The 140,626-nt window shown below is 39.8% G+C and overlaps 3 protein-coding genes and 2 pseudogenes across 6 annotated transcripts; 3 read left to right on the top strand and 2 right to left on the bottom strand.

The window, feature by feature from the left end:
- The first annotated feature begins 11,335 nt into the window (after window positions 1-11,335).
- On the top strand, window positions 11,336-11,475 carry LOC146453163 (5.8S ribosomal RNA; annotated as a pseudogene).
- Window positions 11,476-24,045: 12,570 nt separating this feature from the next.
- Window positions 24,046-25,287, bottom strand: LOC146453162 (uncharacterized; annotated as a pseudogene).
- Window positions 25,288-29,225: 3,938 nt separating this feature from the next.
- Window positions 29,226-51,578, bottom strand: LOC146453161 (uncharacterized). 2 transcript variants are annotated; one of them, XM_085097013.1, is made up of 13 exons: window positions 51,387-51,578; window positions 51,185-51,218; window positions 50,831-51,005; window positions 46,527-46,633; window positions 44,983-45,086; window positions 43,697-43,824; window positions 41,254-41,449; window positions 39,255-39,295; window positions 36,381-36,910; window positions 35,160-35,211; window positions 33,566-33,942; window positions 31,983-32,107; window positions 29,226-29,873 (listed from the first exon to the last, which is right to left on the bottom strand). In XM_085097013.1, exons 1-13 carry the CDS (start codon window positions 51,419-51,421, stop codon window positions 29,798-29,800), a joined length of 1,980 nt encoding a protein of 659 aa, XP_084953139.1. In that variant the 5' UTR covers window positions 51,422-51,578; the 3' UTR covers window positions 29,226-29,797. The 2 variants fall into 2 exon arrangements, with proteins under 2 accessions (XP_084953139.1, XP_084953140.1); XM_085097014.1 differs by having other exon boundaries at window positions 33,566-33,939.
- A 3,737-nt stretch (window positions 51,579-55,315) lies between these two features.
- On the top strand, window positions 55,316-135,556 carry LOC146453160 (dynein axonemal heavy chain 6-like). Of its 3 annotated transcripts, XM_085097009.1 has the most exons (64): window positions 55,316-55,732; window positions 57,887-58,216; window positions 58,578-59,069; window positions 62,403-62,506; window positions 63,207-63,269; window positions 64,836-65,103; window positions 66,295-66,400; window positions 67,082-67,258; window positions 68,623-68,772; window positions 69,782-69,987; window positions 71,797-72,081; window positions 72,701-72,823; window positions 74,581-74,754; window positions 75,132-75,350; window positions 76,314-76,603; window positions 77,173-77,405; window positions 78,067-78,257; window positions 79,144-79,224; window positions 79,908-80,066; window positions 80,977-81,098; window positions 81,632-81,741; window positions 82,346-82,407; window positions 83,053-83,157; window positions 83,535-83,653; window positions 85,154-85,228; window positions 85,577-85,664; window positions 87,861-88,111; window positions 88,775-89,006; window positions 89,729-89,782; window positions 90,342-90,487; window positions 91,343-91,411; window positions 92,942-93,128; window positions 93,849-93,922; window positions 94,817-94,991; window positions 95,451-95,741; window positions 96,717-97,008; window positions 98,591-98,730; window positions 99,028-99,150; window positions 100,583-100,651; window positions 100,981-102,087; window positions 102,445-102,662; window positions 103,657-103,876; window positions 104,329-104,634; window positions 105,720-106,043; window positions 106,567-107,220; window positions 107,984-108,364; window positions 109,099-109,311; window positions 109,985-110,140; window positions 110,838-111,287; window positions 112,283-112,649; window positions 113,198-113,576; window positions 116,479-116,783; window positions 117,734-117,988; window positions 119,614-119,841; window positions 120,661-120,871; window positions 122,534-122,636; window positions 124,367-124,591; window positions 126,639-126,836; window positions 128,122-128,315; window positions 129,265-129,643; window positions 131,152-131,386; window positions 132,351-132,505; window positions 133,501-133,644; window positions 134,380-135,556. In XM_085097009.1, exons 1-64 carry the CDS (start codon window positions 55,463-55,465, stop codon window positions 134,599-134,601), a joined length of 14,334 nt encoding a protein of 4,777 aa, XP_084953135.1. In that variant the 5' UTR covers window positions 55,316-55,462; the 3' UTR covers window positions 134,602-135,556. The 3 variants fall into 3 exon arrangements, with proteins under 3 accessions (XP_084953135.1, XP_084953136.1, XP_084953137.1); XM_085097010.1 differs by lacking the exons at window positions 128,122-128,315; window positions 129,265-129,643; window positions 131,152-131,386; ... (1 more) ...; window positions 133,501-133,644; window positions 134,380-135,556 and adding an exon at window positions 127,840-128,107; XM_085097011.1 differs by lacking the exons at window positions 117,734-117,988; window positions 119,614-119,841; window positions 120,661-120,871; ... (7 more) ...; window positions 133,501-133,644; window positions 134,380-135,556 and adding an exon at window positions 117,471-117,619.
- Window positions 135,557-135,649: 93 nt separating this feature from the next.
- Window positions 135,650-139,385, top strand: LOC146453159 (E3 ubiquitin-protein ligase TRIM45-like). Its single transcript, XM_085097012.1, has one exon. The coding sequence runs from the start codon at window positions 135,807-135,809 to the stop codon at window positions 138,174-138,176; it is 2,370 nt and encodes a 789-aa protein (XP_084953138.1). The 5' UTR covers window positions 135,650-135,806; the 3' UTR covers window positions 138,177-139,385.
- Window positions 139,386-140,626: the final 1,241 nt, after the last annotated feature.

Here is a 140,626-nt window from a genome sequence, read left to right as displayed (position 1 = left end):
CATATTGACCCCCGTTTTTCCGATATTAACAAAATCACACAAAAAATAGGGGTTGATTTCGGGAGTTTCCAGTGATGATCAATACACCCCGCACTTACACATCGCATATTGAGTACGAAAGTGACTTGGATGACCCTGGTTACTCAGATTATTAAACTGATTTGGATGACCCAGCTGACTCAGATTATGAAACTGACTTGGATGAGCCAGGTGAAAGTGCAATTGGGATAAGCAATTTAACTGGCTGAACTATCAGATAATCTGAGCCAGTTGCTTTTGTAGGGAAATCTGACTTATGTTATTCAAGTTGGCTTGATTAGCTGAGACAAAATCTGAAATGTCACTATTATGAAGGACTTAATTTTGTCAGATCAGTAAAGTAAACGGGACAATTAGGCCACTTGGATTGACAGTGGCTAACCCGCTGGATGAGAGAGCCTTTGATTTAGCTGAGACCTTGTAGATTATTTGATGTTCTGAATTGCTCCTTTATTGTACTTCCAGTTGGTCAGTTAATTTAACAACTAGCATTGGCTATCAAGGCACAAATGGACACAAGAATTTTACGTGCGCATTTGTAAATTTATAAACACTACTAATCAAATGCAGAAAACTTTATCACTCCAGTTGCTGGATAATTAATAACTGCTCGCTTTATTGTAATATTGAAATAGAGTGTGTGCACGGCGGCCATGTTGGAGGACTAAAACAATAGAAGATATTTGCATAAAAATAGAATATATTTCCCAAAGGAAAAATCATTGTACTGTTTCGGTCCTCCAACATGGCCGTCGTGCACACACTCTTTAGTACAAGCCTGCTGTATACTTTACAAAACTATTCCCAGTGAGAAATAAGGAGACAATCATGCCATATTGACCTAGAAAATATACACATATCTCACATCTCCTTTCATTGCGCATAATTTTATGCCACTCATTGACATTCCAACCCTAGCAGTATGCAGGATGTTTGTCCCATGAAGCTAGTTCAATGGCCTTTGCTCCCACGAATCTGCTGTAGCTCAGTGTTAGAGCATCCGAACTATTAATTGGAAGGCCTTAGGTTCGACTCCTGATAGGAGCACTCGGATTTCCTTTTCCCCGAGTTTGCCTGTGTCATTACTGAATAACACATCATTCTCATATGCATGACTTGTAAACTTTCACTATTAGCTTAATAACTATTGTTAATCAAAATCCTCATCAATCCACCCACTTATAGGTGTGGAATGGCATTCTAGGTCTTCGAAGAGACTAAAGTCATAAAGATTTTCAACAGGTGTTTCTAACTCAACTTCGCTAAATTGTAAATAGGTTTCTTCATGGTCTTCAAAAGTAGGAAATATAACTGAGTCATTACACATGCATGTCAATAACTGACGATTCTTTTTGTAGACATCAACTTTCTGTTGAAGGAGTGACATTAAACCTCTATCTACACTTTCCTTCTCTAGGTACGAAGTGATGGCATTTATTTGCTCTGAAATAAATGTGAAAAAACGAAGCATTTCTTCTTTTACGAGGGTCTTCTCCTCTTTACACCTGTCTTCCAGAGACATTTAGTGTACCAACTTTTTAACTCGTGAATGCGCGTAGCGTAATGAACGAGTTATAGCGATAGCTCACTGTTGACTTGGTTGGTTGGTCGGTCGGTCGGTTTTGTCGTTAACTTTCGGGCGTGCGCCGAACTTCGTTAACCCAAACACACATCTATCTTGATCAAACTTACTGTAAACCCATTTTGATCCCTTGAAGTATGTTTTCAGCAATTTACTATTGGCTACACATAGCCTAAGTGTTTGAGATAGGCTGGGTGGGGAAAGGAAATTCAAATTATTGTACATCTATACAGTATGCTTTAAAAACTAAAACCTTTATTTACAGTATAACCTGCATTTTTTCTCTTGGGACTTTCTCTGACATTTCATTGTCCATCCACTGCCTTACTGTGTCCAAGTCACAGCCATCTTAAAAATAAGAAAACTAGGTTTGTAGCTTTCAACTGAAGTATCAAACCACACTTGAAAGTAATTATTATAGTTTCAGTTTCCACTTTATATATCCTGAAGTAACAAAACTTAATAATTTTTTGTCACACTTGTACTTAACAATTTAGTAATTATTTTTCAAACTGTAAATGTACAATTATGTACCCAAAGAAAGTCAACAGTTTAAAGTCAATATCTACTGTGCCTTCACCAGTTGACTCTCTTTTTACAACATGTTACTAGCATTAAATGGTCTGGTTTTCTTTTGGATGGAAAATAATATTTATGTGGACCACACTGGGAAATTAGCAACACTAATGTTGGCCAGGAGAAGCTGTTGCGAACTAAATAACAGCAGAATACAGTTTATGAAGTAGAATCCATATGAAAATTAGCCATGTGGAATTTTTCGTAGTGAGCCAATGACGTCACTTCCTGTAATTTGAGCCTTAACTTCCGGAACAAGGCCAAGTAATGGCGGCCGTGAAATCTCGAATAAAAAGCTAAAAAAAAAATACTTCCAATCGCCGTAAAGGATTGAAATTTGGTAACATGAGTAAGAAGGTCATATTCTACACGAAAATGCAAAAAGATAGAAAATGAAATTTTCGTCACAGGGGTACTTTAATATGGCATACAGTGAAGGAATCTGCAAAACAATAATTTTCATTGAACATGAGACTGAAAGAATAAAGCTATGATCCTCCTAGCCAGACAACCTAATGTCTTCTTGCCTGGGTTGCCGTTCTAAGCAAGCCACAACAGTCACAGACAAACAAAGGTCATCAACATGACTTGATGATCTTAGTTTTTGCAGGTGCTTTAGCTTAAATGCAAAAACTAAAAGTTCTTGTATAACCTGTTGAAAATGTGTCCATAAGATTTCAACAGTGTACAATGTATTAAAGGACAGTAAAATATTATAATATTATTGTCTTGAGTACAGATGGCACTTAGCTATGTCAAGCATTAAGTTTACAGGCATTACTGCTAATTGAGAGTCTACCTCTTCCCCTTAAGGTTACCCGGTACCTTCAGATGTACAAGCGATGTAGCGCGTCCGGTTTAAACTGTAGATACCTGAACCCTTATATCAAATTAAAGCTTATAGAGCTGGCTATACAACTAAACCAAGAATTTTGAAATAAAATGAATTGCCGAATTTTTAGCGCTGTTTTCTCGAATATATTTTTTTCACTTGGAGGAGCCACTTCAAAGAGCTAAAACTCAAAAGGAATTTGTTCGTTTGCCTTCAAATTTGGACAGTAGCTAGTTTAACATATAAACAACAAGCATGTCTCTGCGAATTTTTTCTTTGGAAATATTTTTTCTCCGAGAGCGATTTTTGTACAATTACTCCACATTTTTTTCATTCTATTTCGAAAATGCTCTATAACTTTTCACTGCGATTGAATATGGCAAAACGCAGACATGTTTTTTTAGCGCTTTGGGTCCGGAAACTGAGGAGAAAATTAAATTAGCAAAAAACAAAATTCACTTTGACTTGTAGCTTTAAGAGCGGCTGCCAGTAAGAATCGAGAACTGCTTTTTAGCGACCACTTGGTCGAATTTCTGATATTTCGTCTCAAGATATCCTTGGATTAACTATTTTCGAAAATCATATTTTAAAGTTCCAAGGTATTTTATTTTTTGAGAAAATTGCAAGAGTTTGAAATGCGGCCTAGGTGCGGTCACGGGCCGATGAAAACCGCGAAAATTTAGGTCAAAGGACGAAGCCCCGTTCACGGTGTAAAATAACTCAATGAACTTGAAACTTGACACAAAACCTAGACCAACCATCTCACAAGAAAATTAATGACAATAAACATTCCAAACTCGCTGGCTGCTTTCTAAAGCAGGCAGATTTGTGACGCTACTCAAAATGGCCTTGAAACTAATGCCTATTTTCATTAAAATAAAAGTGTTTCTGATATGTAATTTTCTGTAAATTAAATCTCATATCTCGAAAGACGAAGAAAAGAACTTTATTTGTTCCAAGTTTCAAGCTCTGATTCAAACTCTTTCCCACTCAAGGAAGATCGAATATGCGTGCGATACTTACGGCTCGCAATTCACTTCACGAATTATGAGATCAGAACCGATTCACAAACACTTGACATCTGGAGCCCGTGAATGTTTCCAAACATCACATATTGGTCCCTAAAACTAATCAGACTGACTGAAGATAGCCATTCAATGTTTTCCGATCCCAGATTTCTTTCCTATTCTGCTCTAAAATAATATATTTAGTCCGGTCAATTAGCCTACGGAACATGTGCAACAAATTTGCATACCATTTCGATGTTGAGGAAAAAGTAGTGCAAATCAAACTTTACAGCTCCTTTATCTTCTTAAATGAAGCAGTCGATCAGTAAAATGGAGAAAATCGTGTGACTTTGTTCCTGTCGTGTTGTTTTGAGTGTTCGTTTTGGATCACTCACCGTTTCCGGGAAACCCGACTTCGTTCACTCGATTCCAATTCCACTCGTTCTCAATTCCTTTCGTTTTACGTTTGAAACACGATTTAAAATCGTCACTCGATTTAACGATCGATTGAATCGTCACTCGATTTCACGATCGAGTGAATTGAGACTCCAGTAAGAAAAAAGGATCCAGAAAAAACAAGAAAAGAAAGATAGAAGGGAAAAAAGAAAGAATGAAAGAAAGAAGAAAAGAAAGAAAGAGAGAAAGAAAGAAAGAAAGAAAAAAGGAAAGAAAGAAAGAAAGAAAGAAAGAAGGAAGGAAAGAAAGAAAGAAGGAAAGAAAGAAAGAAAGAAAGAAAAAAGGAGAGAAAAAAACACGAAAGGAAGAAGGACATAAAGAAAGAAAGAAAGAAAGAAAGAAAGAAAGAAGAAAAGAAAGAAAGAAAGAGAGAAGGAAAGAAAGAAAGAAAGAAAGAAAGAAGGAAAGAAACAAACAAACAAAGAAAGAAAAAAAGGAAGAAGGAAAGAAAGAAAAAAAGAAAGAAAGAAAGACAGACAGACCGACAGACAGACAGAAAGAAGAAAGAAAGAGAGACAGACAGACAGACGAAGAAAGAAAGAAAGAAAGAAAGAAAAAAAGACAGACAGAAAAAAAGAAAAAAGAAAGAAATACAGACAGACAGACCGACAGAAAGAAAGCAAGAAAGGAAGAAAGAAAGACAGACAGACAGACAGAGAGAAGAAAAGAAAGAAAGAAAGAAAGGAAGAACGAAAGGCAGACAGACAGAGAGAAAGAAAAAAACAAACACAGAAAGAAAGACAGAAAAAAAAAAGAATGAAAGAAAGACAGACAGACAGACAGACAGACAGAGAGAAAGAAAGAAAGAAAGACAGACAGACAGAAAGAAAGAAAGGAAGAAAGACAGACAGACAGACAGACAGACAGAGAGAAAGAAAGAAAGAAAGACAGACAGACAGAAAGAAAGAAAGGAAGAAAGACACAGACAGACAGAAAGAAAGGAAGAAAGAAAGACAGACAGACAGACAGACAGAAAGAAAGAAAGAAAAAAAGACAGAAACACAGACAGAAATGAAGAAAGAAAGAAAGACAGACAGACAGAAAAAAGGAAAGACAGACAGAGAGACAGACAGACAGAAAAAAAGGAATAAAGAAAGAAAGACAGACAGGCAGACAGACAGACAGACAGACAGACAAAAAGAAAGAAAGACAGACAGAAAGAAAGAAAGAAAGACAGACCGACAGACAGACAGAAAGAAAGAAAAAAAAAAGACAGACAGAAAGAAAGAAAGAAAGAAAGAAAAAGGGAAAGAAAGAAAGACAGACAGGCAGAGAGAAACAACAAAAGAAAGACAGAAAGAAAGACAGACAGGCAGACAGACAGAAAGAAAGAAAGAAAGAAAGAAAGAAAGAAAGAAAGACAGACCGACAGACAGAAAGAAAGAAAGAAAAAAAGAAAGACAGACAGAAAGAAAGAAAGAAAGAAAGAAAGACAGACTGACAGACAGACAGAAAGAAAGAAAGACAGACAGAAAGAAAGAGAGAAAGACAGACAGACAGAAAGAAAGAAAGACAGACAAACAGACAGAAAGAAAGAAAGACAGACAGACAGAAAGAAAGAAAGAAAGAAAGAAAGGAAGAACGACAGACAGACAGACAGACAGACAGACAAAAAGAAAGAAAGACAGACAGAAAGAAAGAAAGAAAGAAAGAAAGACAGACCGACAGACAGACAGACAGAAAGAAAGAAAAAAAGAAAGACAGACAGAAAGAAAGAAAGAGAAAAAGAAAGACAGACAGAAAGAAAGAAAGAAAGAAAGAAAGAAAGACAGACAGACAGAGAGAAACAAAAAAAGAAAGAAAGAAGGACAGACAGACAGACAGAAAGAAAGAAAGAGAGAAAGACAGGCAGACAGACAGAAAGAAAGAAAGAAAGAAAGAAAGACAGACCGACAGACAGACAGAAAGAAAGAAAAAAAGAAAGAAAGAAAGAAAGAAAGAAAGACAGACAGAAAGAAAGAAAGAAAGAAAGAAAGGAAGGAAGGAAGAAAGAAAGACAGACAGACAGAAAGAAAGAAAGAGAAAAAGAAAGACAGACAGAAAGAAAGAAAGAAAGAAAGACAGACAGACAGAGAGAAACAAAAAAAGAAAGAAAGAAAGACAGACAGACAGACAGAAAGAAAGAAAGAGAGAAAGACAGGCAGACAGACAGAAAGAAAGAAAGAAAGACAGACCGACAGACAGACAGAAAGAAAGAAAAAAAGAAAGACAGACAGACAGACAGACAGACAGAAAGAAAGAAAGAACAAAAGACAGACCGACAGACAGAAAGAAAGAAAGAAAGACAGACCGACAGACAGACAGAAAGAAAGAAAAAAAGAAAGACAGACAGACAGACAGAAAGAAAGAAAAAAAGAAAGAAAGAAAGAAAGAAAGACAGACAGAAAGAAAGAAAGAAAGAAAGGAAGGAAGGGAGAAAGAAAGACAGACAGAGAGAAACAAAAAAAGAAAGAAAGAAAGAAAGACAGACAGACAGACAGACAGAAAGAAAGAAAGAAAGAAAGAAAGGAAGAAAGAAAGACAGACAGACAGAAAGAAAGAAAGAAAGAAAGGAAGAAAGAAAGACAGATAGACAGACAGACAGACAGACAGACAGACAGAAAGATAGAAAGAAAGAAACAAAGAAAGAGAGAAAGAAAGACAGAAAGAAAGAAAGAAAGAAAGAAAGAAAGAAAGAAAGAAAGAAAGGAAGAAAGAAAGAAAGAAAGATCTTGTTCACTGTAGATAGCTGAGTCGCAGGTGCATTGATTGTTGGAAGATATCCAACAACATCTAGCATAACCGGTTCATGGCTACGAGACTTGATGTTGTGGCCTCTCCAGCTGGGAGTATGCTGATTTTTTCCTTCAAGCAGTCTTGAAATGAACCAAACTAGGTCCTTTCGTCTAGAAATCTGCTCCTGGCCACCATAATCCATCGTGGCTGCTCTGAGGGGTTGCGGTCCTACTCTTTCTCCTGCGATATATTCAGCTAGGGGCTGGACTTCCTGTGTGATGGTCCTCTGCTTGCCTTTCCCGACAACAGGAGGCTGAGCGCTGGGGAGTTGTGGTCCATACACCTTTGGTTGAATAGCAATTCCATTCACGATGAGTGGTTCCTCCCCCCGTGAGTGTCACCTCTAATCTGTCGATATTGTCCCACGCCAGGTTGGTAAACACGTTCGGTTGAATAACAGCTGGAGGAACTACTCTCTGATTTAAGTTTGCTGCCATCTTCTGCAGGCACAAAGCTGTGTCATTTTCTTCTAGTTGGGTATAGGACACACCATGTCCTAGTCTATTCAGCATTTGTATGAGTTCTACATTCCCGGTCAGCGTTTTCAACCCATATGACAACAGAATGCGTTTAGAAGGTTTGCTCTGGCCACATGACGTGGCATAGATGAGGTCTTGGCTGAAAGAGCTGACCAACATCTTTATTCTTGTGGAAGGATCAGTTGCGTTGCTGTCTCCAGTGAGTACACCGGTAAAGAATCGGCTGAGGCATTCTGGAATGGGGAATTTGCCTGGTATAACATCATCTGGATGAATTGGCCACGGTGTGTTGTACTTCGTATCCAAGATGGATCGTCGGATATAGGCAGAACATTTAGCAACGACATTTGCAATATCTGTGCTCGTTTCAAGCTTGTAGAGCTCGAGTTCCTTTTCCAGAGCAATTTTTTCTTTAACTGTTTCCCTGAGACTTAGGTTACATTGCAAAACAAGCAATTTTCCATTGCTATTGGGGAAAATACTTAAGCTTGAACCAAACTCTTCCTCGATTTTTCTTCTCATGTGCTTTTTCGTAGATTAACTGAGTTTCTGCAGTCCTCTTGACTGCATGGGCAAAAAGTTCGAGCTTACTTGTCAGATGAGTCATGTTGACTGCCTTCTGCTTTGCCATCACCTCCTCTCGTATGTGATCAAAGAGATCAGAGAAAGCACAGTTCTCCACATCATCTTCTGGATCTGGGGGAAGGTTGTGGTCAAGTGATTTCCTATCTGGACGGGTGTAATTTCGGTAACAAGACCTATGGTACTGGGCTTCAGCGGCAACAATATCCCGACTGGTCAGGCCTATGATCTTGTCATCATATTTTCTAAGTGCAGTCTCTCGCAACGTCTGGCCGACACGTAACTGAGTAGCCGTCACCAACTTTTCTTTTACGCAGTTGACATACTTTTCCTTTCCGCAAAATATACACCCCTCCTCAAAAATTCTAGCGTCTGATGGAGTTCCTCTTTTCCGTGGCCTTTCTAACAATTGTTCGTCTTGCTCAGTTTGCTTAATGCATTCTACATTTCGCTTCAGTAGGGTAAAGATACTCCTACACCTTCAGTGATAGTAAACAGGCGGCACCTCCCCTTCCTTTTCATTCCTCGCTAAATCAAGTAGTGCCTCGTGTTTTCGCACCTTAGCTGCTTCCAGAAGGCTTGGCCAAGAATCATAATTTTGGGGTGCTGTTAAACGCTCATTTGGTTTCATTTGTTCTTCCTTCCTTATGAATGATACAAAAGATATTTCAATCAAATATTAAATCTCAATGCCTTCATTACACACTTTAATAGTCAGAAGGGTCGTTTATGTAATTTTGTGGTTTGTTTTTGACAAAAATCAAGCTTACCTGACACAAACCCATTTGAGGCTGTGACACGATGAATTGTGGTCAGTGGCTGGGACTGAAGTAAAAACATTCAAAATGGAATCAGCATACAAGAAAACGTACTTTGGGATAGGTTTTGTGCCTCCCGTGGTATTATAACCATAGAACTGCCCCTGAGGGGGGGGGGGGGGAGGGGGTAGGGTAGGCCCGCCAAAAAGTGCACTTTTGGTTAGGTCGCCAATTTTAAAAAAAATGTGTCCCAACCAAGTTTTTTTGGACGCTCTTTCGAACGGCAACATTCCTGATTGAAAATGCCGTCCTACTAAAATCGTCACTTCGCTTCCCCGTCCATATAGGGGTGAGTATTTGACTTTGCCTTCGTCAGAGTCAAGTAAACACATTGAAAATGGAATCAGCATACAGGAAAACCTACTTCGGGATAGGTTTTGTGCCTCCAGTGGGACAAAGGTCATAGAACTGCCCCCGAGGGTTAGGGTTAGGGTTAGGGTTAGGGTTAGAGACAAAGAAGGTGATGTGAGGAGGACCCTCTTAGAAGCTAAAGAAATACACTTATTAGGGGACTAGGTTCAGTGGACTCTGTCTGCTACCAGTCCCCTTATAAGAGTATTTTTTCTGATTTAGGTGAGTCCTCCTCACACCACCATTTTTCTTAGTCGAAAGACCTCTTCACACCACGACTTTCCTGATGGATTTCGATGTAATTGCTTGGCTGAGACGTGTGTCGAAATTGGAACACGTTCTCGTAAAATCCGAGTTTTCCATCCTGTCTAGTTAGGAACTTACAGTGAATATAGTGAATTTTCCCAAAAAATTGGAGAATTCTGATTTTTGTGATGAATTTTGATGTAATTGCTCGTGCTGAGACGTGTGTTAAAATTTGAACATGTTCCCGTAAAATCTGAGGTTAAGGTTAGTGGGGTACTTACAGTGCGTATAGTGACAAATATTTAAAAGCGTTAAATTATGGGATGTCGTGGCTTAAATGGCTTTTTTAAAATGTCGCCAATCATTTGGCATGACTTACTAACGATTTGGCTGGTTGTGGGTTAGATTTTCAAAAATTTCATTTTTTTCGCGCTTTTTTTCTGTCTACCGTATGATGTAGTCTCCTTATGATCGTTTGGGGGTTATAGTGTGGGCAGGTTGGTCGCGAAGGTTCCGAGAGGAGCTGGCTAGTAAACCCTGTCCCTTATGTTCCAAGGCGGCCAGGCGGAGAAATAGAGGGCAGAATTGACTAACGGGCAAGGAAAGTTGGGCTTATAGCTTTCCTTTCGAAGGAGGGAAAAAAATGATGCCCAAATGCATTGTCACTGAAGTGGCAGGCAGAGCGTAGATGGAAGTTGTGTAGGCTAGCCTTTGGCTAATGATAGAGGCAAAAGAGCAGGAGGATATTTTCCTTCGCAGAAGCACTTTTCTTGCCTTCCTTCAGCGCTTGAATACGTAAGCATGGAATAATGGAATAGGACTTTGGTTCTATTTTGTTGGTTTCTGGAACCGAAGTAATGATTAAGAGAGAAAATTGGGGGCCATCGTATTTCGTTGTCAGAGGTGAAATTCTTGGAATTACGAAAGACGAACTACTGCAAAAGCATTTGCCAAAAGTGTTCATTAATCAAGAACGAGAGATACCGTCCTAGTTCTAACCATAAACGATGCCAACTAGGGATCAGAGGGTGTTATTGGATGACCCCTTTGGCACCTTATGGGAAACCAACGTTTTTGGGTTCCGGGGGAAGCATGGTTGCAAAGCTGAAACTTAAAGGAATTGACGGAAGGGCACCACCAGGAGTGGAGCCTGCGGCTTAATTTGACTCAACATGGGGAAACTCACCAGGTCCAGACATAGTGAGGATTGACAGATTGAGAGCTCTTTCTTGATTCTATGGGTGGTGGTGCATGGCCGTTCTTAGTTGGTGGAGTGATTTGTCTGGTTAATTCCGTTAACGAACGAGACCTTAACCTGCTAAATAGTTACGCGAATCCCGATTCGCGGTTGACTTCTTAGAGGGACTGTTGGTATGCAACCAGAGTCAAGAAGTGAATAACAGGTCTGTGATGCCCTTAAAAGAGTCTCTGAGACTTGTTTACTGAGTGAACTGTACGCAATCTCTTAGGGGTCGGTCTTCGTGCCATTAAATGGTCGTCCGCCCGCCGGTTGGCGTACGTTCGGTCAGCCCCGACTTTATGTTTAGTCAGTCTGAGAACCAATAGTGTTGGAAAACAAAAAAGGGAGAAACAACTTTTAACGGTAGATCTCTTGGCTCACGCATCGATGAAGAACGCAGCCAGCTGCGATAAGCAGTGAGTGTCGGATATCATCCAACGCACTAGAGTGTGCGGCATTGAGGCGTCACGGCACACTTATGCCGCCGTGTCCCTTGAAAAGCAGAGAGACTCGCATCGTGCGTGGTTCTACACCCCCATGCGAAGGCTAAAAATCCATTTGGTCCTTGGCTGGGTGAGCGTCTGGAGCACGCGCGGAGTCCCACGACAAAAACATATCTGGACCTCAGGTCAGGCAAGGCTACCCGCTGAATTTAAGCCTATTAATAAGCGGAGGAACAGAAACTAACAAGGATTCCCCTAATAACGGCGAGTGAAGCGGGAGAAGCTCAAATTTGGAATCTCCGAGGCCCAAACGCTTCGGCGAGTTGTAGTTGCGAGAAGCACTTTCTCGGCGGCCGACCGTGCCTAAAATGCTTGGAACAGCACGTCGCAGAGGGTGACAACCCCGTCTGTGGCGCGGACGGCCGCTAACGATGTGCTTTCAAAGAATCGGGTTGTTTGGGAATGCAGCCCAAAACGGATGGTAAACTCCATCTAAAGCTAAATACTGGCGTGAGACCGATAGCGAACAACTACCCTAAACATGAAAAGAATTCTTCTTTATAAAAATATTTGTTGATTGATGTTTTTAAGGCAGGACAGGCTTGACTGTGGCTTGGTCTCCCGGGGTCTCTCTCGTCTTCTTTTTTATAAAAAAAAAATGATTGGTGTCTTTAATGCGGGAGAGGGTTGGCTGTGGCTTGGTCTCCCGCGGTCTCTCTTTTTTTTTTTTTTTGTAAAAAATAATTGATTGATGTCTTTAATGGAAGAGAGGCTTAGCTGTGGCTTGGTCTCCCGGGGTCTCTCTCGTCTTCTTTTTTATACAAATAATTGATTGGTGTCTTTAATGCGGGAGAGGCTTGGCTGTGGCTTGGTCTCCCGGGGTCTCTCTCGTCTTCTTTTTTATAAAAATAATTGATTGGTGTTTTTAATGTGGAGAGGCTTGGCTGTGGCTTGGTCTCCCCGAGTCTCTCTCGTCTTCTCTTTTTATAAAAATAATTGATTGGTGTTTTTAATGCGAGAAAGGCTTGGCTGTGGCTTGATCGCCTGGGGTCTTTCTTGTCTTCCTTTTATCAATTAAATTTATTTGGTGTTTTTAAGGCGAGAGAGGCTTGGCTGTGGCTTGGTCTCCCGGGGTCTCTCTCGTCTTCTCTTTTTATAAAAAATAATTGATTGGTGTCTTTAATGCGGGAGAGGCTTGGCTGTGCCTTGGTGTCCCGGGGTCTCTCTCGTCTTCTTTTTAATAAAAATAATTGATTGGTGCCTTAAATGCGGGGGAGGCTTGGCTGTGGCTTGGTCTCCCGCGGTCTCTCTCGTCTTCTTTTTTATAAAAATAATTGATTGATGTCTTTAATGCGGGAGAGGCTTGGCTGTGGCTTGGTCTCCCGGGGTCTCTCTCGTCTTCTTTTTTATAAAAATAATTGATTGGTGTTTTTAATGTGGAGAGGCTTGGCTGTGGCTTGGTCTCCCCGAGTCTCTCTCGTCTTCTCTTTTTATAAAAATAATTGATTGGTGTTTTTAATGCGAGAAAGGCTTGGCTGTGGCTTGATCGCCTGGAGTCTCTCTTGTCTTCCTTTTATCAAGTTAATTTATTTGGTGTTTTTAAAGCGAGAGAGGCTTGGCTGTGGCTTGATCGCCTGGGGTCTTTCTTGTCTTCCTTTTATCAATTAAATTTATTTGGTGCTTTTAAGGCGAGAGAGGCTTGGCTGTGCCTTGGTCTCCCGGGGTCTCTCTCGTCTTCTCTTTTTATAAAAAATAATTGATTGGTGTCTTTAATGCGGGAGAGGCTTGGCTGTGGCTGGGTCTCCCGCGGTCTCTCTCTTTTTTTTTTTTTGTAAAAAATAATTGATTGATGTCTTTAATGGAGGAGAGGCTTAGCTGTGGCTTGGTCTCCCGGGGTCTCTCTCGTCTTCTTCTTTATACAAATAATTGATTGGTGTCTTTAATGCGGGAGAGGCTTGGCTGTGGCTTGGTCTCCCGGGGTCTCTCTCGTCTTCTTTTTTATAAAAATAATTGATTGGTGTTTTTAATGTGGAGAGGCTTGGCTGTGGCTTGGTCTCCCCGAGTCTCTCTCGTCTTCTCTTTTTATAAAAATAATTGATTGGTGTTTTTAATGCGAGAGAGGCTTGGCTGTGGCTTGATCGCCTGGGGTCTCTCTTGTCTTCCTTTTATCAAGTTAATTTATTTGGTGTTTTTAAGGCGAGAGAGGCTTGGCTGTGGCTTGGTCTCCCGGGGTCTCTCTCGTCTTCTCTTTTTATAAAAAATAATTGATTGGTGTCTTTAATGCGGGAGAGGCTTGGCTGTGGCTTGGTGTCCCAGGGTGTCTCTCGTCTTCTTTTTAATAAAAATAATAATTGATTGGTGCCTTTAATGCGGGAGAGGCTTGGCTGTGGCTTGGTGTCGCAGGGTGTCTCTCGTCTTCTTTTTAATAAAAATATTTGATTGGTGTTTTTAATGCGGGAGAGGCTTGGCTGTAGCTTGGTCTCCCGGGGTCTCTCTCGTCTTCTCTTTTTATAAAAAATAATTGATTGGTGTCTTTAATGCGGGAGAGGCTTGGCTGTGGCTTGGTCTCCCGGGGTCTCTCTCGTCTTCTCTTTTTATAAAAAATAGTTGATTGGTGTCTTTAATGCGGGAGAGGCTTGGCTGTGGCTTGGTGTCCCGGGGTCTCTCTCGTCTTCTTTCTAATAAAAATATTTGATTGGTGCCTTTAATGCGGGAGAGGCTTGGATGTGGCTTGGTGTCCCGGGGTCTCTCTCGTCTTCTTTTTTATAGAAATATTTGATTGGTGTTTTTAATGCGGGAGAGGCTTGGCTGTGGCTTGGTCTCCCGGGGTCTCTCTCGTCTTCTTTTTAATAAAAATATTTGATTGGTGTCTTTAATGCGGGAAAGGCTTGGCTGTGGCTTGGTCTCCCGGGGTCTCTCTCGTCTTCCTTTTTAGAAAAATATTTGATTGGTGTCTTTAATGCGGGAGAGGCTTGGCTGTGGCTTGGTCTCCCGGGGTCTCTACCGTCTTCTTTTTAATAAAAATGATTGATTGGTGTCTTTAATGCCGGAAAGGCTTGTCTGTGGCTTGGTCTCCCGGGGTCTCTCTCATCTTCTTTTTTATAAAAATATTTGATTGGTGTCTTTAATGCGGGAGAGGCTTGGCTGTGGCTTGGTCTCCCGGGGTCTCTCTCGTCTTCTTTTTTATGAAAATATTTGATTGGCGTCTTTAATGCGGGAAAGGCTTGGCTGTGGCTTGGTCTCCCGGGGTCTCTCTCGTTTTCTTTTTTATAAAAATAATTGATTGGTGTCTTTAATGCGGGAAAGGCTTGGCTGTGGCGTGGTCTCCTGGAGTCTCTCTTGTCTTCTTTTTTATAAAAATAATTGATTGGTTTCCTTAACGCGGGAAAGGCTTGGCTGTGGCTTGGTCTCCTGGGGTCTCTCTCGTCTTCTTTTTTATAAAAATATTTGATTGGTGTCTTTAATGCGGGAGAAGCTTGGCTGTGCCTTGTTGTCCTGGGGTCTCTCTCGTCTTCTTTTTAATAAAAATATTTGATTGGTGTCTTTAATGCGGGAGAAGCTTGGCTGTGGCTTGATCTCCCGGGGTCTCTGTCGTCTTCTTTTTAATAAAAATAATTGACTTGTGTTTTTAATGCGGGAGAGGCTTGGCTGTGGCTTGGTCTCCCGGGGTCTCTCTCGTCTTCTTTTTTATAAAAATAATTGATTGGTGTCTTTAATGCGGGAGAGGCTTGGCTGTGGCTTGGTCTCCTGGAGTCTCTCTCGTCTTCTTTTTTATAAAAATAATTGATTGGTGTCTTTAACGCGGGAAAGGCTTGGTTGTGGCTGGGTCTCCTGGGGTCTCTCTCGTCTTCTTTTTTATAAAAATAATTGATTGGTGTCTTTAACGCGGGAGAGGCTTGGCTGTGGCTTGAGCTCCTGGGGTCTCTCTCGTCTTCTTTTTTATAAAAATAATTGATTGGTGTCTTTAACGCGGGAGAGGCTTGGCTGTGGCTTGGTCTCCTGGGGTCTCTCTCGTCTTCTTTTTAATAAAAATAATTGATTGGTTTCTTTAACACGGGAAAGGCTTGGCTGTGGCTTGAGCTCCTGGGGTCTCTCTCGTCTTCTTTTTTATGAAAATATTTGATTGGTGTCTTTAATGCGGGAGAGGCTAGGCTGTGGCTTGGTGTCCTGCTGTCTCTCTCGTCTTCTTTTTAATAAAAATATTTGATTGGTGTCTTTAATGCGGGAGAAGCTTGGCTGTGGCTTGGTCTCCCGGGGTCGCTCTCGTCTTCTTTCTTATAAAAATAATTGATTGGTGTCTTTAACGCGGGAAAGGCTTGGCTGTGGCTTTGTCTCCTGGGGTCTCTCTCGTTTTCTTTTTTATAAAAATAATTGATTGGTGTCTTTAACGCGGGAAAGGCTTGGCTGTGGCTTGAGCTCCTGGGGTCTCTCTCGTCTTCTTTTTTATAAAAATAATTGATTGGTGTCTTTAACGCGGGAAAGGCTTGGCTGTGGCTTGGTCTCCTGGGGTCTCTCTCGTCTTCTTTTTTATAAAAATAATTGATTGGTGTCTTTAACGCGGGAAAGGCTTGGCTGTGGCTTGAGCTCCTGGGGTCTCTCTCGTCTTCTTTTTTATAAAAATATGTGATTGGTGTCTTTAATGCGGGAGAGGCTTGGCTGTGGCTTGGTGTCCTGGGGTCTCTCTCGTCTTCTTTTTAATAAAAATATTTGATTGGTGTCTTTAATGCGGGAGAAGCTTGGTTGTGGCTTGGTCTTCCGGGGTCTCTCTCGTCTTCTTTTTTATAAAAATAATTGATTGGTGTCTTTATTGCGGGAGAGGCTTGGCTGTGGCTTGGTCTCCCGGGGTCTCTCTCGTCTTCTTCTTTATACAAATAATTGATTGGTGTCTTTAATGCGGGAGAGGCTTGGCTGTGGCTTGGTCTCCCGGGGTCTCTCTCGTCTTCTTTTTAATAAAAATATTTGATTGGTGTCTTTAATGCGGAAAAGGCTTGGCTGTGGCTTGGTCTCCCGGGGTCTCTCTCGTCTTCCTTTTTAGAAAAATATTTGATTGGTGTCTTTAATGCGGGAGAGGCTTGGCTGTGGCTTGGTCTCCCGGGGTCTCTACCGTCTTCTTTTTAATAAAAATGATTGATTGGTGTCTTTAATGCCGGAAAGGCTTGTCTGTGGCTTGGTCTCCCGGGGTCTCTCTCATCTTCTTTTTTATAAAAATATTTGATTGGTGTCTTTAATGCGGGAGAGGCTTGGCTGTGGCTTGGTCTCCCGGGGTCTCTCTCGTCTTCTTTTTTATGAAAATATTTGATTGGCGTCTTTAATGCGGGAAAGGCTTGGCTGTGGCTTGGTCTCCCGGGGTCTCTCTCGTTTTCTTTTTTATAAAAATAATTGATTGGTGTCTTTAATGCGGGAAAGGCTTGGCTGTGGCGTGGTCTCCTGGAGTCTCTCTTGTCTTCTTTTTTATAAAAATAATTGATTGGTTTCCTTAACGCGGGAAAGGCTTGGCTGTGGCTTGGTCTCCTGGGGTCTCTCTCGTCTTCTTTTTTATAAAAATATTTGATTGGTGTCTTTAATGCGGGAGAAGCTTGGCTGTGCCTTGGTGTCCTGGGGTCTCTCTCGTCTTCTTTTTAATAAAAATATTTGATTGGTGTCTTTAATGCGGGAGAAGCTTGGCTGTGGCTTGATCTCCCGGGGTCTCTGTCGTCTTCTTTTTAATAAAAATAATTGACTTGTGTTTTTAATGCGGGAGAGGCTTGGCTGTGGCTTGGTCTCCCGGGGTCTCTCTCGTCTTCTTTTTTATAAAAATAATTGATTGGTGTCTTTAATGCGGGAGAGGCTTGGCTGTGGCTTGGTCTCCTGGAGTCTCTCTCGTCTTCTTTTTTATAAAAATAATTGATTGGTGTCTTTAACGCGGGAAAGGCTTGGCTGTGGCTGGGTCTCCTGGGGTCTCTCTCGTCTTCTTTTTTATAAAAATAATTGATTGGTGTCTTTAACGCGGGAGAGGCTTGGCTGTGGCTTGAGCTCCTGGGGTCTCTCTCGTCTTCTTTTTTATAAAAATAATTGATTGGTGTCTTTAACGCGGGAGAGGCTTGGCTGTGGCTTGGTCTCCTGGGGTCTCTCTCGTCTTCTTTTTAATAAAAATAATTGATTGGTGTCTTTAACACGGGAAAGGCTTGGCTGTGGCTTGGTGTCCTGGGGTCTCTCTCGTCTTCTTTTTTATGAAAATATTTGATTGGTGTCTTTAATGCGGGAGAGGCTAGGCTGTGGCTTGGTGTCCTGCTGTCTCTCTCGTCTTCTTTTTAATAAAAATATTTGATTGGTGTCTTTAATGCGGGAGAAGCTTGGCTGTGGCTTGGTCTCCCGGGGTCGCTCTCGTCTTCTTTCTTATAAAAATAATTGATTGGTGTCTTTAACGCGGGAAAGGCTTGGCTGTGGCTTTGTCTCCTGGGGTCTCTCTCGTTTTCTTTTTTATAAAAATAATTGATTGGTGTCTTTAACGCGGGAAAGGCTTGGCTGTGGCTTGAGCTCCTGGGGTCTCTCTCGTCTTCTTTTTTATAAAAATAATTGATTGGTGTCTTTAACGCGGGAAAGGCTTGGCTGTGGCTTGGTCTCCTGGGGTCTCTCTCGTCTTCTTTTTTATAAAAATAATTGATTGGTGTCTTTAACGCGGGAAAGGCTTGGCTGTGGCTTGAGCTCCTGGGGTCTCTCTCGTCTTCTTTTTTATAAAAATATGTGATTGGTGTCTTTAATGCGGGAGAGGCTTGGCTGTGGCTTGGTGTCCTGGGGTCTCTCTCGTCTTCTTTTTAATAAAAATATTTGATTGGTGTCTTTAATGCGGGAGAAGCTTGGTTGTGGCTTGGTCTTCCGGGGTCTCTCTCGTCTTCCTTTTTAGAAAAATAATTGATTGGTGTCTTTAATGCGGGAGAGGTTTGGCTGTGGCTTGGTCTCTCGGAGTCTCTCTCGTCTTTTTTTTTATAAAAAGAATTGATTGGTGTCTTTAACGCGGGAAAGGCTTGGCTGTGGCTTGAGCTCCTGGGGTCTCTCTCGTCTTCTCTTTAATAAAAATATTTGATTGGCGTCTTTAATGCGGGAAAGGCTTGGCTGTGGCTTGGTCTCCCGGGGTCTCTCTCGTCGTTTTTTTTATAAAAATATTTGATTGGTGTCTGTAATGCGGGAGAGGCTTGGCTGTGGCTTGGTCTCCCGGGGTCTCTCTCGTCTTCTTTGTTATAAAAATATTTGATTGGTGTCTTTAATGCGGGAGAGGTTTGGCTGTGGCTTGGTCTCCCGGGGTCTCTCCCGTCTTCCTTTTTTATAAAAATAATTGATTGGTGTCTTTAATGCGGGAGAGGCTTGGCTGTGGCTTGGTCTCCCGTGGTCTCTGCCGTCTTCCTTTTTTATAAAAATAATTGACTTGTGTTTTTAAGGCGGGAGAGGCTTGGCTGTGGCTTGGTCTCCCGGGGTCTCTCTCGTCTTCTTTTTTATAAAAATAATTGATTGGTGTCTTTAATGCTGGAGAAGCTTGGCTGTGGCTTGGTCTCCCGGGGTCTCTCTCGTCTTCTTTTTTATAAAAATAATTGATTGGTTTTTTTAATGCGGGAGAGGCTTGGCTGTGGCTTGGTCTCCCGGGGTCTCTCCCGTCTTCCTTTTTTATAAAAATAATTGATTGGTGTCTTTAATGCGGGAGAGGCTTGGCTGTGGCTTGGTCTCCCGGGGTCTCTCTCGTATTCTTTTTTTATAAAATTAATTGATTGGTGTCCATAATGCGGGAGAGGCTTGGCTGTGCCTTGGCCTCCCGGGTTCTTTCCCCGTCCTCTTTGTATATGGTTAATTGATTTGGTGTTCTTAAGGCGGGAGAGGCTTGGCTGTGCCTTGGCCTCCCGGGGTTTCTCCCGTTTTTTTTTTTATATGGTTAATTGATTTGGTGTTTTTAAGGCGGGAGAGGCTTGGCTGTGGCTTGGCCTCCCGGGGTCTCTCCCGTTTTTTTTTTTATATGGTTAATTGATTTGGTGTTTTTAAGGCGGGAGAGGCTTGGCTGAGGCTTGGCCTCCCAGGGTCTCTCCTGTTTTTTTTTTTTATATGTTTAATTGATTTGGTGTTTTTAAGGCGGGAGAGGCTTGGCTGTGGCTTGGCCTCCCGGGGTCTCTCCCGTTTTTTTTTTTATATGGTTAATTGATTTGGTGTTTTTAAGGCGGGAGAGGCTTGGCTGTGGCTTGGCCTCCCGGGGTCTCTCCCGTTTTTTTTTTTATATGGTTAATTGATTTGGTGTTTTTAAGGCGGGAGAGGCTTGGCTGAGGCTTGGCCTCCCAGGGTCTCTCCTGTTTTTTTTTTTTATATGTTTAATTGATTTGGTGTTTTTAAGGCGGGAGAGGCTTGGCTGTGGTTTGGTCTCCTGGGGTCTCTGCCGTTTTCTTTTTATAGTTTACACATTTGAAATGTGTTTTTAGCCGGGTGGGAGGGGTTTGGCTGTGGCTTGATCTCCCGAGGCCCCTTTCGTAGTCTTTGTATAAAGACATTAGTATAAAGTCAATAATATTTAATTTATTTGTGATTCTTGTAAAATAGTTTAAATAACAGTTTTCTTCAATGGACTTTTTCCTTTTGCTGGAGTCTCAATTCACTCGATCGTAAAATCGAGTGACGATTTACTCGATCGTAAAATAGAGTGACGATTTTAAATTGTGTGCAGTGTAAAACGAAAGGAATTGAGAACGAGTGGAATTGGAATCGAGTGAACGTAGGTGGGTTTCCCGGAAACGGTTAGTGATCCTTCGTTTTTAGCAGCGACGGCTCCGAATCAATAAGCCAGTGTGACAAAACAACTGTAACTCGATATTCACTTCGCTGATGCCGGTAACGCGCACGTGATCCTGGCCAGGCACTTACGCGTTCAGGGCGCTTTTAGAAAAGTACTGCTTGTGGGCTACGACTACTCTGGTGATGATGGCCTCGTCAAGCTTAAGGACTGTACAAGAGATCTGAGAGCCCACCTTTCCAGCTTTAGTTTTTTCCACAAAAAAAAATCGACGTTCAAGTATTAGTGTCAGTTTTTGGTTTTTTGACTTACAGTAATGCAGATCCTGGAACGTCGATTTTTTTGGGAAAAAAAAAATATATATATCCATAACCACCATCCCCACAATTAAAAATATAAAATTTGTTACTTTAAGGGTATCAGAGTAGTGAATTCCCCACCGACCAACCCGACCTCCCCCATCCACATCCCCCCTGGCGATAAGCGTCAATTGTGGTTATTGTTTACTTTCCTAAACCGGTTTTCTCGTTGTTCCTGCCAGTTTCTTTCAATTTCCGAGAGGATAGGAATCTTGCCAGCCTTGGTCTGTCTGGTGAAGGCCACGAAAACTAACTTATTACTAGCGCAAGCGGGTGAGGGCCGTATCTACCCTATTACTAGCACGAGCGGGTGAGGGCCGTATTTCGCCTATTAATTTTCCAATTTCAGATTTCATGTTATTATTTTTTTTCACGGAGTTGAAAAAAACTGGCAGGAGCAGCGAGAAAACGGTCTAGGAAAGTAAACAATAACCGCAATATTATTGACGCTAGGGGGAGGGGGAGGTCGGGTTGGTGGGGAATTCACTACTCAAATATACAGATTTCATATTTTTAATTGTGAGGATGGTTGTTATGGATGTCTTTTTTTTTCGTGAAAAAATCGACGTTCCAGGGTCTGCATAACTGTAAGTTAAAAAACGAAATGACACTAATACTTGAATTTTTTTCCGCCAAAAAAAAAATAAAATAATACAAAGCTGGCAAGACGGGCTCTCGCATCTCTTGTACAGTCTTCTAGCTTGACAAAGTTTTCATCATCAGGGTACGTAGTCGTAGCTTGGCCCACAAGCAGAACTTTTCAATGTTTTCAGTTTCTAAAAGCGCTCTCTACGCGCAGGATCCGATACCGAAATGCCTGGCCAGGATCACGTGCCGGTGCGCGTTACCCACGTCAGCGAAGTGAATGTTCAGTGTCACATTGGCTTATGATTTGAGCCGTCGCTGCTGAAAGCGAACACTCAAAACAACACGACAGGAACAAAGTCACACGTTTTTCTCCATTTTACTGATCGACTGCTTCATTTAAGAAGATAAAGGAGCTGTAAAGTTTGATTTGCACTACTTTTTCCTGCGACATCGAAATGGTATGCAAATTTGTTGCACATGTTTCGTAGGCTAATTGACCGGACTAAATATATTATTTTAGAGCAGAATAGGAAAGAAATCTGGGATCGGAAAACATTGAATGGCTGTCTTCAGTCAGTCTGATTGGTTTTAGGGACCAATATGTGATGTTTGGAAAGATTCACGGGCTCCAGATGTCAAGTGTTTGTGAATCGGTTCTGATCTCATAATTCGTGACGTGAATTGCGAGCCGCAAGTATCGCATGCATATTCGATCTTCCTTGAGCGGGAAAGAGTTTGAATCAGACTGAGCTTGAAACTTGGAACAAATAAAGTTCTTTTCTTCGTCTTTCGAGATATGAGATTTAATTTAGAGAAAATCACATACCAGAAACACTTTTATTTTAATGAAAATAGGCATTAGTTTCAAGGCCATTTTGAGTAGCGTACACAAATCTGCATACTGGAAGGTATCGGTATCGGTACGCTTCGATGGAATCGCCGCCATCTTGGTTTGTAAAAGCGAGCACGATCTGGGGAGAGTGTCTAAACTACTTTAGACACTCTCCCCAGATCGCGCTCGCTTTTACAAACCAAGATGGCGGCAGCTCCATCGAAGCGTACCGGTCTCGAGAATCCGACGGAAAATAGGGGGACTGTGAACAGTCTACTTCTCAACAATTCAACCACCAGGCCAACCATAGAAATTTTCAAACTGTCATTGCAGTGGGGGTTAAACTTTTGTTTGAAAGATTTTTTTTTTTTTGGGGGGGGGGGTAAAATTTTCATACACTCGATTTTTTAGAAAACCACCCCCCCCCCCCCCCCGCTAGGACGTAATAAACGATCGGTCCCTTAGGTGAAAAGCAGCAACAAATAGTGTGTGTGCGGATGACGTCACAAAATTACTGGCGGCCATGTTGGAGGACTTACGTAATCAAAATGGCGACTGAAACAACAGGGAGTGAGCCTGTGATGCTCTCAAATTATAGCGAAAATCTTGAAGGCAAGGTAAAATATAGGTATCTCGATAAAATTTCTGAGATTGGTATAGATCCGCTTCTCATCCCAGCTAAAACGTTGAGCGAGAAGTGCCTTCCACCAGTTGAATCCATGGATTTAAAACTTACTTTCGTATCTTGTGCTCGATACTAGATTTATTCCAACGCACAATTTAAAGCTTACAGAAGCCTTCAAGCTTACAACCAGATGGTTAGTGGCTTCATTTCCAGTGTCCTTGGATGTATGATTAACAAGAGGTTTGTGGTGTTGGCCAAAGTAAGACATTCGCAGAGACTGAATGAACCACTAGTGCAATTGTGGATTATAACAAACGAATAAGGTACTGTGATGTCAGCACATTGTGCAGGGTGTATGGCTGGCCTGGGTGAGTGTTGCTTACATATAGCAAGTGTACTATTCTATCTTGAAGTTGTCACCAGACAAAACGGAAGGTTAGCGTGTACGCAGGTTAAGTGTGGCTGGATTTTGCCAAGTTATGTTGAAAAGGCTGATTACGCGAGAGTTAATGACATCAACTTTTCCTCAGCAAGAAAACTGAAGGCAGCCTGGAGAAGTCTTTAAACGATCTTAGTTTGTGCGGCAAGAATGATAACAGTAATCAATCCTCTACAGGGATAAAAGAATCACCTACAGTACAGGGGTCAGTGCAGCAACCAACTAAGGATGAACTTGAACAGTTGTACAGTTCTCTCAATGAATGCAAAGTCAAACCTGTTTGTCTAAGTTTAGTAGGAACATATGCAGATGAATTTATTTCAAAACGAGAGGGATACCATCTATCCGAGATTTATGTGATGAGAAATACATAAACCTTAATTATACTGAGCTACTAGAACAGTGCTACAAAGTTGAAATAAGCCTCACAAATGAGCGAATAGAAATGATTGAGAAAGAAACCATAAACCAAGCAAAAAGCAGTGCTTTCTATCATCACAGGGCTAGACGAATTGGTGCATCTCAATGGCATGCAGCATGTCACACTGATCCTGCACAGCCATCACAATCTCTTAGGCCCAGTTCAGACGCCGAACTTTTCATGAGCCGAACTTAATTCAAATTAAGGTCGGCCCAAATCACGAAAATCCCGCCTTTTGATTCAGACGCCGAACTTAATTAGCCGAACTTAATTTACTTGAAGCAAAACTAATCGAGATGTCAGCGTTTTTTTTTTTTTTTTTTTATTCTTTTATTTGAAATACGTTATAATAATTTATGCATTAGGTTCGGCTCATGAAAAGTTCGGCGTCTGAATCAAAGCTGTTCCAAAGCCGAAATTCCCGGCTGAGCCAGGCGGGAAGAACGGCTGGGCCGTTCCAAATTGAAACAGCCGTTCTCAACTGATTCAGACGCCGAACTTTTCATGTGCTTAATTCAAGGTATTAGGTTCGGCTCATGAAAAGTTCGGCGTCTGAACCGGGCCTTATCAGAACAATTTGTTATCCCGACGTGTTGAACTTCCCTTCTGCAGCTACAAGGCATGGCTGCAAACATGAAGAGTTGGCAACAGTGGCAATCGCTGAATATGAAAAGCAGATGAAGGCAAAACATAACAACTTTAAAGCAGTCAAGTGTGGTACATTCATAAACAAAGATTACCCATTTTTGCATGCCACTCCCGATTTCATTTGTTCCCATGACTGTTGTGGCCTTGGGTTGGGTGAGGTTAAGTGTCCCTACTGCATTGATGCGAAAGAGTTTGACTCTTATGTCAAACGTGGCAATGTTTACAGTGATCTTGAGAGTTTTAAAATTTTCAACATGAATCTAAGTTTGTTGAAATTAGAAGATGTTTAAAATACCTTACAGCAATATTTCTGATATCTGATAAAATAAGGGACAATGTCAATCAGGACATTATAGCATTGCATTAATGTTATGACCCTAGAATTATGAGCATTATCAATTATTTTTTCAATAAGTGTACCAAATTGAAATGCAAAGCCATGTTTAGTTCACTTACAAAGAGTGAGTTTTAGTCAAATGGTATGATTGGAGGGCACAGATTCACTAATGCAGAACATACCCTGATGATTCTATCAATCAAAGGGGTTTCCTTCTCTTCTTTTTTCCTGCATGTGAGGTAATCTGTAGGTAATGTACTTTGCAAAATAGTGTATTTTTGACTCAAAACTCCAATCACCCTTTCCACGTGTATTCGTGCGTTTGCAATTTTTCTTGTCTTCTCCACATCGATTGGATCTAACTGACTTTTCCCTTTGGTAAAAGCAGGGATATTTAAGCTTGCCTGGTAGTACCATATGCTTTTCATGGACAGTGAACCCTCTGTCTGCAAGAACTAAGTCTCCAGGCAACAAGTTTGTAAGGAAACCAGAGTTTTCAGTTACAAACTTATCTGATGCCCTACCACCCCATGCTTTACTGACAAATGAAATTGATCCTTGGGGGGTAATGCCAATGAGCACCTTAACGGTGTTGTGGTGCTTATAATTAGAAAATGTTTGTGCCCTTGCCAGCAAATTGGTAGGCCTGTCAATGAAAATCTCAAAACAGTCGATAATCACAGTTGTTTTTAGACCAAATGCATCTATGAAACATTTCGGCATGGTTTTCTGAAGGTCTTTGCGCTCAGGCCACACTATCAAAGGAGACAAGCGAATATCCATTACCTCGATCCATGAATTGAAGACTCTTGAAACAACAAATCGAGATACACCAAACCGATAGGCGAGATCCTGGTGAGGTACGTTTAGCCTTAATTTCATAAGGACCATAATAAATTCTTGAAACTTGCTTAAGCGAGCACGGGAGAATTGCCTAGTTGCGTGAGGAGCAATAAAGGAAAATGTTTTTATCAAAATCTCGTATGAAGGCAATCCAGTGTAAAATTTGACCTTGTCATCGTCATTACAAAAATACTCTTCATCATAAACTTGTCCTGGCGCCCCCTGCCGACCAGCTAGACAGGCAGATTCGTCTGTATTTGTGGCAACATGTTTTAATTTTAACTCTCTCATATCAGCTGTAACATCTTCGATGTCATCAATTAACGCTTCAACTGGCTCGCTAGCCTCCTCCAGTTTCATAACTTTCACTTTTTCCTTTTCTTCTCTTTCGGCTTTACGTTTTCTGCGCTCCTTGATTCTGGCACTACGCTCCAGATTAGCTTGTGATTTTGCTGTTTCGTCGATTGATTTTTTCTCGTGACCAAGGTGCACAGTTGGGATCCAATCGGGATTGAATCTATCCCAAAGTGCCACTGATAAAATGTTTCCCACAAACTCTGTCGTTTTCTAAAATCTTTTCTGTCAAGTCATCTCTGCTGATTGCCGCTAACCAAAGAGTACGTCTTTCTGATGACAATCTTTCCGTTTGTTCTCCTTGGTTTGTTAAAACTTTCGGAACACGGCAAAACGCTACATTCGGACACTTGTCGCTTTTGTTCCCACAACCAACAATTAAACAAAACGACGGCATTATATCAACAAGACCAATTCACACTCTAGTTTGATCGTTCGAAGGCTGCTTGCACTGAAACTCGCGTGGATCAAGGCAATTTTTCTCATAGAAACCATTTAATTCGAATAAAAAAATTCAGGCAGACAAATTGTAGCGTGCAATCAATGAACCGAGACAAATCGCGCAGAGATACGCCGTGAGACTGGTAGATTTTACAATTTTTTGTCATGATTTCTTCACTCGTAGTCATGTCGAAAAATGATCCCAATTTATAAGAAACTGTTGCACTAAAACCAATTTTTATTAGTTTCACCGATTTTCAACACCGGGATCATGTTTTCAAATTTAAAAGTAATCGGGCCGACAAAACAAAGTGAGCGGAATAATCGGTTTTAGAAATTGAAAAAAATAGGGCTCAAAAAATCGATATAAAGGGGCTTTGTGGTTGAAATATACCTTAAATGACAAAAGGGCACTGTAAATTAGCTACCTTTCCGATTTTAATTCACAAGGAAGGAAAGGAAAATGCGAGGTATATCTTGAAAGCACTTGCGATGCCCGCACTCTGAATGGTAAACACAGGGAAAACCCATCAAAGTGGTCCTCCAACATGGCGGACGGTAAATCAAGGGTCACGTGTCCGCACACACACTATTGGAGAAGCAGATTTTATGTTTACGCGTCCTCTCGTGAGCTTTAGCACCGGAAATTTCGATTTATCGAACACTGCTTTCTTCGCGAATATCTTCGTGTCCCACGTGGCGATTTATCTATCTATTCTGTTGTCATAATGTTTCTCTCGTTCACTTAATGTCTTCTTTTTTAATAAAAGCGATCAAAACTAGATGAATATTTGACTTTGCCTTCGTCAGAGTCAAGTAAAAATGTTGGAAAGGGAATCAGCGTGCAAGAAAACCTACCTTGGCGTTATTTTTGTGCCTCCCGTGGGACCAGAGTCATAGAACTGCCCCTGAGGGGGGTAGGGTAGGCCAACCAAAAGAGTGCGGTTTTGTTAAGGCCGCCAATTTCTAAAAAAATGTGTCCCAACCAAGTGTTTTGGACGCTCTTTTGAACGGCAGCATTCGTGATTGAAAATGGCAACGTACCAAAATCGTCACCTTGCATCAAAGTCCATATAGGGGTGAGTATTTGGCTTTGCCTTCGTCTGGTCAGAGTCACGCAAAAACATTGAAAAGGAAATCAGCATGCAAGAAAACACTATTTGTGCCTCCCGTGGGACCAAAATCATAGAACTGCCCTGAGGCGGGTAGGGTAGGCCCGCCAAAAAAGTGCAGCGTTGGGTTAGGTCGCCAAGTTCTATTTTTTTTTTTGATTGTCCCAACCAAGTTCTTTTGGACGCTCTTTCCATTGGCAACATTCTTGATTAAAAATGGCGACCTACCAAAATCGTCAGTCTGCTTTCCCGTTCATATAAGGGTGAGTATTTGACTTTGCTTTCGTCAGAGTCAAGTAAAAACATTGAAAATGGAATCAGCATGCAAGAAAATCTACTATGGAGTAGGTTTTGTGCCTCCCGTGGGACCAGTCATAGAACTGCCCCTGAGGAGGGTGGGGTAGGCCCGCCAAAAAAACTGCAGTTTTGGTTAGGTCGCGAATTTCTAACAAAAATGTGTCCCAACCAAGCTTTTTAGAGGACTCTTTCGAATGGCAATATTGTATCAAAACGGACATGTACTTATACCTGGACTCATGGACTCTGGACGATGGATGGTGGACTATGCCCGTGAACTACCCTTACCGCCTAGCCGGGACACCCTTTTTCGATGGTAGGGTCACCCTCCGAACCGGGCCAACTTTACTCCATATAAACACTTTGGCTCGCCTAACCGGGTCACTCCGTCAAGGCAAGACAATCAGCATGCTCGAGCGCTGTTGGCTCGGGCAAAGGGGTGAACTTTTTTCTCATTTAAGCGCTCGCTAAAGTTTTTTTTACATTTTTTATTGACAATATCTATATTACCCTTACAATACGTACAAATAATACTTACAATACACTAGGATACAACGAAAGAAAAAAAAAAGAATACAATTACATTCACTACTATGGCTTGCTTATTTCCGTTATATCTTACAAAGTACAAAGAAAAGTAATATACAGCTCTAAGTTACAAACTTTTTGTCTATTAAAGGTTTCCATTTATTGTAATAACGATCATTTGAATTAGTCCTCGTTGATCTGTTTTTCGATTTCAACTTTGTTTATCACTATAGTTAGATAAGTACTAAAAGACAAAGGTTCTTCATTAATACTGCAACAATATATATATAGTATTTCGCAATAAGTAGGAGGTGATTAGTTAAATTACAAAGGTTGTCGTTATCTATGATACCATATAAGATTTTTGCGGTTGACAATTCTAGTTTTATGGTAGTATGAGTCTCATACCATTCCAGAAAGATTTTCCAGAACTCTGATATCACCGGACATGAAACAAGCATATGTTTTAGATCTTTTGTTTTTGAACATAAATAGCAAAGATCACTGCTCACCAATTTAGCTTTAAATAATTTGCTTCTAGTAAAAACTATATCATGTAAGGTTTTGTACTGGAACATAGCTAACTTTATTTCTATAGTGATAGAGAAAGCTAAGTTGAAGTATTTGCTTATTTGGTCCGGTTTTAACCCATTGGCAATAAGGCGTTGTTTTGCGGTGGGTTCTTCAAATATACGCTTCACGAAACTTTGGTGTATGGCTTTGGTTGTTAGCGTTTTCAAGTTATCCCACGGTTTTGTAGGATGCTCTTGCTGTAGCCCCGTTCGCTTTATTGCCATTTTATATTCTTGTGGAATAGCAATTATTAGTCCAAAATAGGTCAAAAAATTTGTATGTAGCTGATAACACAGTTTAAACTCTTCATAACTAAGGAAATCTAGATCCGGTCGAGAAGGTCTTTTAAGGTGTAAACTCCTTTATCAAACCAAGTACGGAAAAAAAATCATCTTGTTATCAATTTTAATATCTTGGTTATTCCATATAATCGCTCGCTAAAGTTGACTCGACTGGGAGGGTGACCCTCTTTCCGGGTACAACTTTTCTCCATATAAACAGGGCCTAAACATACTTCGAAAGATTGATCGCTCACGCTATTGTGCGGAACGCCATCTTCAAATGTGTTGCGTGCAAGACTCCCAAACCTCCTAGTTGAGGCCAAGAGCACTGAGTTTCACCCCAAACCACGCCTACAGATAGCAAGACGAACAACCATCACCACAACAAAGAACTTTATTTAAGTCATTTGACGGGATATTTCATACAAATACTCAAAATGACATCTAGAAAGTAAATAATTCTTTACTTTTTCATATCGGTCAGTGTTTTTAATTTACAACAGTTTCGTGTCTGAGAAACAGCATTTAGTCGCTGCTCACGGAGATACAGGGGAGTGAGGGGAAGCGAAAAGAAAAAAATAAGGGAGGGGTGGGAAGGTCACAAGTTTTCTTAACATAACAGGAACGTTTGGCTTTGCCAACGGTTTATATGAAATGGGTTTTCTGAAAACAGCAACTTAAAATACAAAACTATCATTTTATCTTAAACTACACCAATACCCATTTGATTTTACTCATCGACAAGTACGCGGACAATCACATGGAACCCAAAATGGCAACTTGAATGTTCCACATGCATTACGCGTAGTACATTTGGTTTTATAGTGTAACCGCCTGATGCTATGCCTGAATTTCAAACAATCTTTTCAAGCTCTTCCAGCTGCCGAAATGTGTTCTCGTTCAATTTCCATAGCTACTTCAAATGACAGTACTACGTTCACAGCTACAGACTATGACAAGAATTTAGCATCTGACTCAGCAAGAAGGGCTTCCAATGTCCTTGTCATTCCCTTTAGTGAAGAGATTCTGTAAAAGAAAAAACAAAATACAGCTCAGTAAAATTGCAGTAACTTAAGCTTGATGGTAACTCCAAATCAAATTCTCAACAGCTTTCCAAAGCTTAATTTGTTTCCTAGTGTTGGGCTCAAGTTAACTTGTGAGAAACATTCTAACGAGAATAACTTTAAGCTGTTTAAAGATGGTGCCTCCAAATACAGGTATATTTAAGTAGTTTATGGAGCTATTGAAATCCAGAAAGAAAAATAGACATAACCATGAATTTTCTGAGAAAATTACTGTGCCTTTCAATAACATAGGGACTCTGAAGATCAACCCCAGCTAAAGATTTGTGTGTTTTACTGCTGTCCATCATAATTACGGTAACAACCGTGGATACAAATCCGCCAATCACAGAACACATGCTGCGCCTCATCTGTGGAAAGAGCTCCCATTACAATTACGAACTATTAGATCTATAGAAACTTTTAAGAATTCTATTAAGACTTTTCTTTTTAAGAAATCATTTCAGTGGTGGTTCAATTCTATATAACCAACCAGAATTGTATCGTAAATCATTATATTTGTATTGATTGACATTTAAATATCCATAATTAGAATTAGAGATGTTGTTATTAGTATTTTTGATTGTAAAGCCCTCTTGATCTGTGTTTGTAAATAGCACTCTATAAGTAATAAATTATTATTATTATTATTGTTATTATTATTATTATTATTATTATTATTATTATTAACACGAACATGACCTTTTGACCCCATCGAAGCAAGTGTTTTTGCTTTCTAAGAGGTCCGCTGCAGTGATTAACAGCAGTGAAAAGGATAATAATTGGTTGAATTTTGAACTTCAGAGTCCGCATGTAATTGAAAGGCGCATTAAGCAACAATAAGTTACAAAAGCTTCAAAGTACATAACAATGTAGGGCATTTTTTTTTCAAATTGAAGCTTAATTATTAATACCACTAAAACAGAAAGTACTCTGATTGGACAGATAATTTATGAAGAGCCCTATTATTCCTATTAATCATGTAACCACTGAAAAACCCTTTGGTGTTTGTATAAATATATATAAATTATTTATGAAAACCTCACTTGGAACATTCACACTGATCATTAAAAGGAGGAAGTCTCGAAGAATCCATCTCTTAGGTGTACAATTTATCAATTGTTGTGACATATTTACATGTAACTGAATATTCACTGAGAAAATGCCCAAACAAAATTGTGTTTCCATTGCCTTGCACCAACTTTCATAAAACGGCTGTAGCTATAGTGGTGCAGTACTTTGGAACAGCTTACACTCTGTTATGTGGCAGGTAGAATCACTAACTGGTTTCTGTGTTGAAACCTCTTTCAACCGTTAACTGCATCTAACAGACCCTGCATTCATGTACAGCATTTTCTTTTTTTTTTTTTACACTATTTTTTTAAAATCTTTGAAGTTACTTTTTAGGTATAGAAAATTATGGACATAGGTGAAATTTATTCTGTTCTGATGAATTGACCATATTGAAATAAAGTTATCCAATTTCCAATCCATTGCCCACACATATAGCAGGATTGTTAGTGTTTTCTGAGTCTTGATTTAACAAAATAATAGTAAGCCACAAAGATGACCAAGAAGCTGTGGGGAAAGTATAAGTTCCCTTATTGTGCCTGGAATAATTCTGTCAAACATGATGTCATATGAAAACGACAAAAAGGTCTGTTTTATATGAAGTAATCAAATTCAGGGTTAGGTGCATTTCTGGACATAAGTGTGCACTCGGCAGTTCAAGACTCAACCAAGCGTTACAGTTTCACTGTCATCAGTCAGTGTAGCGGACATCTTTGAAACTAAAGTGGTTTGGCTCAGGGGTCAAAGGCCAAGTTCAAACCCTGTCATTGGCTGAAGTTGACCCTCTTTTATTGGTTTCTGTATTTCTGCGGTCAGACGGTTGTCTAAGTAATTATGACCGATGGCAGTAAAACATGCAATTGTTAGTTCGGTTTTGAATTTCAGAGTTTGCATGTTATTGAAAAGTGTAGTAATGCCAAGGGAGATTCAACTCCCCCCCTCCTCTCACCACCCTATAAGTAAGCACAACATTAACAAAGTTTTGGAGTAGCGAATCTCTCACCTCCTGCTAGCAGTCTCTAATCTCATTTCCATAAAACCTGCTTCTGATTGAAGTTGAATTTGTTCTATTTTGGCTTTATCACTGTCATTAGAGAAACAACTACTGTCTTCCCAGAGTTTCTGCAACTGAAAGAGCATATAAAAGACGTTAATTCCTTGATTCATCAAAGGGAATGAAATACAGTTTAAAAAACAACCCCTTAACTGGAGCCCCTCTTGGAAGTGGGAAGGGTACAGAAAATTGGTAATAAAATTCTGACTTCTCCTGCCCCTATCATAACAAAAACAGACCTCAAATAGGTCTTCTGCTAAAAAAATTTCAATGTTGCTTTTCAAATTGCAGCTTACCCGTGGGCTCCAGGACAAGCACACTTCAGTGTGCAGTGTTCTGAATATGAGAACTGTTAAGAATGTTTACTTAACCCTTTCCTGCCCAAGAGTTCCATATGGCACAAGACGCAATTATGAGCTCAGTATTTGGTCAATTTGTGTGAAATTTGCACAACCAAAAGATCTTGGAAAGATCTACAAATTGAGGGCATAAAATCATGCCCCCCTCCTATATGAGACTTGATTTACCACCCCTCAAACTTTTGGATTTTTTTTCCTTTGTACGTTAAGGGCCCAGTTGATATCTTACAACAAGCAATGCACTAAGAGCTGTACATTAAGGTATAGTTTAGGGGGATGCCCAATATGTACAACGAATAGGAAAATTTTCAATGTTTTTCTTCTTTCGTTTTGGACTTTTCTCACTCTAATATGTGACCTCCTCCATCTCTGTTGGTGTGATTTATAGCACACCCCAGAAAATACCTTTTAAATGGTACATCACATGTGGTCTCCCAGTTCATAGTTAACGACTTAGAAAAATTCAACATTTCCCTCGGGCAGGAAAGGGTTAAAGGAAGATGTGTGGACTTGCAAGTCAATTTGTCTGAACTACAATTGTGCTTGCAGACTAGAATGAGCCCCATCTTGTTGTTTTGGATCCTTGTTATTTTTAGATTTCATTTGTAGTTGTACTTTCTCTTATTTCTTTTTTAAGCCAGAGGGACCACTGTTATTGGTCTTAGCTGTAGTGTTTGCCCAGCCATTGTGTTGCTTTTTTTTCACTTTGTATCTCTGTAATTCAGTTGCCTGTTTGTTTGTCTTCTTTTACTCTTAGCTAAGCTCAATAATAATAATAATAATAATAATAATAATAATAATAATAATAATAATAATAATAATAATAATAATAATAAATTTGATGACGATGATGATGATGATGATGATGATGATGACGACGATGATGATGATGATAATAATAAAAACAACAGCATAGGCCAAAAAGCTAAGAGGCTAGAGAACTTGCATGAAGTTATGGCTGAATACCTTTTAACCATTTTGCAGAACTTTACATAACAATATTTTACACTGATGTGTGAAAACATGTGCATATGAATGACAGGACAATAAGAGAACTGATAAAGTCTTATAAAAGCTTGTTAAATGACAAGCTGAAGTACTGGCAGACAAGCCCAGCTAAAATATCTAGTACATGCAAATGGTTGAGTAAGGTTAAAACTAACATGTTCATACCTGTCTGTCTATAAGTTCTGTCGGCCAGTTATTCACATGAGATGCAAGATTTTTATCCACGTATTTCCCTAATGCTTGTAAATTAACTGAAGGAACAGGAGGTTGGGAAACAGGGATTGGACTTGAAGCATTTGAAGAGTGAGAAAGCGGACTTGAGGACATCAAATTAGAGCCTGCTGTACACAAGGATGGAAGCTGTGGAGAGGGGTGGTGTGGTGTGGGATCCTTAAGAGCTGACTGCTGTGTAAATATAACTGGGGACCCAGGAGAACTGTGGTGTGGCTTGTCATCCTTCACATGCAAAGGAACTGGAACTGGTGACACAGCTTGCTGTGGGAGTCCTGTGGTTGTTGGGAGTGATGCAGGTGGCTGTGCTACTGCAAGAAATAGGAATGATTCTAATTTAGTCACAATTCCATATGAATACCACCTGAAGGGTTCACCTGATGCCCACCCTTTACGAAAGAAGCATTAAGTTTCACGCAACTTTCTCTTGGTGATTGAGCACGAGGATGAAACATCTTAGCAGTAAAACTATTTCCAGCTGTTTATTGTTCCAATAACATTTGGCAATTTTTTTTTATTTTGAGTTGAACTCGTTCCTGAAGAAGGGTTAACATCCAGGCCCCAGTTGTTTCAAAGGGTGGATAATTTTATCCACTGGATAGTTCGCTGTCTGGCAGATAAAATGTGTGCAAGGTTTTCCCGATAGTCCTATGATTTGTGAACAGAGTAGAAACATATGTCAAATTTAAGAATGGGATCGTGTGGAAAACTTGCCAAAAGCATTGGTTGGAGTACATTTGCTCCTCTGGATAGTGACTTATCCAGTGGATAAAGTTATCCACTCTTTGAACAACTGGGACCAGAACTGTGATCATACTGCAAAAATCAACATTTCCAAATTCCACTAAGTTTCATACAACTTTCTCTAGGTGAATAAGCACAAAGATGAACGGTCTTAGCTGTAAGTTTACTTCCTGCTGTTCATTGTTCCAATAACATTTGGCAACTTTTTTTATTTTGAGCTGACCTTGTTCCTGTAGAAGGGTTAACATCCAGAACTGTGATCATATTGCAAAAGTCAACATTTCCAAATTCCAATTCAATCTGGAGTGTTTGCCCATACTGTAAAGCACATTTGATCATCTTGTCACGACGGAATTATGCTCTATACAAATTTATAAATCTAATTCAATTATTTGTTATAACAACTAGGATTGTTATTAAAGGCAGTTTGTCAAACTACATTTGAACCTTCAGCACTTTCCATTTGACCAAAACTTCCGCACATTCTGGGTAAGAAAATGAATAGACCAAAATTTCTGGCATAAAATTTTGGAAATTTGGGTACACATGTACCTTGCTAGAGTACAAGTGTAGATTACCCTAATGTTCTGGCGACATTGTCATTTCAGTTTACGAACAAAACTTGTGAATATAACAGGTTTGTCTTCCAAGTCGGTTACAGTAACCAGTAACTATAAAATGCTGTTCCATTCAGCAGCTAAATTTTCTGAAACTTCAAACCGGCATGATTGACCAAATGCAAAGTGCCCCTTATGTTTCAAGATTTAGATCAAATGCCACTTACCTGCTGGATATGGTTGCTGGACGTGAGCTACTGCTGCCGCTGCAGCTTGAGCCTACATAGATATACAGGAAACAATGCTTTAGCTGGACATGGACACTCACATAAAACCTCCCTTTAACGGAATTCCCACAAAATACAAATTGTTGTGAGAATTTTCTCAAACTTTATGTGATTGTTCACTACTATGTACTATTTTGAGAAATGTAATGAAAAAGGTAACTCACTGTGTCAGTGAAAGAGCTAGGATCCACTCAATTTACCCCAATTTTATTAATTGCTCGCAATATTCGCTTCCAAAAATGAGTTTATTTGATCAGTTATTGGCATGTCTGGTAGTAACAGAAGTTAAATAGATAAAGCAGAACTATTATACACAGAATGTATGAAGCATAATCAGCAATTGAGATGGATTTCTTGGCAGGAAAGCACAATATGAAGCAGTATAAATCCAAAACGTTTCTTGTGTGCAAGTTCTCAGTATCATTGTTTTATGCTCATGAGTGGTGAGCAAGGTCGTATTTCTGGCAATAACTCATTTTTCTGCTGAGAAATGTTTATAAATATTTTCAAACGTAAAGAGGATTACAGTTATGTTAAAATAACAACACAAAAGGGTAGGTCACAAAGCTCATTTAAGAGCAAATAGTTATTTAGTAACTGAAGAGCTCAGTGCATAACAGACGTATGTAGAATTTCAGATTGCTTTCAGTTTTGTTGTTTTAGGTCAGATTCACCGGAGTTTTTGCATGTGGCCCTGAATTAGGCACAAAGCAGTGGATTAAACATTGAAGTAACGTTTCCTGAAAAATTCAAGGTCACATGCAAAAACTCCAGTGAATCTGAGCTAAAATGCAACATAGATCGGTCATGCTCTGAGCTCTTCAATTGGCTGGGCTTAGCATCAAGGAAAGCAGACGGGCTTATTATGTGTAGTCAGAATGTGCAAAGCAATTCAGTGAAATCAGCTCAAGCTCCTTGTAATATCAATGCTTATTCAACCCCTGAGGTCATGAGAATTAAGGATTGTTGTTGGCCAATTTCAATGTTGATGGTGCACTTAAATGCTTATTTAACCCCTGAGGTCATGAGAATTAAGGATTGTTGTTGGCCAATTTCAATGTTGATGGTGCACTGAAAATAAAAATCAATGATTTTGGTGTTTAGAAAGTTGTTTCAAGGAGAGAGGCCAGGGAGAGACACCAAGAGAACTAATATACAAACCTCTGACATCTTCCGTTGTTGTAGCACAAGTGTAGCCTGTTGAAGCGGATGGAGAGCTGGCTGAGGTGAAACCTGTGCATTATACCTCACTGGCTGTGGTGATGGCACTTGTGCTACTAGAGGTAATGGTGCGGCACTGACTTGCTGAGCCACCTGTGGTAGAGGTGGCCCACTACTATTCACATGAGTGTACTGTCTATAATCATTCATTTGGTGCTGTGCTCCCTGCGGTCCAACATTGTACTGGTGCTGTGCAAAGGGATATTGCTGCGGCGCTCGTGGAGCACCTGTAACTGGCACTTGGGGAAATAAATTCTGACCTAGTGGTACTCCATGTCTTGGGGGAAACTGTGATGATGGTTGAGGGTAGTGAAGTTGTGGAGAGGGAACTCCATGGTGCTGAGATACTTGTGGTGAAACTGCAGTGATTAAATTTGGTGAGGGAGTATGCGAGGATTGGTCGTACATATTAGGGCGTGAAGATGGCGTGGTTGGAGGTGAAACATCTTGCAAGCTTCCTGCAGGTGAAACTGAAATACAAACGTGTAATTTTACTTCAATGCTATCTAGATGGGATGGGAGAGGGGGGATTCTGCCCATGCTTTAATAACTTTTTTTTAATGTCTCAGCATGTGCCAGCAAACTTTGTGACTCTTTCAGTCAAAACTGATCTGGGAACAATTATTTGGTACGGTACCAAATTTTAATAGGGAGGCTTTTTCAAAAATTGGAATATTTCTGCTTATGACAACTTGCATGAATTTACACCATTTTACACCTTTTGCTGTTCATTTACAGAAAATATTCATTCACTTGTGTCAATAGCTGTTTCATTAATGTGAATATACTTTCATTAACACCAACATAACGTCATTTGCAGGAACAGAAACCTTAAAGAACAACATTTGCATAATTATGTATTAACATTCAACAGCATCAACAGACAAACGATACCGTATTTATTTGTATATAAGCCAAGCGATTTTTTCAAAAAACTTTACCAAAATCTCGAAAATTTGAGCTACAGAAGGGTCCTCGGCTTATAACTGAGTGTTTTTCAAAACAAAATTGTTCCGAAACGGCAAATTCATAGGAAACATAGATTTATTTGTCTATAAGCCGAGACACTGCTTGCAGAAATAAATGACAAAAACAAGTTGAAGTTGGTCATTGACTTTTATTTATGCGGTGACTCCAAAAGGAGCCGTTTGTTGTTTTCAGCGCGTAGTAAATACGGCTAACTGTTCATACTCAGGGTCGGTGTCAAATTTGTCGTCGATCTCCTCCTCATCCGCTAGTTCTGCTGTTTCTTCTGATTAGATGAAACTGACCAACTAGAATTGGCCATTCCCACACTTGGTAAACAAACTCATCACACAATATGGTGTTGAAATTTGCGATCGAGTTCGTGTTAATTACCAGCACAATAGGCTTACAAGCATTTTCCGTTGTTTACGGTAATACTGCATTGAAACACTCTTCCGTTTCGAAACTTTTGCGTTCATTTCAGTTTGTTTGAGAATGGAATACTCTGAATATGGTCTTGGCTTATAGCTGAGTATTTTCAATTTACATGTTTTGAAAACCTCCCCGATTAAAGCAGACAGAAGTTTAGGGTCTCGGCTTATAGACAAATAAATATGGTAGCTCCTTTTGACATTCATTTTCAGGAAATGCAATTTATTTACGCAAAACTAAAATTTATTAACGCAAATAGACATCCAATCTCATTATTCAACAATCATTTTTCTAGAAAATAAATTCATTAACGTGATTTGTAAAAGAACTAACAATCCATTGCATCTTTACACAACCATTTCCACAAAGGTAACATTAGTGTCATCATAACATTCAATTATTGGAAATGAAAATTCAAATTCACTGCATGAATTATCCTTTAATTTCCTTGCTATTTAGACATCGTGGTAAATATGTTTACCAACATAAGACGATACCACTGTCCACATTTAGCTACCTTGGATTCACTATTTACATTTTATGTTTCATTGTCATAACTGTAATACCCCAGGAGCTATTGGAAGGAGGGGGGGGGGGGGGTGCATATTCCCCCTTTCTCCAAAGAAGAAGAAGAGAAAGCCTGGTGTGAATGGGAGGTAAACTACTGTACTGCTAGTTTTGTGCCATTACAAAATGGAGGGTTTTGTGGAAAAGGGGTGTATATCCCTTTTTTGCCAAAAAGCCAGAAGAACTCCAAACTTCCCCAGTTTTAGCCTGCACTGGGGATTTTGTTGACTGAATGAATTACTCCATGCTTTCTCTTTTAAATCAACTCTTAACCATAAAGTGATCTAAACCAGCTAGTCTATCAAAAACTACCAATTTGTTTATAGAAATTTAGCTTAATATAAATAGGAGAACCGTATAACAGTCTTAGAAAATGCATCTTTGTTAGTAAGGAGAAAGCACTCAATTGGTGAGTCAGCTGCAAGCAATGTTTAGGTAAGAAGATGTGTATACACAGTGACAATTACTCATTGGGGAAAAGTGGTCCATAGCTGTAGATAGTGTTTATTGGAGCAGGGGTGGTATTAGGGACCTTCAGATCTGACTACGAGTACAAGATTGAGTAAGAGTATGACTTTTCAAATCTATTTTGCATGGTTTAGATAACAGCTTATCACACCAATCTTGTTTCTGGGGTCTTCTTATCTGCTGGTAAACAATGGGAAGGAGCGAGGATTTTAAGGAAGTGACTGATATGACATTTGAAAGTAATGCTTGTACTCAATCTCATTCTCGTACTCTGATCTGAAGGTCCCTATTTACCAGGGAGAGAAGAATAGAAGAAGAATAAGAAGAATAATATTACACTGATTGTTTATAGTGTTTTGTCTAGAGTGTACATATGCTTACCAACTGTTTCTCCTCCAATACTTGCTGCAACAGGAGCAGACCTGAAGACAACAAATGAACAAAATGACAGGTTGGGAGAGTTAAGATGCTTTTGTAGATCTTAACCACTGATTTTACGCTCTGGAACAAATATAATATAATACACAATAGCAACTGCTGCTTGACAATAGTAGCTATCCAAATTTTTATTGAGAAAACAAACATTTGTCATCTCTATTCAATGTTCTCTAATCAGAACTTTCTTTTGAGGAGGCAAGCCAAACGGGTCTCCCCTGCACACCTACGTGTAGATACCCTCGTCAATAAAACTTTTCCACATCATACTGTGATATGAAGCTCCTTTATAGGCGAATCTTTGCTGACGTCAGCTCCTATATAGGCGAATCTTTGCTGACATCAGCTCCTATATAGCAAATCTTTGCTGACGTCATTGTTTACATTTTTCCTCATTAGCATACGACTTAACACATGGAAGCCGTGGTCATATATATGAACTAAATGCAAAAGTTGAAAGAGCTGATAAAGTTGAGAAATTTGTGCAATTTTCAGCTCTTTGCAAGCAATATTGAAGGAAGTATCAGCCATCAAAACGTGCGAAATTGCTGGGTGGCAAAAAAGCTAACCAGCCATACATTCTCTGTAAAATTTCGAGTTTTTAGAAGAGAATTTCTCCGAAATCGTTCGATGTATTGGGCTCAAATTTTCAGAGAAAACTGAAACTGTTATACCCTTTCAATATTCAGAGTTTTTATTTTATTAGCGTCATCAGATAGTGATAAGCTCATGTTAATGAGGCAAAAAGTGTAAACAAAGATTCTTCCTTGGAGGAGAAGGGATGGTGCAGTGGTTGGGGAAGGGGGGGGGGGGGGGTACATGCCTCCCACCATATGTGGCACGGTTTAGATTCCCAGACTCGGCGTCATAAGTGAGTTGAGTTTGTTGTTGGTTCATCGTCCTTGCTCAGAGATGTTTTTCTCTGGGTACTCTGGTTTTCCCCTCTTTTCAAAAACCAACATTTCTCAAGCACTTTATCATGACCCTCTGCCTCGGGAGATTGCACAAACACTCCCCGTGTTATTGACATTAAATAAATTACTACTATTACTACTTAGCAGACACTGAGGCATGGCTGCAGCTGAATAAAACAGAACAGTTTACCCTTTAAGCCCTAACAATCATCAGCATCAAATTTCTCTTTGTAATATCAATGCTTATTCAACCTCTGAGGTCATGAGAATTAGGGATATGATCGCTCAATTTTAACTTATCTGCAGTACTTTTATAATGTTGATATGTTGATATGTAATAAAGATAATCGCCAGAAACCTATTGAGCGTGATCCAAATACATTGGGAGTCTACAAAGAAACAACAGACACTGATACCTTGGAACTGGCTGGGCATGTTTCAATAGGGATCTCAGCACTGATTGCCAGTTTTCTTGGTGTGTTGAAAATGAATTCATTTTCTGTGCAAGTGTGAGCAAGTCTGAGCAAATGTAAAGTTGGCTTGATTGTTCCTGGCTGTTAGAGAGCAAGGCCAAAATGCAGAAAATTCACCAATATTCTCAGTAAAGAACTGAAAGATGAAAGATGTGACGGAGAGATATCCCTATTTTGATTTTGAACTTGAACAAGCCACTATTTCCAAATGCATCTATTCTTGATGAAGAAAGCAAGTCAATAAATTAACTTAGGATATTTAAAGTATCTCGCACTTGTTTTAGTGCTTTATCCCTGTCATTTTTAGAAAGGCATTTAATGTGTTATGAATGGAACAGTTTTTATTCTGTTACAGAGTAATATCCTAATATCTGGAAAGGGGTTGGGGCGCTTATAAGATACAGGGCGTTAAATAGAGAAGGATGTTCATCACAAAATGATGATTTGACCGGGGCGTCTAGATATAAGGCATTTATTAGAGAGAGGGCGTTTATTAGATCATTTACGGTACGAGTGTTTTGCCTGCCTAGGAATCAAATAATGGGTTCAACCACTGACCTATAAACAATAGTGGGAAGAGCCGCTGTGTGAACTGAACATGTCTTGACCACCTGACGCCCTCTGTCACTCTCACTGATTCTCTGTGTGTCTTTTCTCTGATCACTAGAAGAGTTCCAAGATTCAATGTGGTTGCCATCTCGCTTGTCACTAGAGCTATGATGATCTCGGTGAACACTTTTCGAAGGTGACATGTCTGGAATCAATAACATGAAATTCCTCAGTAGAATGTAAGTGAGGGAGCAACATTCAGTCCCAAAGGCTGGGTTGCACAAAGCATCTGGACAAGCATGCCAGTTTTCTGTGGCCACTCCCCGCACTTCAAAAAAATTTCTTGTACTCCCTATCCTCAGGAACAGCCTGCAGCCAAGACTGTGATCAAGTGTACGTAGTGCCAAAGAAAATCCTTTGGAACACGAACTTATTTTTAAGATGCTTTATGCAAGTGGGTCAGGTTCCTAGAAAGCTTAAAAGTGCTAATCTGGTATTTCATATTGTTAATCAACCTTGAAAGCTGCTTCCAATGTTATAAAATGCTGACAGAAGCCCTTGTTTGAACGTAGAAAGGAATATTACCATGCTGAAAACACCAACAAGATTTAGTTCACATGACTAGGCAACCAATTAAAATCATTCACATGTATCAAGTTTCATTAGGCAAGAACACGACACAAGGAAAACAAGTTATGGATGTTGTTGGAAGAAAAACTGGACATTTTTTTGTTGATTGGCAACCACTAAAACCATCAAAAGAACAAACTATTCTACCTTTGCGTATCAACAGGAATCAGAGTGTGGGTGCAATTATTGGATTTCACGGGTGTGCTTTGACGCAAGTGTGCACCCAGTAGAATACCAGTGAAAGAACTGAAGTGCGCAAAAAGGTTAGTTCTTGGGAACCAGTTTAGTGTTTGATGACGTAGGAAATGCCTCAGAGATTTGTTTCCAACACATCTTGCCTTGTTGCTAGACAAAATCAGCCAATATTTATTGCTAAATTTTTCTTGTTCAATGTTTTCTCCACAAAACTGTAGAAGAATGACAAAGTAATGTCCTTTACTGAAACTTTTTCTAATGGACGTCTGATAGAGTCAAGCGATTCATGCAAAATGGATAATGTTGCAATTGTTTGACCTGATGGGATCATAGGTTCGAACAGCTCAAGAATAAGATGAGGACGAAGATCAAGATGGCCTTACCCCTGCCGTTCTGTGAGCTTGATTCGAAGGCAACGTTTCAGTGAATGATTGCTTTGTACTTTGACTCATTTTTTCCAAAATGAAAACGCGTAGAATTTCATAGTTTGTTGGAAATTGTCTCTCCAAACTCGATCACGATTTTGTTCGATTTGAGAATGCGAGAGAATTGAGAGAGTACCGATGCTGCAAACGGAAATTGCACAGGTCCGTCAAAAACTCACTTTTGATGGAAGTAACAGTTTAAGTATCGAGCGCGTTAACTCAGAAAGCATGATGAATTTACTGCGATGACCAACAGGATGGTTCTTACACAAGATGTTAAAATGTGGTTGACAAACCTAAGCAACTTACGCTGTGTGTCTGTTTTGTTGATAATTGTTTTTTTGTATAAGAGATTCTTCCCTTTTGATCAAAATGTGGTGCGACCGCTCTGCTTAATGATGTTTATCTTGATCACGAGGGGAAATGCTCAAATAATTATACTGAATGACGGTTTTCTTACTGATCATTCTCATTTATTGCATCATTGGCATCCATCGGTCTTGTGTATCCTAGCTTTGTGGCATTTGTTTAGGTTTATCGGGTCGGATTGCAACTGCAAAGATTTCTGGTAGTGCGAAATAAATGTTATCTGTCAAGACTGAGGATCCGTGGATTTCTTTACCCGTGATATCCGTGATATCTTTACCCATGATATCTCGTTACCCGCTTATGCTAGTTATCTGCAGTAAGATTGCGGGATGTTTGTTTATCACAGATGAGAGTGTAATATATCCACATCATTTACACAAAGCTGATCATTGTTGTCTCTCGCATTCGAAAGCTATGGCTTGAATCTTTCCTGTGACTTTGGGCAAACCGAAACCACTTCTGCCATAAAGTTTCGTCCCTTGGGAAGTAATGCATACTTTTCCCCGGCATACCAGTTTTTTTGCGCAGTTTGTCATATTGGAGTTACTACCTGCGTAATAAGTCGCGAAGGTCTAAGAAAGTTCCTTTGCCGCCATGACACTCATGTGTTCTAAAGTATTTTCTACATCACAACCTTGTAATACGATCGTTTTGGCCGCGCAACATGGAGACACTTTCCGGCGCTAAACTTGAACCTTTCAGGGATGACAATTGCGGATTGGAAAGGTTCTGTTTGGTAAACCCACATGTTCAGACTGAGAAATTCATAAACCATCAAACTGCGACAAATTTTTTTTTACTACATAGGCACTTTAAGCTTCACAAAAACTTACATTTGCTGGGTTTTGAGGAAACCAGGTGCTCTCGATGGAGGGTAGGATCTCCTCGGGTGTCACGGCCATCTTTGGTTCCAGCCAGATCTCGTTTTTCCTTTTCCTTTCTCTCTTTGTCTCTTTTCTCTCTGTATCAGGGAACAAAAGATCCACATTTGGGAGGATTTTTTTAAGATGCCTTAGAAAAATAACCGTCTTAAACTAAAGACAAAGTAGCAGTAAAATTTGGCAAATGTTAATAACCCCAAGAGTACACAGTATAGGTGGATCTATACCATTGCTTCAGTTTTTGGTGGTAGTGATATATATATTTTTCTTTATGTTCTGGTTCTTTCAGCCCTGTAAAAATATCTGGGTGCAAACATAGTTTCGAGTACTACTACTAAGTCCTTACTCTTTGCGAAAAACAGTTACAACTGGTTAACCCTGTTTCCACGGCAACCAGCAGATAATACATCTCTTTATTCCTTCACTCCAAGCTACTTGTAGTTTCAAAACGGGTTTGTCTGAATTTCGGGCAGTAAAATTTCGCTATTTCTTGTGTAAAGAAGAGAGAAACTCCAAAGTATCTCATCCTCAAGTCAATATGTTTGGCCAATTTCTACAATTTTCATTTTTGCCACTTGTTGCAGTTGGCCATGTATAATTCTCCCTAAGATTTTTTGGAATACAAATACCAGCTAAATCCTAGCAGTGAGCCAATTTTCAGAAAAATTCAACATGGAAAACTTCTTAAAATAGCTTACTTTTCAGCCTAATACTGGCCTTGTTTCGCACGCCAGCATAATGAAAATTCCCATATTAGTTAGAAAACTGCGCACGCTCAAGCAATTTTAGTACCCAGTCATCGCGCGCCAAATAACTACTTGGAGTCACCTTAAAGGTAAGTGATTAATAATGTTTTATGTCTGCACTAGAGCAAAGACTATCTCTTTGAATGCTATTGCCAAAAAAAAAAACAACAACAAAAAAATATACAAAAAATACTGCACCCTTTAGTGGATGATGAGTATATACACTTTAACACAAATTTTGCTACATGTATCTTGGTAAACAGGAATCAAGCTCACAACAACTGAGAGAATTACTAACAGTTCTTGTAATGATGGCAGAAACTGAAAGCAATTATTGCTGAATTATACCTTAATTATGTCTGGTTCACTGCAAGAATCTTTTTTGATGCATCTTTATGTTAACTTTGGTTGAAATTGTCTGTTTTACATGGTCATTATCCTTGACCCAACCGTTGGAAATACGTGGAGATAACCAGTAATACACCAACTTACCGCTCAATCCATTCTTTTGGCTTTTCCCACTGGGATTTCTCTGTTTTGCAGTTGTAATAATACACCTTTCCTGAAGAACTGGTGTGTTGAGACCAAGGAAAAGGCTACAAAATGCACAAAATAGAGTTTTGTGAATGAAAGCTACTGACTGATCATGTTTTTACTACTAATAATGCCCTTTATTTTATTGCATTGAGATTACATACAGTGAGGATGCTTTTCAAGTACCCATGAGTAAAATTATATAAGTAGTAAATGGCAAAACCTACTAAAACTAGTCTTTTCACACTATTCTGGAAAAGGAATACACAGAATATATTTGTATTCTTTGGGGGCAAATACCTTTTCCTGCCCCAAGAATGAAACAGAATAACTGGAACAATGTTTACAGATTAATCAGTGATTTTGTTGCTTCTGTGTCCTGCATCTTTTATGCACAAAAAGTTCAAAAGACACAAAATGTTATGTGATCTGCATTCCCAAGGACGCAAAATTGATTAACAAATCCCAGACGCATTCATCAATTGACTGATCAAATTGTTTTGTACACCTGGTTTGAAGATTGTTCACTATGAGTACACTACTATTGCAGTTGGCAACTATGTGAACAGTGAAGATGCCAAGTTACTCATAGTTTGAAAGTGACTTCAGAGCAAAAGACAAAAATTATGTCAAACTTTCTTTAGTTTATAACTGGTTATTTTTCTTTATCCTACCAAGGCCAGGCTTTTTTTGGTTTTCTTGGGTAGGAGGGGCACAGTCACCTTTGAGGCCTGCATTGTGAAGTGATGACATCATATGATGTGCTAATTATAATTATTAGGTCTTGATTGCGAAATGGCAGCCATCTTGGATTTCTGGATTTCCCAAAACTTCAGGAAACCGCCAAAATTGAAAAAAAAAAAAAAAAAAAGTAACCAAAACCAACAAAGTAACACATGAGCTAAAAACATAAAATTTACAAGAAGAAAAGTGATTTTTCTTCATTTTAAAAAGGGATTTTATTGCCATGGTAACATCAAAGTCAATCAATACTAACCAACCACGTCAAATTTTTTTCCAGATACATTCATGAAAAAGTACTGAAGTGTCGAGGCATTTGCTTAAATATTAAAAAAAAAGTTATTGAGGTTCAAACACACAGTGGGCATAATCCCCCCCCCCCCCCCCACCCTGGCCTAGATAGGGTTAGAACCACCTTCAAAACTTTAGCCCTAAATTAAATAAACAAAGTTTAATCTCCTTAAATTCTGCAAGAGAGAGCCTTTTCTTACCAAAAAAAAGTGCTAAGATATGTCAGTTTCTAATACAGAACATAACAATCACCAATAAATTAGTGCAAGATCAATCAATATCCAAGACATGGCCAGGAACTATTTATAAGATGCTTTATAAGCAGATTAGATTTGAAATGCAGTGTTTTCAGATCTGCAGAAGAACACTTTCAATGTCACACTCTAGAATAAACCTGACATAAACCAAACTCTTAAAACACCATAAAATGCAGAGGTTTAGAAGTTTTTAAGTATGGCAATTTATCTTACCTCGTCACTGTTAACATGATTGGGCTTGCTGTTGCGATCATTGCCATGTGAGTTACTGTTAGAAACGGTATGATGACTATGTGTATCACTTGGGGACTTGCTAGAACCTGTTTAACAAGAGAAACCAGGTTTACGACTGAAAACATCACAAGGGGTACATGACTATCCCAAGCCATATCAGTGAATTCAGTCAAATCAATCAACTTTATTTAAACACAGTAAATGGCTCAGATCAGCAAGCTAGTTTTCAGACATGCCGTGTGATAATTACATATTATAAAAATTAAGACTAGAGATTAACAATAATTCTGGAGAAGGTAATCAAAACAAATATGCCTCCCCAAGATTCACAATTGGATCTGCCTCACTTATTGTCCACAGGTACATTGTAATTGAAATAACAGAAAGTCACCTCAAAAATTAATCGATTCATCTGCCAAAAAGGCACTTCCAAGCCTGTTGAATATACACTTTCATTTGAAGGGCTGCATGGCAAAAGCCTTAAGTGACATTGCAGACATTTTGAGGCAGGTAGCATCAAAATACTTTCCCATAATTATGGCACTTCAATACAATGCCAATCACTTCCTTGGGTAAACTAATAGCCTTTTACTACAACTCACAATTCAACTCATACACCCCTTCATTAATCAATTGTAAATATCTCTGCACACTCACATTTCCAGGCAAATCTCCAAGCTGACGAGTACCATTACATTAATAGTTCAAATACCAGAGGCAAAAGCATAAGAAGATTGCACTTAATGGTCTGTTGATAATTAGGTCTTTATATGTAACGGTAGAGAGTTCACAACATGAGATATATTTTGTTCAGGACATCAACAGTGCCTCACAACAGTACATGGGGGAGCAACTGCAAAAACTCATCCCGCATGATTATGTACTGTAGGTGTCCAAGCCACATCTCGAGGTTTTGAAGCTCAAATTTTGGAAAAATTTTTTTTTTGTAAAATCAAAGGGAGGCCATGAGAAAGACTGGTTCAAAATTTTTCTGTAACATTTCATAAAGCCATTGATTGATCGTTTGACCACTTTTAAATTCATCAAAATCAAACTAGTAATTTTACCTTTCAAACTGTATAAAAAGGCATGTATCAAGTTTTCTTATTTATTCACAACAGAACCTTAAAGTGCCCCTAACCCTTCAATTTGTTTTCTTTTGGTAGATTTCCATATCTTTGAAGAACCCATTTTCGAAAAAAATTTTGAGAAATATTGAATCCTTTTGTTTTTACAAGCGCTAGAAGTGAAGGCAGTCTTGTCGATATTTTCACCCATCGTTCGCATTAGTCCCCCACTCGGCCAAATAGGGAGCGTGACGTAAGAAAAGGACATCGTGCAAAAATATCCAAAGATTTGCGGTAATGCTTCAATTGTAAACAGAGAAAATGGTTGGAAAATGTGTGGTTTTTGGATGCAGCAACTCTCGAAATTTAGAGAAAGGAATCAGCATGCATAAGATTCCTTCTGATAACGATCCGAGGCCTTTTCTTACGTCACAGCGAAGAAAGTGTCGCTTCTCATTGGCTTGTTCCTAATGAGCCCACGAGACAAAAATTTGTCCAGCGGGGCTTAAAGCGCGCAAAAATTTAAAAATTTCAGTAACTTTAAGCGCTCGTAAAAAAAGAAGGATTCAATATTTTTGAAAAAAATTTTCGAAAATGAGTTCTTCACAGAAATGGAAATCTACCAAAAGAAAACAAATTGAAGGGTTAGGGGCACTTTAAGTATACTACATGTATACCTCCTTGAACATATGACGCAGGTTTCTTTCAAGGCGATTTTTTGATGTAGTTGCTGATCGTCAAGGTGCAATGAACGAGCTAACAATGTGCTTTAAAAATGGGAATTCTAACAGAGGGAGGACTGCACTCAAGGATTGTCAAATACAAAAAATTATTTATCTACATCAAACTTAAAAGCTTATATGAATTACACATTGTATTTGACTGTCATTCTTTTCACGACTGCTAATAATACGTAAATGCATTGATAAGTTTGAAGTTCTATTTCTATCAATTCACTACTGTTCAGTTTTTGACTCCAGTAACTCTTCCTGATCTGAATCACAGAATAGATGATCATAGGTTTCTGCATAGTTCTCTGCCTGCTCATTCTCAAAGTTGTAGGTGCAAAACAGCTCATCCTCATTTCCTTCTTCTTAATAAGCAAAGAGATCTTTGTCATTGTCCCGCCACACAGTGTTGTCTTCTGTCCCATCAATGGTGTTTGTGATGCAGTTATCTCTGAATCATTTCGACAGGAATTGCATCCCAAGATTTCTTGATTCAGCTGCAGAAGACACTGAGCTTGGCTTTACGTGGAGTTTGGTAATCAGTTTGACAAATATTCATTTTGCCTGGTGATGTCTAGCTGCTCTAGAAAGGCAACTATTAATTGCTGAAAGACCTGCTAACAGAGGTAAAAATGGCTCCTTTAATAGCCACCAAACTTGCAAAAGAATTACCAATTCTCATCCTATTGATAGTTGCTTGTGGTATATATGCAAAACTGTATGTAGCTAAAATGCTCTTTATTTCTTCTTAAGTGTCAAAAATTGCTGATTTACATAATCTTTTGCAGATGTTCTCACAGGTAAGCCTAACCTTTGAGGGAAAATTTCTGGCAAAAAAAGTGTGGCTTATACATTGGTGTTTATATTTTATGGTATGTTTTGTGACTTAACTTTAGATTAAACAGGTGACCTTTGCAGTGGGATGAATTTAAGAGGTCAGTAATGTACAATACAGCTTGGCCACTGCTGGCAATAGAAATACAATGAAATTATTTTTTTGACATTCAAAGTTCTCTGGGCTTGATAGCCTTGTGAAGAAAAGTTGGTTTGCTGAGGTCAAAGAAAAATCTTTGACCTTGGTGGTGAAAATTTCCTCCAGACTTTTGGCTTGAAAGATGGCTAATTGCAGACTTTTGCTGACATTACGCTTAACGGAAGGACTGTTCGACTTTGTCATGTTACAGTCACGAAATTTAGAAAAAATAAGTTTTAACAACTTTGGGGTTCTAAACCTCGGGTGTGGCTTATCGGCTGTCATATTAATGGTATTAGAATTATCATAAAAAATACTGAGTCATTTGAAAGCACTCTAATGTAAGGAAACCCTGGTCTCAACCTTGCCCTTTAAACATATTTTGCATGCTCTCAAGTATCTATCATGTTTTGTCAATTGATAGAAAAAAATGATTTTACCTCCTATATTTTAGTTTTCCAATGCAATCACTATGATCACTAAAACGTTTTCTCTATGTACCAGACAAAAACTTTCTTGCTTCAATTCATCTTTTGCTAAACCACAAACATGTACAACTGTATGCCTTATTTTCTTCATTTTTAAAATTATTTATCCTCAGTCGACATTCTCCCTTGTTTATGAAAACAGGAATATCTCCCTACAACTAGAAAAACTATTATTTTTCTGTCCTGGAAATATAACACAGATTTAAAAAAATAATAATAATAAAATAAAATATTTCAATCTTATCTCAACATCTTCTTCAGTTGTTTGACTGAAAGATGGCATTGAGATAACATTGAAATATTTTGCTCCAAAAAACTATTTGAGTTGGTAACTTTTAGTTTTTTATCATATCTCCCTATAGTTGAGTGGTGATTGGACAATGCTGATGGATTAAATACACTGTACAGTATTGACGTTTCTTTATTTCTTTGACTGTTCACATCACTGCTACCATTGAAAATTGTCCAAGTTATATTTTTCCTGTTTTAGTAGTTATTTGAATATACTTAAACCTAATTTGCACATTCACCTGATAATCCTTGTCAAGAAAATGAACTATACACATATAATTAAAGCAATTAAAACCTGCCTCACAATGTCTATTCTTTGCAAACAAATGTTATTATCTAGAAAAGTCACCAGTGACCACAATTTAAGCTTGTGTTATTAAAGAACCCAAATAAAGGAAAAAGACGAGGAAATTGGGCTAACAGGTTTCATTTCACACCTAGACCTAACATTTTTATCCTACTTACTGTCAGGGGCTCAAAATACAAATATGTGGATGTTTGTTGATGTTGTTTTCTTTCACTTTGCATTGTATGGTTCAAAGACAGAAAACAGGATTTTGTTCTTCACGTTAAGTTTTGCACTGAATCATATTTTGTAGTTCATGATTACCACTGAACCGCATTTAGCTTTTTTATTCGCCTTCCATACTGTGAGCTGTTTTTGTCAACACTCAAGTAGCCTTTTTTTTTTTAAATGATTCGTTGTACTAGCGATCTCGACAAGTAAAATACATACCTCGTTTGTTGCTTTCTCGGGATCGGCTGTAGGATTTTGGCCTGTGCGAACGTGGCGAAAAGTTTGAGTGCCGGGAGAAAGGGGAACTTGAAGTACCAACCGGTGATCTGTCTCTGTCTCGACTGCTTTCAGAATTACAGTTCGAATGGCTTTTCGAGGAATACTTGGAACTTGTCTGAAATAGCAAAACAACGAAAGAGTGGCTTCTTCAAGAGGCGGCTCAATACTTGATCAAGCATTACTAGCTTCAGTCAAGTTATGTCAAGTGTTTTCTTGTGAAAGTAAATCTCAAACTTCAACAAATGAAGTTTGGAATTCACTTCACTTGCTCCAAGATTCAACCAAAATACTTACCTGGTATGGATGATATTGACTCCGGTCATGATACCTACGAAAGGAATAAAAGTTCTTTCAAGTTATTTAGTGAGTAATAGACCAAAACCCCGAAAACCTAGCGCTCTGTGATCAACTTTGTAGCGGCTATCAGCCAGTTTATTAACAAAAAAACATGGCCGCCTCGCATGACTCGATAGTTGTGAATTCAGCGCGTACTAACCCGTCCGCTAGCCTCGGATATTTCCTATTACTCATCAAAACTGCCAGTGTGGCTTCTGTGGGAGGGTATACTCCCTGAAAAAGTTAGAATTTTGGCAAAATATCGCGACGACAAGCCAAAAAGAATATCAATCATATCGCCACACTGGTCTCACGTCGCCATTACCGAGTCTCGCAAGCCTGCAGTGGTCATGTGATTACTGATCGACGTTGATTGTCTGATTGACCAATAAAAGCGCTTCATTTCCCCAGACTTCGCCAGGCCGCACAGTTCATCGAGTCATCCTTCCATTGAATTTCAAAAGCGGAAAACTTCGCTCTGTGATTTTGAAAGAAAATTCCGTCTATTTTCCCGTTAATTATACGGGAAAGCCTTTGCAAGGAAGGAAACGCTCTCGTGTCAGATAAAGGAGAAGATTTTGGTGGTTTATGTTGAACTTCTGTGTCTGGGAACGTCAAATTGGAACAGTGCAACAACACATGTTTTGTGCTTGTTTTCATCAATTCAATATGGTTTGGCTAAAACGTTTTGTTTTCATAATGTTTTAATGCTTTTGTACTCAATCAGCTGTTGTGCAGATGTGTCAGACATTTGCTAGGAAATGACTTACTTTGTATGCAGCCACCGAACGGTGTGTGTCAGTTTTGGTGACATAATTATATACTCAAAGTTGAAAATTTTCAAGTCATGCTATGAACCGCATGCATGCGAGGAACACATGCGTTCAATCAGTAATAACAGTTTTAAGGCCGTCTTCAAAATAGTTTCAATGAATGAATTATTTTGAAATTATAAAGAGCGGGAAGCTGTGCAATTTTAATATTTTAAGTCAAGATGTTTTTGAAAATGTTTTTTCTAAAGCTAAAAAGCTAGTCATGACCAAACTGTAAGAGCCTATCTCTCGGCAAACTAGAGGATATTCCTATCCATTGAATGTATCGAAATTTCACACAAAAATGGCTTGGCAGGTTTAATTTATAAGCACACGTTGCTATGGACTCGCACACTAACCTACAATGGTAGCTTTTATTTGTTTTGAATTTGTTTTGTATTGTTTTTGAATTACTCAAATCAATCCACAGTATCCATTGACTGGGTTAGAGAAAACATTTCTTTTAGTCCAACCTTTGAGGTATTTTGTGAAAATGGATGTTTTTAACAGTTCAATTCCGAGATGTGTCTTTGGCTAGATGGCAAGCGTTGCCAAGTGAATGCCGACCTCTGGTGAGCAGGAGTTTGTGGGAATTAGGTGATGTGACTCCTAATAACGGCTGCATGGGAGTCCTATGAGGCTTACGGGCACTCCATTTTTTAGCTTCACCCTCCTCCGACATGTAACTCATATGATAAGTTTTTCTTGAGAGGGTATAGGCTTTTTCTCAAAGGAGCCATCAAAATTTGGGAGCTTTAGATTAATTTTTGAAAGGCACCATAAAAAAAACCCTTGATATTTTTCTTCAAAGGGTCATAGGGTGTCAAGAAAAATTTGATGTGTCGGATCCCAAACATCCTGAGGGGGCTGTAGATAAAAAAGTGGAATGTCCCATACATGTAGATTCGAAAAGTAAAAGTTAGGGATGTTCTAGTGCTATTAATAATTATTAATGTTTGTTTGAAGTACCTTGGAAAACAAACTACACGCTGTTTGTTTGCAGGGGTGGAAAAGATTTCCTATACATTAATTATTCATGTACCACTGTCATACAAACCGTCTTCCACAAACAGCGAGGGTGAATAGAGTTTGATTCAGACAATGTATACTTAATTAATGTGTGGGGCTGTGTGGAAATCTTGCCTGGGGGTATGGTGTCCTTTGTGCTATTTCTTTGGTGTTTAAAGGGATTTGTTAGTTTTCTTGTGTATTTCTTTGAAAACAGTACTAGTTTCAAATTTCACATAATGTACCAAAATTTAAAAAAAGACGTGCAGGGCGATTGTTTTTCCTCATTAAACCTATTGTTTTGCAGCATTGTCGTTGCTGTAGTTTCTTTTCGGGGTGTTTAAGCACTGGTTCCAGGTGTTTGCTTTCACTTCTCCAAAATTTAAAACTTTTGAGATGTAGTTCTTGGTGGCAACCTTAAAGCAGCTGCCACCTCAACCACTTGATATTGTAACGTTTCTTTCATCCAAGTGGCTTACCATCGTAAATCTTCACTGAACGCGCGAGGCATCGCTGATTTTAATGTATTTATTCATAATAAAGTCCCATATAACCTTGTGGTCTTGTCTTGTAGTGTTATGCTTTGATCCAACAATGTTAATTGAAATAGCTGCATTCATATTCATGTAAAAATACAATAGCCTAATGACAACAACATGCTGTTATTATTAAAGAATGTTTAGGGTTTTGAGAATCTGACCCGAAAGGAGGATACTGTTAAGTGACCAGCTTGTGATTTCTCCTTATAGTATTACTACTTGATAAAACGTGCAGGTCATAAGCTGAAGAAAAGAAATGATCACCAAAGTTAAAAAGTCCTGATGATGGTGCTATAAGAGTTCTTTGGACAGCAGTATTGCAAATATACATGTGGAGATTAGGGCTTGAAGGCCCTTTGTGGCTCTGGGGAAAGTTCCTCTCTCCTCCGCAGAGGCTCCTTTATAAAAAAAGGAAATGGGAGGACATAAAAAGGACGATCGTCCCCCGTGCTCCTCATATATTACACTCTCTCTAGTCCCTTATCTGTCTCCGCTCACGAGCCAAAGAAGCCTCTACAGAGGAGAGAGGGAAAGTTCAATTGAAGCTGAAATTAATGTTGAGTCTGATCTAGCGTAAAAGTCCATGTATAAGCTGCACCTTTTTATGCAAAATTTTAGGTAACACTGAGGGGTGCAGTTTAATCTAATTAATATCCATAAAAACTTAAGTAGATGTCACTGAATAAACATATGACAAACTGAAAGCATGTTGTTCATTGACTTTTTTTTATTAGTGGTGGCTCCTAAAGCAGCCAATTGACTTTAAACTTTGGATCTTCAGCAAATCTTGTTCTCCAAGAGTTCTTTCAAGCGATTAATTTTCACTTTTCTCAAACAACTGAAAACCAAACCACAGGGAATCTCCATTCATCCACAATGCTGTCTGCAATGTTGCCTGTGGCCAGTCACTTCAGGTAGTTGTGTCCCTTTTAATTTTCAGAGCATGTAATTTTCAAGGAACAATTTTAGTTTTGTAGGCTGTTAAATATACATGTAAATGAAATAAGAAATATAAAGCTGACAAAATTAAGCAAAATTGCTTAATTTTAATATATCAAATGAAGCCTATTTCAAGTCAGTTATTGGGGCCTTGATTACGGAAGGGGCCTGGGTTTCTTCTTTTTTTTTTTACACCAAAACCACGACCCCCAGGGGCAAGGTGCCAAGATATTTTGTTTCATGAAGAGTATAGCAAGTTTAACATTCAAGAGCTGGGCCCCACTTACTTGAAGATCAGGATATGCCATTGGGTAATTAAGAATGTAGGGCCCACAATTACAGGAAGTTGCATTGCTGACCTATATTACCCTAATCAGACTCTGAAAATTGACAGTAATTCTGTATATGTACGTGTTAATCCTCAGAAACAAATATCTAAAACGGTTAAACCTAAAATTTGTTGGACAACTTCCCTGCCCACCCCATCCCTGACACAAAGACCCTCGGCTCATGAATAATATCTGAAGACAGCTGCTTCTTGTTTTATGAAAATTGCTATTTTTCTTTAAAAAAAAATGCTTTATGAAATACACCGTTAGTTCTGGCTCATCCTCGAAAAAAATATTTTAGAACCTCGTTCCTAGGGCTAAAAACATCATGCCTGTCGGCTGTCGTGACTTTATTGTGAAAGTAACCAATGACACATAGTTTTATAACAAAAAGCAGGATTTCCGAATAAACCAATCAATGAGCTCGTAAGAAAGGACTTTACTACGGCCTTTTGCAGCCAAAAAAATGTTGAAGTAATGGTAAACAGAAAATTTTGTCAACTCTGATAACTCATTTGTACTGGCCCATCTCATGAAAGAATGGATGGCATCAAAATTCATTTACAAGGCTTAAACAAGTTATCAAGAAAGCGTTTTTTATAGCGCCAAATGGAAGATCCAGACGAAACAAACCCCATCGTCCCGCACAATTCTGAGGTAGACTGTCGTTCTTCTCCAACTGGAAGCACTGGTTTCTTTCGGAGAGAGCACAGAAAGGACCTCGTTTTTCGGCAAAAACAACCTGTAAAAAGCAACATCAGCGATGGTAGAGCTGCAATCGACTCTTTGAAGTCGCGCCTGTATGACAGACCTGAAAACTCCGAAGTTTTTCGAGCGATACTTCGGCCTGTTCCGCCATCTTTAGGGCAGTCTGGTCAGGTACGTAAGCTTAATGTAAGGACATTAAAGAAGGAACTGAGGAGTTCATTGTGGAAATGCCCTGTTTGAAAAACGCTCCAGTGTCATTACCCAATGGAGGATTTCAAAGAATTAACGAAGACAAATGTGATTCTTGTTTTTGAAATTGAGCGGGAACAGGCTCATAAATGATCGATGTCATGGAAACATGAGACGCCAAATTCCTCGTCACAAAATTTTATTGTATTTTCAATCATTCACTGAAATAGCAATATGTTTTTCAGTATTCAACATGCTTATGAAGCTATTAAGTGCTAAACTATAGAATACAGGGCCTCTTGTTAAAGCAGATGTACTCCTGGCCGGGCAGCTGTTCAAAGAGCGGATAACTTTACTCGATGGATAAATTGCTATCCAGGAGATAAAATGTAAGCTTACTCCAACTGCGGTTATACGTTTTATTTGCTGGAATGTGACTTATCCGCTGGATAAAGTTATCCACTCTGTGCAACTGTGGCCGGAGCACTGGGCTAGTGGGTCCTCAGTCACTGGCATTAGCTGTCAAGCTGTCAAGCCACTAAAATATTTATACAACATTTATTGTACAGTACCACTTTTAAGTAAATTACCACCCTCCCACAACAAATGATACTCATATGGAGATGGTATGTGTCATTAGCCATGGACACACACACCACATAAATAATCAGGTCCCTTTTAATAATTTGAAGTGACATTAGCCCTCATAAACATAACGATTGGTTAAAACTATAATTGTGAGACAGCAAGGTGAAGTTTCCCTCTTTATGTATGCAGAGATGCCAACCTCTGAAGATCTGAAATCTGGATATTTTTCTTCTGAGCAACCCCCCCCCCCCTTATTACCCTACCCTCCCCCCTAAGCAAAATTGATGCACTTACCCCCCCCCCCCCCACCTTGTTGGCAAAAAATAATTGATTCACCCAACACGAGCTTTTTTTGTCCTGCTCTTTAATTGGTTGAACGTTTATCCAATCAGAAAGTCGTTTATATTGCAATGATGACAAAAAGCGTATTTTCTTTGGTTTCCGTCAAAGTTTGTGGCAGATTGGGTAAAACACTTATGCAAATGTACCATGACACAATATTTCTTAAATTTATGGAACATTTGAGTTGAAATACTAGCCTATTATGTAAAAAAGGCGCCAAGTCGCTTTTATGCGGGAGATTTAGTCACCCGTACGGGAGACCGGGAGATTCGTTCCGTATCCGGGAGACTCCCGGATAATCCGGGAGATAGAGTTGGCATGAGTGTGTATGAACCTGAGATGCTTTTATAGTTTTTAAATTTGAGTGCAAGACTTAGGGTATGCTTGATTGACCTTATTCCAGAATAGGAATACATACAACATGATAGGAAATCCCTCATAAGAGGTTTTAGGAGTTACTGGAGTACAAGATGGCTCTTAAATTATAAATTGTTTCGTGCCGGCGAAAGTTTGCAGAAATGGCTTCTCAAATTACTTAAAACAAGCTATTCCACTTCTTCTTATTCTGGAATAAGGTTAATCGAATGCAAGTATGTTTTAAAAGCTTATGTCTCTGAGCAGATGCATATTAATTCCCATATGCTTCTGCTCAGAGTTGAGTAACATGGTTACCTTTGGTTGTTAAAATGTTAATTCTGTTAAGGAGGTATTGCAAAAATGCTGGTTCTGAAAAAGAAATAGTTATGCTATTAGGAAATAGACTCCAAGACTGCTTTATAAAGAATAAAGATGCTAGATGTTTTCTTTTAGAAACTGAGTCTTCAAGGTGCAGAGAACCACTAAATATTAAAGACTGTGTGACAAATGAAATCTGGCAAAATGTTGTGAGACCAGTTTTTTTGAAAGACTGTTTGCATTTGATATAGATATATATAGATAGATACGTTTATTAAGACACTACATGGCAGTATAAACTGAATTGCGTAGAGAAAAAATTACAGACTATTTACAAATGTATATACTAAAAATCAATAATCAAAATATATCCACCTCTAACCATGGAAATAGTTGATTTCTCATTGTGTATAATATTTCATGCATTTCTTTTGTCTGTCATAACTGTTGTACATAGTATTAATAATTGTATTCTTGATGACCTGATTGTTTTCTGATTTTCCAATTCACTGATCAATTTTGTTTCATCAGGTCACACCTCATCCACCATCAAAGAGTGGTCCCAGGTCAGCAATGGGAAATTACAGGACCGCTCTATTCAGACGAGACTTCAACAGGTTACAAGCCCAGAGAAACCAGGGCTTCTCTAGGGAACCGGTCTCAGTCAAATTGGGAACTAACCAGCTTGAAAAAGAAACAAACTTTGATGCATTAGACACAGTGGACTCAGAATCACAGCAGTCAGTCTCTTGCACTGGAACTGACAGTGTACAAAGAGGTCCTATTGTAACTGATGGTTTGGTAAATGTAAATTTGGAACAGGCAAGTGCACTCTCTGATGATGGAAGACTAGTTGGCCAGGTAAATTTAAATTGGCGTTCATAATTTGATTTATTTTGTCAGCAATGATTCAAGTAATTTGTCCATGATTTGGTACATTTATTTGGGAATGTTGGTTTAATAAAATTGAGTGTAAAAGAAGGAAAACAGAATGAAGAAAGGTAAGAAGGAAGGAAAATAGGAAGAAAGGAGAAGTATAAACTGACTGCTGGTTGAATTGATTCACTCTCACTTGGTTCTTCATGCAATCGTAAGAAAAGTCTTATAGTGAAACTGCATTTTAAAAAGCTTGTATCAATAATCTGTCATATTTATATAATTTGAGAGTAGTCGTACTTTCCTGAGCAAGTTTAAATGAACCTTATGTTTTATTCCATCTCAGGCATTATCTACTAGTTCCCTTGGTAAAACTGCTGATGGAGGAATGTCGTTTATGTCAAGTGAAGCCTCACACAGCAGGCCTAATTCACACAAATCTCAAGTCTCATCTGCAAAATCTGGTCCTCCTCCATCCAGAAGCCAGAGACTCGGCGTAAATGGTAACACGACAAAGCGTCCACTCCAAAGTGTTCCTGGTGATGTTGATGAATTCCTTGGTCTTGATGTCACAGATGTAATAAAGAAGCTTCGTCACAGACTAAACATGAGTACTAATCTGGATGCAATTGCTGATGGCTTGGACCCAGATGAAGATGAGAACAATATCAACAGATTGTATATAAGAGAGGACGATGGAAAATTTTTGTACTGCCTTCCAAAGAATCGAGGTGTCAGAGCTGCACGGTACAACCCTTATGATCTGACCTGCGTAACGTCACAGGAAGCCCAAGCAGCTGCACAGTATTTCACCATTACTGCTTCTGCTGTTACTCAGGTATGCCAGAAACAAATGTTGATAAACTGATGCATTGATTAATACTCAACTCAACTTAGTAAAAGCTGAACTTGATAGGAAAAGGATATAAAGTGATGATAATTTATGACTTTTGTTGTGGTTCAAAATTCTTTTTGGCTTAAAAAATTTCGAAGCAGTTTGATTTCTATTTCCCTTAACTTTGTCTCAGATTATGTACTGCACAAAGGAAAATTAAACTGGTTTGAAAAATTTTAAACCAAAACATATTTAAACCACACATATAACAAAAAAAATATGTTTTTGCAACTTTGCACAGATTGACTAAAGTTACAGATCATTTTTTTTTTTGAGTTTAGCTGGCATACTTACATGTTCAGCAGGTAGTCACATAGCAATCCATGTGAAGCAGTACTTCATACATTTTTTTATTTGTTATATAATAAAGGCTTGCAAGAGAGATGATAGGACTAAAATTAAAAATGTGCCTTGTCTTATTGTCCCTTAACTTTTTTTAGGGCTTCAGATGGAGATCTTGACTATTAAGGAATAAGAGCGATCACAATTAATTTAGACAACTTATAATAAGCAGATGTGAAAAGAAAGCCAGAAAAAATCAGGCTTGGACTGGATTTGAACTCATGACCTCTTCGATACAGGTGCAGTGCACTATTGCAACGGTCATGAATGGGTGCCATTATCCCGTTCAAGGCGGAATTTTTTCTGGTTTTCTTTTCGCAGCTGCTTATTAAGTTGTGAACAGTAAATTTCTTTAATGGTCTGTTATTTCGCAATTGAGACTTTCATCTGCAGTTCAAATATATATTGTGGTTTAATCTTTTTTTTTTTCAAACCAGTTTTTTTAATTTTTTATTTTCCTTTGTGCGGTATTCATTACCATAATCTGAGACAAGGTTAATGAACATTTTTATTCAGAAAAAGAATTTGAATCACAACATATACATGTATTTAAATATATTGTGCAGTCCCAGAAAACATCCATACTCCCCCTTCGGTAGATTTTTGTTTTACACTCCCCATCCCCCAGGAAATTCCAGTTTAGCTTTATACGTTGCTTTTAAATTTGACTTTTAAGACCCCCATCCCCCTAAGAATTTCCAATGACCTTCCATGGGGTGGGTATGGATTTTTTTCTGGAAACTCGACATTCTACTTATTTGGTATTTTCCATAAAGATCTATGTTTTGGTTCAAATTTGTGTGTTTTCTTTTTCAAACCAGTTTAATTTGTATTTTCCTTTGTCTCGGCTTTGTTTCAGTCTGTAATCTGGAACAAAAGGGACAAAAAGGAAGTTGAATGTCATTGGTTGAAAATTTTTGAAACAAATGGCATTTACAAAAGAAAAGTTTAAAATGCCATGCCTATAATTTGTTTGAAAGGAACTGCCCCCTCCCCTACTGTCCTTTTAGAAATTCTTAGAGAAGATATTATAAATTATTATATTGTCAAAATATTATGAAATTTATCTCCTAAGAACCTGGACTTTGTAGAAGTGATACTTTTTTCAAAATGTACATACAGTACCGCCTGGAACTATTGACCCATCGGGACTTGGGCATACCTCGTCTTTACCGCGGGTAGTGGCCGCGCGTCCACCTAGGTGAAAACATGGTTGTTCCACGGTGAAGACGAGGTACAGTGTGCCGCGGGCGAAAAGACGAGGCGTGCCGCAGGAAAGAACAATGGGGACTGGTTGCATTTCTAATATAAGCGTTAGCGTGAGTGAAGACATTTATACTGCAAGTGTTCGAGGTGCGAAGAATCGGTGCTTAATCGAAGGAGTAATTTGAAGTCAAAATGGCGTTGGGTAGTTCGCATGATAATTCAAATATTGAAATCCTGAATCTTTGCCTTGGCAAATGATTGTATTCCGTCTTTTCAGAGATAATAAATTAAAGTGACTAACAATCCAACACTTGAAAGAAGCTTGTTACATGTATCTCCGAGGGTATGTTAAATACTCACTGAAATACGTATACGTGTACGTTGATTTACCTGCTTTTCAGAACACTCCTCAGTGTAAGTTTACGAAAGAGAGTTCGCTGAACTGTCATAAAAAATCCTTTTTTTAAAATTTAGTTTTCTTAATTTGTTCATTTCGATACAAGCAACGGGGCAAACGTCTAAATTAACCGTAATTTGCATAGGAGCAAGTTTGACGTTTGTTTTGCACTTGAGGGAACCGCTGCTTCTGATTCGTCAGCTTTTTTGTACGTGTCCGACCGAACAGCTGCTAAAAATATCTCCTGAATTTTAGAGCAAGCTTGTGTTCTAAAAAATCGGATATTGAGAGGGAAAATTATTCTTGTTGCAGTGCCAAGTTCATTTTAAAAGAAAGAGGTTTAAAATAGACTGTAGACACAAGCGACAAAAATTTGCGAAGTCGACACAAGGGTTTCAAGTTACAACAACATCGTCACGCGCGAACATATGTTTTATAATCCGTAAATTTCATGGGTCAGTTTTTTTTGTTTTGGCTTTTCCTAACTTAAAATTAAAATAACTTGGCAAAAAATACAAAGTAAACAGGGGACTAACATTCTGGAACTCTGCCGTGTTGAATCAAACAGCTTGTCACGTCAGGAGTCCGAGTGACCGACAATGTGTTGGAATTGCAATTATTCGGGCGCTGAGCGGCACAAAGCATGCTGAAATATTATTTGTTTTCAATTTATAAATGATTTTAAAAGGTCTGGCAAACGGAACTCCACAGACTGTGTTGAAAATTCAAGTTTGCTTGTTTTTTCTTGAGCAAATCTGCACGCTTCGAAGCTTCGATAGTGAATATTGCGCATTGTCCACAAGAAGTCTTCAAATATTTTGGGTATACCCAGTTTTGGGATATTAAATCAGAATCTTCCTCAAAGGATTTTTCAAATGTGGTCGGATACTCGAAAACGGATTCTCATTTTCTTCAAATGGTTCAAGCCTTCAAGGGCCGAGAATCGTATGTGTATCGCACATGATCGTCATCCCTGGTTAATGTTCTTTGGTGCGATTTTGCCATTAGAAGCTGACGAACCAAAAGACAAAGCAAAGGAGACAAAAGCGTATTCAAACTCTACCGCGTCTTTTCTTTACCGAGGTTTTACCTACGTGAACTTTCCTGCGGCAACTTTGGAGCCATACCGTAACCGAACCGAGGGAAAAAAAAACGTCCCGCTGCGGGAATACCGAGGGAAACCCGCGAGTAGGTCCCGCGGCAACGACGCGGCAAATGGGTCTATAGTTCTAGGTGGTACTGTATTTTGTTATATTTTACTGTTATTATTTCGGTCATTAAAATGTTGATTTCAATTTAAGACACCTACAGTGTATAATCTTTGATTTCAGGTCCAAGGAGGATTTGATTCAGAACTTACTCCATTGAAGAGGTGGCTTTATGAAAGGAAAACCTTCAGCATAATTTTTAGTATACCGACCTTTGCCAAGTTCAGGTGAGAACTTCTTGTGGTTTTGTTAAAGGCACATGGTACTGTATTAAGGTTTACTTAATAAATGAAGGGGTGCCTGAAAAAAAGCCCTAAGTGACTTCTCATAAATAATTATTGCTAGATTCTCCCTCCAAATTTCCTTGCATTCGCTTGTGAAATGAAAGGAGAATTTGACCTTACATCAAAAGTCACTTACTTTAGGGCCTTATTTCACGCACCCCTTCAAATGCACTGAGCTGCCATATTTTCCCACAGTCAGCTGGAGGTTACCCCAGTTTCTGAGACTGGATGCAACTAGTAGTGGTGTCACTGAGTACCTCTTCCCTTGGATGGAAGGATTAAGTGCATGGTGAATGCTTATTGCCAGTGATTAAGGTGGTCTCTTAAGGGAGGAGATGAAAACGTGTGAGAGGTTCTCAATTTAAGGATAGCAAATGGTCAATTTGAGAATTTGCTAGAATGGCTAGACCACCATTTTTTTCTGTGAACCCTAGACTTTCTTTGCCTTGAAAAGAAAATAAGAGTCCTAGTGGACGATGATGACTGTGAGACCAGATAAAATTTGACTTTAGTTAATTTTTTAAGATGCAAATGTCCTTTAAAACCCCCTAAACTTTGACTTGGAGTGAGAACTTTTAAACATTTTTACTAACAATTATAGGCAAATTTCCATATAATTATGCAAATACATGTTTATCTTCAGGTTGTGGAAAGGTTACACATGCTGGAAGAACAATGTGAGATTTCAGAAGAACTGTAGCAGCAGGTAAACAAGTAATAATTACCTAGTAAACCTTAAGGACGGTGCCTACTATTGTTACTGCGCATACGTTCTGCGCATCGCGAGCTACTCGGGTTTCCTACGGGTGGTGCCTACTAATATAGGAATATTTTTGCGCGGTTTAAATCTATACGGAGAAAGCAGAACTTACCAAATGCTTTTGGTATCTCAAAAGAAAATGGGGGGTAACCATGCATTTTTCAGAGATAATTAAGCTTCAATTTAGGAAAAAATCCCATACATTGCTTTATATTTTGGCGTTTTTTAGAGATATTATTGCTTAATTATCTCTGAAAAATGCGTGGTTACCCCCAATTTTCGTTTTGGATTCCATTAGGCCTTGCTGAGATCTGCTTTTCCCGCATAGTCATAAACCGCACAAAAATACTTCGGTATTAGTAGGCACCGTCCTTAAGTGCAGACTTTAGAGCGATGTATTATTCTGTGAGTGATACAGGCATACTCAGAAACACAAATTTCCAGTTCTCCCAACAGACCTCAAACCTATGACTTTCCAATTACTGGTTTGGACGTGCTACCACTGATCGCATGAGCTAGTACAAGAGACTCGTGAGATAGGCCATCAAACTAGGTTCTTGTGACAAACATCCTGCATACTGCTAAGATTAATCAACGGTTGAGTTGGGGGAAAGTGCCTGTTAGGATGGTGGACCCATATATTATATGACATAGAGAAAACTAAATTTATGAAGGTAAACTAAACTAAATGTTTAGAGCTGAAATAAAATTAGAAAGATTATTTTGTATGCAGTCATTGTTGAGCACAACGGTGCCAATATCTCACCGCCAGATTGCATTAAGATGCTGATTTTGGCAAGTATAGACGTTTTCATCATTCTTAACAAATCCCATAATTCCAAAAAATTCAAATGTTTCTGACGACACACTTTTGGACTCTGTGAGTTTAAGCTGAGTACTGTACCTAGGTTTCCATGGCAGCCTCTGAGCTGCTGTCACACTGTATAAATAGAATTTCAGTGGAAAATACTTACTGCACGGTGAGTCTCAGAAACAGCCTTACTTGTGGTCCTGCAAATTACTGGGCTAGCCCACAGCACACAAGATGCCACATATAGGAGACCACTGGCCAGCATTGGATTCACGAGTTTAAATTAAATAGCCAGTCACATAAAAATTAATAACAAAGTGTTTGAAATGAAAGTGAAATTAGTTATGACTTAATTGGCCAGAAGCATCATGTACGGTGACTGCCCCTGTAGGTACATATTTTGCAGATTGAGGAAGCTTGTTTTGTTTTGTTTGTGTGTGGAAATTAAAATTAAGGTTTGATAAGGAGGAATTTAATGTTTATTTTGCAGAAAGTGGGTTGGACATCCCAGTGAAAACAACTCGCAGACTGTAAAACAGCTTGCTTCTACCTCCTATATGGGTTTTTGTCTTCAAAATTTTTATCTGGGATTTGGAGTGCTTCTTTTTTTTTGGTGATGGGGTGGATGGATATATTGGGAATTTTATTGTCCTTTGCAAGTATGTGATTATATGACTTTAAGGTTCTGTTATTTGTTCTAGATCTGAGGTTTGCAGTTCACTCTTCTCAGCAACAAAAGCCACTCAACAAGCCATCCTTCTTGTAAGAGCACTGTGCGAGAAATGCTGCAGTAGCATAACAGGAGTGGGTGAAAAAGACCATGCCATCTGTCTTCTATACAGCAATCATCAGACAACATTCACGCTTAAGGAGTTTGAAGACGCCCAATTTAGACAGGCTGAAGAGGCAAAGGAAAAACTAGCCAAATTGAGGTCAAAAGTTCTGCAGATAGTCCAAGAGGCTTGTGAGGTACTATAGACTGCAGACACAGTATTGAATGTCTAGTTCAGATGAGTTCTGTTTTAAGAGCGATCAATGGTCATTCTTGAAGCAAAAGGCATCTCCCAAACTTCTAATCAGATTTCTTGGGTCCTGTAGATTTCAAGCATTGTACTATAAGTATTGAAACACCTATGTGTGCAGATCTGAAGCTAAATTAATTGGTATTAAAAGGCTACCTTTTCCATCCCCTCCCCCACTTGTGTCTTTGGAAATTGGAGGCCTGATAGTTCTACTGGTTTGCACAGTCTGAAAATTAAGCGGCTCCTGCTTGGTCTTTGCTGCTTGTTACAACATTAGGGGCCTTGACCCATAACACTGTCATGGCCCAAAATCAATAATTTGTTGTGAATTGTGATTGGTTCATTACATTGTTTGCATCTGCTCAGTAGCTGCCAGAGTTATTGAAGAGGTGCCTGGCAGAACGCCCTGTGTGACTTCTGATTAATTGCTAGATTCTCCTCTCAAATTGCCTTGTATTCGCTTGTGAACAAAAGGAGAATTTGACCTTACCTCAATAGTCACTTAATAGGGCCTTAATATTACCATGCACTCCCCTTCAATTACTTTCAATTGGTTTTTCGACACAAAATTGAAACCTGCTCTAGAAACCATGCATTTTAGAGTTAAATGCTATCAGCTTTCATGCTAAGATGTTAACGCTTAATGTTATTCACCTTATTACGTTATTATAAGGCCTAAAACACTGTCAGTGATGTATACCTTGTTACATTATTACAAGGCCTAAAACACTGTCAAGTACATTTTTGCTGCTATTACCTTGTTACGTTATTACAAGGTGTATAATTCTCTGCTGTTACGTTGTTACGTGGTCTAACCTAACGCTTGTAAAACACTCTAAGCCTTGAAGCGGTTGTCATGTGCACGTTTTTCCAATATTTACGTTTACTTAATAAATACGTTTACATTGTGATGTGAACGCGCAATTGGACAGAAGTGTAAACAAATCATAACCAGGATTCAAAAAGTCAGGAAACGACAATAACGCAACAGAAAAACAAACTGACTTGGAAAGCCTTATTACGTTATTACAAGAAAAAAGTAAAAATGAAGAAAAGGGTGTTCCTAAAACGGGCAGCATATGTGCACAGTGTAGAAATGAATCCTTATTGTGTTCATGCCATTTTTGTACTCTTGTAGACAATCACAAAGGAGGAAGGTCTGACAGACTGGGTTCACCCAGAAAGAAAAAAAGAAACTCTAAAGAAAAAGAAAACTTCTAAACCAGATGGCAAGAACAGGAAAGGTCATAACTTATAGACTGTTTATATTGTGTAGTTCCAGAAAATATCCATACATGATCTCCCATGGGACCCCCTATCCCACTGGAAATTTCAATTTACCTTAAATTTTTTGGCCTTTGAAGACCCCCCCCCCCCCCCCCCCCACTCTGGAATTTTCAATCCCTTCTGTGGAAGGGTTGTGGATATTTTCACATTATACTACACATTATAGTTGTCATTGTTGCATTGCAAGTTATAGGAAAAAATAACTGCCTCCTGTAGAAGAACCTTTATTGGGAAGTTATATACAGCTGCAGTGAAACAAATTAAAGACATGGCAAGCATTCAAGTTAATGCAGGCAGCCTATATGCACAAAAGGTATACTAAGCATTATAATATTGAGGATAGAAAATCTGGCTTATCAAGTATCAGACTTGGGATACAGTGATCTACAACCAATGGTGTTAATACGGGATTGTTAATTTATAGGCCGATAATTTATAGGATATAGCCAGATTGTATATGCACCCCCTCCCCACTCCTGCTAATGGGGCGTCTCTTTCATCACTTACTGTAGATAATTGTATTGACAAGTTTGAACTATCCAATATAATTCCAACCAATTTTTTGAGCTACTGGAATTTGGCTATTTATGCTTCAAAGGGAATAGAATAAACATAATATTTGTGTCTTCATATTTTAGGCAAGGGTGGAGATGGGCAGCCTAGCTTTACCCAGATGTCTCAATGGAGAGGTGTCCTCCATCGTTTGGCCCGCTTTATCAGAACAATAGACTTTATTATAATGGGGCTATTGAGACGACTGGTGCTTGCAGCCTTGAGGACATTTTTGGCACAAGTCAAGGCTTCCTCTATACAAGGTATCAATACTGAAAGAGAAACTGAATTGATATGATTTTCAAACAGGCGGTTGTTAGAGCAATACCAAGAGATGACAAGAGTTCAAATCCTTTAACCTTTTAAGGCCTAATATAGTGACCGGCATCTCATTTCTCCTTACAATGTCAGTAGTTTAACAGTGATAGATGTTGCAAGAATAAAGGGGATGCATGATCACCATTGCTAAAATTTCTGTTTCGTGTTTTTAAATAATTTCTCTCAACTTGTACCATAAGAAATACTTGGCGAAGAAAGAGGAGAATGTACATGTTGAGTTTAGTCTGAAAGGGTTAAGAGAGCATGACAGTAAGTGAGAGCTTGTAACAGGCTAAAAGGCCAAATGATGAAATGAGATATGAGAGTTCAACTGACATCTTAGACGCAGTGCATGAGACTGAAATTGTTTGAAAATAAAGGCTGGGTCAAACAAGGGTTAGAACTGATGAGAGTACAAATTAAGGACGGTGCCTACTATTGTTACTGCGCATACGTTCTGCGCATCTCGAGATACTCAGGTTTCCTATGGGTGGTGCCTACTAATACAGGGATAATTTTGCACGGTTTAAAACTATCAGAGAAAGCAGAACTTAGCAAGTGCTTTTGGTATCTCAAAAGAAAATTGGGGGTAACCATGCATTTTTCAGAGATAACTAAGCTTCAATTTAGGAAAATAATCCCATACATTCCTTTATATTTCGGCGCTTTTTAAAGAAATTATGGCTTAATTATCTCTGAAAAATGTGTGGTTACCCCCAATTTTCTTTTTGGATTCCAAGAGGCCTTGCTAAGATCTGCTTTTCCCGCATAGTCATAAACCGCACAAAAATACTTCGGTATTAGTAGGCACCGTCCTTAAACCTTGAGCATTTACATTAGAGTCTGGAAGAGCACTGGAGATCCTGAGAGAGAGAGAGATCAGATTTGGTGAGGGTTCAAACTCTTTAAGTGTCCATGTCAGCCGATAAGAACATGCATGGTGACTCTTGCCTTTGTTTGGCCAGAACTTTAACCACTTAATTCCAAACATCAAAGTGTATATTCTCCTTACTATTCTCTGCAAATTTGTTTTGGAACTAGTTGAGAGAATTTGTTTATCAGTCAATGCATTAATAATTAATAATAAGCTTAATATCCATCCATCTTAAAAATAAATATACAGTGTCAAGTGAGGATGATCCTCTCTTGACAGTGTACAATGTGTGTTATCTTTGGTGGTCATTTTCTTTATTTGCATGATCTGAATGTTCAATCAAGCAGTGATATTGTAGGGAGAAATTAGATGTTGGTCACTAATGGGACATAAATAGTCTGCTTTGTTTGTTGTTCACATGTAAGTACTTTTCAGGGCCCATTGTGCATCTGAGTCTCATGGAACCAACTCTTGATGAGAAATCAGAAGCTAGCCTGATTGTTAATGATGATGAGGAGGATGTGAGGGCAATAGAGCTTTTGAAGGTAGAGCTTGTCTTAAATGTGCCATCAAAGGAAGAAGGTGGTAAGTATTTAGCTCTGTTTGTCATCATGTTTTGGTGTTGTAAACTGTTAAGGTAAAGGAAATGGAAGATAAAATGCCAGACCATTGCTAAGGTACATGTACATCTTACCTCAGAAGCGTACATTTTGTTATATTTTGTGAATGGCTCACTAGTTCCAATTTATACACCTGCAACAAGAGTGGAGAGAGGCAATGCAAAGCAAAAATGGCTTCCCTCTTACAGTGTTTGCATATTTGAAACCTCCTTGTTTCTCGATTCTCGATCCTCGATTGATTCTCGCGTCTCGAAACACATTCCAGACCTGAGAATCGAGTTCCAAGGATGGAGTCGAGACTGTCAACTAACTTTTGAGTGGTACTGTATAAAGCGAGGTGTTCATAATGTAGAGACCTATTTTCTTTGACATTTAAAACAAATGGTCTTACTATGAGCCGATATGATATATATCATGTTTAAATAAAGAAATTATATGAGTGAAATAAAAATCTGGATTTCAACCCCTGACGTTCAGGCTTCTTGACTGAACAAAGTATGACATTTTCACCTGTGGAACAGCAGTACTTACTATAGCTACCCTACTGTATTTTCAAAATGTTGGACAAAAGGTTGAAGTTTGATAGCAATATTTGAACATTGCACTTTGAGTTTTAGAAAAACAACAACAGTTTTGAAATTTGAGAACATATCTCGTCAGAGCTGTCAAAACATGTTTCAAAAATGGCAAAAAAAATGTTGTCGTTTTTCTTAGCTTTTAACCTGTTCAAAGAGGGGATAACTTTATCCACTGGATATGTCGCTATCCAGCGGAGCATATGTACTCCAACCAATGCTTTTGGCAAGTTTTCCACACAATCCCATTCTTAAATTTGTCATATGCTTCTACTCTATTCACAAGTTATAGGACTATGGAGTGGATAAAATTATCCGCCCTTTGAACAACTGGGGCCAGAACTTTAAGTTTCATGAATCAGCCATTAAATGTTAATCAGTTAATTTCTTCTGTTTTAGTTGACAAAAAAACAGTGACATTTGATATCAACCCTACTCCAAGACCTGAAACCGGTGAGAAGTCCTCTCCTGACACTGGCGAAGGAACAACTTTTGTCGAGGATACAGTGACAGTCAGTTCTGGAGTTGATCCTTCTGTTGAGTCATCTGGACGCCAAAGCCAGCAGTCATCCAAGACTTTTATATCTTTGAATCCTTCTGAACAGGTACAAGAGCTGCAGCTGTATTAAACGTGAAGTATTGAGCGCCAGTACATACTTAATGTGCCTTTCAGTAACATCAGCAAACTTTGATGTCCAAGACTCAGCGAATCATTTTGTAATTCACTGTGGTCATTCACTGAGCCATTCACTGGGGTCATTCACTGAGCCATTCGCTGAGCCATTCACTGGGGTCATTCACTGAGCCATTCACTGAGCCATTCACTGGGCTGATTCACTGAGCCATTCACTGGGGTCATTCACTGAGCCATTCACTGAGCCATTCACTGAGCCATTCACTGGGGTGATTCACTGAGCCATTCACTGAGCCATTCACTGGGCTGACTCACTGAGCCATTCACTGGGCCATTCACTGGGCCATTCACTGAGCCATTCACTGAGCCATTCACTGAGCCATTCACTGGGGTGATTCACTGAGCCATTCACTGTGGTCATTCACTGAGCCATTCACTGGGGTGATTCACTGAGCCATTCACTGAGCCATTCACTGGGCTGACTCACTGAGCCATTCACTGAGCCATTCACTGGGCTGATTCACTGAGCTATTCACTGAGCCATTCACTGAGCCATTCATTGGGGTGATTCACTGAGCCATTCACTGTGGTCATCCACTGTGGTCATTCAGTGAGCCATTCACTAAGCCATTCACTGGGGTCATTCACTGAGCCATTCACTGGGGTGATTCACTGAGCCATTCACTGAGCCATCCACTGGGGCCATTCACTGTGGTCATTCAGTGAGCCATTCACTAAGCCATTCACTGAGCCATTCACTGGGCTGATTCACTGAGCCATTCACTGAGCCATCCACTGGGCCATTCACTGGGCCATTCACTGAGCCATTCACTGAGCCATTCACTGAGCCATTCACTGAGCCATTCACTGAGCCATTCACTGGGCCATTCACTGAGCCATTCACTGAGCCATTCATTGGGGTGATTAACTGAGCCATTCACTGAGCCATTCACCGGGGTGATTCACTGAGCCATTCACTGGGGTCATTCACTGAGCCATTCACTGAGCCATTCACTGGGTCATTCACTGAGCCATTCACTGAGCCATTCACTGGGGTGATTCACTGAGCCATTCACTGAGCCATTCACTGGGGTCATTCACTGAGCCATTCACTGAGCCATTCACTGAGCCATTCACTGGGGTGATTCACTGAGCCATTCACTGAGCCATTCACTGGGCTGATTCACTGAGCCATTCACTGTGGTCATTCACTGAGCCATTCACTGAGCCATTCACTGGGCTGATTCACTGAGCCATTCACTGGGGTCATTCGCTGAGCCATTTACTGAGCCATTCACTGGGCTGATTCACTGAGCCATTCACTGGGCCAATCACTGTGGTCATTCACTGAGCCATTCACTGGGTTCATTGACTGGGGTGATTCACTGAGCCATTCACTGGGGTCATTCACTGAGCCATTCACTGAGCCATTCACTGGGGTCATTCACTGAGCCATTCACTGGGCTGATTCACTGAGCCATTCAGCCAAAATCTTCGGTTCAACCTGTTGAAATACAAATGGTATATGCGCGGATCAGACGGAGATTTTCTGGAATAAATGGTCCGGATGATCTTTGGAGGTAGTCCACTTTTTCCGTTTCAAGCAGTGCAATTGCAATGGAAAAATAAAACCCGAGAAACCTGTCATAATAAACCCTCTTAAGAACCCGAGTTTCTCGGACCATCTCGAGGTGCCCAGAACGTATGTGCAGTAGCGAAAGCAGAAACCGTTCGTAAACACCAAAAATTTCACGTATGAAATTTAACACTTTTTCCTCAGGAGTTTGAATCAGCGCTTCTGACCATTATCTACGGGTTTGAACAAACTGCAGCCTCATTCAAGAGCTTGGTTCATGACCCAGAGTTGTCAGTGTATGTGACTCCTCCAGCCAGTGATGTTGTGTATGCCTTATCTCGTGATGTGGAGGAAGAAGAGAAAGCCAAGAAGATCGTCTGGCCAGATACAGAGCTGCTGTTTGGACAGGATCCTGATTATCAGAATGATGTTGGTCAGATATTTCATCAGATTAAGGAAGAAGTGGACAACGTGCTCAATTATTCAAAGGTATTTTTAATATATATGGCACTGGCAGTTCTGAAAGTAATCATGAAGAGAAAACAAGGAAATCACTACCGTGAAGGAAGTTTGGAAAAGTGATCTTATCATAAAATTTGGTGAACTTTTGCTTTAAATTTCTCTAAGAATTAATGGCTTGAGAAGCCATAGCATTCCAATTTTGAAACGTCTCGAACTTGGTTAAAAAATTTCGGCTGCGTCTCGTTTTTTCAAACCACAGCCACTTCTCGGTGTTGATAAATCGGATGAAACACCGTCTACCTCACGTTCTAGCCAAGTTAGAAGAGGTATTAAAAAAAAAAACAGAACAAAAACAAAAACGAAAAAACAAGAAACAAACAAACAAACTGAAATGGGAAGAAAGTAATGATCAAATGATCAACTGCTTCAGTTCAATTGTTACACTAAAGTCTGTCCAAAACGTATCTGTATCGTCATTCGTGTAATTAATAAGACAGTTAACATAATGTGTGCATCAACATAATGTGTGCATCAACAGCCCTTTTCCAGGGCAATGCGATAATTTTAGACTTTAAGTGATTTTTTTTTTGTATTTTGCTCTTACATGTAGTAGATGTGCGTCTCTTATTCTGCTATTTTGCTCCAGAAATTTAGAAAGTTTTGCAGTATGGTGGACAAGTCGCGAAGAGTAGATGTGGATGGTTCCCTTAAGGAAAGAGAGTGGAATACTGAAGAGTTTTATGCTGTTCTCAATCAGCATACTGAGGAGGTAGGACAAGCTTGGCATAGCTGCATTTTGTCATTTTGTGGCGTAAGGTGTAGTGCACTTGTCTTGGAATGTAGCTAAGTGTTCTAAAGGCAAAGTACATTTGAAAAGCTAACCTACAGTCTTCAAAGCGACTTGGTAGGAGGTACAAAATCTTCTCAAGTTTTGGGAAGTCGCCCGCACAGCAAGCGTTTCAGCAGGGCGGCTTTCAGTCAGTGGGGTTTCCTTCGCAGAAGTTAAATACACTCCTTTTTTTGTAAGAACATCTAATTTTAGGGGTGAGAGTGATCCTTCTTACTTTTTTGGCAACTGGAGCCTGAAAACTTTCTTAAGATGGTCTTAAGTTACCTGTTATAGTATTTCCATAAATCAATGTGCACATGAGACCAGAAAAACAAAAGGGCCCTATTTCCTGTAATGTGGATCAAGTTACCTGTGGCGTGCTTGCGCGGCTACATTCTTGTGCTTTTTACAAGATATCGTGCCACCCAACCCTGGGCATTTGAGATGATTTCACTGAATACACTAAATTTTTACATTTATTTTACCCTTATCATACTGCTTATTTTAAATTAAACGAATGCTTGTTGGATATGAGATGATTATAACCAACAAGGCTGCATGGTTGCGGCGAGTTGGTCATAATCATCTCATTTCCAACGCGCGTTCGTGGAATAATTATTAAATATTGAATGGCTGTTGTAAGTTACCTCCTATGATTAATGCAAACTATCAAGGAGAGAAATATACTACGAACTATGGACAACTCTGAGAAAAAAAACGAAAAGTAACTTACTTATGAAGCACGGTTATGCGCCGATCAACTCGAAACTTCAACATCACCCCCCCCCCCCACCCCCTCCCCCCGGGCATTTGAACTTTTGAAGATTAGATCGTTCAAATTCCTTCCCGCTCGGGCCAAAATAGTGTTCAAATGCCCTACCTTATCGTCGGATTTGTCTGTCAAATGCCCCTCCTAAAGAACAATCGTTGTCGGCTCCTGTCATGAGTTACTACAAAAACCACAACTTTAACATTGAAACTATTAAAAAATGATTGGAAATTGTCAATCAGCAAATGTAAGCTGCTCTAACTCCGAAACACGGCAAAGGTTGTTTAACGAGAAATACATATTAAATAAAATGTTTAAAATGAGTTAGCCGGCTACGTAGACTGTTCGATGGGCAGGATATTCTGCAATTCAAGCCAAAGCGGTTTTTCATTCGACAGTGTTTATTTCTTTCACTATTCACTGCGGGACAAAGCCGCAGCTTGACTCATTGTATAAAAAATCTACATCATTTATATACAATCTATAAAAATAATTAATATTTTAAGCACTCTCACTTTTGAAGACCTTATTTTGTAAGGCAATCGCTCACAAATGCTATATCTCTTCCTTTAAACTCTTCTATCTCGTCCAAACACGTGTTTATAGCTGTTACCGACTTCGGCGCCCAAAAAAAGCGATTTAAAACCTGACACTTCCGGTTCAATTTTCCCCTCCCCACCCAGGCAAGGTCAAATTCCCCACCTCCCGGGAAGGCCTTACCCGTCAAATTCCCCACTCCCCGGGCACAGAAAATAATCAAATGCCCGGAGTTTGCCCCGGGGGGGGGGGGGGGGGGATGTTGAAGTTTCGATTTGATCGGCGCTGAAATTTCTGGATAATCGAGCTGTCTTGAGAATAAAAACGTTTGGATAATCTAAAGTTGGATATTCTAGGTTTGACAAAAATTGTTGAACATTTTATTTTATAGGTCATTGACATGAAAAACATGACTTTGCATAAGAGAGTTGGTCTCTTTCACGTGGACATCACTGGATTTCAAAAAGATTGTCTTCCATTTCCTGAGAAGGTTCTTGAAGCTGTTGGCCGCCATCTTCCTGTTATTGCTGCTAAGAGAAATGACGTGCTTCTAAATGTTATAAAGGTGAATCATTGGTTTTGTTACGATTGAACATCACTCACAGGTGTTAGGGAAAAAATCCGTTGTCTTGTGAAGATTGAGTTCAGTTTTGTTTCTTTGTTTCTTGTTCTAATTTGAGGGATATAAAGAGACTGTGAAGCCACTGGATCTGTACAGCTAATCTTCCATCTTAAACAAATACCAAGTAAAATGAGTGTTCAGTTGACGGAATGCTTTTGTTTAGAACCAAGTGAAATGATCACTTAGTTAGACAGCTTTCTCGCGACACCATTTACCTAAAATTGAACTCTTGACATGTTCAGTCAAATTTCACATGCATTATGTAATCGGGGATTATGTAATGAATAAATGGAGTAACATCAAACTCCTCTTTTCTGTAGCATGCTTCTAGGAAACTTGACAAAATGCCTGAAACTGTGGAAGCGTTTGTGGAACATCTCATCTTTCTTTCGCGCATGGCCAATGAGATATCTTCCTTGGAACAGGAGTACAACATTGTGACGCGCATGTACAGCATTGCACGCAACTTTGAGATGACCATATCAGCCGAGGAGCTGGCTCTTTATCAGACACTAATGCCAAGCTTCCAGCATCTAAAGGTATGATTTACGATTTGGTGTACAGTCTTTAGTAAGAATCATGTTGCACAGCATAAATTAATAGTAAAAAAAAAAACATATTAAAACCTACGCAGCTGTAAGTTCCTTTTCAATTTGAATAGGAATAGTTAAGGGTTTCATTCTAAGATTCAATAGTCAAGCCACCCTGCGTCACAATCAGTTATCACCAAGAATATACTACTAAACTGCTATCATTTTACTTTTGAATATCAAGGATTTCATCCATACACTAAGTCAAAGACTACGTCCTGACAATCGCTACCACAGGAAAGCACTGTTCAGTAGCTTTCACTGGAAAACGGAATGTTCGCATTACAGGGTTTTGTGCAAAGGCCCTGGACACAGTCAGAATTACCTTCGACAACATAATAAACAGTACCAAAGGAAAATTAACCGCCGAGTAGCCTTTGTTTACCTTATCACACTTAAGAAGTTCATCAACACACTCAAAGTTAAAGGTGTTTGCGCGACAAACGGAACCACAACATACTGGTAGTTTTGCTTAAGTAGTAGCTTTCAGTTTACTGTTCACACTTAAGAAAAACTGGAAATCACATAACAGGCTCAAAAGTTAGAGCCACCTTGCATAGTATAATAAACAGAACCAGAGGGAAATATTTAGTATTGCTTAATTGTTTAAAATGTTATCTGTCCTATTATGGCCAAACAACAAGTCAAGCAAATGTAAACAGGAGCATGTATACAGACATAAAATTTCGTTATGTCACTATTGTGAACAATGCTTTAAGCTTTAGACTTTCGCCAACATTGCTCAAGTTAGGAACCTTGTTAGACGTTTGCTGGTTACAAAGTTTAGAGCTTACTTCTCAATGACAGAAAATGAAGCCTGATTAAAAGGACTTGTACAGAAAACTGTCCAGTCCAAGCACATTTACCCCACTGCAACCACTCAACCACTGTCTTTTTCTTATAATATTACAGTCAACTATTTTGTATTGCGAAGCAAAGAAGGATGAAAACATAGTGCAATATAGCAGAGCACTGGATGACTTGATTGGGACAGTACGGCGTGAACTCGTGGTCATAAAGAACAAGGTGTGTTCCCCTGCTTTGCTTGATGTTGACAGCATTCCTCAAGTAGCTACCGAGAAGCTAAAACTCCTGAAGGAAGATTTGGCAAACTTGTCGACGAAGGCTCGAAATTATGCCACGTACCAGGAACGCTTTGGGAGTTCCATGTCCTCGTCACTGCAGAAGAAGGCTTTGTCTGAGTAAGTTTGGATGATGTTTTCTGGTTTCTTAAGTTAAAAAGGGTCTCGTTTCTCGAAAGTTTCGATAACTTACCGATCCTGTTGCCTCAAGCGTATTTCAACACTCTCTTAACTGCAAAAAGGGGAATCCCGCTTTACGGACACCCGCTTAATACGCTCATCTGTTTATTGCGGAAAGTTCTGTTTGTCCCGACGAAAAGCTCTTATATTTTCTCTTACATTAGCCCGCTTAATAAAATACGAGCACCGGTTAGTACGGATAATGGACGCTTTCCTGTGACTGACTGACACGTTCTCGTACAAAGTTAACCACACTTTACTGACACTGGTTATCTGCGCACTGGATAAATTGTTTAACATTCAGTCCGTCTGGCTGAACCACAAACTGAAAATGTCAGTACAGAACAAGGTCACGGACTACTTTGAATATGTCTGCAACGTTAATTGTGAGAGCCCGCTTAATACGGGCGGACACTTTTGCGTGCCCCTTTCAGTGTCCGTATTTACCAGGTTCCACTGTGATTACGTGCATTCTTTATAAAGTTTCAATGGCTCTGTATTCCTCTCAGGGGAGCTGTCCTCAAACAGACAGGCCACTCCAGTCCCCAGGCCACATCTCTACAATCGGAGGTTACCGAAGTAGAAAAGGACTTGACCCTAAGGTGCCTTCTGTGGGAGTCCCTCCAGGAGTGGCAAGGTTTAGTCGATCAGTGGGAGGCCACACCGTTTGAGACCCTAAAGATTGATATGGTGCAGCAAGACGTCACCAGGTTTATCCAGACAGTGTTCTTGTTGGAGAAAGGTATCGACGTATTACTGTTGCTTTTTTAATAATCTTTTCTACGACCTGCTATCGGGGGCAGAATGAACGGAGTAGAATCTACTCAGAATAAGAGAACTTGCGCTGTTTTGGGAAGCTTTTCAGGCAGAATGGGAGATGATATTCAGTCTGTTAGATGTTATATTAAAAACTCGATCATTGTATGATGCAATTCCAGGGATTTGATTGGCTTAGTGGCCATGGTAAATGAGCAATAACGTTGTTATAATTGTTCACTATTCCTGAACAGGATCAAGTAATACCAGGTTTGCCCAAAAAGAATGCACCCTTAATTTCCGGTAATGTCGCAGTGCTGCACTCTAACGTAAACCCTGTGCATAAATCGAACGTAACCTCATTGTGGACAAGTCTCCCATTAGTACCAGTCACTAAGAAATAGCCTTATCAATCCGTTGAGGTCTTTCACCCTGTCCCAACAAAGTTGCCCCAGTGTTCGGCAGAAGGTGATATTTGATGCAACGTACTCGTCCAAATTTTGTGCCCCTAAAAATTGTAATTTGCGGTAATTCCGGAATGCAGCACTCCAGGTTAACCCCTGCTCATGAATCGAACATAACCTCATCTTGGAGAAGTCTCCCATTACTGGCAATCAGTGCGAAATAGAGTTATCAATACGTTTCAGGTCTACCACCGAACAAAGTTGTCCCAAAGCTCAAACAGAAGGTGACAAACTTCAAACAGGGCATGCCAGTGATTACAAGCCTAAGAAATTCCGCACTGAGAACAAGGCACTGGGAGGCCATACAGAATGTTATTGGAACACGCATAGTCCGTGACAAGTACTTCACCCTGGGACACCTTCTACAACTGCAGGTAAAATTTTAAGCTACGTTTGTTGGTGAATATTTGGTTTTATCAGCTAAGTTGAAAAAGCAATTAGGCCACCCTAAAGAGCTTCCGCGAGAGCTGACATTTCGAGCGTTGGCTCTTCGTCGATTCGAGCGTTACTCCCTCGTGGATTCGCTCTGACCAAGGGTTGACACTCGAAACGTCTAGTAGAAAGGTTGCGACATATTTAATTTTTTTTTCTTTTAATTTACTTGAATTTATTTTTTGATTGTTTTTGTAAGTTAAATTGCTCCAAGCTATTGTCTTGTGTTTTACACATGAGCCCCCTGCTCGGATATAGAGGATAACCTCATCCCGCGCTCTGATTTAATAAATTGATTGATTGATTGATTGATTGATTGATTGATTGATTGATTGATTGATTGATTGATTGATTGATTGATTTTTATTGTGAGCATATTTAGAATGAAACTTCGTTCATCTTCAGTACAGAACCCGCTAGTGGGTGTAATATAAATACAAGAAATATACAAGATAGCTGATTACAACATGACAAAAAAGTACCTCCATTCCTCCACTGAAGCAGCAGCCTAGTTTCTGTAGAAACTAACCTCCTTATACATTAGTAATGTCTATTTCAAATATTGCAGCTCCCGTTGTTGATAGCTCCCTAATGCAGATATTGCAAGTAACAAAACTTCAGCTCACTACTAGGAGAAACGACAATTCGTTTACATTTAGTCATCCGTTAAGGGTAACCCTGGAAACACACTCGCAGATTTTTCGCTTTCACCGATGTATTGGAGTATATGAAAAGAAAGCAAATACAACTGTTTTGAAATATAACTATAACAGTTATGATAACATTCTTTTTCTTTGTCTGATTCTTTAAACTTCTAATCATTCTCAGGTGTTTCAACACAAGGAGAAAATTTCAGACATCTCCTCCCAGGCCAGCAATGAAGCAACGCTGGAGCAAATGCTTCAAAAGGTGAAAGAACTGTTTGCATTTATTTAATTATTAAGCCGAAACTTGTGAACACACACGCTTCTGTACAAGTCTCCATTGCGCCCAAGATTCCATTGAGTGACATGTGAAACAAGAAACAACAGGACGGACATTTTGTACTGATTTCTACCACTGAGAAAAATCTTACAGTGCGAATAACCCCATCTTTTTTTCATTTGCTCAATGAAAACCCTCCAAGTTGTCCTGATTACTTGTACGAAAAAAATTTGTTCGTAGCATTTTTCTTTGATTTTTTTTTGTCCTGTCAACTTTCAAATTTTCGTGGTTCTTTGGTTCACCGCCGAGCAAGACGGAGAATGGTTCTTAGTTTTACTGTGACGTCATCGAAGGACCACAATAGAAGCGAAATTGTTGCAAAGGGCATTGGTATCGTCTATTATGGTCCTTCAAAGGCCTCACTGTAAAACTAAGACCGATTCTCCTTCTTGCGTGGTGGTGAACTAAAGAGCCGCCAAAAAATTGAAACTTTCACGGGACATTAAAGCTCAAAGAAAAATGCTACCAACAATTGTTTTTTTGCACAAGTAATCAGTTTTTATTCAGGGAAAGGAAAAAAAATGCGTTAGTTGCACTTTAAGCAACACACATTAAAATTACAATGCATTTACCTTTAAAACTTCAACAAGATTTGCTTTGTCTTCCAGGTGATGGACTTCTGGAATCACACGGATTTCACGTTGGCTGCTCATGCAAGCCGTGACATTGCCATCATCACAGGAGCCGATGATATCATCACAGCTGTGGAAGAGAGTCAAGTCACGCTCTCTAACATCAGAGGGTCACGCTTCGTCACGCCTATCAAGGTACAGATATGCTCAGACAAATGTGTCATTTGTGCTTGGATTTATGTAGTTAGAAGGTACCTAAGAACATTTTAAGCTTGAAAACATCGTAAGCTTTGCTATTTCATTGTCATTCATCCAGTGTCTCTTAAGGACATTATCCCCTTCTGTTAGTACACATTTGTTTTGTACAGGAGGGAAGGGTCCTAAAAAGTAGATTTTCTTGAAGACAGTCCCTGTTAATACAAAGGTATTTTTACGTGATCCATGGCTATGTGAGAAAGGAGATCTCAGCAAGGGCTGGTTGAATCCAAACAGACACCACATATTTTTCAGAGATATCCAAACTGCATTCCAAGAAAAATTGCATTGCTGTGAAGTAATGCGTTATCATCGCCTAACGATCTCCCTGAAAACGCACGCTTACCAAAAGCCCCTGCTTAGATTTGCTTTTCCCGCACAGTCAGAAACCGGGCAAAAAAACCTTTGTATTTGGAGGCGCTTGTAAGCCAGTGTTATGCAGTTTAACTTGACCGACAGGTGTTGCTGTTGCTTTCAATGAAAATTGAATAGTGTATCACACCATGGTGAATGTTGGAATGGGTGGTTTGCATTGCTGCCATGTGGTTGTACAATGCAAAAGAAAAATTGTTCACAAAGTGAACGGTTGGTGTGATATTTAATGATTTTACCGAACAAATAACATGTAAATGTAAATGTAAATATAAAGTTTGCATAAAAATGGAAGTTAACTCCCAGAGGAGAAAAATCTTTTTGTTCTTGTACACCAACTTGGCCGCTATGACGTCACATGCAAACCATCCATAGACTGTTCAACATTTTGCACACTAAAAAAAAAAAAAAAAAAACAATACGTACTAATTAAACGAGATGCCAGTAGTTTGTAGAGAAACTGCTTTTTGATTTACAGGCCTTAGTGGAAGACTGGGATAGGAAACTGAAGCTATTTGCCAGAACATTGGATGAATGGCTTCTCTGTCAGCGAAACTGGCTTTACCTGGAAACTATCTTTTCAGCTGCAGACATTCAAAGGTACGATTGATGTGAGGAAAGATGTCACCGTGGGGTGTGCTAAGGAGGGGAAGGCCCCCCCCCCCCCCCTTAGTACAGATGGGTTGTTACTACAGGGTTTCACACAACATTCGGTTTGCGTTATAGTTTTTTGAGGTGGTCGTATGAACAGGTGTTGTGTCTACTCGCTTGTCTTATGATACAGTTTGATGATAGGATGACAGCTTTATTCTACGGTCAAAAGTAGTAATTGACTAGAGGGACAATGGTACCCGCTGCTAATCGTGATCACCCAAATGCACAAATTCTTAGAAACAGTATTCAAAGCTGCTTTACGTTGGGGAAAGCTAGTGTAGCTAGTGAAGTATGGAATTATCTAGCAGGTGCTCACCAACAAAAAAAAAAACCTCATAAATACTCTCGTGAGTGTTGAGATTTAAAATTTGATATCAAATAACCATATGCATGTTGGCTTGTGTGGAGTTTTTAATGGAGGAAGTTTTTATTTTACCCTCGCAAATGATTGTCATCAGTTCGGCTCCTATTCGTTGCAGGCAGCTACCAAATGAGGCTCGTTTGTTTGCTCAAGTGGACAAATCATGGAAAGACATCATGAGAAGAACTATTGATAAACCAAATGCACTGAGGGCTTCAACAGCTGCCGGTAAGAGAGCTGGCTTAATTATTGCGGGAAGGACAAAGGGGTTCATTTAAACTTGCTGTTTTCCTTAGCGTTTACTCACAGTTACTTACCCAGCCACCTCCTTGTGCTTTTGCTATCATGAATTTTTATGCATTGTTCAGGCCCCAGATGTTCAAAGAGCGGATACCTATATCCAGAGGATATGTCGCTGTCTAGCGGGTAAAATGTATTAGTAAAAGTACATTTTATCCACTGGATAGAATTATTCGTTCTTTGAACAACCGGGACCTGATATTTTTCCTTGTTCTTCTAATGCCCGCAACAACCAAAAAATGCAGTTTTATCCCAATTCCTGCCTCTCTGTCCTCCGTTTCCGGTTTCTCGCTCTATTTTTCTCTTACATCGGAGACCTTTATTAGCAACGCCGTTCTGTACTTACAGGGCTTATACAGTTGGTAACAAATTAAGAAAAAATAAACAACATTGGGATAGTAAATTTGTGAGCTGCTACATGATGAATTTAACTTCTTTTGCTGTTACAATACAACGTCTAATTTTAGGAATAACTCATACGTGTGGCAGTTGCAATTTTAAATACATTGTTTTAATTTTCTGTCCTCTCAAGGAGTACTGGAAGTCCTGCAAGCAAGTAACTCTCACTTGGAGAAAATCCATCGATGCTTAGAGGTGGGCATATTTAGTATTTTAAAGGTTGTATTTTCCGTGGAAGACTGAGAAAAAAGGTCCTAAAATTCATTACAGTTTACCTTTAGCTTGCCAAAGATGGGAGTTGTTTCATTATTCAGAAAGCTACATTGCTGCAACGATGAAAATGTACATCACCTCGCAAAATCGTGTCGCCCGCCCGCTAAATGCTGCAGCCAATCACGTAACAGGTGATGACAGACACCAGCTAAAATTAATGACTTGAAAAACACCTTTGTTACAGAACAACCTTGTCCTTCTTGAGGTTAAAAATGCATCCTTTGCAAAAACAAACTGGAGAAGTTACAATAATCACTTTGTTCTTTGCCATTTCAAGTTCCCAGGTATCGGTTATATTTGTGTTGAAAAGGGTCTGTTGAGTTAGTGGCTTAAGTAGCAAAAATTTTACTATGAAAATTGCTAGTGAATGTCGTTTTGTTAACAAACACCAAATATGTCCAACTAGCACGCGTGAAAAGATATTCAAAGTCATGGCCGGCCAAGCGCTTAAACATGTTCGTTAAAAGTGGCTCAATTCCAAGTTTCTATCCGTCATACGTGAAAGCACATGTTGGAGATTTCTTTGTTGCAAGTGCTAATGTTTACTTATTCTTTTTTTCTTTCAAGGACTACCTTGAAACCAAGAGGCTGGTGTTTGCCAGATTTTACTTCCTCAGTAATGAAGACTTGCTTGACATCTTAGCAAACAGCAAGAATCCTAATGCTGTGCAGGTTTGTTCAAGACACAAATCCTGTCTTTTGCCGCCACAACTACTAAGGGCCTGCACAGACGGCGAGGAAAACTGTTGTCGATAACTTCTTAGTTGTGGATAACTTCTCCGGTTTTCCCCTCTCCTTAAAAACCAACGCATCTAAATTCCAATTCGATTTGGAAAGTGTCGCCAATTAGTGCTCTGCGCTGAAGACATCGACACTTAAATAAAGTGATTTATTTTTATTTTATTTTATTCCTGTTCCGGAATAGGGTCAATTGAACGGACCCTAAATCCACATACCAGTGACCCAGTTGTGTGGGTCTCTCGGCTTAGGTGAGTAATATTTCATGTAATAATTACTGAATCGACTCTCTTTGTTTTCTTTCATGGCAGCCCCACCTGAGAAAGTGTTTTGGTAATATTCACCAGCTTGGCATTTATCGCCAAGCTCATTCGCCGGCGCAAATCCAAACCATGACTTCAGAGGAGGGAGAGAGTGTCCAGCTGCCAAAGTAAGGAAACTAATGCCTTAGTTTGAAGGGACAGTGTCACTATGAATAACCGAAAGAAGTCATTTAAATAATGGTTCAGTTTTGTTAACAATAACCCTTTTAGTGCACAGAAACTAGTATTGATTAATGAGAATGATGCATTATTCAGTAATGACACAAGCAAACTCGGAAAAAGAAATTCCGAGTGTTCCTATCAGGAGTCGAACCTAAGACCTTCCGATTACTAGTGCGGATGCTCTACAACTACTATTAAGGTGCCTACTTTTGTCACTGCGCATACGTTCTGTGCATCTCGAGATGCTCGGGTATCCTATGGGTGGTGCCTGCTAAGACAGGAATATTTTTGCGCGGTTTAAAACTATGCGGAGAAAGCAGAACTTAGCAAATGCTTTTGGTATCTCGAAAGAAAATTGGTGGTAACCATGCATTTTTCAGAGATAATTAAGCTTCAATTTAGGAAAAAATCCCATACATTGCTTTATATTTTGGCGCTTTTTAGAGATATTATTTCTTAATTATCTCTGAAAAATGCGTGGTTACCCCTAATTTTCGTTTTGGATTACAATAGCCCTTGCTAAGATCTACTTTTCCCGCATAGTCATAAAACGCAGAAAAATACTTCGTTATTAGCAGGCACCGTCCTTAATTACGTTTGGCTAAGGATGGCTAGGATGGAAGTGGATTGTAGCTTGAAAACATTGGCCCATTTTTTCAGTTCTCCCTGAGAAGTCGCTAAAAGTTTTTCCTGGGAGAAAAACCTTAATATTTTCTTCCTGGTGTTGTAAGGGCAATTCATGAAACAAAACAGGTTCTTTATCAAAATTTGAGCAGTTTTTACCAAAATACAGCAAAATCGTCGTGAGCGTGGCCCTTTAACTGCTTGTCTTTCAAGAAATGAAGAAGCTTTCTCCCGAGGCACTTTTCTTGAACTATACTTTGATGGATCGACACTACCACTCTTTATCATTTTATACAACAATGATGGTGTTAAACAGTTGCCTAATCATTGGCCAACAAGTGGTTACCATAGCAACAGTACATCCTGTCCAAAGCACGCCTTAAGTTAACTTTATGTGGTTGTAACTCAAAAACAAGTTTCATGACCCCCGAGTTTATTATGGAACTGTTATTAGTGTTCAGATACAACTTTTTGCAAAGTTAAAAAAAAAATTTGGTCGGGAGGGGTTTAGAGGCAGCTTTTAAGCTTTTAAAAATTGTCGAGAAAGTGATAGGAGCTAGTGCCAGCCACTTTTACCTTGCAACGTTTATCTTCCTATGAAATCAAGTGGTTAACAGGGAGTGTGCCATGATTGTTGTCTTAAACATCAACTCGTTATGCTCGACAACTTCTTTTGGGTCAGATTGTCATGAAAATAAAACATATTCCCGTGTTAAATGAGGGAGTAACAAGTGTAATTGTATAGTGTCTGTTGCATAAGTTTTTATTTTATTTTGCGTTTTGTTCATTTCATTTGTAATTCATATTTTCCATTTTGATAGGACTTTAAGGGCTCGTGGAACTGTGGAGTCTTGGCTGTACAATGTTGAGCTGGCAATGTACGAGACTGTCAAAATGTAAGTATTATAAAAAAAAAGACACTTTCACCTGTAAACGCTCTTTGACTGGGTAAGGGGGTTACTTTCTGAAGACACTACGGTGCAGCGTCGGTGGAGAGTAGAAACGAATGTTTGGTTTATCAACAGAGTTGATAACTGAAGGTATATTGGCCACTGTAAAGCGATTCGAGCGCTGGCGCTGGCGGTCTTAGGGCTAAGGCCCTGACTAAGGGCTGACGCTCGAAACGTCAGCGCTCGAATCTCTTTACGGTGGCCAATTTACCCTCAAAACTGTTAAATGACAAGTCCTCAACTGTGAAAATATTGATTTGTTTATTTTACTTTATTTTATTTTATTTTTTACAGGCGTGTAAAGATGTGCTTAATGTATTACAACACTTCAGTTTACTCTGATTGGGTGTTGGCTCATCCAGGCCAAGCTGTACTCACTGTTGTAAGCATCAGGCCCTGGTTGTTCAAAGAGCGGATAACATTATACAGTGGATAAGTCGCTATCCAGCGGTGCAAATATACTCCAACCAACGTTTTTGGCAAGATTTCCACACAATCCCCATACTTAAATTACACATCGCTTCTACTCTATTCACAGATTGTAAGCTGTAGATCCTATGTAAAAAAGGCGGACATTTTAATGTTCTTTTGTTTGCATTCAAATAAGCCTTACTAACCTCGTTCTTGAGTTCAAAAATTAAAAGAATATTTCACCTTGAACGAGGCTAGAGATGCTAATTTCAATGCAGACAAGAGAATATTAAAATGCCAGCCATTTTTGCATAGGGTCTATAGGGAAATGCTTGGACACTCTTTATCTGCTGGATAACGACCAATCCAGTGCATAAAATTATCCGCTCTTTGAACAACTAAGTCCAGACTGATACTTAATAATTGAACGGCTCGGTGCGCGAAAGACGAAGGTAAAGATTTAGCTTTCAGATCCGAGTTGCGGTAGATCAGCTGTTATTTTGCCTTCTCTACCCAGCCGAACACACTCAAAGGCTATGAAGCATGGCCGTGTTGGTTAGCCAGGCCCAAGATATGTTTTAATAGACATATCAATAAGAATCCAACAAGTAAATTAGGGGTGGCCACACATTTTTCAGAAATTATTAAGCTTCGATGTGGAAAATATCCCATATGTTGTTATCCGTGGCTGTCCTAGCCTGCGTAGCTGGCGGTTTTGTTCGCGCGGGGTCAAAAGTTTTGGCGGGGGAGAACGCTGAAGCGAGCGGTGAAGGGGCGAGTGGAATGAGGAAGAGGCCGTTCCTCCCGTGGCTTTGCCGCCAAAACCTATGACCCCGTGCGAACAAAACCGCCAGCTATGCAGGTTATGGGTATCTTCGATTGCTTGTTTGTATTCCAATATCCCTTGCTAAGATCTTTTATTTTTTAACATAGTAATATACGGCGCAAAATACCTCTGTATTAGAGGGCATGGCATTAACTTTGGCATTTCAAAGAAAAACGTTATAAAGTCGTTACTATGGTATATGTGACCTCTGACGGAGTATGTCAGTAAGTCTAACAGTGGGGTGCGATGGCCTCAATTAGCTTTTAACTAAAGCTAAATTTTTACTTGAAGATTTTCTATTCAAAGAATTAACCTAATTACCGTTTCCGAAAAGCTGAAATTGCTCCTTGAAGTACGGCAGGAATTATTTGTGTTGTTTTCAAACAAGCAAGCATCGACTCCACTTTAGTGGACAAGTCAAAGCATCCCTTCCCCCCCCCCCCCCCCCCTTTCACCCTCTCGGCAGTGCCTGCAAGTGAGAAGCACGCATGTTTAAACACAGCTATATTAAGGTTAGGTGGTTGTTTGCCTTTTCTGTCTTTATATCGGTCACAAGTTGAGTTGAACTGCGGCAGACTGAACTGCTTTCATACTACTAGGCCAAAAAATATCATTTAAAGCGAAAAGGAAGCATTCGTTCATTGAACGCTGCTTTGTTGAAATTAGGCAGTAATTTGTCTTTTCCGTCTCAGTATCAGTCTCAAATAAAGTCTATTTAACAATTAGATTATGAGCTCGACATTTCTATCGCGTGATAGCTGATGAGGGCGCAGCCAAAATCATCTAATTGTTTTAGTATAAATCTACTAGTCGGTCAAAACTGAACAAGTAAATTATCTATTTCCTCATCGCAGATACTTCGAAAACGCGACGAAGCGGCCGCCATTTTGTTGAAAACCGCTGCTCACTATTTATCACAGATAGATAGTGAGTAGCGTGGCCAATCAGAGAACGGCATTCGTGATAGAACACAAGTAGATTTATACTAAAAGTAGATAAGCTGGTTAGTTTCTAAGGAAAATGCCGTACTGCGTTGGTGGGGCGTAGGAGCGAATGTTTGTTTTATCAACAGAGTTGACAACTAAAGGTAAATTAGCCACCGTAAAGAGATGCGAAGGGCTAAATCTCGAAAAATCAGCCCTCGAATGTCTTTACTGTGGCTAATTCACCTTTAGTTATCAAATCTGTTGACAAACCAAGCATCCAAATGAAGTCGGTTGTGGCTCATGGAAATTTGTATAGAACCAAAAACCGAGCGATACCACTCAAAGCAAAGGAGAAAAGTTAGATGAATAAACGCAGCTGTCTTGGTGTTCAATCGTAATTTGTCTTTCTTATCAGTCTCAAATAGTGTTCAGTCGCGATGTATTGAAATGTTTCCATACCACGAGAGCAAAAGATGCCCTTCAAAGCAAAAGAGAGAAGCAAGTGTCCATTCTTCACAGTCTGTCTCAGATTTCGATGTCATCCTTGGTCCCACATCAGCACCAGACTCTTGAAGCTCTATTAACAATTGAGGTACATGCTCGTGATGTGCTGGACTCTATGATCACCAACCAGGTTTATCACCAAGAAGATTTCGAATGGACTAGGTAAGCAGGCATATTAAAGGTAGTAGACTGCAGTGCAAGTTAGACGCTCAAAATTGTCATGATATCCAGGACGAAAAGCCCAAAAACTAATAGTGATGCTCAGTAGCTTTCACTTGGAAGGGGGCACCTTGGGAATAACTTCGTATCCGAAAAGTTAAACCAACCACTTAAGCATAATAAACAGAGCACATAAAATACATTAACCTCCACGAGCAGACGCCTTTTTCTGCTCGAACACACGTTAAGTTTTCACCCACAGACTCGAATGGTTTACGCTTTGGCTTCGCGGCGTGAAATAAACTTTACAGTTGGTTTTGGTGGTCGATGAAGCTGACTGGGTTCTCCTCTGGAGACAGCCTGACCCTTTAAATCGCATCTTCATAATTCATTCTTCATTCTTTATAATTCCTCATCCTAACCAACGTTGCCTTAAATCTCTGCTTCTTTCTTTCACTCCTTTCTATTCTCTCTTCTTCTTGTTTTACTTATTTTTCATTTATTTTACTACTATTGACACATAAAATAAAGAATTTGCAATTAAACTTAAATATCCATACCCGCCCAAGACTAGCAGTAGCTACCTGCGAGCCAGTCCAATTGTAAATTGGTAAGAATTAAGAAATAAGGATTGTTGTTGTTGTTGTTGGATCTATTTTTCTGCAGGCAGTTGCGGTATGAGTGGAATGATGAAAAACATTCCTGTATGGTCCGCCACAGCAACGCAGTGTTTGATTATGGCTATGAATACTTGGGGTGCTCTCCACGCCTTGTTATCACACCCCTGACCGACAGATGTTACCTTACCCTAACTGGAGCGCTTAATCTTCATTTGAATGGTGCACCAGCTGGCCCGGCTGGTACTGGAAAAACAGAGACTGTCAAGGATCTCGCTAAGGTAGTAAAGAGCGGAGAACACGCATTTTTCTGATGTGTCTTCGTGTTGTAGCTTTGCAACAAATGAAATCTTAAGGGAAGAACTAATACTCTTGTTACTTCTTCAAGAACAAGGTGGATTTCCACTGCCACATACATTTTACCCGCGAACGGGCGTAAATGTGACTGGTTCTGGTACGTAAATTAAATAACAGGCCATGTGTTCAGAGTCGCTTGAGTAAAACGTAAAAAGTTCAATAGCACTCAGCTAAGTACGTATAGTGTTCATATGTTGCTCCTTATCCTATTTTAACGTACCTAAAGCCAGTATGTACGAACGTAAAATTTGCGCGGCATTGGAAATTCACTTTTCCTTCACTAGAAATAAGGTCTCGTGTTTCAGTCCATTGGACAAGTAAACTGACTTTTCCATTGTGAAGGAAAAGTATGCAGGATATTTGTCCCATGAACTTAGTTTAATGGCCCTAGCTCCCACGAGTCTCCTGTAGCTCAGTGGTAGAGCATCCGAACTTGCAAACGGAATGTCTTAGGTTCGCCTCCTGATAGGAGCACTCGGATTTCCTTTTTACCTAGTGTGCTTATGTCACTCACTGAATAATACATCATTCTCAGTTAAAGACTTTTTCGCCAATTCGTTTTCCCTAATGACCTCCCGCTTACCAAATCTTTCTTTAAGGAACTATGGTTCTATAATCTAACGTTTTCCTGTATCTTTTCTGTCAGGCTATGGGGAAACAGTGCTTGGTCTTTAACTGCTCTGAAGGACTCGATTACAAGGTATTGGTGCTGATTATTTTGGCTCAGTTTGAATAAGCAAATCTGATTGGTTCGTTTCCATTAATATTTGGCGCGCATGTGTCGAGGGACTGTCTGCTGAGAGTCCCCGTGGGAAGTTCTTTTCATAAAACAAAGTGGTTTTGGACATCAAATTTTGCAGGAAAACTCTCAGATTGAAAGTAGTTTGACAGAGGCACCCTTTTGATGGTATTGTTCACTTCCGAAAGAATTTTCTTTCATACAAAAATCCGGCACAAAAACTGGCATCTTAAATTTGAAATGAAAAGGCAAACATACATCCAAGATCTAAAGCAACCTTTTCGTTAAGAATTGTGAGTTATGCAATTGTTGTTGTTGTTGTATAATGGCTCTCCATAGATGAATACTGTCAGACTAGGAGAACGTTATTTTAGTGGTGATCTCTCACATGTTATGCCTTTTTCCCGTATCAGATCTAAATATAATTGATAGTTGATTACTACCATTTACCTGAGTCTATTTAAAATTACAACAGACCCATTAAATGGAGTAAAGAGATGCACCGTTTGTCTTTTAACAGATGATGGGCAAGTTTTTCTCAGGTCTGGCTCAATCTGGCTCATGGTTTTGCTTTGATGAGTTTAACCGTATTGACGTTGAAGTGTTATCAGTCATTGCTCAACAGTTGCATACTATTAAAACGGCTAAAGACAATGGTGTCACTAGGTGAGACTTATCCGCACTACTGCAACTATAATTTATTAAGGACGGTGCCTACTAATACCGAAGTATTTTTGTACGGTTTATGACTATGCGGGAAAAGCAGATCTTAGCAAGGCCTATTGGAATCCAAAAAGAAAATTGGGGGTAACCACGCATTTTTCAGAGATAATTAAGCAACAATATCTCTAAAAAGCGCCAAAATATAAAGCAATGTATGGGATTTTTTCCTAAATTGAAGCTTAATTTTCTCGGAAAAATGCATGGTTACCCCCAATTTTCTTTTGAGATACCAAGGCATTTGGTAAGTTCTGCTTTCTCCGTATAGTTTTAAACCGCGCAAAAATATTCCTGTATTAGTAGGCACCACCCATAGGAAACCTGAGTATCTCGCGATGCGCAGAACGTATGCGCAGTAACAATAGTAGGCACCGTCCTTAAATTAGTAACCGTAATAGGACTGAGTGGAGTACAATCGGGCGAGTAATTTATGCCCGATTACCAATTAATTGTGTCAATAACAGAATGCGACAAACGCAGTTATAGAATATTCAATGTAAGTACCTCTCTTTGTTTTCAAGCTTAAGCTTGGTAACCTGCTCACTCGAAGAAGTTGTAACTTTCTTGTGATGGTATGCAACCATTTGTAACGTCTCCGACGGTTTGTAACTCTTGACAATTGAGCGATTTAGAATCGCGTTGACGCAAAAGGCAAACGTGAGATTCGTGTTTTTATTTTCTTGAAAAAATGAGTACATAGATGAGAATAGTGGAAAATAATTCTGGAGCAATAATAATACGGAGCAGGAAGTCTTAGGTATATCTCTGCTTTATTCCTTGAATTGTAATTTGTCCTGACAGGTTTTTGTTCGAGGGAAGAGACATCAAACTGAACCCCAACTGCGGAATGTTCATAACGATGAACCCTGGGTAAGCAATGTATATTAAGGAATGGAGAGTTTCGGAGTAGCATCAAGTTTTTAAAGAGCCCCTGAGACAAGTCAAAATTACCATGAAACCTTGGTTTAGGAAGACGTAAGCGCCTTGTCTAGTTGGGGAGTAACAAAACTAGCGATTCAGTGAACTTCTCAAAAGCCACAACTTCATAGTCTGACGGATGTCATGCCACACAGACTTGTCCTAAACATGGAAAGCCCTTTTTTGGAAAGCCCCTTTCATGTGTACATTTCCAATATAAGCACGTGATGGTAAGGAATGAAGTTGTGGTAGAAGTGACATTCCGTGGACCAGTCCTGATGGGCCAAGCTCTGATCCCTCCCGTCACAAGTAATTTGTTTTATTGTTGTTGTCTCACCAACTCGCTTGTCTAGTTGAGTTCCCCGAGGATTCGAGATCACTTTTCTTTTTCGATGCCTAGCATTGGCTAGTTTTTTGTTTATTTTTTACTTAATTATTTGATTGTTTTTTTACCTTGGTATGGCCAGTCGAGTTGGGATACCAGAAAGTTTGAAATCACTGTTCTTTCATAGCGCCTTTGCAAAACTTGCTGTTTCATCGTTTCTGCTTTACTTGATATGCTGGTCGAGTTGAGCTAAGAGACAGTTTGATAGCATTGTTCCTTGAAGTGTTCTACCACTGAGCAACAGGAGACTCGTTGGAGCTGAGGGCATTAAGGTTACGCGATACCTTCAGAGGTGTCTCGCGTTTAAGCAATGTAGCGCGTCCAGTTTAAACTGTAGACATCTAAACCTCTATATCAATTTAGAGCTTATAGAGCTGACTATCAAACCATACCAAGAATTTTGAAATAAAATAAATTGTCGAATTTTTCACGACCTCTAATTCCGAGCGTCTGAATCACCATTTTAAAGCTACTAGTCAAAGTGAATTTTGTTTTTTGCTAATTTAATTTGCTCCTCAGTTTACGGACCCAAAGCGCTAAAAAAACTTGTCTGCGTTTTGTCATATTCAATCGCAGTGAAAAGTTATAGAGCATTTTCGAAATAGGATGAAAAAAATGTGGAGTAATCGTACAAAAATCGCTCTCGGAGAAAAAATATTTCGAAAGAAAAAATTCGCCGAAACCTTTTTGTTGTTTATATGTTAAACTAGCTACTGTCCAAATTTGAAGGCAAACGAACAAATTCCTTTTGATTTTTAGCTCTTTGAAGTGGCTCCTCCAAGTGAAAAAAATTTATTCGAGAAAACAGCGCTGAAAATTCGGCAATTCATTTTATTTCAAAATTCTTGGTTTAGTTGGATAGCCAGCTCTATAAGCTTTGATTTGATATAAGGGTTCAGGTATCTACAGTTTAAACCGGACGCGCTACATCGCTTGGACGCGAGTCACCTCTAAAGACACCTCTCAAGGTACTGGGTAACCTTAAACTAGGTTCATAGGACAAACATCCTACATATACTGCTAGGATTGGAATGTCAATGTGTGGCATATGCGCAATGGAATAATTTTGATGGTATATATCCTTTTTGTTTTCCCAGGTATGCCGGTCGAGTGGAGCTACCCGACAATTTGAAATCCCTGTTTCGTCCTGTGGCCATGATGGCTCCTGACTATGCTTTGATTGCAGAGATCATCTTGTTCTCTGGTGGGTTTACGGCAGCTGCTCTGTTATCAAGAAAAGTTGTCAACCTGTATCAACTGGCGAGCAAACAGCTCTCTCAACAGGTGAGCTACTGAAGTAAAATACATGGCCTTCCAAGGCGACCTGCTCCATTAACAACGGCTTACATGGTTGGTCGAGAGGACAGAACAACGAAAAAACAGAACAATGTTCCCAACCCTAAAAACAATGCAGCTGCAGGTTATCAGGGTCCAGTAAAAATAGAGCTTTTGCAGGGTTGCAGGTCTACTGGGCCATCCATGTGCGTCAAAGGAGGGAGGTCATCTCATTTCCCCTTTTTTCAATACATCATATTTTCGATGTCAACATGAATAAAGCTCCTTACTTCTCTTCATAAACTTCCTTTGGTACTAGTTGAGAGACTGTGTAAACAGCAACATGTTTGACCTTGGGTGGCCATATCCTTTGTTTCTCTTTCTCGTGACGTGTATTTGTGGTCTACTTGTGATGTAATGAAGATAGTTTGACGCTGTCACTATCGGGGTTAAAGCCTAGGCTCCTAGTAAGCACACTATCCTGGTTTGGTTTCTGATGTTTGACATCAATCTAAATATATTGTTGTTCTGTCTTTGCACTTTGTACCTACATCATCTACATCTACATCCCCCCTTTTTTTCAATGTATATATTTATATGTTGTTAGTTGGTCATGTATATTTTATTGTTGTTCACTAAAAAGCCCCAAGGGGAAGTTTTCAATAAGTGTTGTACCGTATTGTCAAAACTGTTTTTTTTTTCTCTCTCGTTTCTTTTTGTTCTTTATAGGATCACTATGACTTTGGACTGCGTGCTATCAAGTCTGTTCTTCTTATGGCTGCGCAGCGCAGAAGGGCTGCTGGGTAAATAACTTTTGTCTGCAATACTTAACAAGAATCGTGGAAGTCTCGGTTCAAAAACAATGATAAATGAAGCCCCATTAAATCCAAAGGAAGGGAAAACATTTTATGTGATCACCTATCACTGGAGAAGAGGGTATCATTGTACATCCAATTACCGTGAAAGTTCAACCTAGCGTCGGCCTTCAACAAGCTCCCCAACATGTCCTCCCACCCTGCCTCGAGCCCCCATCACTTTTATCCTTCCCTTCCCATTTAATAGTCAACTTTGAACTGTATGTTGCGGCTTCAAAGTCACAAAAGAATTATTGCCGAAGTTAAGTGAATGAAAGGTGGGCAAGACGTCAAGACGTGATTTTCATGACTCCGGCCGATTAATATTTTAAACTCCAAGTCAGTTTAAGGAAAAATTGTTTTTTAATGTCAGAAACATAATTGAGCTATAAATGACACATTTCTTAAGCGTTGTTCCACAAGGCATAACGCATTGGTTATTTAGTGGTGTAATGAAACGTATGTGTGTTGCACTAGTCCAGATGAGCTACACTGCGATATTCAGTAATCACTGAACATGTAAGTGCTCCTGCTCTTAAAACGAAATTGGACAATGGCGTTGATTAACGCATAATTTAGAGAACCTGTTGACAGTTGATTGACGCCAGTGATGGCTGGTTTTTCAGTTGCTAAAACTCAGGGAGCTTTTCTGTTTCGAACCACCTAAGATAACAACTTCGAGATTATAGCGTGTTGCATATCTTAGCAAATCGCTTTTTTTCGGCTATTACCTGGAGAGACTCATATGTATCCAATTAAACAATTGGTGTTATCAATTGCACTTGAATCAAACTCGCTTCTTATTTTGTGCGTTTCTTGATAAATTCTGTTACTTCTCGTTAGTCTCAACATGGAATCAGAAACGTTGGAAGAAGAGGAGTCGCACATCATCATCAATGCTGTGAAGGATGCTAACATTCCTAAATTCGTAGCTGAGGATGTGCCACTGTTTAATAGCATCTTGGCGGATCTCTTTCCTGGCATGGACCCAGCTGGTCCAGATAACAAGTTGCTCAAGGTGAATACAGTTAACAAATAACACAAAGCAAGTTCCATCCAAACGAGTTGTACCTGACAAGTCCTTTTCCCCTATCGTGGAGTATTTTGTGGGGGAAATCCGTCATTCTCTAGGTGGAAGGAGCAAAATAAAACTTCGCGACAACACTTAGTTGATGGTTTTATCACGGCGACAAACATGCAGTGGGGGCAGCGTGGCCGAGTGGTCAGAGTTCAAGCCCACTCTCTAACCGCTACATTGATTGAACTTGGGGATGTTAAAGTTCTGGCAAAAGAAGACCACAAGGACAAACGCCGGGCCAAAGAGGCAATGCAAACGTGAAATTAATTCTGAAAGTAAAGTGAAATCCACACTAACAAATATACCTGAAAAGTTTCTGTTTATATACTGGAGACGTTCTACATCTCCGCTTACATTTTAAAGGTATCGAGATTTAACCGTATCGTTTGTTGTTTGCAGAAAGCCGCCAGGTCTGCATTAGGTGAGCTGTCTATTCAGTACTGGCCCACTCAAATCGACAAAGTGATCCAGTTAAACAGTACATTACAAGTCCGACATGGAGTCATGCTCGTGGGACCCGCTGGTGGCGGCAAGACAACCACGCGTCAGATCCTCAAGCGCGCGCTTGTTGTCCTGCCAACCATTCAAGCGCGGGAACAGCAAAAACAACAACAACAACAACGCCAACATCCGGGAACTGTAGACGAGCCTGATGAGGGTGGGTCTTCAAAGACTGCGCTTTCCTACGTGGTAAGTGTACTGACTCGGAAAGTGTACGTCTTGGAGATCTTAAACAGGTGTACCCTAAAATTACGAATGTAAGGCCTGACACAGGGTTTATTCTAGAGTGAGGCATTGCGCCATGCCGAGACAGATCTCCGAGAGACTTAGAATGAAAAAAGTGTCAGAAAGCTCGAGAGCGGTCTTACCAAGATAGGATATCTCTTGACGGCTTACATGAAATCAGCGACCTAATGTTCTGGCTCAAGGGTTCTAACATGAACAATTTGAGGAAAGTTTTTTTGTGGCGGACGACTGAAGAGGCTCGAAAAGTAAAATATATTTCGGATTGCCGTGGTTTTATTGTTTAACTTCGTTTTAACATCGATTTTACATTGCATCGAATATGTGACTTAGCCGAGCTGTCTTATTCTACCTATTTACCTGCACTACATTGCGGGATTAATTACTTTAACTGAAAGCTTTTATTTGTTCTTTTTTTTTTTCAGGCGTTTGACATTTGAACACATTTTACGAACATGGTTATATTTTAAATCATTCTGCACTACATACCAGGAAACGTAATTCTGCAAATTTTCCGAGTTGCTTTGAACCTCATTATGAAAGCGAGGCTAAGTTCAAAGTTTTTATTGTGAAAATTAGTTTTCATTCATATGCAAACAAACTTAATTTTCCTATGAAAAGTTTTGCACTTAGTTTCACTTTCTTAATGAGGCTCACAACAACTTGAAAATGGCCGATTATCTTGGGCCCTCTTTCGTGGAAAAAGGTTCTCTAAAAACTCCTGTCACAAGCTAGCAAAGTGGTTGTATACTACAGCCCTATACCTTAAAAACAAGCATGGTAACATCAAGAAAATAAAAGTAAAAGAGAGGGTATTAGGTGTGATGAACAACTGTGCTAAATTAAAAAATAATAATACAGCTTCTTTTTTGATGGAATCTCATTAAGAACAATCTAACTTGCACTGCTTTGTTAACACAGCTCACCGCCAAGACCAAGCGTGGCTCAGTTCACGTGTCTACTCTGAATCCCAAGTGCGTGACAGTAGGCGAGCTGTATGGAGAGATTAACCCCACCACCATGGAGTGGAAGGACGGTCTTCTGTCACACATATACCGTAAATACGCTAAGAACAGCAGAGGGCTTGTACGTGGCACAAGACGGAAGACGAGCTCTTCAACCCCCGTCCCAACCAATCCATCCAGAGCCTCTTCCGCCAAGTCTATAGACACCAGTGTGATGTCTCCTGTTAGCTTGGAGGACAAAAGTGAAGGTGAGATTGGCTAATGGGAGGAAAACAGAGACTACTTGGCTGACCTAATGACTGACAGAGTGTTAGGTTAATTAACAAAATGACTGGTCGCCGGACTTACCAAGTGACTGACTGATTGACTGACTGACTGACTGACTGACTGACTGCTGGCTGGCTGGCTGACTCGTTAAGTCACTGGTTGTCTGGCTACTTTACTGACTGACTGATTGACTGACTGACGCAGATTAACGTTCTGGGCCCAGTTGCTCGAAGCATGGTTAGCGCTAACCCGGGTTAAATGTCATGGCAACCTATAGGTTTTAATACCTCTTAACCAATGGTTAGCGCCAACCATGCTTCGAGCAACTCAGCCCTGGCTGACCAAGTAACTTAGTAAAACAAGCTTACTAGCTGACTGAACGACTGACGTTTTGGCTTGCTTTAGTAAAGGCTGCCTGCCTGACGAACTGACTGACTGACTGACTGACTGTCTGACTGCCTGACTGACTGACTGACTGACTGACTGACTGACTGTCTGACTGACTGACTGACTGACTGCTGGCTGGCTGGCTGATTCGTTAAGTCACTGGTTGTCTGGCTACTTTACTGACTGACTGATTGACTGACTGACACAGATTAACGTTCTGGCTGACCAAGTAACTTAGTAAAACAAGTTTACTAGCTGACTGAACGACTGACGTTTTTGCTTGCTGTAGTAAAGGCTGCCTGACTGACTGCTGGCTGGCTGGCTGATTCGCTAAGTCACTGGTTGTCTGGCTACTTTACTGACTGACTGATTGACTGACTGACTGCTGGCTGACTAAGTAACTTAGTAAAACAAGCTTACTAGCTGACTGAACGACTGACGTTTTGGCTTGTTGTAGTAAAGGCTGCCTGTGTGACTAACTGACTGACTGGCTGACTGACTGACTGACTGACTGACTGACTGACTGACTGACTGACTAAGTGACTGACTGACTGACTGACTGACTGACTGACTAAGTGACTGATGGGCTAAATAAAGGACTGGCTGTTTGATGAACTAACTGGCTCACTAATTGACCGAACTTGACTGAACAAGAGGCTATATGTAGCCTATACGCGTGCCGTACAAATGTTGGTGATTACTTATAGGCTGACAAACTCTCCACGGTCCCGAAAGTTGGAATTAACCCATTGACTACACAGCTTACATTCCTATGGTCTAAAATAGTTAGAATTTCTAATTATCGAATAAAATACACTAGTTGAGAATTAAAAGTTATCCAAAAAACAATCGTGAAAGCAAAGGGATTGAAAATTTCGCTGGCTAACTGACTGAAAGACTGCTTGGTTGAAGGGCTGAGTTGCTGGTCATTTGATTGATTGAATGGTAGCGTACTTGATCAGCTAAACTCACCGACTTTGTACTCGAATGGTACGGGATGGTAAGGGGGTGGGTCGGGTGTGTAACCCAGTTGTGTAGCCTTGTTGTTGGCGAATCTATAAATAAATAAACAAACAAATGAATGAACAAATTAATGAATTTAGAGCACTATTGTCTAATTGAAGTTGGGCAGCGATATATTGGCTTGATTTTTTTTTTCATTTCTCTTTTGTGTAGGAGAAACAGCGGCTGCGACAGAGGAAGGCAGTATCATCAACAAAGAAGAAGCGCCTGTCTACTGGTACTGGATTGTTATGGATGGACCTGTTGATACGCTCTGGATTGAGAATCTTAACACTGTTTTGGATGACACTAAGGTACATAGATTGAAATCCAAAATGAAAATATTGTATGGGTAATATTGTTGGATAATTATTCGTGAAAATGCGCGCTACCCCCAATATTCTTTTTGGATTCCATGCTAAGATCTGTTTTACTGCATTGCCATAAACCCCGCAAAATTAGCTCAGTATTAGAAGGCACCGTCCCTAATTAACCCTTTAAGCCCTAACAGTGATCAGCATCTAATTTCTCCTGGTAACACGAATGCTTATTCAAACCCTGAGGTCATGAGAATTAAGGATATAGACCTGTTGATTGTTCTCTTGTTTCAGTTACTGTGTCTTGCCAATGGAGAGCGGATTGGCATGGGTCACGGAATGAGGATCTTGTTTGAGGTTGATAACCTGGCAATGGCTTCCCCAGCGACAGTCAGTCGTTGTGGTATGGTGTACATGGTAAGTTTGCTGTTTTCTTTTATTCTGATTAGGAGCCGTTTTGCTTCAAATTAGAGAGATTTAGAGTTGTGTGTTCGGCAAACGAGAAGTTCGCGTTGACGTTTTCTTGAAAAGATGAGTACGTACATGTAGATGGGAATAGTGCAAAAGAATTCTGACCTATGAGGCTAACGGAAAACTAACCAATTTTACTGAGAAACTGAAAGGAGAAACATGGTCACGTGATTATTTCTACCGTTCGCGGTAAACGTAATGTTAAATCTCTCTTTTAGTTTTCCTTCAGCGTGAAGTCGATTCTAACCCTAACCTTTACAGTGGTCATACGTAAAAAATAAGAAACGTTCGTCAAAGATAGTGCTTTTGCTGTGAGAACTCCAAGCTGATAAGTTTTTTGTGAGTCTGTTAGTTTACTAAAGCATTTTTACGATATACTAAATAAGTTTCAGGAATCATTTGGTGAATTGGTTTTCCAGATGTCAAACATTCAAACAAAAAACAGAGGCACACAGCGTCCATCAGTCTCCACATACTAAGTCTTGAAACTTTTTTAGTATTAATCAGAAAATGACTTAGTTAACTCCGGCACAGACTCACCATTCACACCTTTGAGCTCTAGCAAAGTAAAAACTTTATATTTGATGGACTTTTCTTGGTTTTTTTTATTTTTTTTTATTTTTTTTTACGTTTGACTGCGGTTAAACCCCAACCAAACCCTAAGCTCCATAATCTAAACCACGTGTTTTACAGAGTTTAACAAAACCGTGGCTTAGACCTATTTTTAAAAAAGTCAACTGGAATGTTTAAGATTATTTAGCCAGAGATTCCTGAGATGATGTCTCGAGCGTAAGCCCTTCGTCAGAGCGACTTTGAGGCTTACATGGAAGTCATAGGCTAATCCTTTGTATCAGGATCCTGTTTCGAATCTCGAACTTCTTAACGGTAGCCAAATTACCTTATCAACTCAATTGATGAAACCAAACAGTCGCTTTTACTCCCAACTCCGACGCAGCACCACGGTTTCTTTAGAAACTAACACCCTTATCTATTTCGACTGTCTAAGCCCCAGTTTAGAAGGGTCAACACGCCGACAAAAACTTAACAGTAAACTACTTACACTAACCTTTAATTTAAAACCTTTAGATCTCTTTGAAATGCGCCAATAGATTTCCTTAGAATAATCTATTCTAGATCTATAACCGCTAACATCAACACTAACTTTAGCTAGGAATAATCCTTACAAGGCCTAATTATCTAGTAAACTAAGCTTAAACTGTGACCGTGACATGAAGCAATAGGCACATATGACATGAAAGTTAACAACCTTTTCTGCCATTTCAGACCTTTCGTGCGATTACATGTGAAGCAACAGACTTTCATCCATTAAAGTGAACTAATTTATTGCTCAATGAGTCTTTTGTTGAAATATCTGTAGGAACCTAAGGATCTCGGTTGGAGACCATATGTCAAAACATGGATTCAAAGACTTAAGGAGCAAGCAAAGGTAACACTTCAAAATCCAGCGAGGGGGCTGTAAAGGGCCTTGTTTGATAATCCAAGCCCAGCGGTTAACTCATCAAATTAGACCAAGACTGACTTTGTTAATTTAGCATCTCAAGATACGATAGTTCCGCCAACCCAATTGGTTACTCAAGTCGTATGTTACAATATATTAGCCCTTCTACTTTTGGAAAGCCGGAAAATTGGACTTCGGTTCAGTTTGTTTCGATATTCCCTTTTCCCATTGTGCAGTGCGATTTGCTTCTCTGGATAATGCTGGGTCGGATTAATTAATGAAGTCATAATCCAGTTCTGTTTTTGCTTTCTTTACAGTTCCCCCCAGAAGCGTTCTATCATCTTCATGAGCTGTTTGAACACAGTATAGATGTGGGTCTTCGCTTCCTTTCAACTTACAATAGGTTCCAGTACATAACAGCGCCAAACCTAAGCATTGTTTCTACTTTGTGCAACATCATCAGTGGCTTTATTGAGATCATCAACAACCAGGGAGGATTCACCGTGAGTACAACTCCGAACACTACCGAAGATGTGTCGGAAACCACTTCGGCCAAAACTGTCACATTTGCCGACGAGTCTGAGCACGAATCGCGTACTCGGCGATTGCCGTTCATCCAACGCCATCCTTCACAGCTTCTCAGTTTCTTAGGGAAGGTGTTTGTTTTTGCCTTCACGTGGTCGTTTGGTGGAAATCTTCTTTCTCGAGACTTTGTGGAAGACGAAGACGTGGGAGATAGCTTTGACAAAAATGCGCCTTCTGTCTGGCAACTCTTTGACACTTTGGTTCGCGAGCTTTTTGAAACTGACACTCCAATAGGTGTTAAACTTCCGCCGGGAAACGATAGCATCGCGAACTACTACCTTGATATGGAGAACGGCCAGTTCGCCCTTTGGAGCAATTTAGTTCCCACCGCGCGTGCATTAATAGCTAAAGCCGTTTCAAACCAGTTTGCTATCTCAGACACGTTCAACACCCTCGATGACCCACCGCCATTGAAAAACCAAATTGAAATAGACCGGTCTCTTGTGCCAACTGTAGACACGGTTCGTTACGCTTTTCTGATCACGTTGATGTCATTGAACGGACAACCGGTTTTGTTAACCGGAGAAACAGGCGTCGGCAAGAGTGCTTTGATCCAAGACACCTTGGTTCGACTGTCTCAAGCAGGCGGAACGGGAACAAGCACGGGAACCATTCTGGGCGCTGTGTTTCGAACGGGAAGAAAGAATCTGGTGGACAGCATAATTGACATGACCACTAGTGAGCGTGAAGGCATGAAAGGGGAAGGAAATGATACTGAGGTTGTTTTCCACTCCATGCACTTCTCAGCATACACAAGCTCAGCTAAAGCACGGAGTTTCATTGAATCTAAGCTGGTGAAAAGAGGAAGAGATGTTCTGGGACCCAGACCAGGCAAAAAGGTACGTTTAGTGACGCTAATCGTCTTGAAGCCCCCCCCCCCCCCCCCCCTCCCTCATCCTTCTTCTGAGCACTTACTCATATAAGGTACGCTTATAAACTCCGAAGTTTCATTGATCTCAATTTTTTAGGATCTTCCGGTCTATTATCCCTAGCCTCGCCTACTTACAAGGCATTGGAAAACACTTGGGTTCCAATTTTAGAAATGTTGAGATTATGTCCCCGAAACACCCGTCGTATTTACACAGGCAAGACATACAGTGAAGGTATTGTGTACATACAGGTGGTACTGTCTGTAAACCACAGGTCGTGTTAAAACAGGTAATGCTGTTTGCAAACTGCTTATTATCTTCACACAGGTTTTAATATTTGTCGACGATCTCAACATGCCTCAGCCAGACCAATATCAGTCCCAGCCCCCACTCGAATTGCTTCGTCAGTTCCTGGACTCTAGAGGATTCTATGACTCAAACAAACTTCAATGGAAGGAGGTTCATGACGTCACACTGCTAGCTGCTTGTGCTCCCCCAGGGGGTGGTAGAAGTACGATCAATGATCGGCTGTTGAGACATTTCAGGTAAAGAAATAGTAGCTGTTCGAAGGAGCCTAATTATTGTGAGCGCTATAGCTTTTTTATGCTTCCTGGCCGCTCTTTCTTATTATTTTATTTCTTCTTTATATTCTTTCCGTAAATGTTTTATACATAAGATATTAATGAATAAGTAAATGCTCATCGAACCTATATACGCATTTTAAGCAGTTGCGAAAAAAAAAATTCAGGCTTTCTTTTCGCAACTGCTTAAGTTGTGTTTATAACTGTGATGGTCATTCACTTATTCATACTTTCTTCCGCAGTTTAAATATAAGTATTTTCATGTATTCACTATTACAGTTGTCATTGTTTGGGTGGCAAACAGGTGGATAATTGTCAACAAAGGTATTAACGGGCAACTTGTTCATTGAGGTTTTCGCGTACAAATGACGAAGGTGGACTTTTATCCATCCAGGACAAGCTCTTTTTTTGAAATTGCAGGGGATATTTAACTAGTGAATGTTTTCTTTAATTTTTCGTTGTAATCTTTGTGTGACTGTTGCCTCTCTCGTTACGAGTTCGTAGCTAAGGCTCACTTCTCGGCTTGAAGAAGAAGTACAAATTTACGTAAACAGGCGAAAAGCGAATGTTATGCGACCCCAATAAACCTTATTCGCTCTTTATGCTAATTGCCCATTACAAACCACGTGATATTCTCAGGAGAATTGATCCTTTATCTTTTTGGAAGTAAAAAAGTGTACACCAGCCTAATTATGACCAATTATAAGAGAGACTACTTTCTAGAGTACCGTTACACGATCTGGAATGGGTTAACAAAACAACGAAGCGAATAAGAGCTATTCACCCGAATCTAGGGGAGGAGGGGGAAGGGGGGGGGGGGGAGCTCACCGGGCTGTCTACTTATTGTCAGCGAACGTAAGGCCCGGGAAGGGAAGATTCTTTCTCTCTCCTAAAACGCTTTTCTCGTTTCACACTGTTCCATACTGTTGTTTCTTTATTCATTTTGTATTGTTTTCAGTGTGCTTTGCCTGCCCCCTCCCTCGTACAACTGGCTGCATCATATTTACACCACCCAGCTGGGGCGTTTCCTCGAGAAGGTAGACTTTACCCCCGATGTTCGGGACTGCTGCCAGGTCCTGGTGACGACCGCCATGGAAATCTACTTTAACCTCAAAGCAAACCTACTCCCTACCCCTGCTAAATCTCATTACACCTTTAATCTACGAGACCTCAGCAAAGTAAGTGAAATTGTCTGGGACATTTTTCGCTAAACAGGTCGTTTGCTAGCTTTGTGCAACATAAGTGATCGGAAAGTAACAGAATGGTGTTAAGGATAGAGGCTGGAGTCGTCCAGGCGTTTGTCTTCTTAAAATGTGTCACTATGTTGACTGGCTGTCAAGTAAAAATGTTATTATTGTTTCATGATACTTTTAAAATATTTAAGTTTGTAAGGATTTTCCAATCCAGAGTATGAATTAAATGACGCTATCAAACTCAACTCTCTCGGTTAGCAAAATCAATGAACTTTCTACTAACCTAAGTTAGTCCACCCAATCTTGTTGTTAATATTCTTTTTCATGTTGAGTCCATTTTCACTAATTAAATAAATATGCTATATACATTTCATAAACCTAAGTGAACTTTACACCAGCTACAAAATTATTAAGTCATGTGTGTTGTTTCCTTTCAGGTGATAGAAGGCTTACTTCAAGCGCATCCTAGCGTCATCACATCACGTGATCACTGCTGCCAGCTTCTCGGCCACGAAGCCTCCCGAGTTTTGCACGATCGTCTCACGAATGATGCCGACCGACGATACTTCTATAGAGTCCTTTCTGATCAGCTTCGTAATGGGTTCAAAGCTCGCTGGGGCCCGGAAGAGTTGGAGAAAACGCCTTTGATATTTGGAGACTTTCTTGAAGCTGGCGCAACTCAAGGGGGACCTCGAGCGTACCGCTTTGTTAGGCAGTACGAGCGATTACCACAGATTTTAGAGGTGAGTTTTCCCTATTTACCGGCCGAAAATTGTTTCGTCCGTTTGGCAAAATACTAAATTTTTGTTCTCTTTAGTTTTCTTTTAAACTTTAAGGGTTCTTATTGATCCTTTTTTGTTTTCAATGAGGCTTCTGATTCTTCTTTCTACCTAGGCTATCTTTGACACAAGACTGAAACACTAAAGTAAGGCTCCCTGTCGTCGTTAAATCGTTACAATCTTCACACAGCCTCCAGTGAACCCTAAGACACTAATTGATGTCGCCATGTTGTTTTCTCTGTACCAGTAATTTCGTTAGAGTTTCTACAAGGTCACTATATTACCAGCGAATGAAAATTGCCTTTCTTCAAGAATGCAGTTTACATTGGATAAACTGTTTGTAGAAGCCGTCGTTTAGGTGTAAACGTTTGTCAACATAATAACATAATAACAAGAGAACAAGTTATCGAATATAGGTGTTATTTATTACCCAGCTTTACTTAATATTGTTGGAATAGCGTGTAAACAAGTAAAAGGAGTACGAATATACCAAAACCTGGTTTGCTAATGGCGCGTACTCATCGTCTCTCAGGTTTTCTTTGTAGTTTTCTTTGCTACTAACTTATGGAAAAGTTTGAGTTGGATAATGAATCTCTCATTAGATATTTTTTTGGATAGTATCAATTTAATTTTCACTCGTTTGTACATAAATGGTAAAGATATATAGAGGATATTACACAGCGGCGCGAAGATGTGAATGCTATTTCGAGTGGTGAAAACAATATTTTACGAAGATCTCAGCGAGTAAGATACTGTTTTCAACACGAGAAAATAAAATTCATACCTTCAAGCCATCGTGTAGTGTCCTTTTTATTATATAGACAAATCTATCGCTCGCCATTTTTCACCAACTGTTTGCACGAACAACCGTGAAAAAGCGGGAAATGACGTCATCAATATCCTCACTAGTGAGAATATGGAAAATACGCCACTCGGGTCCCGGATGCAGTTTCGTATAAATTTTACTCCTGTCGTTATAATAGAGAGCGATCTGCACACAAAAGTGAAAGATACATTCATTCCTTTTTTCTTTTTTTTATTCTTACAAGGAATACTACGACAAAGCCAATCTTTCAGGGGGTAGCGTCGAGCATCGTTTTGTGTTCTTCGACATGGCAATCCAGCACGTGACCCGAGCAGCCCGCGTCTTTCGTCAGCCAGGGAAGCACATGCACATGGTGGGGGTAGGGGGCACGGGCAAAGCCACGGTCGCTAAGCTAGCGGCGCTAATCGAGGATTGCGTGTTCTTAAGACCGTTTGTGTCACGCACATACAATCTGTTGGAGTTTAGAGATGATCTCAAGAAGGCATGTATGCGGGCTGGTGTAAAAGGGGACAACACTGTGCTCTTTCTGACGGATAATTTGGTGAAGGTAAACAGAGCTCGCTTTTGTAAGGTTAATCTCTTTAACGGTTCTTGGATAAATATTTTGGTACTATAATCGTCCGAGCGCTGATACAATCTGCAATTTTTTTTGTTTCTTTGTTTTCTTTATCTTCCTTTTTATTATTTTTATTATTTTTTTAATTCATCAGCGTAACTAAAACAAACATGGGGTAGTTGTGAAGGGGAGGGGCAAGCGAGAAAAGTGGGTTGACAAAATGTCTTAGCTCGGAACCCACATTTTTCTCCTCCTGGAAAAAATAACAGCTGACTGTACTAATCGTTTGACGGTGTTGTACAGTAACATACCGTTGAATATTGTAAACAGCAAGAATGCTCTTTCACCTTGACTTCTTCAGCCTTTTTCAGCTAATGACAACGAACTTAGTTTCCTGCACTTAAAAGGGCTATTCAGCATCAAAAGTGTTTTGATGGTTAACAATTTCATCTGGCTATAAGTATTCTATTCTTTCCTCCGTGTGACTTGATTATATCTTTGGTTCTTCCTGTAGGATGAGTTCCTTGAAGATGTCACCAGTGTTCTAAGTGATGGTGACTTCCCGGCTCTCTTCGATCACGAAGATCTCGAGCGTATCTCTTTGGATCTTAAAAAAGACGCCATAAACCAAGGAATTCCGGACACGAAGGAGGCAATCTTCCAGTTCTTCCTTCAACGCGTCAAACAAAAGCTACACTTGGTACTTTCCACCACTCCCGCGGGGACAAGTTTCCGCCGACGTTGCCGCCTTTACCCACCCCTAATAAATTGTTGTACTATCGATTGGTTTGACAAATGGCCCCTGGACGCTCTGCAGTCGGTAGCGATTTCGTTTCTCGCGGCATCAGAGCTGAGCAAAGAACGCAAGGTGAACAGCGCTTTGATGGCAAGCGTGTCCAAAGTCTTCGTTGAGGTTTACAGGAGCGTCGAAGAGGAAACACAGAAGTTTTATGATGAGTTGCATCGGCGGTATTACACCACACCTACAAGTTACATGGAGTTCGTACGGCTGTATCTGTCCAAGTTGAATGAGAAGCGAGCTGAGTTTAGTTTCAATCGTGACAGGCTGTGCACAGGACTATGGAAGCTTTCTGAGTCCAATTCTTTGGTAGGTACCATGCAGACAGAGCTGCTACAGCTTGGACCTAAACTAGAGCAGAAGGCTAAGGTATGTGGATTATGTAATCCTCCTGTTTTCGCCAGTTTTATTCTCTAAGACGTTCTGAGCGAAGTTCTTAAGTAAATGTGCTCCAATTACATGGCGTCTTGATATCATTACTTTATTTAAGTGTCAATGTCTTTAGCGCTGAGCACTTACTGGGGGCACCCCAAATCGAATTGGAATTTAGAAGTGTTGGTTTTTGAGGAGAGGAGAAAACCGGAGTACTCGGAGAAAAACCTCTCGGAGCAAAGACGAGAACCAACAACAAACCAACCCACATATGACGCCGAGTCCGGGAATCGAACCCGGGCCACATTGGTGAGAGGCGAGTGCTCTCACCACTGCGCCATCCCAGCTCCCCACAAATGGTCTTATTCCAAAAGGGATGATGTTCTGGGAAATCAAACTACAAGCAGTCCCTTACTTTTCTTAGGGACAGTAAAGCAACTCGTCTATAAAACAATAAAACAAACAACAGAACAATACTCCCAACCCTGAAAACAATAGCAGCTGCTACACAATTAAAACAGTTACAAGCTTACGACAGCTGCTACTTTACTGCACTCTGTGAATATGCCATTGTAAATTCCTGTTATCATTCCCATTTTAGAAACATGAAGGCATTTGGTGATCATTTGCTTTGTTTCGTGATTTGATAAAGTGTTGATTTTGTAGGTACAAATCAGATGCTGGTCACCATTGGTGGTTAAAGGAGTTCACCCTTCAACCTTCCTTGTTTTACTCCGTCTCTCTTTTTCTTCACAAACAGGACACAGAAAAGCTCCTGGAGCAGCTTGCCAGCGACCAAGAAGCAGTGGATCAAGTTCATAGCGTGGTACAAAAAGAGGAGGAAATCATGAATGAGGAGGCCACGAGGGTGCAGGCGATAGCAGAGGAAGCCCAGAGGGACCTAGAGGGAGCACTGCCGCAGCTAGAGGCAGCTATTGCCGCCTTAGACGCATTGGACAAATCGGACATATCTGAGATCCGTGTGTACACCAAGCCTCCGACCATGGTCATGACTGTACTGTCGGCGGTGTGTGTCCTGCTGCAACAAAAGCCTGACTGGAACTCAGCTAAACTGCTGCTGGGTGATTCGGGGTTTCTGAAGAAGCTTGTAGGTTATGACAAGAACAGTGTCCCGGATAAGGTGAGTTACCCACAGTCTTAACCATGACTTTGCAAACTGAAATAAATAATCTTGTGGTTGGTTTTGGAAAATGGTGTATTTGACGTGGTAAGTGTAGTGGATTTTTCAAAATCGATTTGTTTCCGAGTGCCTGTAATTTATAGGCTACATTTGGTTACAACTAACCATCAGTGTATCGAAAAACGTTAATAGTACTAACTTAGTGTACTTCAGTTTAATAATAAGGCTTTTATATGAGTTATCACTTGTAAATAAATTTGGGATTGTTTTTTGCACTAGAGATATCCTGAATGCGATATGATAAAGTTATCTTATTTACATAAAGTTATATGTGCAGTGGTGTGGTCAGACTTGAATATTTGTTGTAGTGAACACTTACAGAATGCGTCCGGTCCCATAAATTTTGTTGTAACTGAAAGTGTACAGATGTAAAATTGCACCTTTAGGGCGTGTATTTTGGTCTCTTCTGAGAATAAAAATGAACAGCAGAGGAATGATTAGAATGATTGGAATATACGATTATTAAATACAATAAAAACCACTGTTCCGAGGGCGGAATGCAAGCTTTTTCACTCTCTTCATTCCACCCCAAATAACAGAAGGCATGGAAAGGCATTGAGTACCATTCTAACGATTCCCAGTATACTATTAAACTGCCTCCTACAACGCACCAAAACGCCATTCCCATTCCCATTCCTGATTGGTGCCCTTGGTGAGCGTGTTTTATCTTGCAGGTATTCACTCGTCTAAAGCGGTACACCCAGCACCCGGAGTTCAATCCTGAGGCTGTTGGAAAGATATCAGTCGCTTGCAAGTCCATGTGTCAGTGGGTGCTAGCGCTGGAGAATTATGCTGAGGTGTACAAGATTGTTCAACCAAAACAGAGGCGATGCGAAGAGGCGCAGTCTGCTCTGGCGATCGCCAAAGAAAACTTACAAGAAAAGCAGGTACAACTTTTGATTTTGTTAACGCTTTTAAGATAGCCATGCTCAGAAAGAGGATAGCACTAAACGGTACAAACAGTACAGACGGAAACTGTTGCTCAGTTGCTCTTTAGTGGTCACCCTTTAGTGTTTTATCCACAGATTCAAAAGTTTGAACCACCTTATACAGCGTGATAAACAGCACCATAGGAAAGTACTGCCCACCAGCTTTCATTTGAATGGTCACACTTTAGGATGTCATCCACAGACTCAAAAGTTAGAACCACCTTGTACAGCATAATACTGAAACAGCACCATAGGAAAGTACTGTTCAGTAGCTTTCATTTCTGAGCGTGATTCATCCAATTATGATAAACAGTATCGTAGGAATTGGGTACTCGTGTACTCCTGTTTTCCCCTCCCTCAATGACCCCCAAACCTCCAAAATTTCGAAATTCCAATTGGATCTGTCTCAATTAGTGCTCTGGGCTAAATGCATCAACCCTTGAATGAGTTATTTTATTTTATGTTGCCATATAGTTTCATTTATGCACACGCTTTCACTCATTTCAACCACTTACAACCATTTTGTACGAGAAAACAACAGTACGGCTTGAATGAATTTTTCGATGTTTTTCGCGTCATTCTCCCAAAACGAAGGAAAGTAACTAACTGATTTAATTTTTACCTCCGTTAGACGAGTTTGCTAAAAATTCAAGAACAGCTCCAGTTATTGCAGCAGCAGTACGATGACAGTGTAGCACAACTGGAAGAGCTCAGACAAAAGAAGGAGCTTACCATTATGAGGCTGCAGAGGGCTTCAGTACTGACGGCATCCCTAGCAGAGGAACAGGTACAGTGTGTGAAGAAAGGGGTGGTAACCATTTATGCTTTGGTTTCTTCCACAGGTTCCCCTAAACTGTCACAAGGAGCCCTCGCCAGTGTGGGGACGAACGAACTGAACAAATGACCCTTTTAAATTTTTGTTTCTCGTAGATCATAACTTCAAAACCAATGATTTCAATGGTTTCTTTGTGGGCTGTTGACTTTGACGCAATTCATTTGATTCCTTTGACATGTGGATATGCCTCCACGTTTCTCCGGGGTGCTCTTTTGTCCTCTGGTCCCTGTGGAATTCATCAAACTGCTGTATTTGCTTTGCTTTGTCATGATTACTTACAATTGAATTTGAATATAGCATATGTTCTAACATATGTTAGAATTACCTAATCATTCCCATACCACTCTGTTTAATTTTTAGAAGCTTGGTTTGTGATGAATTTTTCTCACCTGTGTAAAGCACCGTAGAACTTGTCAGCTGTAACACTACCGACCTTAGCTTTTGATCGGTCTACTGCCACAAGTCCTTTGCCTCAAACAAATGTATGGGGCATGACATCACTAAACAGAGTGGCCGAAAAACTTACGATTTTGACTTCTGCAGTTTTGAATGCGTTTGTCCTCGGCCTTAGAATATGTAGATGAGTACTTGAAAACTAGTTTTTGCTGTAGAGGTGTCATTTTGAGTTTTCTTGACTGTAATTCCACAGGTTCGCTGGAAAAAGTCAGTTAATTCCCAAGAACAGCGCGCTGGGGGTTTGATTGGGGATACGCTAGTGTCATCAGCGGCTGTGGCTTACCTCGGTGCCTTCACGTCATCGTACAGAAACCGGCTTCTCTCGCACTGGTTGGAGCTATGCAGAACAGAAAACATCCCAGTCTCCGAGAACTTCGAACTGACGGACTTCCTGTCCGAACCAATCGAAATTCAGAAGTGGTTTAACAAGGGCCTGCCGCATGATAAACACTCTGTTGAGAATGCCGTACTCATGAAGCACTGTCGCCGCTGGCCACTCTTGATCGACCCGCAGGAGCAAGCCTCACATTGGATTACGCAGACCGAAAAGGATAACGGGCTCAAGATTGTCAAGGCATCAGATCCGAGTTATATTAGGACGTTGGAAAGCGCAATTCCACTAGGACAACCAGTGTTGGTTGAGGTAAGACTGTTTTGCTTGTTGCAAGTGTTGGATCGTAGTGTTATTTGTTTCAACCCCTTGTGGTTCTAAATTTAGAATTTGTAAATAGAATCCCAAACAGTAACAATCTTTTTGAAGGCTTTTAATTAACCAGGAGCTCATGAGCTCCCGGAGTAGCACAGTATTTTGGTACCAGTAAATTGTCATTACGCTTTACTAGAAAGTACTCCAGTTAGCGAGTCCGTGTATGGAATCCTAAAGTGCTATGATTTATGTGAAGAATGACTTCCTTTTGCACGAAGTGTATCGAACTTTTTTTTTTAACTCTGTGGCTTTAAAGTGTATATGACAGATTTTTTTCCTACCAAATGCTAATGTTTTTCTTGTATGAAAATCGAAAAAAAATCCCTTATCAATTTTTCTTCCCCCCCCCCTTTTTTTTTTAAGGCAAAAAAGCGTTATATTCCACTTCCAGTTGGGGCAATACAGCGCAAGACTGGGGATAGTAGGGCTATGACGTCAATACAGGAACGGTTAGCCTCGCGGTTTCTCCATTCTTCAGTTGTTTTATTCTAAGTATTCACCATTTCCATTAATATTTTCGTCCAAACAGTTTTCTTCCTCTGCACACGAACAACAACTGAGGAATAGAGAAATCGCTAGACTAGCATTCCTGTATTGACGTCACAGCCCTACTAACCCCAGTCTCCCGTCTTGCGTGGTATCCTAATACTTTAAAATACATAATAATGCGTGGCATTTGTTCCTAATTGAATGTTAATTATTTCTGAGAAATGCGCGGTGGTTACCTTAATTTTCCTTTTGAATTCCAGTATCACTTGCTAAGGTCTGCGTTTGCCTCTTTGCCATAAACTGGGCTAAGATACCGTTATATGGCATCGTCCGTACGAAACCCGCATTGCTCGGACCATACCGACATGCGCAGAACCTATGCACAGGAGTTTCCGTCCTTAACAGTTCTGTATTTGAATGTCATGTATCTTCCTCTTTTACAGGATATTGGGGAGAGCCTGGATCCATCTCTTAACCCTATACTAAGCAAAAACACCATACAGCGAGGCAATAACTCCGTCATATTAATCGGAGACGCCGAGATCGAGTACAACAGCAACTTCCGATTATACATGACTTCGCCATTGGCCAATCCTCACTTCCTACCTGAAGTGTGCATTAAAGTCACGGTCATCAACTTCACTGTCACGCTAGACGGACTGCAGGACCAGCTGCTGACACGCGTGGTTGAGAAAGAGAGACCTCAGCTTGAAGAGAGCAGGAGAGAATTACTGCAGGGTCTGGTCACCGATCGGTCTAAGTTGAGAGAATTGGAAGATCGAGCATTGTCTTTGCTTCACTCTTCACGAGGTAAGCACCCCCACGCTTTTCAATACCCTATTTTCAATCTTCGTAAGGGGCCTTGTCAGTGTGTCAACTACATGTTTTGGTTTTTATGACGACTTCAGTAGGTATGGCGCAGTAGTTAGAACACTCGCCTCCCCTGCACTAATTTGACCCGGATTCGATGTCCAAACTCGATTGAGTTTCTTGTTGGTTCTCGTCATTCTCCTTGACGTTTATCTCTGGTTAGTCCGGGTTTCTCTTCTGCTAAAAAACCAACATTTCCAAATTCCAATTCGATCTGGAATCTGTCGGCATCAGTTGTATTAGTTTGCAGGACTACTAACTGTCATCTCGTTAGACAAGAAAGACGACAGCACAGTAAATACAATTTCACCACAAAAGCTCCTTGGAGGGAATGTAAGGGAACGTGTATGGGTGCTACTTGAGGCGGTGTGAGTCACGTGACAAAATGTCCAAAAAGAGCACTGGTAGTTCGTAACCGCTGTCTCGATTGAGAGATGTTAGTAGGTTTGTTTTCAGCTTCGTGACCTCGATTTTGCTTTGCTCACCAGGTAACATCCTTGATGATGAAGATTTGATCACCACTCTGGATGACAGCAAGAAAATGGCGGATGTTATTCATTCACGCGTGATGCAGTCAGAAGAGACGGAAGAGAAGATCAACCTGAGCCGAGAGAAGTACCTTCCTGTGGCCACACGCGGTGCAGTGCTGTACTTCGTGATCACGGATTTAGCATGCGTTGATGTGATGTACCAGTTTTCTCTGCCCTGGTTCGCGGATCTCTTTGAGAGATGTATCCAGTCAGCTCATGAGCCTGCGCCGAATCAAAGGAGTGAATCTCCAATTGCACCTGGTAGCGCGGGAACGCTTCGACCAATCCGCAAGGACAAGGCGGCTATCTCAGTCGGTCGGCCTGGTTACAAACGGAGGTATGTTGAGATTTTTTATTGGGATTTAATGGCGCACTGACATGGATATTTTTGGGCGTTTTGGTCAAAACGGCTGAAATATTTGACAAAGTAACTTTTCTTTAACGTCAACGTATTCTTAGAGCACCAAGAAAAAAATATGAAGTGATTTCTTCTAGGAAGAACAAACTATCATCAGGTTCTTTTTTCTCCAAAATAAACAGGACGAACTAATTTTTTCAAGTTGTTATCTATTTCAGTCCTGGCAATCCAACTAACACTACTCTCTCTCAGGGCTGCAAATACCTAACGGGCAGGCGCCGGTCACGTTGTCCGGTCAAACATGTTTTTGCTAGGACACTACCCGTTTTTGGTCGGTCAAATTTTAACAGTCGTAACTCTTGCGATAGTGAAACCAAATTGCACAGTAATCCTTTTATAACTAAAAAACAACTGAATCCAAGTCGGTTTGGCAATAAAAATTACAAGTTGATAGTTTTACTACTCTTTACTACACAAGCAGCCTCGCATTCAGTACGTGGAACGGTTACGCAAGATACACGTACAACCGCAATTGTCCGTTTTGCTTTGCATCTGGCAAAATCACTTACAATTAAATATAACACTTTGGCAATCGACACATCATTTCTACAACTGAACTTTAAGTAAAATGTGCAGAACATATTAAAGCTGAAGGGTTCAATCGATCTCTTAATTAATTTGAAAAAAGAAGTTAACTGAAATGTAAACTTAAACAAGAAACACTTAACTTTAATTCATATCGTCTAAGGGTTTCGAAATTCGGCAGCACTGTATGTAATTGTATTAAATGCATGGCGTCTTATTCCAAGTACAACTGTTGCGCTCGCTAACTTTCTTCCATTTAAAATCCCTTTGAGACAACTTTATTCTTCCACTTTTTGTGTTATACGCTCCATTTTTGAGTTGCATCGAGTGATGAAATCACCAGAAAGCTTAGTAACCAAGCATGTTTTGCAGGGTGTGCCGGAAGTAACGTATAGTAAGAATATTGTGTGTCGTCTATAATGTATTTATGTTGTATTTTTTTGGTTAATGGCAAATAAACGAATGTGAATATAGTTTGTTTTCTTTTCGCACTTTGCAACAAATGCTACGTGGAGTATTCTCGGTGCAGCGAGACTATTCTTCGTGAGGGTGCTCTCCGGTCATTCAATCAATCAAATAATCAATCACTTTATTTAAGAGTCAATCATGCTATCTAGCCAAAGGCAAAACCCTCTACTAATTGGGAACACCTAAAGTAAATAAAATAACGGTCGCGTTGCGGTCGCGACAGGACTTGATGACATCGTGGAAATTTGCGACTACCGGGAATTTCTCGACCACTAATTTGTCTATAGTTTTATCATAGTCAATTCGTTTTGTTTTCTTTCGGAAACATGAATGTTGTCCCTCGTGATTATCAAATCGTTGAAAATTAAAATTTCTCTGAACGAGTCGGTAAAGGACCGGACAAGATGTCCGGCGATCCAAGGATTTGTCCGGTCAATACCTAATTTTGACAAAACCAAAGAGGGAACCCATATTTACTAAAAAAAAATCGCTGCGCTATTGACTGGGGGTGGGGGTTATTAGATAGCGGCGTTCATTCAGGGAGGTGCTTCTCAAAATTTTGTAAAAAGCATTTTTAAATTAGGCATAACAACGCTTTGTTTTCTAAAGCAAAAACGATGACGACAAACTTGTTTTAAAATGTCGATATCGCTGTCTCTTTTTTAGTTCCCTTCTAACGAACTGTCTCGTTTTACATTTTCTCTTTAACAAGTTTCCAATAAGCGTTCTTTCTTGGGCTCAAAGGTTTCCAACAAATCCAGTGCACATCACGATGAGTACATCATGTAAAAAGCGATCAAAAGGCAATCATATTTCGTCGGCAATCATATTTCAAACATGGTCAGAGGTGCGTTTTCCACCGTCAAACCCTATCACGCCGATATTTTCCATCTAATACATCTTTGTGTTCCGGCAAAATTACAACAGTAAGCTATTGTGTGATTTTATTATTATTATTACTATTATTATTATTATTATTATTATTATTATTATTATTATTATTATTATTATTATTATTATTACTATTATTACTGTTGTTGTTATTATTATTATTATTATTATTACTATTATTACTGTTATTATTATTATTATTATTACTATTATTATTATTATTATTTCTATTATTACTGTTATTATTGTTATTATTACTATTATTATTATTATTATTATTATTATTATTATTACTATTATTATTATTATTATTATTATTATTATTATTATTATTATTATTATTATTATTATTATTTCGAAGACAAGCGTCGTGCGCTGTAAAATCCTGGTTACAAGCCCCCTCGGTTATAGGCCGAGCTACTTGAAAACACAATTTTTATTCCGGGTAAAAGCCCCCAACCCCCCCCCCCCCCTCCCTTCCGCTTATAGGCCCATTTTTATGTAAACGCCCCTTGAGTACGGAACAATGATTTTTTTACTATCTTGTCAAATACCGTTAAAGAAAGCGTTTAATGTTTGAAGAAGATGCGGAGTTTTTCCCTGAGACGGATAACACAGACGATGCCATTGACGATAATGAACAAGACTATTTTGAAGTGGAAAGGTTAAATTAACCTTGTGAAGAAGAGCTGAGATCAAAGTCTGGTTACAGTTAAATATATAGAACTTCGAATTGGTCTTGTAGAGAAATAAAGTACGTTTTGTTATCAGCTTTTTTTAATCCCGCTTATAAACCTCTCCGGATATAAGCTCACGCAAAACTCCTTACGAAATTGTATAAGCCCATGGCTTATAACCGGGATTTTACGGTATGTTTATCAGTAAGAGAGCGTTGATTCCAACTTCTTGAAATAACTCTTTTCTTAATTCATTAAAGGCAAACTGTCACCAGACCAAAGGATGTCAACGCCCTGCCTGAGTATCTCCGAGCTTTAGTGGAGCTTCTCACAGAAAACGTTTACCGTATTGTGTCGTACGCGTTGTTTGCTCGGCACAAGCTGACCTTCTCTTTTATGCTGTGCACGGGAATTCTGCGCAACAGTATGGTGAGGTCACGTGATGCAGCTATTGAGGAGGAAGAGTGGAACTGGTTTTTACGTGGATCAGCGGTCGCTGCCATCAGTGACAGACTGGAGAAGGAGGAGGACTTGGACAGAGGTTCACTGTCTAGCTCCAGAGGAGGTAAGAATCATCATCTTCCACACCCTCCTTGAGAAAAGTTGGGTTGCGTGCTCTCTCTTGTCAGGCTCTTCTAGCGTCTGCTGATAATGCTGACTCCGTCCACGTTCTTAGTCCTCTGTCCTTAAAGAGGCACTGTCATAGCGATTTTGCTTTGTTCTGGCCAATCAATTTTTAGCGACTTCTCTAAAATACACAGGAAGAACTTGAAAAAATTGGCCAATTTTTCAAGTTGCAATCCACTTCCATCCTTGCTATCCGCACCCAAACATAATTAATACTAGTTTCTGTGCACTAGTAGAGTTATTGTTAACAAAATTGAACCATTACTTTAACGATTCTACTGAAACAAATACGTGTTTTGGCTTTTCAAAGTGGCACTAAAAATAGGTGACACTGCCCCTTTAGGCTCCATATCCACTCTCCTATTTCATGTGTCCCGCGGACGACCTCGTTTCCTCTTTCTGTTTTTTCAATCGCCCAAATCCTGGACACATTCGTTTATTCTCAATATACCAATGCGGTGACGAGGCGTTTGAAATCCTTTGATTAGGGTTTAAGGACGCGTGAAGAATGTAACAAAAGAAAGAAGACAACTTGCGAGGAAGCAGTAAGAAAAGAACGCTTTTAACTCACAAAAAACTGATGCTAACGTTTCCTGCATGGCCTCTTTTTCCGTTTTGTCTTCAGTATAAAAGGGACGTTGATCCAACCTTGAATTTCAAGTCGAAGGGACCAAAAATTAAAGAAGACGTAAAGAACGTCGTTTGACGGAACCTAGGAGTTCTGAACTTTTTACACTACCCTTTAAATAATGAAGAAAGGGGCCCAAGACTCTTGAATAAAGGTAACACCTAATGGGTTTACTGCTCGGGCAAAACCGATAGAAACCTCATTCGTTTGGAGTAATTTTACCACCTGTTGTTGTTTTTTTTTTTTTTTTTGTAATGCAGCATCCCAGACCAAAGCAACAGGAAGCATGGGCCAGTACATGTCCAAAATGAATAAGTCACCCGCTAAATGGATCAATGAATCCACTTGGAAGGAGTGTCTTCAGCTCTCATCATCTATCTCGACCTTTGCTGGCCTGTGTAGTAACATAGCTGTAAATGGCGCTTTTTGGAGCAAGTTCTCGACCAGCGAAAATCCGTTTAAATTTCTTGAAGATGACCACTGGGACACCAAGGATTCAGCTGCGGCTGTAGACGGTATGAAAAGTCGTTTCCCCAGGGACGCACTGTTGTTTTTGAGGGAGGGGTTGGTGGCTAAAAGCATTGGATGATTTTCTCTTTGCATGGTTGTTTGCTTTGTTTCGCTCTGCACAATTGGAAGAATTTTATTAGGGGTAGTTGCTCAACGCCCCGCCCTCCTCAAAAATAGAGTGTTCGTGTCTTTAAGTTGGCGTTGTCACACGCGTTGTCACACCATCTTTGCATCAGAATGTCCCGTTACATATTATTGTTGCGTAGACACCTTTAACATTTATAACGAGGTTGATGTGAAATTCGTTTGCTCGTTAAGCCTGTTGTTTCATGACTATTTCGTTACCGTTGCTGCCGTGGCTTCGGGCCCCTCGTGACGTTAGCTGGACGCAATATCACGCTTTATAATCCATCAAATATTTTCGCTCGCGCGTGATTGGTCTAAACGTCTCACGTGACCGAGTATACCCCAGCTAAAACTGAGGAATATCCGATGATATTTCCCAAGTGATATTCCCCAATTTCAAAAACTTCAAGGCGCGTCAAGTTTACAATTAAAATTTAATGTCAAGATGGGGGAACGGTTTGCTTTTTTGACAGAAGGAGAGATAAACTTGGTGGTCGATAAAGCAGTATCAGAAAACAACATACGCTCTAGACGTTTTTGACGGTAAACTGTTGTTAAACGAAATGCTCAAATACTCAAGCTGGTTGCTACATGTTGCGAAAAATATTTGAAGGATAATAACCACAATAGCCTCCATTTGGCTTTAAAAATATGCTCAGATATTTGTCCTTGCACATTATCTGCTCCTCGAAGCTCACAGTTTCCCTCGAGCTTCGCTCTCGGAAAACTGTTCGCTTCTCGGAACAGATAAAGACCGTGGACAAATATCTGAGCATATTTTCGCGCCAAATGGAGGCTATTGTTTATATGTGTACATAGGGCTAAGGAGAGTTCAGTGTCACGCATTGTAGGGCCCCTAGTGATTGGTTTACCCCGTTTGAATAAAGGTGTCTTGTTCTTCATTAAAATTATGCATTGCCACTAAGGTTGAAAGTGAATCTACTGATAAAAACGAGTGTTTTTAATATAAACGAGCGAATCATCAGTTTTTCCAGATCTCTGTCAGGCACAACTCGAGGACGGTGCCTACAGAAGTATTTTTGCGCATTTTTTGACTGAGTGGAAAAAGCAGGTCTTTGAAAGAGATTTTGAAAAGAAAATTGGGGATAACCATGCATTTTTCAAAGGTGATTAAGCAACAACAAATGTTAAAAATGCTAAAATATAAAACATTATATGGCTTTTCTTTTTCTTTTTTTTTTTTTATTTAATTGAGGCTCAGTTATCTCTGAAAAATGCGCGGTTGCCCCTCCAATTTTCTTTTTGGATTTTAATAACCCTTGCTAAGATCTTCTTTTCCCGCACAGTTATAAACCGCGGAAAATACCTTTGAATTAGTAGTCGTCCTACAGAAATCAGGGTTTCTTGGATCGTCCAGAGATGCGCAGAACATCGCGCGCGCTGTCACGCTATGGTCTAAGGTAACGTAGCGTGACAAAGAACTAGTTTAACTTAACAGAGCTTAACTCCACTCTCTAAAGGTTTTATTATTCTTTTCTTTAAGGTAAAGACAGGCATTCACCTCATCTTGGCTGGAGTGCTTCCGTCCTGACTAGATTTCAGCGGCTTATCATTGTTAAGGTCCTCCGTCCCGAGCGCCTGGTAGATTCTGTTAGGACGTTTGTTGAGGAACAAATGGGATCTAAGTTTGTCACGAGTGTGGGATTCGACCTGCAGGAGATGTACGAAGAGTCTAATAACAGAAAGCCGCTCATCTTTATCCTGTCTCCTGGTTAGTTCAATACCGAACACACAAGCGGTTTTTTATGTGATTTTAGTAGTGGTTTAAGTCACATGTGTGGCTGTGATATTGATGAATTTAATTGCAATTGTTTTGAGATGAGAGTAGAATGCATGCGATATGAGGAAATGAAAACGATGTTTCTCTCCGTCTCGGGTCCCCTCCTTATCGTACGCGCCACTTTCCCTTTACCCTGTCACATTCATAGGGACATACACACACGCCCATCTTTAGTAGTAACAATAGTAGTAATCTTTATTTACCCACGGTCAAATTCAATCAGGTTTGAGGCAAAACAATCAATACAATCCTAAAAATGTAATTGCTATAATTACATATTGTGTTAATTGTTTACTAATAAAATACCTGTTTTCCATGAATGCCGTGCCTTTAATTATTTTAAAGGGAGATGCTTGCCTCACATTTTGAGGGAGACTATTCCAGAGAACAGTACCGCTATAGCGTAAACTATTAGATCGACATATTCCAGGGAATTTTCCTTTAGCAACGATGATTCCTTCATATCGGCCAATGCCTCGAGCATGAAACATCTTCGTTTGTATTACAAGACGAACATCCAAGAAACCATCTATTTGTGCTTTTCAAATGTGCACAGACGTTTCACTTAAATGGAATAGGCCCCTTCCTCTCTTACTCCGCATATTTAGAAAACAGTCCCTCCATGTGACCGAAAATTCATAAGCCATTCCTATACTTGGCAAGAGGAAGACGTCATTTAAATCGCGGTATGCTTTATGCATTGCCCATTCCGATTCCTTAACTTATAAAATGTGACTTGTTCTTTTGTAGGCTCCGACCCCACCTCCCAGCTCATACGGTTTGCAAGAGAAATTCGAGGCACAGCATTGCACTTAGACATGATTTCACTAGGGAGGGGGCAGGGCCCGAGGGCTGAGGAAGCTATCACCAAGGCCTACCAACAGAAAGGAAAGTGGGTTTTCTTACAGAATTGTCATCACGCTGCGTCATTTATGCCGCATCTACAGAGTATTGTGCGAAGGTGAGAGAAAATTACTTTCTTCGCAATCGGCAATGATTTTCGGAGGAACAAGCTTTCGGACGAAAAAAGATGACCGCCGAAAGAAGAACTAAGTCGGAGCATTTTCGATTGTAAATATGCAAATTACTGCAATTTTAAGGACTTTCTATCAAAAAAGGCTTTAAAATAGTGCTCGACAGACAAATTTAAGCATTTCATTATCGCCCTCTTGATCTACGAGTGTTGAAATTTCTTGAGGTAGCATCGAAGATTAGTTGTTCAATGTACAGCCGCGCCTGGAGTTAGCTCCATGCACTCTTCACCTCGTTTTGTGCTGTTTTGCTCAAAATATGCCGTGTAGATTGTTTTGTTCAAACTAAACTGTCAAAGCGCAGCTGCGTTTGTAACTTTAGCATTAGTCTTACTTACCTCAGAAAATTTCAACAAAGGTCAGAGTTTTTTTTTATGTTTGAAAACTATAAGCCCGGACATTTTTGTGTATTTAATTTAGTATAAGAATTCCCTTCTAGAAAATGAGAAATTTGTTAGGAGTCAAGGATTTTTGGATCGTGTGGGTGATGGACACGGGACTTTCAAAAAAGCATGAAGCAATTACTTGTGAAGGAAATGTTGAAAACAGCCTTATAACTTCTTGTCCAAAAAACAAACAAACAAGAATAAAGAGATCGTGGTTGTTTACCATTTGCCCCTCAAATCCGGAAATTTCGGTTGCAGTGTAAACGTGAAGACTAATTTGTTTTTTTTTCAAACTGAAAATGCCTTAGAAAAGAGGGGATTTCTTAAAAAGTTGTTTAAAATTCCCAAGTGGATAACGTGCGTTCATTTGCACATTTCTGCCAGTTCCAGACCTTTTGGCTTGAATCGCTTGGACCTGTTTAAATGGAAAATGCACATTCCCTTAAAAAAAATTCATTAGGGTTTTGACGCGTCCCATTCGCTGCAACTGCCGATCAATCGGTTTTTCCGATTAAATGGCAAACAACCCTTGAAACCAAGTATTAAAACCTGGAAGGTGCCTGTTGACCAATGATATCCTCGGCCAGTTTTTCATTTAAGCCCAAGTGCTGTGCTGCGCATCGCTTCTTGACCAACGGTGCCACGAGATGAAATAGGTCGGAATTATTATTATTATTATTATTATTATTATTATTCAATAAAATTATTATTATTATTATTATTATTATTGTTATTATTACTATCCTTTGCCATTCTACGATCAGCCTTGCTGTGTCTCAGAGGAACCAGGAGAAAGAGAAGAGTAGCCAATATGTCTGACATTGACATTACATCGGAAAGTGCGCAAGCCAGAATTTAAGTAGCATTTAGGATTGATAGGGGTTTTGGAATTTTCAAATTTTAGTGTATGATATATTTCAGAAGCAAATATTTCCTTTGTTTTTCAACGCAGATTGAATATATATATATTTTTTCTTTTCATAAATATTTTAAAGCTTCACGTTGAACATGTCCTTATACCACAGGAATTTGAATACGAGAGGTTTATCTTTGCTGAAAATGTACATAATTTTTAGGAGTACATAGGGTTGTGTTTTAAAAGAGTTGGTCATTTTTTTTAATTATTATTATTATTATTATTATTATTATTATTATTATTATTATTATTTTATTTTTTTCGTGCTTTTAATGAACTGTTCTTTTCAGACTATCTCACCCAGAAACAAACGTTGATTCAAACTTTCGTATGTGGCTAAGTTCAAAGCCAGATCCTTCGTTCCCAGTCTCCATCCTACAGGCAGGACTCAAGGTAAGCTTTATTCCGTTGTTAAAAGAGCTTCAGAGGGTTTAAGCAGCTACTAAGCGATTCTAACGAGAAAGTCACAAAACAGTAGGATTAACAGCCATTTCAATGTTACGTACATAGCGACTATCTTTCGGCATGCCATGTAACCAAGTGTAAGTCTTAAATGTAAGCACAGTTGAACTCCACTTTGGGGCTGGGCAGTGAATTGAAGATGGGTTTGATAATCTTCAGACTGACATGGGGTATCAAGAAGTCAATCCAAGATCGATAAATCAATGGCTTTAAAATTTTTAAAACGCCTTGCGAACACAGAGGCCGAATTTTACCGGAAGCTTCAGAGCCGATTAAGAGCAGTCAAATAGTTTGAATTTTCCTGAGAGCTGTACAACGTTAACAGGCTAACTCATTTATCAGCCATTTTAGGTCAGTAGTTGTAGTTAATTTGTCGCTTCTTTTACCAATAAGTAGAAAACGTCTCTACTTAATGGTTAAAAAGGTTTCATCAGCTGTTTATTTAGCATGTCGAAAGATGGCATGTTCTTTGCTATGTATGTAACACTGAAAATGGTTGTAATGAGCAAAACAAACGCTACGGACGTGCGTTATAAATTTTGGTTCATTTCTTCGCTGTCTTCGCCAAAACAACAACGAAGTTTCCTCAGTTAATTGCATGAAACGTCCGACTCTGTTATGTCTTTATAGTCTTACCACCGTATGTTAAAAAATCTCAATACAATGTCTTTACTGGTCTTAAAGTCCTAACATATCTCCGAGGAGACCTCTCAGTATGGGCCCGGGGGTTTCTTGAGGTCTCCTCGCCACTTCTTACTTCTTCTTTTACTTTTATTATTTACTCTAAACGTATGTACAATCCTAGTCTATTATTCATTGTAACTTCCTATGTTTGTATGTCGTGGTGAATAAATAAATAAATAAATAAATAACTAAGTGACTAACTTCAGAGTTTGGTTGAGAACGTGAACACCTGACGGTAAATTTGTCATTTTCTATCTTAAATTGAAAGCCGTTCTAACCAATTCTATTCCTGGATAGTTTGGCAATATTGTGCGAGTTGAACGAATTGGAATAATCCCGAAGTAGTACAAGTAACGTGAACGTATATCTTAAGTGACTGGTGTTACCGTCATGGTTGCTTAATCCTGCTATTGGCACAGGGATTTTGTTATGTTTTGGTCAAAACTGAACAACTTTTTGACAAAGTACCTGAACATGAAATTGCTCCTACAGCACTAAGAAGAAAATATCAAATGATTTCTCGAAGAAAAAACATATAGTTTTTAGCGAATTTTCCCAATGCGCAAAGGAATGACGAATTTTTTCAAGTATCAATCCATTTCTATCCTGGGCATCAACAACTTAAGGTAATAAGTACTCGTTTCTGTGCTTTAGTAGAGTAATTGTTACCAAAACTGAAACATTATTTCAACGTTTTCATTATTTTGAGCTATTCAAAGTCAACTTCAGGAACTTCGCTGTACAAATTGTTATTATCATTATCGTCATCATTATTGTTATTATGATTAAAATAGATGATATTGCCCCTTTAACTCTTTGTCCTTCCAAATTGCCCCCAATGTAGAATGGAAAACAGGAAACGCATCTAACGTGCAGTTTAAAGCGGAAAAGAAGTCACTGCACCTCGTGAGGTGTACCCTCCCTCCCCACCCCCTCTTGACTTGCCAGTGCATTTACCCGTATATTTATTCTTTCAGATGACAGTTGAACCTCCTCCAGGCATCAAGGCGAACCTGCTACGTTCCTTAGGGGGAGTGGGTGGAGTGGTAACCGAGTCTATGTGGGAAGACTCGGGGCCTGGGCCTGCTTGGAAGAAACTTCTGTTTGGCTTGTGCTTCTTCAACGCGGTCGTGCACGAAAGAAAGAAGTTTGGAGCCCTGGGATGGAATATCCCGTATGAGTTCACAGCCTCTGATCTTGAGGTACACGTAGCATAACCTTCACTTTATGAATAAGAAACTGTACGAATTTATTACGCCATAGCTGGGCGATATACCATACAAGTAGCTGGAATATCTATGTGGACGGCATGTCATTGAATTGTGATCTTTTGTGGAAGTTCTTTGTCGAAGATAAATTGTTATTAAGGTGGCCGAGTACAGTTTTTTAGTGTACAGGTGTTAGAAGACGTTATTTGGAAACTATGTACTTCTGGACGCCCAAAATTGGTATGGTGTAAGACTAACTAAGAAGGAATGTATTTTCGTACGTCTTGTTGAGCTAAGTACCGTTTCCATGGCAACGCAGCGAACCATTAAACGTCCATAAATAGTAGGTTTCCTTTGTTTTTAGAAAATGTACTCATTAGATTTTTTCCATTTTTTGTATCCAGAAAAATTCACAAAACACTGACACGGTGGCAATACTTACATGTAATTTTAACAGAGAGATCTCCTGTAAATATTGATTTTGCATTTTAATGTTTTGTGAAGATACCTTCTGTTAGATTTGAATTTCTCTTTGTAGGCGAGTTACGCTTTTAGGGAACTATTTTCATGCCAAATGTCACGAAATTCTAATGAGCGGTTCCTTAGAAAACAGTTCATTTCCACGAAAACAACCAGTCGCAATTTTTTGGTCAAATGCGCATGCGTGGCTTTAATTGGGTTTCATGGCAAAGTTGAAAAGCATGCAAAAGGTCTCGGTGAATGACTTTTTTGCTCGGAAAGAAAAGAAAAAGAGTCCAGAAACAAGAAACTTAGTTATTTAGGATCAAAACTTACCTTTATTATCCATTTCATGTGAAATTGAGGGATCACTTTATCGTGGTGGCCGAACACAGTTTGCGCGCGCTTTACAGATTCTGTTAGTGATGCTATTAAGCGCGCGCTAGGGTTGTGGTACGTAAATACGGCGGTCGATAAAGTGATCCCTCAATTTCACATGAAATGGATAATAAAGGTAAGTTTTGATCCTAAATAACTAAGTTTCTTGTTTCTGGACTCTTTTTCTTTTCTTTCCGAGCAAAAAAGTCATTCACCGAGACCTTTTCCATGCTTTTCAACTTTGCCATGAAACCCAATTAAAGCCACGCATGCGCATTTGACCAAAAAATTGCGACTGGTTGTTTTCGTGGAAATGAACTGTTTTCTAAGGAACCGCTCATTAGAATTTCGTGACATTTGGCATGAAAATAGTTCCCTAAAAGCGTAACTCGCCTACAAAGAGAAACCTAACTCTAACAGAGGGTATCTTTACAAAACATTAAAATGCAAAATCAATATTTACAGGAGATCTGTCTGTTAAAATTACATGAAAATAGTGCAACTGTGTCAGTGTTTTGTGAGTTTATCTGGATACAAAAAATGGAAAAAATCTAATGAGTACATTTTCTAAAAATAAAGGAAACCTACAATATATGGACGTTTAATAGTTCGCTGCGTTGCCATGGAAACGGTACTTAGCTCGACAAGACGTACAAAAATCCATTCTTTTTTAGTTAGTCTTACACCATACCAATTTTGGGCGCCCAGAAGTACATAGTTTCCAAAAACCGTCTTCTAACACCTGTACAATAACAAACTGTATTCGGCCACCTTAAGACCGTAACATTCGATAAGGTAATTCCAGTGTTTTGATTGGTTTAGCGCCCATGGGATACATATCAACCATTATGCCATTCTAGACAAATAGCGGTCATTAAATCGTCTTCTGGTCACTTTTGGAAATGATATCAGCAAGATGTGGAACTATTTTTGGATCCTTTTTTATTATTACTCCATTCTCGCTTGTTTGGTATGGGATGATGTTAGTCGTCTCTTAGCGCTTTGTTGGCTATCTGTCACCTTCATGCAACGTGCCCTCTGTAACTATAAGAGATCATCAATAGGACATTTTCACTGTGGCATCATTTGTCTGCAACTACCTGAATCCTTCAGATTTTTGTTTTCTCGTGCTAATTAAAGCTATTGTTCTTTGCTCTCCACTGGGATTAATAGTTATGGAAGGCTTTTTGTCTTGTCACCGTAGGTGTCTATTCTGATGCTGCATATGTTACTCACTGAACATCATGAAGTACCGTGGAAAGCTATCAAATACCTAACGGGTGACATTGCATATGGAGGTCGGGTCACTGACAACTGGGACCAGCGATGCCTGCAAGGCGTCCTGGCAAAGTTTTACTCTCCAAAGGCGCTCCAAGAAAGCTATGGCTACACCGAAGATTATGTAAGAGTCCCTTTTGTTTAATACTTGCTTCCAATCCGTCTGAATACTGTTAAAGGTCCCTAGTCAGCCACACCTTTGTTTTTGTTTATGTGCGAGAATTTGGCTATTATATTTTATTTGGAGCATGTGGAAATGAACGAAATCACTGTGAAACTGACTAAAAATAATGAAACATATTTTCAGGAACGCAACTTACAGTAAAGCAATAAGATTTCGCTTCTCCATGCGAAATCAAGGATTTCGATGGCATCAAAAATGACGGAAGCTGACTAGGGTCCTTTAAGTGTTTCAATTTAGCTTGCCAGAGTATTCTACTGTAACCTTAACAATTTAGGAGTTGCTAATAACACCGTTTTGAACTTTAAATCGTTTTAACTGAATTTTGTTGTTGTTGTTTTTTGTTTGTTTGTTTGTTTGTGTTTGTTGTTGTTGTTTTGTTTTCTTTTTATGCTGCTCAACTTACGTTTTCCGATTTCAGAAAACACATACAAAGCAAATTTTCCAGATTCGGCCTTTTTTCATTTTTGCCCAAGTTCCGAACTATAACTGACACATAGCAGCCATATGTATGGGGAAAAAGCTGTACTGGATGATGCCGGAACAGCAGCTAGTCTTTACGAGAAGTTCCAAATATGCTGTCTGATTTAAACCAGTTAATACAATCAGGATTTTACGATGGTGGTCGCTTGGGAGATTGGTCTATCATATACGATAGTATCTGTTATGTACAAGCATACCCTCCCCTATCCCGTTAGGTCTTTTTCAGGCAGTGTCTCTTATTATGCTATAACCCACTGGTGTACCGTCCACAAGTCCCTGAGGTCTTGCTAACCCATGCAGTTCTTCTTACTTTGTTATAACCCACATGTGTACCGTCCCTTAGACATCTCATTGAGCCATGGAGAATCTCTGAATATGCTATAAACCCCCAAGCTGTACCGTCCCCCATGCTATGAGAATTATTTGACTCACGTGTTGTCTCTAGCTACACTATAACCCACAGGTGTACCGTCCCCCACCCCCTGAGATCTCACCGACCCATGTAGAGTCTCCTATTATGCTATAAATCCCCAGTTATACGGTCCCCCATGCTATAAGAATTCTTTGACTCACGTATTGTCTCTAGCTACACTATAACCCACAGGTGTACCGTCCCCCACCCCCTGAGATCTCACCGACCCATGTAGAGTCTCCTATTATGCTATAAATCCCCAGTTATACGGTCCCCCATGCTATAAGAATTCTTTGACTCACGTATTGTCTCTTGCTACACTATAACCCACAGGTGTACCGTCCCCCTCCCCCTGAGATCTCATTGTCAGTATGCTGTGAGTACATTGAGAGCCTTCCCACTGCGGATGCTCCGGAGCTATTTGGTATGGATAACAACGCTGACACCGCCTTCCTTGCCAACCAGGGCAGAGCGCTGATTGGTGACTTGTTAGCAGCCCAGCCGACACTCACAGCAGCACCTGTAGGGTACGAAGTGTGCGTCATTAAAAATAAGGGGCCATTGTCACTGTGATCTTGCTATGTTTTTGTCAAAACTGCACAAGGTTTTGATAAAGTGTCTTTGCTCCAACATGAGGTTGCTGTAAGAACCTCAAGAAGAAACCATCAAGTGATTTCTCGAAGGAAGAACTAAACAGGCCAATCAGTTTTGAACGATTTTTCCAGATACACAAATTGGAAAAGAACTTTTCCAAGTTTCAGTCCATTTCCTTCCTGACCATCCGCAGCATTAATAGCAGTGTCTGTCTATGCAATTAAATTACACATTTCAATTATTAATGCACTGCATTATTAGAGTAACTGTTAAATAAACTACTTTTTCATTGATAGAAATATTTTTTCCGCTATTTAAATTGACACTTAAAATAGGTGAAAATCACGTCGTATGCAAATTAATGGTCCCCAGTTTACGAGAAAATTCAAACAATTTAAGGGTACTCGATCGGCTCTCGTCCGTGACTTCCGGTAGAATATGCCCGCTTTGTTTCCAGGGCGTCAACATTCAGTCAATTTATCGATCACGAGTTTTACTTGATGATATTCCTTACGTCCATTTGATGATAAGTAAATCCACCTTCATTTTTTTTTTAAGTCAAGTTCAAACGTAAAGAAATAAGTTGTGCTTACGGTTATGACTAAGGCCCGGTTACAGTGCATGTTAAAAGATGGTCTAGTATTGAAAGTTACTCGCTTTACATGTAACACTGAAAATGGCTACGAGCTATTGTAGGTTTTTTATTATTATTAGTGTCAACCCCTGAAACACAAAGTCCCTCTAACAATAAGCTCTCCTTAAAAGTCTTTTAAACTAATGTAATCCTAGGACTTTTTATCGAATGCTATACTGCTGATATTAACAATTTACGTCTTCCTGTTTCCGTACTTATTTGATGTTTGCCTTTCGCCTTTTTAACAGCTCAAACAAAACAAATGACGACATTGTTCTAGAACTTGTGAACGACACCTTGAAGTACCTCCCCCAACGGGTACACTCCTCTTCAGAAGCAATGACCGCTGGTCTGGTTGACCCAAGGATCAGAACTCTTAACCCAGATCCCTTGAAACAGATGACGCAGAAAAATAAATCCCGTGATCTTTTGCTGGATCAGCCCGATCAGACAGTGTATGTGGCAGTCTTGCGACAGGAGATGAACCGGTTTGACCGGTTATTAGCACTTATTCACTCATCCCTCTCTTCGTTACGATTGGCGGTTAAAGGAGAAGTTCTGATGTCTGAGCAGTTGGATGAGGCCTACAATGCGTTGCTTAGCAACCAGGTTCCAAAGGCTTGGGAGGTAATAGAACGCGGTCGCTGTTTGGGGGGAAGCTCAGGGAACGACGTTGCAAATTTTGTTCTTCAGTTCAGCAATAGCACCTTAGAAATGAACACTGATTACTTTGTTGATCATCAGCTTGGAGTTGATAAAGGTTAATAAGCTGCTGATACAAATTTGGAAAGCAGACACCGGGGCCTAGCTCTCTAAACCTTACCTCCGCAAAGTCCCTTCGGCGTATAATCCACCATACGGAAAAAAAGATGGCGGCTGTACATTTTACCACAATACCTGGCGAACCAAACACAACCAATAGGTACATAGAAAGCCATAGTTTTTGCAAATTCGTCCCTGTGCTAACAAATATGCGCGTGTGCTTGGTTTGACGTTTTAGGAACTTTTCTGTGAGTTTTTATGAGCATTTTTAGGGATTCTGTACGCTAAGAATTATGGGTAAATGTACAGTTGCCATCTTTTTCGCTACTTTGGATTGGCCCTCGTCATCTCCAGATTGATAACCAGCAAAGTGTTGTGCTCAACTATTGTATTGTGCTCAAAGTATTGTAAGCTTCTTACTTAGTTTTAGTGGACAGGAGCGTTGATTTTGCGATAGGAACCCTTGTATTGTATTAGCTTTGGCTAAGAACTATTTCACATGATTTTTCAATCCCAACACAGGCGAGCTAGAATTAACCCTTTATCCCCTAATATAAAAGGACAAATTCTTCTATCTTGTCCCCATACCTTTCTTATAAAAGTACTGGGGAGACGTTATTAAAATATCAAGAAAATTCACCTTGGGTGATCATATCCTTAATTCTCATGACCTCAGGGGTTGAATTGAGCATTGATACTCTAGGAGAAATTTGATGCTGATCATTGTTGGGACTTAAAGGGTTAACACCGTGGTTTCACCCGAGAACTTGTTGAAAGCAACGTTTCACTCAACATTTCCGAATTTGAACGGTGGAGTATTGCTATGCCCTTTAAATTTTTCAACGGTTGTTATGTAGAAACGATTTCTTTCTTCATTGATGTATATTTTTCAGTGTGTGACACAGGCATACCCAGAAAAAGAAATTCCGAGTTTTCCCAACGGGAGTCGAACCTTTGACCTCGCTAGTTCTGATGCTCTACTACTGAGCTACAGGAGTACTTCTCCTGCAGCTCAGCAGTAGAACATCCGAACTAGTAATCAAAAGAAGACAGGTTCGACTCCTGATAGGAGCACTCGGATTTTCTTTTTCCGAGTATGCCTGTGTCAGTGACTGAAAAATAAATCAACCATTCATTCACCACGCTTACAACATAACATCAGATTTCTTTACTTACCTTTGCTCCCACCCACGAGAGTCCTGTAGCACAGTGGTAGAGCATCCAAACTAGTAATCAGAAAGTTCGACTCCTGATAGGAGCACTCGGATTTCCTTTTTCCTAGTATGGCTGTGTCACTCCTTCAATAATACATCATTCTCAGATTTCTTTCTTGTTTGGGTACTAAATTAATTCTAATTTATCTTTAATGAAAGCGAGTTGCGTACGAGTCTTGCAAACCGCTGGGGGCCTGGGTAGACAACCTAGCTAAGCGAGTGGACTTCTTCAGTGGCTGGCTTGATCTGGTCTTGGCAAACAAGACGTCAAAGTCCCGGATGCCGCGTGAATCAAGCATAACGTCATCAACTACCATCCAATCATCGATTTCATTGATTACACAGCATGATCACCCTAACGCCTTCTGGTTGCCTGCGTTCTTCTTCCCTCAAGGTGACGTAATGTATTTAGTGATAACACCACAACCGTGCATTTTATGATAGCATTTATACTTGTTATAATCATAATAAATAGATCTTAACAGATAGTAATAATACTGAAAATGATAATCAATAATCCTAATGAAACTACAAAATTAAATACTATAATAATAACTCTTTTCTGGTTCCTATTCCTCGCGTCTGCCCTCGTGGGTTCGATTTTCGGCTGAACTACCAGCTTACCTCGCAACATACCATGAAATTTCGCCCAGTCAAAAATGAGCCCCTTAAATCTGAGATGCAAACGCTCTTCCTTAAAGAAGGCTTTGAGTATAAATCGATGGACTGTTGTAGTCAGCTGTTTTAGGCTGTTACGACAGTGTTTCAAGCTGTTTTAAAAGTATGAGCCATTTTCAGACGTATTATTCCCTCTTCTAACAACAGTCCTCTTTCCAATAAGTACCCCTCCCCGAAAATAAGCCCCACAGAGTCCTTTGAAAGAATGTAAGCCCAATACATACATTCGCGGAATTTACGTTGACTGGTCTGATATTGCATGTTGTAACTCTGTCCAAATATGGTAATAGTGCACTTAATATTCGTCGTCTCTTCAAAACAGATATTCTGCGATATACGTAAGATTCGTGTGACTGGGAGAAAAATGGAACAAACAAAGACTATCCAGTTTTTCTGAAACAAAACTGTACCTTGTTATCGGTATCTTGAATATTAAAACAATAATCTTACTCAGTATAGCGGAATATCGCAAGATTTTATCCCACTCGGCCTACTCTCCCCTCGGCTATAAAGTATGAGGCGATATTTTGCGCGATTTTGCAAGGTCATTGTTAATTATTCGGCTCTTCATATGCTCGTCCGATCTCATCATCGGTTAAATTTGTAACGCGCGTTTAATTTGCGATACACGAATGGTCTACGGCTCATTTCTTTCTTTCTTTCTTTTTCTTTTCTGTCAGGTTTTCTCACAGCTGTGCTTCAAAAGCATGCTCGTGACCGTCATGTTCCAGTGGATTCGTTAAGTTTTTCTTACAGAGTGCTGAGCGACAAGTGGACATCTGAGGAAACGCTTCACGGTGAAAGCTCTCTTGATTTTAAGAGAGTCGCCTTCCAGGTGAGGAGAAGGTGCTTTCAGTCAATTTTAACGTAATACAGCCGAGCCTCCTCCAAAAAATACAGTGAAGGCGTGTTGGTGTAATGGTTAGCACATCACATTTTGCTTTTTTTTTTGTTTTGTTTTTTTCAGACTGTCGGTGATAGGTTATGTATTTCGAAGGGGCCATTCGATAAAAATCTGATTTAGGGTTTGATATGTTACCGTAGTGTTAAGAAACGGGGGCAGGTGGTTAAATGGGTACCGGCAACAAACACATTGGAGCAACCCTGCAAAGGACTAGTATCCAGTGAGACTTCTCTTTTTACTTCTATGGACACACGGGAGTTAGTTATGGTGGTAACGTACATACCATGACGGAACTTTTTATCAAAAGGCGCGGCCGTTCGAGTCTTACGTTTTTAATCTTGTTGTTTTCTTTGCCCTAGAAGCGTTTATTTTATTTTATTTTATTTTATTTTATTCACCACGACATACATTCATGAAATAGCCGTTGATCCACATTGTCTCGCCACCCAGGCCCGGGTTGTTCAAAGAGCGGATAACTTTATCCAGCGCGTAAAATGTACTAGTTTACTTTCCTTTATCCGCTGGATAGCGATTTGTCCACTGGATAAGTTATCCGCTCTTTGAACAACCGGGACCTGGGGTAGGAATATGAACCAGGCAGCTTTAGGGGATTTGCTGGGGTAACACTGGGATGGGCTTGCATTGGGTCCGTGGGAAAGCGTTCATAATTGCTTATGTGGTGAAAACTGTGGCCATGTTTATGTAGGGCCCTGTGGTCGAAATTAAGCTTGTCACTGCAAAGTGGTTTGTCTCTGGAAAGATGAACAGCCACAAGCATAATGCATCTAATTTCTGTTGCTACTTGCTTAATGATCAAACCAACTTCTTCCAACTTCTACCAACGTGACCAGTGAGGAGATTATGCGTGTTGATACTTGGGCGTAAGGTATAAATGTCTATTTAAAATTCACAATATTTTTCTTCAGGGTTCACCCCCAGACGAAGGTTCTGTTATTTTTGGACTTTACCTGGATGGAGCATCATGGGATTCCTCGCTTGGCTGCTTGCAAGAATCTTTACCTGGTCAGCGGTTTTACCCTCTGCCAGAATTGCACGTCACTCCCGTACAGGTGAAGTTTCTATTACAGCGAGAACATTGCGATTAGCATTTTACGGGCATTTGATAACGTTTGAAAACTATCAAAACATTGCACTCGCCTCCAGCTCGGGTGTTAATCTGCACTTTTGTTTTCTAGTTGACAAATGCCCCTTGTGTTTTATAAACTACGAGCCGTCCCTTATTTTTCTTAGGGATAGTAGAAGGAGCGAAACACGCGAGCGAGCGCGAAAATTATCTCGCGAGAGGACACGCGTGTTTCGTTCTCTTTGCTATCCCTAAGAAAAGTAAGGGTGCGTTTTCACGATGCCGGTTGTCTCGTGTAGAATTCCTAAAGTAGTTTTGTTTACCGACTCGCGTAAGCGACTTAAATGTCATGAGTGTTTTCGTGACTAAGTAAGCTGAAGACTGCGAACAAAACCAAACAGGAAGGTGGCAAGAAAAGAATACGAAACTCGCGTATATATCCTTCCTCTCTTTGTTACTGTGTTAATGCGCTTGGTTTTCATCCGACGGAGGAATTGATTTCAGCAACCGTATGTGAAAATATGTCTGATTCACTTTATACAAATATTCCTTGCTGTCTATTTTATGTACCGTTTTATTCGAACAATAATCATCCCCCTCCCTCCCCCCCTCCCCTCGAATAATCGCATCCATTTAGTGCGGAAAAAATCGTCCCCGTTATTCGATTAAGCGGCCGTTAGTGGAGTTTAAGCTGTATCTTTTCCTTTTTGATCTTCAACAGAACTCTTCAACAGTATCTGACACCAAAGGAAAACAAGAAAAGGACGAGGAAGAACTGCACATGTACGAGTGTCCACTCTATAGAACGTCTCTTCGCGCCAGCTCACTCACTTCCACAGGTCACACAACAAATTTTGTTACGGCCGTCAATCTGCCATCTGTTCAGCCAGCAGATTACTGGATCACTCGCGGGGTGGCTCTGCTTTGCCAACTTGATGAATGACGATTTTGTAAAAGAAATGTAAAAAGTCCTTGTAAAGTTTTATTTTTATGCTTTTTAGACGGCGCCTGTCTTAGTTTGGGCTCCAGACATTGCTGTAGACTTTTTAATCTTGTAAGAGCCACAAAATATATTTAAAAGCAGTCCGCATGCCAAGTTTAGACACGTCCACAGATACAGTACATCAGGGAAACAATACTCTGTAACTTCTATTTTTATCTCACTCACGCCACTCACGTATGATTAATGCACCCTGTTTTAGATTTGGAAAACAGGAAGCTTGCATCATGGAACCAAAACCTGTGATGTAATGTACATATGTAAAACAAAAAAATCTCGACTCAACCACCAAGGAAACGCAAAACGCCTTTCTCAATTCAGTGTTATATTTATATCCTCTGAAATTCTCGGCTTAAAAACCATGTGGCAATGTAAATATTTGAAGGTAAATTACGTCATTTTTAACTGCGGTTTGAAGCTTCTTGACCTTTTGGCTGTCTTTAAAATTGTGTCGTTCAAAATTAGTGTTGTCTGTGATAACACATTCTAACTCTCATAGCTTTTTTCAAGCTCCTTCATCACCCAAAAACCCCTAAAAATATCCTTTGAATACCGAAACACAATCAGCACATTAGATAATACTGTGGCTTTCACTTGAATAGTCACAGTTAAGGACTTTATCCTCAAACATGTTGTACAGCTTGAAAGAAGTGAACGGCAGGATGTGAAATACTTAATATATATTTTTTTTATTTTAATGGTCATACGTTGGAAGTTTTCTGGTGTAAAACTCCTTTGCATGAATGGAAACTTTGCTGAGAGTAAACGAGTTCAATTTTTTAACAGAAAGAATACTCTGTCAGTTTTGAAGCATTTTAATATTGAACCGAGTGAATTTTATTTATGAAACAAAGACATTTGTTTAGAACAGAAACAATAAATTTCAAATAGAAACCGATTGTCTTAAGGTGTTCTTGATTGACGCTTGTTATTATTAGAGCTCAAAACAAGTCGCCTATTGGTTACTTTCCTTATTCACGCGGACTAAACAAGCACAAGCCTCTTAGAACAGCGTTTTCCGATTGGCTCGTTCTCCAATTATTCCGAGAAAAAGCTAAATATAGAAAGTCACAAGACTGCATATTTTAAATGTGTGTCTGGCTTCCCAGTGCGCAGGTGGTAACTTGCTTCATTCAGTGTTAGACAACATGGATATCCAAACGCTGCTTTACAATCTTCGTGACGACGTGTCTTGCCCAGTGTGTTCCGATTTATTTACCGATCCCAAACAGCTATCCTGTCTGCACAGTTTCTGTTTAAAGTGTTTAAATCATTGGTATGAGACAAGCGGCGGTGGAAACTCGATAAAATGTCCGAAGTGTCAGTGTCTTTGCAGAGTGCCTACAAGCGGCGAACTAAAGGATCTTCCAACCAGCTTTTATCTGAATGGGTTAATTGATGTGCTGGCCATTAAAGAATGCCACAACAGTCTAGTGAAGTGTGGGAATTGTGAGGAGAAAAGCTCTGAGGCCTCGTATTGTTTCCAGTGTTGCATATTTTATTGTGAACAGTGCGCACAGCATCATAACTTTATGCGAAGCAATAAAGATCATCGCATCTTGGCGATAAAAGAGTTCCAAGATCAGGACTTTGAGGATGTGCTCAAGCGACCCGTGTTCTGTCTAAAGCCGCGCCACAAGAAAGAAGAGCTCAAGTACTTCTGCAAGAATTGTGGAACCGCAGTCTGCCAAGCGTGTGTCACTCTGGAACATGCTGGTCACGATTTAGAGCACATAGAAGACGAGGCTGAAAGACAGAAGGCTGAAATGAAGGATATATTGAAAATACATAGACAGAACCTGGAAATGAAAAAGAACGTAGTTAGGCAACTGGATGAAGATCGCTCTCAACTTATTCGTCAAAGTGAAGCCGTGAAAAGAGATGTACAGAAGTATGCAGATAGAATTATCGCGGTCATTGAAGCAAAGAAACAGAATATTTTCGTTGCGGTGGAGAATCAAACAAAAGAGTCGCTTGAAAGTGTAACAATGGAAATGACCAAGATCGAGAATGAAATAAAGGTGATCGAACAAGCTGCTAAACTGTTGACTCAAAGCACGAACGCTGAGATCGTTGAACTGAAGAAATCCTTTCAGAGTTCCCTTGAGGAAGTTAGTCAAACTGAAACGATTGCCCCCAACCCTGAAAGTCTTCCGGCTTTGGTTTTCGTCGAAAGTGGAAAGTTATTCGAGACTGTCAACAGCGAAGAAATCGGTTTCTTGGAAGTACCACATCAAACTAAAGCAAGCCAATCAATCGTGGAAGGCAAAGGACTGAATGAGGCATTTGTCGTTGATGAAGCACAATTCATGTTGACCACCAGAAACTCAGCAGGACGAAAGTGTTACAATAAACGTGACCGTGTGGCGGTGGAGATCCGAGACGAGCGAGGGCGAGAGTGCGGGACAGAAGTGCGAATCAATGATTACAAGAACGGACAGTATAATATCAGCTACTCTCCCAGAGAACAAGGCAGATATTCAATTATCATTAAGGTGAACGGGGATCATGTTCGTGACAGTCCTTATGATTTGCTAGTTAAAGCCTGCAAGCAGACTCCTAACTCTGCACTGGCACAAAATACCGAGGTGCCCTTTCCTTCTCCAGGTGTCTCGCACTATTTGTTACCCGAGCAGGGAGCTTGCCCGCAGAAACCATTTCAATTCAAACCTGTTTTATCTTTTGGAAAACAAGGCTCGTCTGTGGGAATGTTAAACTGTCCTTGGGGGATAGCAGTGAGTGACACGGATGAGATAGCAGTAGCTGACCAGTTGAACCACCGCGTTCAAATTTTTGACAGCGGCGGCAATTTTCTTAGATCCTTTGGTCGCCAAGGGAACAAAGAAGGAGAATTTTGGTCTCCTGTTGGTATAGCGTTTGGTAAAAATAGAAACATTTATGTAGCAGACAACTGGAACCACAGGATCCAGATTTTTTCTCGAGAGGGTGAATACATGGCTATGTTTGGTGGGCAAGGAAGCGTTCACACCCAGCTGTGTAATCCCTGTGGTTTATCTACCGCTAACAGTGGTAATATTATTGTTGCTGATGCAGATAACAAACTTATAAAAACCTTTTCTCCGTATGGCACATTTGTGAAGAAGATGGGTGGCCAACGATCTTTCAGATTTCCAGTTCACTGTGTTCATTATGAAGAATATCTCATTGTGTCAGACCGAGATGGACACTGTATTAAGGTGTTCGACGGGGAGGGGAAATTCCAGTATAAGTTCGGAAATCGAGGCGCTTGTGATGGGGAGTTTAAGTTTCCTGGCCGTTTGACAGTGAACAAGACTGGGCAGCTTGTGGTTTGTGACTCGGGTAATGACAGACTTCAAGTCTTTCAACTGGACGGAAAGTTTCTGGGTTCGTTTGGAACAAAAGGCAGCAACTTAGGTGAATTCAATAATCCACAGTCTGTAGCCGTTTTAAGTAATGGTCAGATTGTTGTATCTGACTGCGGTAACAATCGCATTCAATTAATTGAAGTAGATTTTTCGTCTCCAACCAAGGAGTGATTTTTATTTATTCTTTTCTATTTGCTGTTCCAATGTATGTACAAACAAATTTGCCATCATCATTATCATCATCAATTTTTCGTCCAAGGAACACAAAAGTATCAGTAATATTCATTTTTAGGTATTCACTCTAAAGTGCTGCTGCATGGCCATTCTAGTTCTTAATTATTAACGAAAGAGGGAGACGGTTGCAAGGAAATTTTCCCGTTTTGACTTGAAAGCAGTATATGTAGCAGCAGCTGATAAGCGATATTAAGGACTTCAATCAACAGGATGTTGACAAAACTTCTATTGTTCCATTTTGACGCGTTTTGACCTCGTCAGGTCAAACCATAGGCGCCAAAACAAACATTTTCCTCTCCTTGGAGAGAAAATATAACCAATAGAGAGAAAAATGGACTTCCGGCTGCCTACTGGAATGTCCACCAAGTCAACGTTCGAGTTGTTGAACCCTTTACGTTTCTATAGTGACCAGCATCTAATTTCTCTTTACATGATCAGTACATGATCAAATATGCACGTCATGAGATAAACAAGAAATGAATTTTATTGTGATGTTTAAAAAAATTCTTCAGACTTGTAAGAAAAGAAATGCATTGAGGACAGTGGGGAGAATATCAACGTTGATATTGGGTTAATAGGTTGAGGTTCCAATTAACTACTACAATGAAAAACAGAAAAAAAAATTTCAAATCAAGGAGGATAAACTGAGTTAGACATAAGGCATCAAGTCCTTGTTTGTTACCTTTGCAAAAAGCTTGCTATTGTAGTTTTATTTCAGGGCCCAGTTGTTAAAAGCCGATTAACGTTGATCCACTATTAAATGTTAACCGAGCCTTTTCATCTCCTTCGTTGGAAAACGCTTTAAAAAGCTAATTTTAAGATAAAGAAAGTCTAAGTCAAATCTAAAAGACAAAAATATTTGAAAACACCTTTTTGATAAATAGTTAAACTCGATCGTATCAAAATTTACACTGACCCCAGCCGGGTTAGCTTTATCGTGCTTTTAACAACTGGGTCCAGGATGTCAACTGTGTATTCTCAAATCTATTTTGTCTAGTGAAAGCGCAGCTGCCAATCATATGCAGATTTATCCGTATATAGACTATAGTGCTAGAAAATTACACATTAGTCATAGCAGTTAGGGTTAGGGTTAGGCTATTTGAAAATTTGAATAAAGAAAAGCAAATCCGATTACTTTTTACCAAACTTGTGTTACTTTTGACGATCATATTTTCCGATGTTTGCTAAAGAACCCTCTTATCGAACTGTAAAGTTACTGTTTAGTCAAACTGATGTTACTTAAGCATGCGGAGAAAACGTAAAACAAAGAATATGAAAACTTAGAAACAAGGAGCCTCAGCCCGAAATACAATGCTTCCGGTTAAATTTGCTTGCAAAAGAGACCGAAATTGAGCATCCAAATAGCGACCCAGGGACCCGTTTCTCGAAAGTCCCGGTAACTTTGTTTAGTTACTGGGCCCGATAAGTGTCTTTGGTGATAAATGTTTCTTGACAGAAATCAATTTTTTGTTAGCTTTTGATGCTTAGTTTCAAAATTTATAATTCTGTGGAAACATTGGCCAAGTGCCATGTTTGTAATCACTCGGTGAGGGTAAAAGGCGGCATGAGTTTGCGGCATTACCTGCGGCATGGCATAATTATGCGAAACACGATACTTGCGGAATGACTAAAACAAATAAATTAACTGAAGAGTGCGTTTTTTTGGGCGCCAATTTTAGTAATATAGGGGGTGTTTACACGATACCGGCGCGACTTTCATTTCGGTACGAGTTCACTCCAGTTCCCTCTTGTGGCTCTGTATTCGTTCACATGATATCAGCACAAAATCTTGTACCGAAGCGAGTCATACAGGTGCGAGCTCACCCCGGTAACCGTACCGGGGCGAGATTTTCATTCCGGTACGAAAACTCGTCCCGATGTCATGTAAACGCGGCACGGCCGTTCGCTGCAGCATGAAATCACTCTCCTGGGAGTCTGGAACGAGTAGCGCATGAGCAGTCTTCGATATTCAATTCAATATGGCTCCAAAATCACGTCGGTGGACAAAAAGTATCCCTTCATGTAAACACGGTATGAAATCACAATGTCATACCGGTATCAAACTCGCACCGGTGCGAGTTTTGACATGTAAACACCCCCTAAATACGTTCTCAACTGGCTGGGCACAGTTGTCGCTGAAGTCAGAAAAAGAAAAGTACCTCACCTTCATCATTCCCTTCATACATATCCCTTTTCAGCTTGGTGACAATAAAACAACCCACTCACGGAATTTTCATGCAACAAAATACGTCGTTAATTAAACAAAATGTCAAACATGGCGAAAACATGGCGGTACGAATAGCGAGGCCCATGCCTAGCGCTGAAACAAAATGACGCGCGATCAGTGGGTGTGGGTAACGGTAGGAATTTCTGCCCTCCATATGTTG

The sequence above is a fragment of the Pavona decussata genome, unplaced genomic scaffold (genome assembly GCF_977016875.1).
Source record: "Pavona decussata unplaced genomic scaffold, jaPavDecu1.1 SCAFFOLD_348, whole genome shotgun sequence".
Lineage (NCBI taxonomy): Eukaryota > Metazoa > Cnidaria > Anthozoa > Scleractinia > Agariciidae > Pavona > Pavona decussata.
The sequence above is the reverse complement of the archived record's forward strand: the minus strand, read 5'-3'. Positions and strand labels throughout refer to the sequence as shown.

What these genes read in the sequence shown, in the direction of transcription:
- LOC146453159 (XM_085097012.1), top strand. Translation starts at nt 135,807, where the DNA reads ATGGATATCCAAACGCTGCTTTACAATCTTCGTGACGACGTGTCTTGC.
- LOC146453160 (XM_085097009.1), top strand. Translation starts at nt 55,463, where the DNA reads ATGGAAGATCCAGACGAAACAAACCCCATCGTCCCGCACAATTCTGAG. An exon ending in GCCAAGCTGTACTCACTGTT is followed by an intron (nt 85,665 to 87,860) that starts GTAAGCATCAGG and finishes CTTTCTTATCAG; the next exon opens with TCTCAAATAGTGTTCAGTCG. An exon ending in GATTACCACAGATTTTAGAG is followed by an intron (nt 104,635 to 105,719) that starts GTGAGTTTTCCC and finishes TATTCTTACAAG; the next exon opens with GAATACTACGACAAAGCCAA.
- LOC146453161 (XM_085097013.1), bottom strand. Translation starts at nt 51,421, where the DNA reads ATGAGTAATAGGAAATATCCGAGGCTAGCGGACGG. An exon ending in TATTGGAGGAGAAACAGTTG is followed by an intron (nt 36,911 to 39,254) that starts GTAAGCATATGT and finishes TTTGTATTTCAG; the next exon opens with TTTCACCTGCAGGAAGCTTG. An exon ending in AACAACGGAAGATGTCAGAG is followed by an intron (nt 35,212 to 36,380) that starts GTTTGTATATTA and finishes ATATCTATGTAG; the next exon opens with GCTCAAGCTGCAGCGGCAGC.